Source organism: Aquarana catesbeiana, linkage group LG04 (genome assembly GCF_042186555.1).
Source record: "Aquarana catesbeiana isolate 2022-GZ linkage group LG04, ASM4218655v1, whole genome shotgun sequence".
Taxonomy (NCBI): domain Eukaryota; kingdom Metazoa; phylum Chordata; class Amphibia; order Anura; family Ranidae; genus Aquarana; species Aquarana catesbeiana.
Window position 1 is genome coordinate 631534730 of NC_133327.1, and position 144179 is coordinate 631678908.

The window sequence follows — 144179 nt, forward strand, 5'->3', positions numbered from 1 at the left end:
TAAACTTATGAGCACAACTGTATACACATCTCTCCCCCGACCCCTCCTCCCCATCTTTATAAATAAGCATGGAAAGGTGAAACATGTTAGGGGCGTTCCTTAAGTGGAGGTGTGCAAGATGTGCTGTCTTGTCTAATTTTGCTAGAGGAAGTGTGATACTAGTGTGCGGCCCATTGGTGACAATTTCACATTATTTGACAAACACTTGGCACATGTACAGTGATCTTGGCTGCATTTGCATTTCTGTAAGTGTGTTTATAGTCCCCGAGCAATGGCATGACCAAGAAGTGCAACAGGGACTAATGGTAGCGAGCTAGTCCATGGTTACTTCGGATAGAAAAAAAACAAAAAACACAAAACCCCAAATTGTTGTATTTGCAGCAGATTAGGTGCCAATGAGATCCCTTATTTGCAGACTCAGGTCACTCAAAAATAGAGTGGGGAAAGAACATTGTGCAGTCAACAGTCATGTGTCCTCATCTACCCTCAAAAATTGCTTGTTTCACAAAATGCACATCTGTAGCACGGCGTGGAAAATGAAATACAGTTGGCAAATAAAAAAATGTATTTATTCATTTGCATTTGACGAGAGTGATTTCAGCCCAGTTACGATGCTGCCTCTTCTACAGTCATGTTAATGTACCAAAAGGTTTCCTTATTTCCTACAGCCACCAATAAGACACATAACTATCCGGGGAGAAGTTCACTTGGAGCTGGAAAGGCTTTACCTGATTGGTGTTTGTGGGCCAATAATGACAGCTCTTAGGGCCCATTCAGATGTATTTGATCTGTTGTGCTGTGCTAACATGATTTTACTTTATAGCAGGGGTGTTCAAACTTTTTTCAAAAAGGGCCAGATTTGATGAAGTGAACATGCGTGAAGGCCGACCATTTTGCCTGACATTCTTTGAACCATTAAAATTCGGTCTAAGTGTGTTCATCCGAGCACTAATACACTGCCCAACAAGAATTCTCTTGCCTTTGTAGCTGTGTGTGGTGAAGAGATGAGCTCGGGCATGTTATTTGTATATATAAAGAGATGAGCTCGGGCATGTTATTTGTATATATATATATATATATATCTTTTGTGGCCCCCAACGAATCCCAGAGCACCGCTCAGGACTAAAGATGAGCTTTGACGTGTTATTTGGATATATATATATATTTTTTGTTGCCCCAATGAATCTCCGAGCGCCGCTCAGGACTAAAGATGAGCTCGGGAGTGGTATTTGGATATACCAAATTTATCGGCGTATAACACGCACGGGTGTATACCACGCACCTTCACTTTAAGAGGGAAGTTTCAGGAAAAGACTTATTTTTAAATAAAGAACTGTGAAGCAAAATATGGGTCAGTGCCCATCTGCAGCCTCACCATTGCAATCAATGCAGCCTCACCATTGCAATCAATGCAGCCTTACCATTGCCATGAATGCAGCCTTGGGGCGGACATCCCATCACGCATCGACGCCACGCTCCCAGTGTCTGACGTGTGACGTTGCTTTCGACGCCATCACGCCGACACTGTGCGTCGTATATCTAAGCGCCTATAGGAGGAGCCAACCGCAGGGCGGTCAGTTTTTTCCGCTCTGGCGGCCGGTCTCTTCCATGTTTAGTCGCCCACGTGGCGTTGGCGGTTACCTATTGGTGGCATTAGAGCATTTATACTCCCTCTAGCTGGATACACACTCCCCGCAAACACTTTTCTACCGGTGGCCAATTAGGTGGCATCTGGGTTCTTGGGAATCACAGGTAACATTATGGATCTTCTCTTGCCTCTACCATTGCTGCTACTATCCCCTTCTTGTTGGTACATGCATATACACCAGGATTTCATTCTTTTTTACTACACTTCCTTTGATTGGTCACTACGTCATTACTTACCTGTACAAATTTCACTCTTCCCCCCCTTTTCTTCTCAAATTTTCTAACATCACTACTGCTTTATTTTCTATTTCATTTTTGTACCCACACATAAGTACTTACAATTACAACCATTCTACTTTATCTACGTACTATTTGATAGTCACCTTCAATATTTTTATATTTATTTTTATAGGTCATGATTATGTGGTTATTATGCTTTAAGCTCTTCACAAACACTAGTCCCCCTTCGGGGTTTCTACCAGTTGCCCCTCTGGGTGCCGCTTCCTTTCCCGGGATTGTTGACCTATATCCCTGGCGGGTATACACCCTCGGTGCCCTCCACCAATCCACATAGGTTCATTGTAAGTATTATATTATGGCCTTTAGTTACCATTACTACTTTAAGATCTAATGATAATTTTTCATGCATGTCCTGGGGTCAGTCCCTAAAATCTCCTTATACATTTTTATAGCTAGCTATATCGCATCTGCTCCTGAAGATTGGAAAGATCCATGAAACGCGTCGAGCTTTTAGATGCTATTCACACCAATAACCTATGTATACTTCTACTAAATTATGCCGTTTGGATCCCACCCACGGTTACTATGTTACAGTGAAGACACACAACTATAAGTTTGAGTTTTTTACTTCACCATTGCGATTCACATCGTGCTGCTATTTTGCTAGGTCACTATGTTATTATGATCAGATTTATGGAACTTTTACTCATATGCTTTATTATACTATTCTGTATATATGTGATTATACGCAGGCTATTTGGTCATTGATGTGGTCCAATCACCAGACACTATTGTTACTATGATGCAGTCACATGCAATAAAGTGTCTGATGATTTTTTATTATGGTACCATTATGACTATAACATGCTGCTATGCTATCATGCTGTTTTATGATGTTTTTTCTATGTATATCACTATGAAATAAAGTTTCCATGATTTATTTTAATCTACTGTTTACAACCTGTTTTTATGCAATACGATGTGGTCGCATGCATGGTGTATCCATTTTCTCACCATTACTATTTTGTTGTGTTACCTTCCCGGCTGCATGCCTCATCTAAAGTCCCAAAAACCGCCCCTCTTCATTTTTGTTGTATACAAATTAGGGATGGAGGTACATCTTTTCAAATGTCCGCATCTAAAGTCCCACATAGTTAGGTTTCTCTTTTTCACATGAATGCAGCCTTACCATTGCAATCAATGCAGCCTCACCATTGCAATTAATGCAGCCTCACGATTGCAATCAATACAGCCTTACCACTGCAATCAATGCAGCCTTACCATTGCAATCAATGCAGTTTTACCATTGCCATAAATGCAGCCTTACCATTGCCATCAGTGCAGCCTGATTGATGCCCATCTGCAGCCTCGGAGGGGACAGGGAGGGGGGGCAGGACGAGCGCCAACAGATTACATACATGAGAATCTCCTGTTTACTCGGCAGCCTCATTAATACAAAGTCCCGCCTCCTATGATAGACAGAACAGTCCTCCAATGGCAGTCCGGGAGACAAGACTTCCTAATACAGACAGAGCAGAGTAAACAGGAGATTCTCCTGTATATAATCTGACGGCACTCGTCCCGCGCCCTCCGAGGCAGTGCCCATAAATATGGTATATATCTTTTGTAGCCCTGGGGGCCACAACTGATATATATATCCAACTCAGCAGGGGGGCCGTATTAAACAGAACACGGGCCGCGATTGGCCTTCGGGCCGGACTTTGAACATGCCTGCTTTATAGCAACCTATTTATTACAAAAGGACCCCCAGCATTTAAAGGAACAAATAACTTATACTGCATGCATTTTTCTCCTACTCATTGTAGCACACCTCAACGCACTGCATGTATGTTGCGGTACATTGCCATGTGTTGACAGATACTGTACTGTGTGCCACAATGACTGGCACCATAACCTACTGCAGTAATACCACATCACAATAATCTATATGGGCCCTTAGCTACACATGTGAATTTTTATCTGCTCTACCACCTGAGAGCCTCACTAGTGAGATGATACTAAAGAGCCCGTTTAATAAGAAGCTTTTTTGCGTTGTTACTGGAACATTAACCAGCAAGTCATGTTTGGCTTGGCTTGATGTTACATATTTTGATTGTTGTATTTCACACGTAGCTTAGTAAATATTCACTGGCTGGCCTGAGAATGTGGTCATTTTTTTCTACCTAAAGGGACAGAAAAATATATAATCTGCCATTACTGATCTATTCTGGCTATCATATTAATCCATGGCTGCTACATATTCTAAGATACCGACCAGGAGTTCTAACTTGGTGGCATGCTTGTTTCAGGAAAGCAAAATTCTGTATATCAAAGCCATCTTTAGATGAGAGCCTAATTCATTCTAGGTTGTGGAGGCCAATACAGACTGTAGTCAGCAGTGTGCCTCTGTTTAATACTGTAATTGTAGCATACAATTATAGTATTAAAAATATTTTGTTATAAATACACTGTGTATGCCCTTGTGCCAGTACAGTAAATATGGTATATGTCCTTGAAACATTTAAAATTATTTGCATTTGCCAATTACACATACAGTTATAGTCAATTTAACCAACACATAATTCTGCTAAAGTTGGTCTGGGCCTCTAGGAATCATGGAACTGTGGGCATAGAATGTTAAAAATGAATCTGGGCTTCAGGTCCACGAGGAGCATATACTTAACTTCCTTTCAGTCCTCTGCTGCTTGATTTAGGTGATGGGAGTAAAAGCAGAGCCCTGTGTAGAGTTCACGTTGTCAGAGTTGCAGCTTCTACAGGGCTATGGATTCGCCATGCACTAATTCCTAGCACTGTCACATGCTCCTCCATACATGAAAGCACCAGTAATCCGGCTCTTGGAGCTGAAGAGAAGCATATACTTCTAGAGATGGGAAGATTAAAGTAAAGTTGATGTTAAAGTGGTAGTAAACTGCTTTTGTCTTTTTTTTTTAAATCTGCAAGGCAAAGGTATAATTTGAATCGCATACTAGCACATTATGTGAAACTCACCTTAAAACGAAGCTCTCCAGCGGTGCACTGTCACCACTTCCATCTCTACCCCATCTTCCTTCCACGTTGGCGGGCCCCAGTCCTTCGGACGAGAGCCACAATGACGTCACTCCCGCATGGGAGCTTCTTTTAACGGCACAGGGCTCTGAAGGAATGGCAGTATTGCGGTGCACCTTTAGGAGATATTTACTGTAAGTATAGGTAAGCCTTACTATATGCTTACCCAGGGCTTTTTTTCAGCGGGAACTCGGGGGTACGCAGTTCTGGCACCTCTTGGACTGACTGTATGTAATGGCAAGGGGTGCTGGGGTATGCTGCAGAGTATTAATGCTCACTGCTGGGGATCTATTTTTGCAAGGGAGGTCTATTGTTGCTGGGGAGGTCTATTGTTGCTGGTGGGGGATCTATTGTTGCGGGGGGGGGGTCTTATGTTGCTGGGGGGTCAGTTGTTGCTGAAAGAGATCTACTGTTGGGGGAGGGGTCTACAGTTGATAGCAGCCAAACAGACTATTAATGCTGGCTGTGCGGAGATCTGTTGATGCTGCCGGGAATCTATTGTTGCTGGCAGGGAAATTTTGTTGTGGTTGGTCCATTGTTGTTAGGGGGATCTATTGTTGCTGGCTGCAGGGGATCTATTTTACTGCTTTTCTTGATATCATTACCAAATTCCATACAAATTACTTAGCACCTCAAAATGATACTTGGCTCTATATTGTCTAAAAGGGACGGTACTGGGAGGTGGGTAGGGGAGAAAAGGAATGACTCAGAAAGGGGGAGTTCCTGCACCTATTGTCTGAGAAAAAAAGCCCTGTGCTTACCTATAGGTAAAAATCATCCATGGGAGTTTACCCCCACTTTAAGTATTAGGGATGGGCAATCTGCCTGGGTTGATTCACCATGGGTTTGTGAAATCCCGTTTTAAAGTCATCAAAACTGAACTTAGCACCAAATTCGAATAAAGTCTATAATGGAAAAATCCTGTTAGTAAATTCAAATAGGTAAACTCTATAAAAAAATAAATTAAAAAAAATAAATAAAAAGGGAAAATGGCCACTGCCATGGGAGATATGTACCATTGCACAGTGGGGAGAGGATCTTTTCATTGGGCAACAATACAAATTACACAAAATCTTTAAAAAAAAAAAAAAAAACATGTTGGAGGTATTTTGGGATGCCCTGGAGTGGTATTAAAGTGCATTTTTTTTTTAAACCGCTGACCAATAGGGTGTTTTTTTATAACAGAAAAGTCCCTATTGGTCTCTTCTTAGATAGTTAGTCTGGTTGAAAAAAGACAAGTCCATCCAGTTCAACAAATAGAAGGGGAAAAAAATATATACAATCCTATACCCACAGTTGACTCAGGAAGGCAACCCCCCCCCAATAAAGCATGATCCAATTTGCTCCAGCAGCGGAAAAAAATGATCTCCCGATCCCCAAGTGGAAACCAGACACTCCCCGGATCAACTATATCTATAAATATTAGCATCCAGTTATATGTGTATCTAGGAAAGAATCCAGGCCTTTTTTTTTACATTCAATATTTTAATCCAGGCTTTTTAAAGTCATACATGTCTCTCCCAGCCTGTTAGCAGCAATGTAATTTGAGCCACACATGCGCAGTTCAGACAACATTTACGACACCTGCTTTGCGCCATAGTAAAATGACTCCTGTGTACATGTGTGGGAGTGACACCATCATGGCCTGGTCATTCAAGCAGCCAGCGAGCGCAAACAGAGAAGGAAGACTAGACAAAGATGGAAGCACCGGGTCCAACTGGAGCAGTGACAGGGCAGCACTGGAGGGCTCCATGTGACAGGGAAGTCTGTCATAATGTACTAATATTATGGCATAAACCCCCTGGGGCTCAGAAAAGAAATAAAATGTGGTGGAGTTTAATACCACTTTAAAGCTGTATGTGGTGTTACAGAAATGTACAATTTTCATAGTCAAAGCAAGTGTACACTGACAGAACATGTATGGATATGGAATTTTCTTTTACAATTTGCTTGATTTACATACAGCAGCAGAATCCCACACTGATTCACTTCAGTTTGAAAAAAAAGTTTTAGCAGACACATGCTTTTTCATCAAATAGTAATAGAGCTACTTAAAGCTTCGTACACACGATCAGATTTTGGGGGACCGTTCTTTCTTTTTTTGTGGCATGCTAGTCTCATGTCGAAAGTGAAGAGGTTACTCACAATATGAAAATTCTCGTACGACAGAATACAACGTCAGAAGTGACATAATGTGTTGAATAGTTTTGTATGTATTATTTCGTTTCTGAGCATGCGTAGTCTTGCTCTTATGATTTTATTCATACGAAAACCGTATTGAATAAACTAAAATCGGACGTTGAGTTCAAGTACGACAAAACTTTTATAGTCTGCACATCCAGCTTTTGTCTGCTGAAAAAACGTAATCGGCTGTCGAAAGCACCGTACTAACGGTCCGAAAATCGTCAGTTCGTCGGACGAAATTTAACTTCTGATTTTCGTATCGTGTGTACGGGCCTTTAGTTTTCTAGGCTGTCCAAGTCTCTAGGTGGAACGCACGCTGATACCTGGACGGTTTTACTAGCACCGCCATTGCAGATGCCTGCACAGGATGGACGTTTAATGTTTTTTTTCGCATGTTAAACCTGCTGAAGGTTTTTGATAAACTACCAACTTTTTTACACTATAAGGAGTTTGTCTTTTTCTTCTACCCTGCCTGCTAAGAGACCCAAATCCTGGAACCACGGACCGCTGTGAGGAGGGGACGTGTGGAGGCGGCTGGTGGAGAACATCCCTTGGTCATGGAGACCGTTTAAGGCTTATTTGACCTTTCTTGTTATATGACAAAGAGGGTCAACAATACCTGGTGAGTGGGGATCTTCACTTCACCTGCACGTGGTGTTTTCTGGGAGCCCACAGAGCAACGTGTCAGTCAATGTGGGATGTACACGGCAAAAGTTGTGTGAGCTTGAGAACATTGCTTATTAGATATCACATGAGAAAACGGGAAAACAGCTTCTAGATTATTTATTTTTTTATTATTTGGACTTTATGATTGTTTATTAATTGAGTGTACAATTATGCACTTTTTAGGTATTTGAACATGTTTTGTTGTTGCCATTCTTAGACCCCATACACACTATTAGATTTTCTGCAGATTTTCGTCTTTACATTTACCAAAACCATATAATATGAGGTGAAACCTTAAGCGTTTCAATTTGTATGCAATCAGGCAGGCCCTTGCACTACATGGTTTTGGTAAATCTGAAGACAAAAATCTGCAGAAAATCTAATAGTGTGTATGGGGCATTAGAAGCACTGTTTCTTCACAGAAAAGGAATTTTTCGTCTTGTGGATTATTAATCACTCTTAAAACTGTTAAGTCACTGGCCAATTCCTATCAAACTCTCATTAAGAATTAAGAGATCACAGATAATCCAGCAGTAGGATATTATAAGGAGGGAAAATCATCAGAAATATACTAGAGACAGAGAGGAAAGTCGGTTGTTTTACTACTAAAGTTAAGAGAACACAGGTGCAAGGCTAGCCCCGAATCTACTAGAGACAAGAGCACAGGCTGGGTCTTTACCAAAAGAATTAAAATACTGCAGAGAGTACAGCAGTGTAAAATTGGCCATTAGCAAGACAGTTTTAATCAGGGATATTACACCTATGTATGCCTAACATATTTTATGGGGATAGGTAGGTGCAGTGACCGTGAGTGATATGATTTGAGGTGGTTTAAGTGCACACTGTTCTTGAACTTATTTTTTTTTTTGTTCTTCTTTCAAATGAGAAAAGAATGAAAATTTAAAAAAAGCAGGATTAGCCTCAAACTTAGGTTACCAGCAAACCCGATCCTCATCCTTTTTGCCACAGAAGGAAGTTTCCACTGTCTGCATATACACCAATGTAATCGATAATGAAAACTACGAGCAGGCTTCAGAAATGCAGTGGGTTTGGGTAGATCAGATTTTTGCACATTTTTCTCATAAAGAAACTGGTTGGTTTATAAAGGTTTTAAAAGTTCTAAACCAACATCGTTAGCGCCTGTTTAGTTTCTATTTTGTCATCACATTTTATCTATAAAAGCCCAGGTACTCAGCCGGGAATACAATGCCATTTATTGCTTAAGCACTAGACTTCCAGTTGACACTTGGAGAGAAGAGGTAATCCTCTCCTAAGGACCTTCCTTCCACCCTAATCTCTGAGAAGCCTCTCTCTTCACTTCACACTCCAACATCATGTGAGGTCATGTTACATCACCCGATAACCCAAGCACGGGAAGCCACCAAATCTATAATCACAGTGAAGAGCAGACACTGGACAGGGTTCATCAGGAAAGATGCTTTGAAAATTACATTCCATACAAAGAGCCAGCAGGGCCACAATACCAGATGACTTAAAGGAGAAGTCTAGACAAAGCTTGTTTGGCGGGGCTTCTCCTTTGGATCACAGGAGTGCAGTTCGTTTTGCACTCCTGTGACCAGTTTTCAGAAGAGAGCGGACTGAAGTCCGCTCTCTGCTGACATCACCAATGTCAGTCCAGGCACTGTGTCATCCAGACAATGGGAGTCTGGATCCAGGTGCCAGGACTGACACCCGTCTCAGCCTCTCAGCGAGCCACTGAGAGGCTGAGACGGCCACTCCACCCCCACCATAGCCCAGCGCTCCAATGAGCGAGGAGGGAGAAGAGCTGAGCTGTGACTGACAGTGTGCAGCTCTCTGAGCTCTGAAAAAAGAATGATCGGCGGTTTTCGATTGCTTGGTTTTCAGCGTTGAGGCGCCGGGGGACAGATGCAGCATCGGACCCATGCTGTATCCACCTAGGTAAGTATTAATGGGGGGGGGATACCCATACTTCTCTTTTAAGTAAAGATGTCACTGCTAGCTTTTATATTTAAGTAGAACAGGTATCTCCAAATCTATGGCCCATGGACCTGCTACAAAATTTTATCCAGCACGTACAGTGCTGGATACGTACACACCTTGAAATTTTCCACATTTTGTCATGTTACAACCAAAAACGTAAATGTATTTTATTGCGATTTTATGTCTTAGACCAATACAAAGTGGCACATAATTGTGAAGTGGAAGGAATGTCTCTACCAGCTTTGCACATCTAGAGAGTGAAATTTTTGTCTATTCTTTTTTGCAAAATAACTCAAGCTCTGTCAGATTGGATGGAGAGCGTCTGTGAACAGCAATTTTTAACTGTTGCCACAGATTCTCAATTGGATTTAGGTCTGGACTGGCCCATTCTAACACATGAATATGCTGTGATCTAAACTATTGCATTGTAGCTCTGGCTGTATGTTTAAGGCCATTGTCCTGCTGGAAGGTGAGCCTCCGCACCAGTCTCAAGTCTTTTGCAGACTCGAACAGGTTTTCTTCTAAGATTGCCCTGTATTTGGCTGCATCCATCTTCCCATCAACTCGGACCAGCTTCCCTGTCCCTGCTGAAGAAAAGCATCCGCACAACATGATGCTGCCACCACCATGTTTCATGATGGGGATGGTGTGTTCAGGGTGATGTGCAGTGTTAGTTTTCCACCACACATAGCATTTTGCTTTTAGGCCAAAAAGTTCAATTGTGGTCTCATCTGACCAGAGCAACCTCTTCCAAACTGCAAATGGGACTTCTTATGGCTTTCTTCTTGCCACTCTTCCATAAAGGACAATTTGTGGAGAGCACAACTAATAGTTGTCCTGTGGACAGATTCTCCTACCTGAAATGTGGATCTCTGCAGCTCCTCCAGAGTTACCATGGGCCGCTTGGCTGCTTCTCTGATTAATGCTCTCCTTGCCCGGCCTGTCAGTTTAGGTGGATGGCCATGTCTTGGTAGGTTTGCAGTTGTGCCATACTCTTTCCATTTTCAGATGATGGATTGAACAGTGCTCTTCAGATGATGGATTGAAGTTCTCTGTGAGATGTTCAAAGCTTGAGATATTTTTTTTTTTTTTTTAGAACCTAACCCTGCTTTAAGCTTCACCACAACTTTACCCACGACCTGTCTGGTGTGTTCCTGTGTTCCTTGGCCTTCATGATGCTGTTTGTTCACTAAGGTTCTCTAACAAACCTTTGAGGGATTCACAGAACATCTGTATTTATACTGAGATTAAATTATACACAGGCGGACTCGATTTACTAATTATGTGACTTCTGAAGGCAATTGTTTCCACTGGATTTTAGTTAGGGGTACCCAAGTAAAGTGGGCTGAATACAAATGCACGCCACACTTTTCATATATTTATTTGTGAAAAAATTTGAAAATCATTTTACTTCCACTTCACAATTATGTGCCACTTTGTGTTGGTCTATCACATAAAATACATTTACGTCTTTGGCTGTAACATGACAAAATGTGGAAAATTGCAAGAGGTACGTATACTTTTTCAATGCACTGTAGCTGATGCAAACAGATTCAAGATCCAGATCAGCTGGTCTTCGTTGAAAGAAACCCTGATGTAAGGGGAAGTCTGATATGGACTCTTATGTAAGGATAAATCTGATGGGGTCACTAACATAAGGGGAAAATCAGATGGAAGAGGCGAGTCAGATGAGGACTCTGATGTAAGGGAAAATCCTAAGGCAGACTCGGATGTAAGGGAGCTGATGGGGACCCTGATTAAAGGAGAACTTTGCTTTTGTTTTACTTAACCTTCCCAGCACCACAAGATTATACCCCCCCCCCATGACCAGGCCATTTTATTTATTTTGCACTACTTTAACATGGAAAACGTACCCAGTCATGCAATGCTGTACCCAAACAAAATTTATATCATTTTTTTTCACACAAATAGAGCTTTCTTTTGGAGGTATTTGATCACCACTGGGGTTTTTTTTTTTTTATATAAACGAAAAAAAAAAAAAAAAAGATATTTAAAAAAAATAAAAATTTTATATATATACACACATACAATATTTTTTACATTCCGCTATAAAACACATCCAATTAAAAAACAAAAACAAAATTTCTTCATAAATTTAGGCCAAAATGTATTCTGCTAAGTCTTTTTTTTTTTTTTTTAAACCAGATTTCCCACCACACTGAGTGGGAACAGACTACCTGCCACTGACACGAATACAGTGATCAGTGTTAATACTATATACTGTCACTGTACTGACACTGGCTGGGGTTAATGTCTCGGGTAATTAAGGGGTTAAATGTGTGCGTAATAATGTGTGCTGATTTTTACTTAAATCTCTTTGTTTCTTATCCCTGCAAACAGAGATCATTCCCTCTGTACAGAGCCGTGCATTGATTGGGCAGTGATCAGCAGGTCCTGCTGACAGACACCAGATGTAGTAGGTAAGCATTATGCATTCACAGTGGTAAAGTGCAGGGGAAAGGAAAGCGGGGACATGCCTGCAAGTGTGGCGGTAAGAGAGGGGTGGACATGCAGGCACTAGCGGCAGGGAGGGGTGAGGCAGTGTTAAAAGCAGGGGTTGGTGCTGGTGAGAACAGGGTGGGAGAAATTCATATTGGTAAGCTGTTAAAGCTGATCTCCAGCTCTAGTGAGGTTTTAATAGTTTGTTTTACCAAGCTGGTCCAAATGAGAGATTACCCTCACTATTAGATGTGGCAGCTATGTGTGCTGTATTAACTGTATGCACTCTCAGCTACATACAGTGCTGTCTTCCAGCAGGGATATGGGAACTTCCTATCCCGGAAAAAAAAAGGAGACAGGCTTAGCGCTGCTCAGTCATTCGCAGCAAGATTTGTGTTCTATGAATGAATACAAAGCTGCCTCTGAATGGGCGAGTCAAAGATTGTGACGGCATCCACCCACCTCACCTCTACAGCCAGAGGAAGTTTGGTATTCATGCCTAAAATACAAAGCTTGAAAACTGAAGGTATACAGGTTCAAAAAAACATCGCCCCAGACCTGTATTTCCACCTCTGCGCTATAATTCAAATGTCAGAACCCTATCGGAGCTGCCACTTTAAAAAAAAAAGTATATAAAGACTGAATTCACCAAGGGAAAATTAAAGATGAATAGTGGCGCTGATCCCCAGGTGGTGGGGAAATGTAGAACACTCCTATACAGCCAATGAACTGGGTATGGATGTGTACTAGATGATACACTCTAATGAATCAATTACTACTAAATGAGGAAAATAAATATTATTGCCCAAAATTAAATTATATATCTGAGCTAATGAACTGCAAACAGAATTAATTAATGTATATATACAAATCACCCTGTGAGAGTGGTACCAGATATATATATATATATATCCAAAAAAACTCTATGAATACTGAAAAGAAAAATGCAGCAACCAAAAAATGTGTACTGAATAGTCCAAATAAATTGTGAAACAAAAAATATAGAAAGTCCAAAAGAAAAGTCCAACAGAAGTGAAGGTGACTCCAAAAACTGCTCAGCTGCGTCTCAAACCATCCACCACACCTCTGTGACGTGATTCCACTTCCTTCTGAAATTCAAACTCACCATCTATTAAGGCTTCTCACTCTCGTGTTTGGCCTGACAGAGCCTCTAACCCACTATCATGGGGGTCAGCATGCGAGCATACACATCCACTGCTCCATAGATCAAACGATTTTCGGATTTCACAGCGGTTCCCCGCAATCGCGTGACCGGCCGGCTCTCTCTGGCTGACATCAGTGGCAGTGGTGTATTTAGGTTTTGTGCTGCCCTAGGCCTAGGTGAGTTTGAATTTCAGAAGGAAGTGGAATCACGTCACAGAGGTGTGGTGGATGGTTTGAGACGCAGCTGAGCAGTTTTTGGAGTCACCTTCACTTCTGTTGGACTTTTCTTTTGGACTTTCTATATTTTTTGTTTCACAATTTATTTGGACTATTCAGTACACATTTTTTGGTTGCTGCATTTTTCTTTTCAGTATTCATAGAGTCTTTTTGGATATATATATATATATATATATATATATATATCTGGTACCACTCTCAGAGGGTGATTTGTATATATACATTAATTAATTCTGTTTGCAGTTCATTAGCTCAGATATATAATTTAATTTTGGGCAATAATATTTATTTTCCTCATTTAGTAGTAATTGATTAATTAGAGTGTATCATTAGTACACATCCATACCCAGTTCACTGGCTGTATAGGAGTGTTCTACATTTCCCCACCACCTGGGGATCAGCACCACTATTCATCTTTAATTTTCCCTTGGTGAATTCAGTCTTAAAATACAAAGCTTGTTTAGAGGCGGCTTTTCTGGGCCCCTTGATGGATTCTACAGTACGTAACCTAATTTATCGTGGACTGCGGGCATACCGGTTTCTGCCAGGACCTACACACACTACATGGCGGGTTTGGAAGGCAGCCACGCGTCGGTTTTCTGCTCCCGGCCAGTTTTCTCCTGCTCAACCTTTATGGGGCAACCCGGGACTCCCTCACTTCCGTATCGTTCATGACCCGTAGCTTTGGGCCAGACACAGGGTGAAGACTATTGGAGATATTGTGCCAGCAGGTACCCTCCTAGGTTTCCCATCACTCTCCCAGAGGTTCGGACTGCCTGGCTGGATGCAGTTTCGGTACTTCCAGCTGAGGCATGCCACTAATGCTCAGTTCTCAAGATCTCCTGTCCTATTGAAGAACTTTTGGCATCCGGAGACCTACGCAAACCACTTTCGACCCTCTATGTTGCTCTTTTATGTACAGATCTCCCTTGGATGGAGAAAATGTGGGAATACTGGAAGGGGAATATCCCGTCTTTGGATAAAGAGGACTGGGAGGATTGTCCAGAACAGGGTCCAAGGCTTATAATATCGTCCCAAGATAAGCTGATACAGGTCAAATTTCTGCACCGGGTGTATTATACTCCAGTGAGGCTACATAGGATCTTCCCAAAGTGTGACCCTGTGTGTCCCCGCTGCAAAACACAGCGGGGCTCTTAGCTACATATGTTTTGGGAGTGCCCAGTGATTTTGTCATATTGGGAGGCGGTGTTTGCAGAAACAAACCTTAGATTACAATTAACTCTGAAACCCACCCCGTCCTTTTCCCTCCTGGGAATCCCAGCTGATGACCAACATCTTCATCATCTGAAGCTACTGATATCGTATCTCCTGTACTATGCTAAGAAATTCTAATCAAATGGCTACATCCCCACAAACCTGAAGTAGCTGCCTGGAAAATGACAGGCAACGCAGCACTCCCACTGTATAAAATGACCTATTCGAACAGGGGTTGTCCCTGGAAGTTTGAGAAGGTCTGGGCACCATGGACATTGACCTGATGTGCATGCTGTAGTGTGTGGATTTTAATATGGGAAGTTATAAGATTGTACAACAGCACTGATACTCCAACAAATTATAATAATACAGAACATGTTTTGCAAGCAAATGATATATAGTGATGGGCAGCGACCACATCAGGATTATCTACAACCTAACTTGGTATAGCTCAGTATACTTCTTAAGGCACTTGATAATGTCCTCACTTTGTTTTCGAGTCTTGCATAACCTGTACTAATGTCATATTTTTCAATAAAGCACCACTGTTTGTTAAAAAAATACAAAGCTTGCTGTGAATGGCAGAGAAGCACTCAGCCCATCTTGATTTTTTTTTTTTCTGGGAATGAGATGAGATTCCCATGTGGCTGCTGGAACACAGCACTGTATGTAGCTGGTGCTACAGACTGTTAATACAACACGCAAAGCAGGCGCATCAAGTAGTAAAGGTAAGAGCTTGTTAGGACCAGCTTGGGTCAAATTAACTATTTAAACTTCTCTAAAACCTGTAGATCAGCTTTAACAGATGGAACTTTGTCCTAAAAAAAAAACCTACATCAGCTTTGGAATAGAATAGTCTACTTTAGAGTATGCAAATAGGAACGGCAACACAGCAAATGACACACTGGTATCCAACTACCTATATAAACAGGTGTCATCCAGGCATGCAAATAGGGGACAGATGGCAGAGTTTACAGTTGGCATCACAGACTGATCCCATACAGAACCAAAATGCTACTCTGTGTCCTTATCAAGGGTTTGAGGACAGATCGTGTCTCTAAAATTAATCCAGGTTAGAAAAACCCCTGAGTTAGAATCTATGTATACTACACTGCTATTCCTTCCACACTATACACGCTCCCTATAAGGAGGTCACTTCATCTTACATTAAGAAGTTCAGAGAAGCCGGTCTCTCTTTCTCTACTTCAAAACTACTCCATTCTGTCAATGAATCAGTCATCCCAGGCAGATAATTAAAAAAAAAAAAAAAGTGCACCATGCCAACTCCTAGCTTGCCAAACACAAAGCAACTCCGGCAGGGCACATATGGGTCCATTTATATAAAGTTAGCACAGCTATTCATCCAGTAAAACATCATATACATTGGTTGTATGAGACTTCATCAGCATTTGTTCCTTATTTCTGTCAATGGGGGGGGACAATGGATGTTCTTTGGGTATTTTGTCTTGGGACTGAAAGTTCTTAGGGCGTTTTCCTTCATCGATTGAACATTGGTACAGTGATTTCCCTTTGGGCTCAAATGTTCTTAGAATATGTTGCATCCAGTACTTAAAGAAATCCATACCAGTAGTATGGTTAACACATTCTAATTTGATTTGACCACATAGGAACAAACAGGATTTGACAAATAAATGTCTCTTTTACCCTTCAACTGTTACATAGTAGGTGAGGTTGAAAAAAGACACAAGTCCCACCTATGTGTGTGAAAAATAGAGAGCCTAAATATCAGAAAATAACATTTCCAACATATTAAAAACAACATTTTTTATAAAGAGAGGGGTGCACCAGCCTAGTGTAAACCATTTATTAATCATTCAAAGACCAGGCCTAGTCTGGCGTTTTTTGTTTACAAGTAAAAATCAGCAGTTTCTTTCTAGAAAATTACCCCAAACACATATATATATATATATATATTTTTATCAGAGGCCACAGAGAATAAAATGGTGGTTGTTGCAATTGTTTATGTCACACGATATTTGCCTAGCGGTTTTTCAAATGCAATTTTTTGAGGAAAAAAAACCCATACACCTTAATGAATTTGAATGCAAAAAAAAAAAAAAAAAACAATGCCCGAACCAGAAGTCACTTCCAGCCTCCTAGATCATAGAGATGGCTGGGGACGTTCTGTTCCTCGGCCAGCTCTATAACAACCTGGTGGCACCACCTGATTGGATAACGGGCTCCTCGCTCACACAGGAAAGCCTGAAGAGGCACCACTGGGAGGACTTCCCCTCCCACCACCTGTAAAAGCTAATCAGCTGCTGGGACTGTTTTTAGATAAAAGTATCATAAGCTGAAAGAAAAAAAAAAAAAAGAAAAATATTGGTGTTATGGCATACAGCTGCAGCCATAAGCCCGGTAAAACCACTTGAAAACAATCTCGTACATGTACATGATTCTGCAGCAAGTGGTTAATAAAAAAGTAGACAATTGTTATTCTTACAAAACACAAATGTTAAGTACGCTCATCAACAAATCCCAAACCCAGAGACGTGAGGTCCAATGTACATACTTTCTTACAGGGAAGAAGCCAATTGGGTCTAGTATGGCTGACATGTTTCAAGGGGAGTCTCCTCTTTCCCGTGTGTGTAAAACAGAGTCTAGATTACTTTTTTGTTTAGGTTTAATAGCGCTTTAAAATAACAAAACCAGCTTTTGCTTCAATATTTATTTTAAAATCGAAGATTTCCCCTGCAGTACTATTTTTTTTTCCCTTTATCTGAATTTTCTATCCAGAACCATTCAATCCTTTACCTCCGAGCCCAGGTTATTCTGGACTCGTCCCCAGCCTGTGAATGGACAGTGAAAGGAGAAGCAGCACAGTGATGAGCTCATCTGTCATTCTTTTTCCTTCTATCAGCACATGAACTGACTTGGCTTCTTGTGCTGCTTCTTCTCGCACTCCAGCTGTACATGGACTGCAAGATGCTGACAATAGGTCACTTACACTACTCGTATTTCAAAAATACATTTAAAGTGGTTGTAACACTCCCCCCCCCCCCCCCCCCCCAAAAAAAATATCCTGTTCCTTTAAAGCAGGATATACAGCATAGTGCTTGTGTTGTGCAATTTGTCCCTTTCTATGCTGTAAAATACCTGGTTGATCCTGCCTGTTCCTGTGTCCCCCTTAGTGTGCTGACCACAGTAATTATGTCTGCTGATTTATGATACCGTGGTCTGGTCACATGCCTCCGTCATCCTGCAGTCTTTCCTCTCTCTCTCCCTGCGAGCTGGGAGTCTGTGTGTGAGCCATCTCCTCCCCAACCTCCTGCTGCTATTCCGTTGTGACTATTAAAAAAATAAATCAGTATTCACAATTCCTGTAATCCCGTGTTACGGGAAGATATAATGTGCAGTGTCTGTTTTTAAAAAATGATGCAGTGAAATACCTTATTTCAGAGCACCGCTGTGACCGCCTGGCTGCCGCCAGAGGGGAATCTCAGCCCCTCCCACTATAGTCCTCGGATCGGGCAGGGAGAGTGCAGGGTGGTCACGTTACCACACAGTGGCGCTCTGAAATAAGGTATTTCACGAAATAATTTTTAAAACACACATACACTGCACAGTATATCTTCCTGTAAGAGAGAGGACTCCAGGATTTGAGATCAGTGACTTTACAAACACTTGATGTATAAATGACAACAGTGCTGCATTCAATTGTCTCTTATATCTGCTTAGAGTACAGCTTTATGAATGTTAAACCATCAGGAAAATAGGTCAAACCATTTCAATATGAAAACTTCAAAGCAATACAGAAAAACAAGGCGGGTTTCAGCAGCATTTAATAACAAACGTTAGCAATAGCTGCCTTTATACTCGCCCCTCTCCAACACACACATGGACATATTCCTCTGCCATCCACAGTAGCCGTGGCTTTTATTCGAGCTGACAACTGTACATGTACAGACTGACCTCCCCCCTACAGCCTCCCCGAAAAGGTATATTTTTTGGAAGGGGCTGCACTGCACCCTTTGATAAAGAATCCTTAAGCTGTTTTCTGCTCCTGCTAACCTTGGAGAGACATAAGTGAAAGCCAAGTAGTTATTTTTCAAGCAGAACTCTTTTCAAAAGCGGCGCTGGAATCCGTTTCAAGCTCAGCCAGGGCCTCTCGTCTCTGCCAGCAAGAGGAGAGATTCTAAACACCACACAAGGTGACGGGCCGGAAGAGATGGCCGCGCTCCTGTCAGGCGCAGGGGGCCGAGCAACGGAACGCGGGCAAAGCCTTCTGAGCCAGGATATCCATCAGGGTGACGGACGCAAAGTTAGTGACCTCTGGCGCTTCCCCTCGCCGAACTGGGCAGGTGCCACTGTTTTGACTGCACAAGATGTTTTGGAAAAATAGGTTGAAAAATTAGACATTTTGGAAAATATTTCAGGATTAAAGGCTTCCTGAGGCCAGGAGAGTGAAAGTTCCCATCTTTTTTTTTTTTTTTTTGTTCAGTTTCTTTACATATAAATATATATAAAAATGGTATTTGTGAAATGTGAAAAATGCCATGCATTCTCAGAATGAAGACTTTATCCCAGTCAGTTCCACAGATAAGGAATTATCTTTAGCCCTTCCGCAGAACTTTGTTATCTATCTGAATCGCTTCCGCTATATTCCTCCCCCGCGCCCGCCTCGTCATCCTCGCTGTTCTTGTCCCAGTCCTTCATGGACGCCCCCATCATAAAGTCGTCCCGCAGGATGTTCCATTCTGAAGTGTCCTCTGATTTTATGAAATTCTGGAGAGAATAAAAACAAAGGGCAATTATTTAAGGAATACATATCACAGAAACTATGGGAAACAACAAAACATCAGCGATAACTTTAATAATTGCAATAAATATGGCAAGGACACAATATTAAAGGACAACGGTGTTAACTGCGTGTTTCTTCCAGATCAATGGCTTGGAAATACTGAAGTAGATAGATAGAATAGAACAAAAACACAATGGCTGCCTATGAATTTAATGAAATATCTTCTTTGAAGCTCAACTCCGGACAACTTAAAAAAAAAAAAAAAAAAAAAAAAAAAAAACAGCCTCACAGCAAGGGTCCAATTGCTCATTTATGTCTAGGGCAGTGGTCTTCTAAACTGGGGCTCTTTGCTTGCCTTTATCCAGCCCTTTAGGGCACTATTCCTGCCATTAATGATGGGTGCTATTCCAGCCAGTGACCCCCAACCATGGGGCGCTACTCCTGCCAGTGACCCCCAACCATGGGGCGCTACTCCTGCCAGTGACCCCCAACCATGGGGCGCTACTCCTGCCAGTGACCCCCAACCATGGGGCGCTACTCCTGCCAGTGACCCCCAACCATGGGGCGCTACTCCTGCCAGTGACCCCCAACCATGGGGCGCTACTCCTGCCAGTGACCCCCAACCATGGGGCGCTACTCCTGCCAGTGACCCCCAACCATGGGGCGCTACTCCTGCCAGTGACCCCCAACAATGGGGCACTATTCCTGCCAGTGACCCCCAACAATGGGGCACTATTCCTCCCAGTGATCAACAATGAGGCGCTATTCCTCCCAGTGACCCCCAACAATGGGGCGCTATTCCTTCCAGTGACTCCCAACAATGAGGCGCTATTCCTCCCAGTGACCCCCAACAATGAGGCGCTATTCCTGCCAGTGACCCCCAACAATGGGGCGCTATTTCTTCCAGTGACCCCCAACAATGGGGCGCTATTCCTTCCAGTGACCCCCAACAATGGGGCGCTATTCCTTCCAGTGACCCCCAACAATGGGGCGCTATTCCTTCCATTGACCCCCAACAATGGGGCGCTATTCCTTCCAGTGTCCGCCAACAACGGGGCGCTATTCCTCCCAGTGTCTGCCAACAATGGGGCGCTATTCCTCCCAGTGACCCCAATGACAGGGCACGATTATTGACACCAGGACATTTTCTACTCCCAATGGCCACATTTCAGCCCCTCTAAAGTCTAAGATTTACTTACCCTACCTTTAACTCATCCCCACTGGTAGAGCGGTCCCTGCAGCATTTGCACCCCCATGCTCCACCAGTCTAAGGCCCTGATGTCATCAAGACCAGAGCATGAGCCCAAGCCCTGCCCTAAAAGTGTGGACACCGCAAGACAGTCCACTGCCTGATCACAGGGGTGTTCCATCTGCTCGGGGAGTGGAGGATCAGGAGGCAAGTTAAAAACGGTTTCTCTAGGGGGGGAAAATCAATTAACCCTTCCAGTGTTGGCGCAGCCCCACTATTAGGGATATTTTAAAATGTTCCTAGGAGTTCAGCTTTAGGGAGCACCCCACCCCTCCAAAAAAAGCAGACTACTTAAAATACATCCTACTTACTAAAACGAATAAAGTTAGTAGTACTTATTTGCCCCCTCCTCACTCCATTTCCCCAGCTGTTTGGAAACCTGCACCACTATAAAAAAAAAAAAAAAGTCCAGAATGGTGCATGTGCAATATGAGACCTAGGCTGTCAAACATGGTTGGGCAGAGGATTATACTGGTGATGTAGCCTTCCCAGGGGACATCTGTCAGGCCCTGGCTATGTGGCTAGTGCTTAAGACGACCAGGAAGCAGAAACCCAGTAAAGACAACAGAAGAAATATTTTTAACTCTCCAGTGCTTCTCTGCCGCTGCAGCCACCACCAAAATCCTCAGTGTTGGCTGGTGTCAGAGCTCAGATTGGTGATGTCACACCATACAAGTCAGTGTCAGGAACCACTGTGTGTGGTGGGGGAAACAAGTTTTGACCCAACCAACACTTGAAAATGTCACCTATTTGATCTTCAATAAAAGTATGCAGCCTCTTCTATACAAACAAAGCAACCCTGAGCTGACATGATTGATTTTAAAGAATAAGTTCACTTTTAAACAAAGTGCGCTCATCTTTTATGCCCCTTTAACCACTTCAGCCCGGAAGTTTTACCCCCCTTCATGACCAGGCTATTTTTTGCGATAAGCCACTGCATCACTTTAACTGACAATTGCGCAGTCGTGCAACGCTGTACCCAAATACAACTGATGTCCTTTTTTCCCCCACAAATAGAGCTTTTATTTGATCACCAGTTTTTTTTTTTTTTGCGCTAATAACAAAAAAAAGGAGCATAAATAAAAAAAAAAAAAAAAAAAAAAAATCGAATTTCCTCATCAATTTAGGCCAATATGTATTCTGCTACATATTTTTGGTAAAAAAAATCCCAATACGCGTATATTGATTGGTTTGTGCAAAAGTTATCGCGTCTACAAGCTATGGAATATTTTTATTGCATTTTTATTTTATTTTTTTACTAGTAAAGGCGGCGATCAGTGATTTTTAGCGGGACTGCAACATTGCGGTGGACAAATCGGGTACCGGACACTTTTTTGGGAACCAGTGACATTATTACAGTGATAAGTGCTAAAAATATGCACGGTTACTGTACTGACACTGGCTGGGAAAGGGGTTAACATCAGGGGCGATCAAAGGGTTAAAAGGTGTCACTAGTTGGTGCTTGCTAACTACGTGGGGGATGGACTGACAGGTGAAACACAGAGACCCGTTTTCCAGCTTAGCACGGCAATCTGCCTTGTTCACATCGGCAGAACACCGTTCTGCCTCTGGGGAACCATCAGCGAGTCCTGGTGGACATCGCGTCTGCTGGACCCGCTGATTGGCTCCCACACGGGCCAATCAGCGCGTGTGCGCCCCCCCCCCCCCCCCCGCTGTCTATTGCACAAAGACACGTACAGGTGGTCGTTTTGCACAATACGGCCGACCTGCTGCAGTACATCTGCGGTGAGCGGTCTTTAAGTAGTTAACTTGACCTAACCGATTCTCCCCTCCACAGAAGCATACTTGCCTTGATCCAACAGCGGTGGCTTCCAATGTCTGTGTACATCCTGGTCTTGCATGCATATCACCGTCTCTTCATCTCAGGACACGACCCCACAGTAGTGTGTAGGTGTAGCCAAGATAGCAAGACTTACAGCAATGGATGTAAACAAATACTGACCACGCCCATCGGACTGAGGCATGTAGGAATATGTTTAGGTCATGGTAAAAGGGCAAAAAGAAATAAGTGCACCCTTTTAATGTCCACTTATCCTTTACAATGGTTGACCCTGCATTCTCTCCATTAAAAGTAAATAAAATCTTTTGCATGTAGCCCCCCCCCCCAAATATTCTGAGCCCCATCTCGATCCAGCAATGTGCATGAGAGCAGCAGCACTCTCTCCTTACTGAATAAAGAAGCAGCCATTGGATAGGCAGCACCACCTATCAAAATTTGTCTATTCAAGCCAATAGGACCTCTCTGCAATCACGAGAAAGACGCTTGCCTTGCTTTAAAGTTCAGCAAAAAAAAAAAAATTCTTGAACATCTGATACAACAGCAAGGTATATGGTGCAATCTCTGGTAAATTATCATGTAAAAACTTTAATGGAGCAGCTAAATAAACCCTCAAGTGTTCCATAAGAATGTGCATATCTAGTAGTATCAACAGAGGGGTCACCCAAGTTCCTGGTCAGTAGCCAGCCGCCGCTGATGGTGTCTGATGAGGCGAGCCAGGTAACCACTCATTGGATGTAAAGGACGACTTCCCTAACCACAGTGGAATGCGGAAGTGACGTCACGCCCGGAGGATGGTCATGTAACCCTGGTAACGCGTTTCGAAGCACCAATCAGCTGCTTTATGAAAACAAAATGTCACTTCCACGTTCCATGGTGGTTACAGAAGTTGTCCTCTACATCCAATAAGAGGTGACCTGGCTTGCATCGTCTGACACCACCAGCGGCAGTTGGCTATCAACCAGGAACTTGGGCGACCCCTCTGTTGATACTACTAGATATGCACATTCTCATGTAACACATGTGAGTGATTATTTGGCTGCTCCATTAAAGTTCTTAAAAAATATTGCACTTAGAGGTTTAACTGCTTTGCCGTCTTCTGAAAAGCGATCCACCACAGATTGTTTTTCAGAGACTGATCAAGTGTGAGCCTTAGACTGGTGACACATTCCTGTTTTGTAATAAAGCATGGTAAAGTTGGCCATTTAGAATGGAACCCCAATCCACAAGCACACTAGCTGGCAACACACCGCACACTACAAAGACACATGATGCAGGTGAATTATTTTCGGCTGTTGTGGCACACTGGCTGGCCTGTTGTAACACAATACACATTAATGAGTGCACAGTAATGTGCTATGATGGGAACAGAATAGTGTGAAGGTGCCCTAAGAGGACTCTTTGATGAGAGTATTGAAAGAAATACATACTTCTTTAACTGGGATCTGTACCTAGGAGCCTGAATACACCCAGGATGTACAGCACGGCCAGTGAAACATGCCATCTGCAAATCCCATCTATTCCCATATTACTGCCCATCTACACAATTATATACATCGTGCCAATTCTGCTCAGCTAACGCGGGGTTGTAAAGAGATCATATGGAGTGCAGCACCACCATGTGGCCATATTCAGTAACTGACTGGCTCTTGGAAATCGAGCTAGCAGAAAATTCTTTTGAACTCGTCATTTTACTTTTTCTTTACCCCCCTCCAACATAAAGGTTCAGAAATCCTTAACACGCGAAGCTTGCTAATAATTGAGCAATCTTTAAAAAAAAAAAAAAAAAAAAGCGTTGTTTGGTGAACTTTCTTTAATTAAAATAAAAATAAATACATTCAGTGCAAAATCTTTAATAAATATAGACCAAATTATGTGTTGCACAGCCAGACACTGTACAGTGTTCTCACACCCCCAAAATATTAAACTAAAATGAATGCAGTGTAGCGCAACACCAAAACAGACATATGAACAATTCAGAGTCCCAAAAAATATATAAGTGACCAACAATTAAATATAAAGGTGTCCAATTATTTTCAAGTAATGAAAAAATTACCGTAAATAAAAATATAAAAACACTCAGTGTCTTCACCTCATGCGCAGTGCATATCCTTCACCAGAGTGCCCGCTCACATCAATGCAATGAGCAGCACGCTCATCACACTCCGACCCAGATAAATCTCGTCTCCTCCTTGATTCCCAATAGACCAGTCCACTGCCCAAAGTACTCCTCCAATTCAGCCATTGGGCTTCCTCAGTTGGCCTACTGAGGAAGCCCAATCATGGGACGCAACGTGTCTAGGGAGGAGCCGAGCCTGTGACGTCACTCTGGGATCGTGCCGTACATGGAGGTGAGCCAGGCGGGAGATTTTTAAGCGCTATTGATTTTACAATCGTGTAAGTGTATTTTAGTATGAGGTATTTTAATAAAAGGAACCAAAAACAGAGTACACTAGGTCTATGCCCTTTTACCTTATATGATATGTGAGCTGAATTGGAGGAGTACTTTTTGCACATTGTTATTTTTCACAGTATTTTTTCATTAATTGGACACCTTTATATTTACCGGTAATTGTTGGACACATATATTTTTGGGGATTCTGAATTGTTCATATGTCGATTTTGGTGTTGTGCTACACTGCATTCATTTTAGGTTTTCCTTTAATTGGTTTTTAGTGGTTCTAATACAAACTAAACCCTATTCGAACTCGACTGGAGTTCTTCTTTAAGGGGGGGGGGAGGGTGGTCTGAGCACATACCATGACCATACACTACAATGAAGTATATTTGTTTAGCTGTGTCAGTCTGAAAGGTCTATTTATGGGACTCACATACAAGTAGTGTGTAAATAACCTGGATCATCAATATAATCCTTGCCTATTCACAGCATTGGGTCAAGAACATCCTTAGTGTCTGTGGAATGTTAAGGACCGCCGTGCTTGTGTCCAATATAATCCTATTTACCCACCAGTATTGCAATCAATTATTGAAAGACCACCCAGGGACATGATCAGGCACAGAACCCTGATCGAAGTTTAGATAAATGAAGTGATGCAAGATCCCTTTTTTCACCATCAGCAAAATTAAAGTGGTACTGAATTCCAGACATTTCCTTAAAGTGTTACTAAACTCAAAATATTTTTTTTCCTATTAAAATAACATACATGTTATACTTACCTGCTCTGTGCAGTGGTATTGCCGAGTGGCCCCAATCCTCCTCTTCTGGGGTCCCCAGCAGCAATCTTGGCTCCTCCTCCTCTTCTGCGAGACTACCATAGCCAGCCGCTGGTTATGGGGATAGGTAGTCCCCACGCTCCCGAGCTGTGTGTCTACGGACCTTGCGCTCCATAGACTTACACAGCGGGACATAGGCACCCCCCCAAAGACTGGTCACTGTTTTTCTATCTCCTTGTGCACGGTGACTGGTCTAGACTCCGCCCCCTTCTGTAGTTTTCTGCAGGCAGCCTGTAGTAGGCGGAACCAACTGGGGCCCACAGCTCTGCTTTTGCACAGGTTATGTGCAGCACAGCAAAGATGTCACTGTTACTTTTACATTTTTAACTCTTTTTTTTGCTACTTTTTTTACCACCTTCGACCTTTTAAATGAAAGTTTTTTTTGTGAACGGCATTATTTAACTTTAATTACCTCTCCAATCCCACCAGTCCCAACCAGAATTTAGGTTTTGCTTTTACCATCCAGGACGCTGCTCTAAGCACCCTGTCAGAGCACAGTGGCGCACCCAGGACTTCCTGCATGGGACTCTCTCCCCTTCCTTCCATGATGCAGCACTGGACACCTGAATGGCCTGGACCCTGTCATTTGGGGTGCACCCCCCTCCCCCACAGGTGAGTATAATCAATGGCGTAAGCAAAGGCTGGCTTTTAACACAGCTGTACTGTTTTCTAAACAGTGAAGGCAGCTCACTTATTTAATATGTTATCTGGAGTTGTCCTTTAAAATGGTCTACAGAGCCGGGGGGGGGGGGGGGGCTTAGCATTCTGCTCCAATTCAGATAAACAGAAAACTTAATCTGATGACATGTTTCTCAGTAGCTAAAAACCAAAACATCAACTAAATGAGCAACAGGAGACCTGGGCCTCGTTTCAAACACAACCATCGCATGACACGAAAAACCCTCGTTGTTTAGGTAGATCTATAACTCTTCTCTTTGGAAGTGACTTCATAAAGCCACAAATTTGATTTTCAGAGCTCAGGACGCTGGCCAGCAAAAACGTATGTGTTTGATCTGGTCTACATCTCCCCGAGGACTGGCAGTAAATTAAGCGCCGCTGCCCAGGAACCAAAACGACGTTAAAAAAAAAAAGACAATGACAAAAAAATAAAAAAAATTTCAATGGGTTGAACAAGGATAATGCAATACCTTGATAAACAGTGGGAGATATGAAAGGGAACTGTGCTGGTTTTCAGCCAAAATATAATGAATTCCATATGGGCACACAAACCTTCTCTATTTCACCGGGGGCGGGGCAGGGGGTTTCAGAGAACATAAAGCAAATATTCATCAGAAGCTTATGGCTTGTGCTATAAAATATGAACAGCATGTAAACAGAATCTGAGGAAAACACCAATGTAAACATCTATCGCTAAACTAAAAAAGATGCAAAGGGTTCCATGAAAGGCCAATTTTCGTAAAAAAAATAAAAATTATGAATGTACAATGAGGGGTGATAGTAGCCTGAAAATGTGTGGGAAAAAAAAAAAAAATACATAAATGAACCAGCCTGGTCATAGTCAGCGTAATGAACACATATTGCGTGGACCAGCAGGCTGTGTAAAAGTAAATAACTATGTTAAAGCGGAGTTACAGCCGGTTCCCTACAGCGCATGCGCAAAGCCCTTTCTGAATTGCCCAGCGGCAGGCAAAGGAGGGGGACTGAACTTCTGAGAGATCCCCCAGAAGTGGGGATAGGTACCTGTCAAAAACAGGTACCCGCTCCCCCCTCCGGGTAACAAATGTGGCACCAGAAAGGCAGATAAGCAGAGCCTCCACTTTTGGGTAGAACTCCACTTTAAAGCCCATCTCTGGGCAAAAGAAGAAAAAAAGCTTTCCCAAACAGTGGGGCTGTGCCTGCACTGCACAGGTTAACTGCTTGTTTTCATCTAGGGAAGAGGAGAAAGGAGATTTACTTACCTAATCCTCCCACCACATGACTGGTCTGGGGACTCCCATGCTCCAGCAGTCTTGAGTTGGACTGTTCCTGTCGTCAAGCCCAGAGCAGGTTTTACAGACCAGGAACAGTCCACCACTGGACCGTGGGGGAATGCCATTTTCTGGAGGAACAAAGGAACAGGTGAGTATAAGCCTCCTCACCCTTAGACAAAACAAGTAGGTGACCTGTGCAGTACGGGCACAGCCCCCACTCTATGGGAAAACGTTTTCTTTGCCTGGAGTTGGGTTTTAATATCAGAAGCGGTCACCATCTTGTCAGATCTCTGACCAATCAATATAGTTTGTCTTTTTTCAACCGAATAAGACATTGAGTATGCGCGAGTACTTTTAGTCACAATATACAAGGGTTCACAGGTTCACATTAAGGCAGCATTTATACAGGAGACTAGCATTAGTGCTAATTGCAGTTGTAGGAATCTGCTGCTGTTGTTTCTGCCCTCTGTGAGCTGATAGCTGCAGCCACCAAGCCCTGTACAATTCAACAACAGGCAATTACTGGGCTGCAGCTATTCCTACACTTCCTGTGCACCTGACTTGTTCTGGTGTCAGGCTCCGGAACTGATCTATGACTTTGATCTGACAGCCAATTACACCCACAGTATCTGTCCCCCGTTCACATTATAGCCTGCGATTAAGATTCCTAATCCAATGAATCCAATCTCGTTTGCAGCTTTACAGTATACTGTAGGACACGTGTCAAACACAAGGCCCAGGGGCCAAGTCCAGCCCTCCAGACTATTTCATGTGGCCCTCGCATCTCTCCTGCAGGACTCCTCCTCCACCTTGTCTCAGTAGTTAACAGCAAAGAGGACTACAGAACTCCACCACCAGATCCTGCGCTTCTTCCTGTAGCCACAGAGAGGCTCGTCTTGGCCCCCTCCCCTTCTCAGCAGCAGAGAGGAGGGCAGAACTCCTTCAGATCCGCCGCCTCTCTGTGCAGCCAAAGCACCCCCTCGTCTCCACCTCCTCTAATCTCAGCAGTCAGCAGACTACAGCCCTTCTCTAGACCCTGCACTTTCTGCTTTCCAGTAGTACAAGCTAAGGGAGGTGCACTGTGATGTAAGGGAGGGTGGGGGGCTCTTGCCATCTGAGGTGGTGGTGGGGGGGGCGCTCTTGACATCTGGTGCAGGGGGGGGGATGCACATCTGTTTAGGTGAGCAGTCAAGGGGGATGCAAAACCGCAGCTCAACTGCCTGCTTTTACCCCCTCCTGGCTGTCCCAGTTAAACAAGCCCTTAGACTCCACCCACTGTCAGAAGCTAACAGCGTCCTTGATAACCAGTGAAGGGTGGGGAGGGGGAAGCAATAGTAAACATGCAGTTCTGTTGCATGACATACAGAGACTCTGCCTGTCTCTGTACACAAAGTTAAGCTGCCCATAGATGGATAGAAATTTAGCCAGTTCAGCAGGGACCTGACAAATTTCCAACAATCTATGGCTGTTCCCGCACAGTGGGGGGGGGGGGGGGGGGGGATTCCACCATTGACCTCACTTGTGTGGATGGGGGAATCCATTCATTTTTTATGATCAGCTCGCCGGCTGATCAAACAACAAAAATGAACTATTTATGGAAGTTCATTTCAGCTTTCTGAATTTAGCGCAGCCATAAAGCCACTCTGTAAAATAACTACCCGATTCTTCTGCATTTGTCAATAAAGCTACCGAAACCGGCAGCAGAGATTTTTGAATCTGGCACAGGATGTATTATCCCCTTACAGACCACCCCACGCATATATACTGTGGCAGGGCAGCCCCACTGGGCCAAATCACGTACCACTGGTGACCCGCTCCCACTGTGATTGGACACAGCGGGAGCCAATCAGCGGGTCCGGTGGACTCGATATTTACCAGCACCTCGCGTTCATTCCCGAGAGAGGCAGAATGGCGTTCTGCCTATGTAAACAAGGCAGATTGCCATTCTGTCAGAGGCAAAGTTGGGGATCTTGTGTTTCTGCTAAGCGGGAACACAGATCTCGGTCTTCCCCCAGCTAAAGCACCCACCCTCCAGTTAGAAAGCACTCCCAGGAAACAAAATGTAACCCTTTGATCGCCCTGTTAACCCCTTCCCTGCCAGTGTCAGTACAGTAACACGTGTCCTCGCCCTCGACGTGTTGACGTCACCACGCTCCTACGTTAGGAGGATGGGAGTTTGTTTGCAGCCGGCCAGCTCTGATTTTATCTGTGATATTTTAACTTCATGTAAGTGCATTACTCATTATTAAACTAATAATTGTGACAGTATTACGCTATGGATGGTCTTTCTTCCTCTATATGTGGCTGGGTCTTGTGGTCCGTCTAAGGTCTCGTGCTGCCAGGAGGAGTTTGAGTATCCAATCCATTTCATCCTATATCCATCTTCCGGTCCGTCAGTGGATCTCCCTTATGAGGAAAGGCCCTGGCTGGGTATAAGCCAACTGCCCAAACTACCTGCCAGCTGGTAAGCAGGTTTTTCTTAAGGTGGTGGCACGGTTGATATAATTTTTGATTCACCTGGGTGATTGGCACTAGATTGAATTAATATCGTCCATCCAAGAACTACTGTATGGACTTTCCATTTGTAGCGCTGCCTTTTTTTCCCCTTTATATAGTTTATTTGTGTTATCACATTGTGAGCTGCTGCTTTTTGGACTTTATTTAATGTTTTTTGGTTTATAGTTATGTGGATTTCATAACTATTTTCACATATATTTCAATGTATATTATTTCTGACTTAGCGTGGTTTTTCTCTTACGTAAGCTTGAATAATCATTTGTCGAATCCATTTTGAAATAGTAGACTTAGACGCTGCCTGTCCTCTATTGGGACCTTCTGGCAGTATGAACAAAACATCCGTTTTGTGAATTTGAGCATTTGCTTTCAGATAGGCCTTGACTGCTATTACTACATCCAAAGAATGTAGTGACCTTTCTTTCGTAGAACAGGGATCTGGAAAAAAGGAAGGCAGAACAATATCTTGGTTTAGATGAAAACCTGAAAACCGGTAGAAAGCTAGGATGAGGGCGCAATACCACTCTATCCTTGTGTATGATTAAATAAGGCTCTTTACAGGAAAGAGTTGCTAATTCTGATACTCTTTTAGCAGAAGAAATGGCTACCAGAAAAATTAACTTTGTCAACAAGACCAAGGGAATTTGATGTATTGGTTCAAAAGGCTGTTTCTGTAAAACTGATAGAACCAAATTCAGGGGTTTAGGGGCGCCTTAACCGGAGGATTAAGACGCGTCACCCCCTGCATAAAGTTTCGGACCAAAGAATGTGAAGCAAGTGGCCGTTGAAATAATACTGATAAGGCCGAGACCTGGCTCTTGATGGTACTCAAGGCCAGCTTCATTTCTAATCCCATTTGTAGAAAGTCAAGAATTCTACCTATTACATATTTTCTGAGATGCCAACCCCTGGATTCACACCAGGATACATAAGCTTTCCAGACTCCGATAAATCATTCTGGAAGCTGGCTTCCTTGCATTGATCAAGGTAGAGATCACAGGGCCTGAAAGCCCACGACTTTTCAGAACGTGGGTTTCAATAGCCAAACTGTCAAATTTAGCGTTTGTAAGGCAGGATGGAACACTGGACCTTGAGATAACAGGTCTGGACGTGACGGTAGGGTCCACGGGGAACCTACTGTCATCCTTACTATTTCTGCATACCAAGCTCTCCTGGGCCAAGCTGGGGCCACTAGAAGTACCGACTTCTTCTCCTGCCTGATCCTGCGGAGGAGTCATGGCGGTAGCAGAATAGGAGGGAATGCATAAATCAGTGAGAACTGATGCCACGGAATCACCAACGTATCTGTCCCGTATGCAAGAGGATCCTTTGTTCTTGCCACGAACTTGTCGATCTTTTTGTTGAATCTGGATGCAAAGAGATCCACCTCTGGAACCCCCCCCCCCCCATCTTTGGCATATGGCCCAAAAGACGTCGGGGTGAAGAGACCATTCCCCTGGGACTAACCGTTGGCGACTCAAATAGTGCACCTGCCAGTTCTCTATCCCCGGAATGAAAACTGCTGATATGCATGGCACATGCTTTTCTGCCTAGACTATAATCTGGTTCACTTCTCTCTGAGCTGCTCGACTCCTGGTGCCTCCTTGATGATTGATATAAGCCACTGCTGTGGCATTGTCGGACTGGATCCTGACAGGGCAACCCCGTTGCCTGAGAGTCCAGGCCTTTAGGGCTAGATATGCCGCACAGATCTCCAGAATGTTGATGGGTAAGGTCCTCTCGAATTCAGACCATTCCCCTTGGACCGCAGACTGTTCCAGAACTGCTCCCCAACCCGAAAGACTGGCATCCGTTGTTACCACCGTCCAGGTAACCGGTAAAAAGGATCTTCCTTTCTGCAGGCTTTCGGGTATTAACCACCAACTGAGGCTCTGACGCACTGCACGAGACAGGTGCATCGGAAAATCTAATGCCTGAACCTTCTTGTTCCAAGCAGACAGGATACTGTGTTGCAGTAGTCTTGAATGAAACTGGGCATAGGGAACTGCTTCGAATTAAGCTATCATCTTTCCCAGCAGCCTCATACAAAGACGGACAGAAGGACCCTTTTTGGTCCTGACTACCAGAATCAGCTCTCTTAAGGCAGTGATCTTTGCCTGAGGTAAAAATACCTTCTCTTGGCTTGTATCTATGACCAGGCCCAAATACTCTAGTCTTCTTACTGGTTTTAAGAAAGACTTTTCTAGGTTGAGAATCCAACCTAGGTGTTCCAGGTAGCTGACTGTGGTCATCAAGTTCCCGCTCAAACAGGCTACCGACCGGTCTATCAAGAGCAGGTAGTCTAGGTATGCTATGACAATTATACCCTGAGCCCTTAATCTGGCCAGAGGAGGAGCCAAGATATTTGTAAACACTTGAGGTGCAATGGCTAGCCCGAAAGGCAGAGCCACAAACTGAAAATGGCGTCCTTCTATTTCGAAGCGCAAGTACTTTTGATGAGCAGGAAAAATGGGTACATGCAGATACGCATCTCTGATGTCTATTGATGACAGAAATTCTCCTCCCTGTAGGATGGAGACTACCGACCAACTTGATTCCATGCAAAAGGATCGAATCCTTAGGAATCGATTTAGATCCTTTAGATCCAGAATGGGTCTGACATCTCCATTTGGTTTTTGAACCGTAAAAAGGTTGGAATAAAATCCCAATCCTTGATCTTTCGTGGGAACCACCATGATGACTTTTTTGCGACAATAGTCTCTCTAACGCTAGAAGGAGCGACTGCTTTTTCTCTGGATCTCTGGCAAAAAACTGAGGTATCCCTGTAAGGGGAGGGATTATATAGGGGGTTGAACTTCCTGTTTAGGGTGTGCCAGTGTCCAATCACCTAGTGATACCCTATATAACCCATCAGTTATTACTGAGGCTCTGTGTCCCGTGATGTACGAGAAAGAAAAAAAAGCTTTACACACACTTTGGCATATAATCATCTTTTTGAGGCAGGATGCAATATAGTATGCATACGCCACTGTATTCACTGCAACAGTCCCCTCTCTCCGGAGTCTGTACAAAGCTGAATGCAGTCCGGAGTTCTTCAGCGAAAGGTATAACCAAAGAAGTAAGTTTCACCGTGGCCAGAATACACACAAACAAAAACCATATGACACAATGTTTATGTGGTAATTGGATCAAACGCAGTGTGCTGGCACAGCAAAAGCACTTAAGCTGAAGGAGGGAAACAAAAAAAAAAAAAAATTGCAAAAAAGGTAGAAAATGGGCCAAGTGCTTTCCGCCTCTGTACACTCACATCAAACTGCAAGCACCGGCACACAGATACTGCGGGCTCTGGACAAGCTGTAACCACCGCCCATCAGGAGAACATTTATTTTATTTAAATCTCATCTATTACTGAAGAGAAACCACACAAACGTCTTCCAGGGAGAAAGCTTGGGTAGAGATTAGCAGGAGCTAAGAGAATATACGGGTCCATTAATAGAAGCATGAGCTCATGAGGTGGGGGGGGGGGGCTCTCCCTGTGCCAAGCCAGCTAAACCGAAACCCATTTACCTAATGTGCACTTTTTAAGAGGACATTCACAGCACGTTCTGTTCGGTGCACACAGCGCCTGCATGGGTCTGCCTGTGTGTTGTTTACAGCTGGAAAGGCCATTGGCCTGAGAATATCACTTTAATCAAAGCTCCGGGAAAAGAATGTAGAAATCACCTTAAAGGGAGAGAGTCATGGTTGTGCTTAAAGTAGAAAAATATGCGATGTGCTTTCCAATCCCCACCCATAGTGGAACTGCATGCAAGTGTAAGTTCACCTTTATGAAAAAAATGAAAATGTGACCCAACCTTGCACACCCAAACCCCTGGCCCCTGCTGCTGTACCCACCTCTGGGGATGCTGAGCCGTCAGTGCCCATGCAGCCAATCCAGGTATCTGAAATCTCCGCTCTTTTCCCTCTGCTGTGTGCAGCACTTCTGTCCTGGAAGCATTGCACAGAGAAGAGGGTAAACTAACACTTTAACTTCTTGCCAACTGCCCATGTGCAGCAGCAGGCCAGTTGGTCCTTAAAGTGGTTGTAAACCCTTACATATACCCAGTGAAGTACATCAGTGGTTCTCAACCTCAGTCTTCAAGTACCCCCAACAGGCCATGTTTTGGGAATTTCTCTTAGCTAAAATAGAAGTCCAAAATATCAAGCCATTGACTCTGATTTAAAACACCTGTGCAAGATAAAGGAAAACCTGCAAACATGTCCTGTGGGGGGTACTTGAGGACAGGGTTGAGAACCACTGAAGTACATAAACATATGGTTGGCTCTGAGGAAGAGGCAAGTCCTCGAAACGTACCAGCCTGCTGTACTGCTGAATTTTCATCTGCTGTGTGACGCGTATCGTGGATTTTAAAGCCGCTGTCCATTTTAGGCCGTGAAACTTGCGTCTAATTGTGAGTATGATACTTACTGTTTTTTCCTATTAAAGACTTATACCCAGTGAAGCGACTGGCCTCAGGTGATACGCAGATGAAACAATTCCACCTATAGAGGTTGTACCTTTCTATCTGCAGTCTTCCCTTATATAATTCCTTTTAAATTGTTACTAAGCCCACAACAGTAAAATCAGTCTGTATATGCACTAAAGCATGCTCGTTATACTCACTGTGGAACCTAAGGGGTTAATCCTCCACATTGTTGGGTTTTCCTCCCCTTCATCCACAGTCCCTAATCCATCTCCTGAAAGAACAGAGCCTTGGGGTTGTCCCAAGGCTCTGTAAATATGCTCAGTTTTGTGTGTATTGCTAGAGGAGTTTTTTTTTTTTCTTGGGAGGATACATGTGATCAGCACAGGTCCAATCAGCACTGTCCAGACAGAGGGTCAGGGGTCCTGCAGCCTCATAGGACAGTCAGAGTAGAATGAAAACTCCAACAAGCTTTAACCAGTTCCCAGCTGGACACAAGAAGTCACAAGACTGCTATATACTGCTGATGAGAAAAGGCATTTAGGCATTTAGCCAATTATATTTACTAAGATACTTGCATTTCCATGTTCTGTGTACTGTGGGAAACCAGATATAGTGAATGCAGGGTCCTAGGTTTAGTAACACTTTAAGTGCAGAATTTATACAACTTATCTGAGCTTTCAGAAAAAAGGGGGTGGAGAGCTGAAGTTACACACTGCAGAGCTCAGTGAGGAGAGCTCCAAGAGCTGATTGGAGGGAAGGGAAGGTAAACCCCCCCCCCCCCCCCCTTTCACACAGGGACAGAGCTGAGGCTGTCAATCGCTGGCTGTGTGCTGGAGATCCCTCCCTTGTCCCCTTTTTTCTCGGTTTAAAGAAAACTTCAGAAGCGACCAATGCTGATAGAGGAACAACGCAGACAGAAATGACACTTAGTGCTCTGGATTGGGACAAGTGCACACTAGAGAGGGATATGTTTTGTTAGATTTCATGTCTGAGTTTTACAACCACTTTAAAGTCCATGTGCCTTATGCAGGGCAGAACATGTACCAATTAAAAGGAGCGTCAGACCAAAGGATAAGAGAGTCCAAATTCATTTGTTTGAAATAAACAGCCAATGCATTTGGGGGTTCAGAGGAAACTCCCCCTTTCATCAGGGCTTCAGTTCAGATAAGAACTATGAATGGACTCAAAATATAGCTTTCCTGTGTGAATCTGTGTAGGGAAGCTAATTGATAAATCATGAGAGTTACTGGCTGGCAGTATTTGTGTGAGCAATCAAGAAGATACTCACCCCCTCCATTATGGGATTAGGGGGAAAGGCGAGCTCATTATCCAGCTACAAGCATTTTTTTCATTGTAAAACTAACAAAGCATGGGGTGCAAGGTCTGCTTCAACTATTTAAAGGTTAAATGACATTGAAAGCTAAGAAAGTTTTCAATGGTATGTATATTCAACAGAGCTAAAGGGAGCAAATAAAAGAAGTTCATTGTTAGGGTTTACATAGACTTTAACTGATGAGTACAGTTTAAAAGGTAACAGTGACACCTGCAGGTCGCTAGCTAGTAATGCACACTCATCCCGAAAAGTATCACAAAGCCTCCCCTTAGTTATCTGGGGGTCACTTAAGCGCTCTCATTAGAAGGGTTACAACACATTAAAGCAGAAATTAACCCAGCCATATTTTCAATACTATTATTACCCATTATATAGGGCTGTAAAATATCGCCTACAATCATTAACTTCCAGGAACTATTTGAAAATTGCAAATCGCCAAGCCTTGTTCCTAAAAACGAACGCTAACTCTGAGACGTTCCCCATCTGCTTTCCCAGGGAGCAGTACGTCACTGGATACACACTATGCAATTTCATTTAGATTTACCTTCAACTACATAGTGCAAGGGCCTGCTTGCATACAAATTGAAAGTGTTTAGGTGCAATATTACATGGTTTTGGTAAATCTAAAGGAAATCTAAAGAAAATGGCATTGTGTGTATCCAGCTTTAGTACTGTAATAAGGCCTTCCCTCTGTAAACATTGCCACGGTAATGCCATATCTTCCTGGCATAGTGTGGAACGTCATACCAGGAACTCAGGTGAATGTGTATGTGTGCTGCCAATTCTGCAGTGAGATGAGCGGTGAATGACAGCCATGGTGAGACGAGGTTTAGCTGGAGGAGGAGAGTGACGTCACTCCAGAACACTGAAGATCACTTTCCAGGCATCTCCTTGATGCCGGGACAGATGACGTGCACATGCTGCCTTATTTTACTGATAAAAATCCATATAGACTGCACTAAATGTGTGTTAGAGAATGCAATGTACTGAAATTAAAGCTTTCAAGGTGGACTAACATTTCACCGAAAGTTAATTTGGTGAATTTAGTAACCCCAAACCCAGCAGCAGCAAAGCAGTCCACTTTGTAGGATAGCGTACTCCCAGCACAGAGACTGGGGTCTCACCGAGAGCCCCGGGCCCCATACTAACAATCTGATTTGTTACCACAGTGATCAGTCACTCTGAAGTCCCCCCCTGTGTTTTTCTCTCTGTGAAGGAAGAGGAAAGATACAATGTATCTCTTTCCTTGCAAAGAAAAATAAATAAAGAAAAGATACCTAGATCAAGGTTTGATCTAGGCCAGTGCCAGGGTTAGTGTTTGGTTCAGGGTCAGGATTTTATTTTTAAATTAGTATCAGTGTGTTTTCGGTAGGACAAAAAAAAAATAAATAAAATAAAAAGCAAAAGTGTGCACTATCACTTCTGGGCTGTACTACAGGTACAAACAACAACTTACATACACAAAGAATTGGCACGACTGCCTTTACAAGCACATGAACTTTAATGGCATCCTAGTCTTAGTCCATAGGGTTCAATATTGAGTTGGCCCACCGTTTGCAGCTATAACAGCTTCAACTCCTCTGGTAAGGTAGTCCACAAGGTTTAGGAGTGTGTCTATGGGAATGTTTGACCATTCTTCCAGAAGCCCATTTGTGAGGTCAGGTACCCACGTTGGATGAGAAGGCCTGGCTCGCAGTCTCCGCTCTAATTCATCCCAAAGGTGTTCTATCGGGCTGAGGACTCTGTGCAGGCCAGTCAAGTTCCCCCACCCCAAACTCGCTCATCCATGTCTTTATGGACCTTGCTTTGTGCACTGGTGCGTAGTCATGTTGGAACAGGAAGGGGCCATCTCCAAACTGTTCCCACAAAGTTGGGAGCATGAAATTGTCCAAAATGTCTTGGTATGCTAACGCCTTAAGAGTTCCCCCATGGCCTGCACAGAATCCTGACACCAACCCGATAGAACACCTTTGGGATGAATTAGAGCAGAGACTGCGAGGCAGGCCTTCTCGTCCAACATCAGTGCCTGACCTCACAAATGTGCTTCTGGAAGAATGGTCAAACATTCCCATAGACACACTCCTAAACCTTGTGGACAGCCTTCCTAGAAGAGTTGAAGCTGTTAGGCGCCCCAATACTTTTGATAATATAATGTATGTGGTATTGTTGATATCGTCAAGAGCAGAATTTATTTTCGGTTGTTCTTAGGTAGTAGGTTATGGTAGTAACAAGAAATACACAGCTACATTTAAAAAATATATATTTTTTTTTACTATTTTGGGCCAATTTTCCTTAATAAAAAAAAAAAAAAAAAAAAGGAAATCAGGAGATATCCATAACCATTTAGTACCAAATGAAAGCCCAATTTGTCCTAAAAAAAAAAAGCAAGGTATAATCCACCTGGATGCACAAAGTAGTTGTGATGATATGTATATGGTTTTACTAACACATGTCAAAATTGTACTTAGGCATTTAGATTTGTTTTACCCTTAGGTGTGAAGTGGTCAATACATCTCCAAGTGTTTTAAAATGTAAGCAGTGTAAGTATCTAAAACTGAACCCGTATTAGCTTCTTCAAGCCCCCCTGTATAGCAGAACTCAAACTGGTAGAGGAAAAAGCAGCCAATCAGTTGTGCCATGTATATCAAGAACCTGGATGGAGGAGAGAGCAGAGTGACAGATGAGCCCACTGATATACCGCTTATCCTTTCACTGTCCAATCACAGGCCAGGGAAGGGATATGACCCGTAAGAGTTACATTACTGCAGCAGGAAAATAAAATAAGGTCTCCTGCCCTACCAGACAGGGCTGGGTTCTGGAAGAGATGTGTAAATCTAAGGACTGGATAGGCAGTAATAAAAATCCTTTGAAGAAAACAAAAAACAAAAAAAGCAGCACCCTCATATGCATTTAATTTGTGTTTCCAGCAGCTTGCCTGGAGTTCAGCTTAATAAGAATGACAAGACAAGATGGCTGCCTCTGACCTACCTTCTTAGATTCCTTTTTCCCTTTTTGTTCACTTTTGCTTTCTTTCCCTCGCAGAACATCAATGAAATCTTTCTTCGAGACAGAGGACATCAGTTTACTTCTCTTTCTTTCAGAGCCTCCAGCTTCTTTCAGCTTGTCATTTACTTTACCCTGATGAGTTCTGACGGCATTAAATAACTGTACGACACCTCTGCGGGGGGGGGGGAGGGAAAAAAATTAACGGTCAGAAAAGGCCATTGATTAGTTTCAATAAAAGTTTTACCAATAGCATGCCAGCAAAACAGCTAAAGACACTTCTTAACCAATTAGCAGAAATTTTTAAAGAGCTCAATAACTCAAGCTGAAATTTACAAGCAAATTAAAGTGAAGCATGACTGTCTAAAAAACAAAAAACGAACACTCACCAAGGTGGATGTAGCATCGATCCCATACTGCATTTGTCCTCTGCTGCTTCTGCAGTGAGAACTGAGCGATCAAATGCCACTGATCGCTCTGTTCTCCCCTCTGCTCTCAGCAGAGAGCCAAGACAGTCAGTCACCGGCTCTCTTCTCTGCCCCTCCAGCGCTCACTGGAATGCTGGGTCGTGAAGGGGGCAGGAGGGGTTGGCTCAGGCTTTCAGCACATCGCAGAGAGGCTGAGCCAGGTGCCAGTCCAGGATTCTGGGTGGATTTCGACCATATGGTCAGGATCCTTTCAGAGTCATGACCGGCTCTGAAGTCAGCTAACACAGTGGGTAACAGGAGTGCAGAACAAACTGAACTCCTGTGATCCATAGGAGAAGTACAACCAAAAAAGCTTTGGCTATACTTCTCCTTTAATCCAAGCAGCAAACCCTCCCTTTCCCTCTCAGTACATGCAGCAACCTGTCCAGCCCTCAACCCAACCAATGACCTCACTCTTTCCCTTAGGTAATGCAGCAAGGATTGCCTAAAGGCAGACAGGGTGGGACCTGACTTGACATACTGGGGTAAGGAGTTCCAGAAGATGGGAGAAGTCCTTGAGGCGAGCATGGGATGAGGTGACAAGGGAGCTGGAGAGCAGGAGGTCTTGGGAGGAGCGGAGGGGACGATTTGGGTGATATCTGCAGAGGAGGTTGAGGATGTAGCTGGGGGCGATTTTATGGATGGCTTTGTATGTTGTGGTTATTTTTTTTAATTTAATATGTTGGGCTAGTGGAAGCCAGTGCAGGGACTGGGACAGGAAAAAAAATAAAATCATAATTCTCTGCTAAAGCAGTGTCATTGGCTCACCTTATGCCGGATGTTTATTTTTAAAATAAAGATTACTTTAAAAAGTGATACATTTATTATTTTTTGTTTAAAAAATAACAAACATGTCATACTTACCTGCTCTGTGCAGTAATTTTGCACAGAGCAGCCCAGATTCTTCTTTTCTCGAGTCCCTCACTGGCGCTCCCGGCCCCTCCCAAGTGCTCCCACAGCAAGCAGCTTGCTCTGGGTGCACCCGAGCCGCTGCTCTGTGCGTCCATTCAGACACGGAGCCGTGGCTTGGCTCTGCCCCCCTTACTGGCTCACTGACTTTGCTTGACAGCAGTGGGAGCCAATGGTCTTCAACACAGCTAATAACAAAGCAAATAATTATTAGAGAAACGAACCACAGCATTGAAATATCCTCAGATAAGGACTCTGATATAGAAAAACGGTTATGATCATTGACAAAGGCAGAAGGTATACATCTGGTCCACAAGGGGGCCCATGAACAGACCAAAAGCCAATTGAAAGGATAAGTTCAATGCACATTTCTTTTGCAGGTAAACGGGAGGATGCTGAACATGTGAAGAACGAACACCCCAAGTGCCGCACATTCAGCAAAACCCAAGAGTCTCTGTAGTAAAAGCAGCCTCAGCCCCTGCTCCGTCCAGGCCATGCCCCCAATGTGTTTCGCCCCGCCCACGGGGGGTACCTCCTTGACCAAGTTCTGTGGACTGGGCGAAACACATCAGGGCAGTGGACTGGAGAGAGCCCAGGCTGAGGCTGCTTTTACTGTTGGCTTTTGCAGAACGTGTGGCACTTGGGGTGTTCTTTCTGCACATTTGCATCCGTTGAGCCGAGACGGGCTCTTCCCTAGCTTGCACTCAGCAGGGGGTCACCAGATTTGGATAGACAAGAGCCTGGAGCGGCACCCCTAATCTTTTGGTGTGAGGATGCTGAACATGTTGCAATCTAAATACTGGTGTAACATTTAACCACTTGCCGACCGCCGCACGACTATATACGTCGGCAGAATGGCACGGGCAGGCAAAAGGACTTACATGTACGTCCTTGCCTGCCCGCGGGTGGGGGGTCCGATCGGACCCCCCCCCGGTGCCTGCGGCGGTCGGCAAATGTCCCCCGGCGATCGGAGGTGAGGGGGAGGCCATCCATTCGTGGCCCCCCCCTCGCGATCGCTCCCAGCCAATGGGATCATTTCCCTGCCTCTGTATTGTACACAGAGGCAGAGGAAATGATGTCATCTCTCCTCGGCTCGGTATTTTCCGTTCCGGGCCGAGGAGAGAAGACTGAAATGTGAGTGCACCAACACACACACACACAGTAGAACATGCCAGGCACACAAATCACCCCGATCCCCCCCCCGATCGCCCCCCGATCCCCCCCCAATCACCCCCCCCCCCTGTCACAAACTGACACCAAGCAGGTTTTTTTTTTTTTTCTGATTACTGCATAGTGTCAGTTTGTGACAGTTAGTGTCAGGGCAGTGAGTGTTAGGCCCCCTGTAGGTCTAGGGTACCCCCCTAACCCCCCCTAATAAAGTTTTAACCCCTTGATCACCCCCTGTCACCAGTGTCGCTAAGCGATCATTTTTCTGATCGCTGTATTAGTGTCGCTGGTGACGCTAGTTAGTGAGGTAAATATTTAGGTTCGCCGTCAGCGTTTTATAGCGACAGGGACCCCCATATACTACCTAATAAATGTTTTAACCCCTTGATTGCCCCCTAGTTAACCCTTTCACCACTGATCACTGTATAACCGTTACGGGTGACGCTGGTTAGTTTGTTTATTTTTTATAGTGTCAGGGCACCCGCCGTTTATTACCGAATAAAGATTTAGCCCCCTGATCGCCCGGCGGTGATATGCGTCGCCCCAGGCAGCGTCAGATTAGCGCCAGTACTGCTAACACCCACGCACGCAGCATACGCCTCCCTTAGTGGTATAGTATCTGTACGGATCAATATCTGATCCGATCAGATCTATACTAGCGTCCCCAGCAGTTTAGGGTTCCCAAAAACACAGTGTTAGCGGGATCAGCCCAGATACCTGCTAGCACCTGCGTTTTGCCCCTCCGCCCGGCTCGGCCCAGCCCACCCAAGTGCAGTATCGATCGATCACGGTCACTTACAAAACACTAAATGCATAACTGCAGCGTTCGCAGAGTCAGGCCTGATCCCTGCGATCGCTAACAGTTTTTTTGGTAGCGTTTTGGTGAAATGGCAAGCACCAGCCCCAGGCAGCGTCAGGTTAGTGCCAGTAGCGCTAACACCCACGCACCGTACACCTCCCTTAGTGGTATAGTATCTGAACGCATCAATATCTGATCCGATCAGATCTATACTAGCGTCCCCAGCAGTTTAGGATTCCCAAAAACGCAGTGTTAGCGGGATCAGCCCAGATACCTGCTAGCACCTGCGTTTTGCCCCTCCGCCTGGCCCAGCCCAGCCCACCCAAGTGCAGTATCGATCGATCACTGTCACTTAAAAAAACACTAAACGCATAACTGCAGCGTTCGCAGAGTCAGGCCTGATCCCTGTGATCGCTAACAGTTTTTTTGGTAGCGTTTTGGTGAACTGGCAAGCACCAGCCCCAGGCAGCGTCAGATTAGTGCCAGTAGCGCTAACACCCACGCACGCAGCATACACCTCCCTTAGTGGTATAGTATCTGAACGGATCAATATCTGATCCGATCAGATCTATACTAGCATCCCCAGCAGTTTAGGGTTCCCAAAAACGCAGTGTTAGTGGGATCAGCCCAGATACCTGCTAGCACCTGCGTTTTGTCCCTCCGCCCAGCCCACCCAAGTGCAGTATCGATCGATCACTGTCACTTACAAAACACTAAACGCATAACTGCAGCGTTCGCAGAGTCAGGCCTGATCCCTGCGATCGTTAACAGTTTTTTTGGTAGCGTTTTGGTGAACTGGCAAGCGCCAGCGGCCTAGTACACCCCGGTCGTAGTCAAACCAGCACTGCAGTAACACTTGGTGACGTGGCGAGTCCCATAAGTGCAGTTCAAGCTGGTGAGGTGGCAAGCACAAGTAGTGTCCCGCTGCCACCAAGAAGACAAACACAGGCCCGTCGTGCCCATAATGCCCTTCCTGCTGCATTCGCCAATCCTAATTGGGAACCCACCACTTCTGCAGCGCCCATACTTCCCCCATTCACATCCCCAACCAAATGCAGTCGGCTGCATGAGAGGCATTTTTATGTCCTCCCGAGTACCCCTACCCAGCGAACCCCCCAAAAAAGATGTCGTGTCTGCAGTAAGCGCGGATATAGGCGTGACACCCGCTATTATTGTCCCTCCTGTCCTGACAATCCTGGTCTTTGCATTGGTGAATGTTTTGAACGCTACCATTCACTAGCTGAGTATTAGCGTAGGGTACAGCATTGCACAGACTAGGACACACTTTCACAGGGTCTCCCAAGATGCCATCGCATTTTGAGAGACCCGAACCTGGAACCGGTTACAGTTACAAAAGGTACAGTTACAAAAAAAGTGTAAAAAAAAAAAAACACAAACAAAAATATAAAATAAAAAATAATAGTTGTCGTTTTATTGTTCTCTCTCTATTCTCTCTCTCTCTATTCTCTCTATTGTTCTGCTCTTTTTTACTGTATTCTATTCTGCAATGTTTTATTGTTATTATGTTTTATCATGTTTGCTTTTCAGGTATGCAGTTTTTTATACTTTACCGTTTACTGTGCTTTATTGTTAGCCATATTTTTGTCTTCAGGTACAGCATTCACGACTTTGAGTGGTTATACCAGAATGATGCTTGCAGGTTTAGGTATCATCTTGGTATCATTCTTTTCAGCCAGCGGTCGGCTTTCATGTAAAAGCAATCCTAGCGGCTAATTAGCCTCTAGACTGCTTTTACAAGCAGAGAGAATGCCCCCCCCCCCCCCATCGTCTTCCGTGTTTTTCTCTGGCTCTCCTGTCTCAACAGGGAACCTGAGAATGCAGCCGGTGATTCAGCCAGCTGACCATAGAGCTGATCAGAGACGAGAGTGGCTCCAAACATCTCTATGGCCTAAGAAACCGGAAGCTACGAGCATTTTATGACTTAGATTTCGCCGGATGTAAATAGCGCCATTGGGAAATTGGGGAAGCATTTTATCACACCGATCTTGGTGTGGTCAGATGCTTTGAGGGCAGAGGAGAAATCTAGGGTCTAATAGACCCCAATTTTTTCAAAAAAGAGTACCTGTCACTACCTATTGCTATCATAGGGGATATTTACATTCCCTGAGATAACAGTAAAAATGATTAAAAAAAAAAAAAATGAAAGGAACAGTTTTAAAATAAGATAAAAAAGCAAAAAAATAATAAAAAAAAAAAAAAAAAAAAAAAAAAAAAAAAAGCACCCCTGTCCCCCCTGCTCTCGCGCTAAGGCGAACGCAAGCGTCGGTCTGGCGTCAAATGTAAACAGCAATTGCACCATGCATGTGAGGTATCACCGCGACGGTCAGATCGAGGGCAGTAATTTTAGCAGTAGACCTCCTCTGTAAATCTAAAGTGGTAACCTGTAAAGGCTTTTAAAGGCTTTTAAAAATGTATTTATTTTGTTGCCACTGCACGTTTGTGCGCAATTGTAAAGCATGTCATGTTTGGTATCCATGTACTCGGCCTAAGATCATCTTTTTTATTTCATCAAACATTTGGGCAATATAGTGTGTTTTAGTGCATTAAAATGTAAAAAAGTGTGTTTTTTCCCCAAAAAATGCGTTTGAAAAATCGCTGCGCAAATACTGTGTGAAAAAAAAAAATTAAACACCCACCATTTTAATCTGTAGGGCATTTGCTTTAAAAAAATATATAATGTGTGGGGGTTCAAAGTAATTTTCTTGCAAAAAAAAATAATTTTTTCATGTAATCAAAAAGTGTCAGAAAGGGCTTTGTCTTCAAGTGGTTAGAAGAGTGGGTGATGTGTGACATAAGCTTCTAAATGTTGTGCATAAAATGCCAGGACAGTTCAAACCCCCCCCCCAAATGACCCCATTTTGGAAAGTAGACACCCCAAGCTATTTGCTGAGAGGCATGTCGAGTCCATGGAATATTTTATATTGTGACACAAGTTGCGGGAAAGAGACAAATTTTTTTTTTTTTTTTTTTTTTTTGCACAAAGTTGTCACTAAATGATATATTGCTCAAACATGCCATGGGAATATGTGAAATTACACCCCAAAATACATTCTGTTGCTTCTCCTGAGTACGGGGATACCACATGTGTGGGACTTTTTGGGAGCCTAGCCGCGTATGGGACCCCGAAAACCAAGCACCGCCTTCAGGCTTTCTAAGGGCGTAAATTTTTGATTTCACTCTTCACTGCCTATCACAGTCTCGGAGGCCATGGAATGCCCAGGTGGCACAAACCCCCCCCAAATGACCCCATTTTGGAAAGTAGACACCCCAAGCTATTTGATGAGAGGTATAGTGAGTATTTTGCAGACCTCACTTTTTGTCACAAAGTTTTGAAAATTAAAAAAAGAAAAAAAAAATTTTTTTTTTTGTCTTTCTTCATTTTCAAAAACAAATGAGAGCTGCAAAATACTCACCATGCCTCTCAGCAAATAGCTTGGGGTGTCTACTTTCCAAAATGGGGTCATTTGGGGGGGGTTTGTGCCACCTGGGCATTCCATGACCTCCGAAACTGTGATAGGCAGTGAAGAGTGAAATCAAAAATGTACACCCTTAGAAATCCTGAAGGCGGTGATTGGTTTTCGGGGTCCCGTACGCGGCTAGGCTCCTAAAAAGTCCCACACATGTGGTATCCCCATACTCAGGAGAAGCAGCAGAATGTATTTTGGGGTGCAATTCCACATATGCCCATGACCTGTGTGAGCAATATATCATTTAGTGACAACTTTGTGCAAAAAAAAAAAAAAAAAAAAAATAAATTGTCACATTCCCGCAACTTGTGTCAAAATATAAAATATTCCATGGACTCAACATGCCTCTCAGCAAATAGCTTGGGGTGTCTACTTTCCAAAATGGGGTCATTTGGGGGGGGTTTGTGCCATCTGGGCATTTTATGGCCTTCAAAACTGTGATAGGTAGTGAGGAGTAAAATCAAAAATGTACGCCCTTAGAAATCCTGAAGGCAGTGATTGGTTTTCGGGGCCCCGTATGCGGCTAGGCTCCCAAAAAGTCCCACACATGTGGTATCCCCATACTCAGGAGAAGCAGCTAAATGTATTTTGGGGTGCAATTCCACATATGCCCATGGCCTGTGTGAGCAATATATCATTTAGTGACAACTTTTTGTAATTTTTTTTTTTTTTTTTTTTTTTTTGTCATTATTCAATCACTTGGGACAAAAAAAATGAATATTCAATGGGCTCAACATGCCTCTCAGCAATTTCCTTGGGGTGTCTACTTTCCAAAATGGGGTCATTTGTGGGGGTTTTGTACTGCCCTGCCATTTTAGCACCTCAAGAAACGACATAGGCAGTCATAAATTAAAGGCTGTGTAAATTCCAGAAAATGTACCCTAGATTGTAGGCGCTATAACTTTTGCGCAAACCAATAAATATACACTTATTGACATTTTTTTTACCAAAGACATGTGGCCAAATACATTTTGGCCTAAATGTATGACTAAAATTGAGTTTATTGGATTTTTTTTAGAACAAAAAGTAGAAAATATCATTTTTTTTCAAAATTTTCGGTCTTTTTCCGTGTATAGCGCAAAAAATAAAAACGGCAGAGGTGATCAAATACCATCAAAAGAAAGCTCTATTTGTGGGAAGAAAAGGACGCAAATTTTGTTTGGTTACAGCATTGCATGACCGCGCAATTAGCAGTTAAAGCGACGCAGTGCCAATTTGTAAAAAGTGCTCTGGTCAGGAAGGGGGTAAATCCTTCCGGGGCTGAAGTGGTTAATATGTCCATGAAGGTAAACTTAGCCTTGAGAAAACCAAATGATGATATCACCATCATCAGAATGCATTTTATATTGTCTATTAGAATAGACACCTTGTTGTCTCCTCCTTACTTTAGGAGGAGGGCATTATTGAAAATAAGACGGAAAAATTACTGAGAGACCGATTAGATTGTGAGACCAATTCTGTTTGTTTGGAAGAAACCTAATTTTCAACACAGATTTAGGAAATGTTCCACTGTGAGCAGTACGGGTAAACACGTTAGCTTTTCCGATACAGAAACTGAGATTTGTGATTATGCTGCAAGTGGTTTTTCCTCTGACTCATCTGTGGAGGGGGTGGTTGGAGGTTTGGTTGAATCACATTTAAACTCTCAAACGGGCCTTCAAGGAAAAAAAGAAGAAAAACAGGCAAAAATGACACCCCCCAAAAAAACAAGGAGAGGGGGGTAGGAGAAGGAAGAGTTCCCTACCAACTCAGGGGTCACCAGCAGAAGAGGGCTCCAACGTCCTGAATCTGTCCACTAGACCTTTATCTTCATCAGAAATTTCTCCAAAGGTTTGAATTTTTGTCCAATTAGACATTTTTGTTTATTTGATATGATCTTGGATGTAAATAAGTATGCACGCAATCTCACCCTACGGAAACGTTACTATCAAGATGCCCAAGATTTAGCCACTGATCACTCTGGCTCTATAATATCACAATCATCCATGAATTTTAGAGAATTATGTGCAGTTCAAGATTTAGAGGAGCTACAGGATATATCATCTGGTGGTGATGAATATGAAGCCACCCCTCCCATGGAAGCCCCTATAAAAACACACTGATTTTTTTACTGTTAATTCCAGAGTAAAAGCCTTGGACACTTTTCAGAAGAATGTCGAAAAAGATTTAACTCAATTGGCTTTACACTCTAGAAGCAGGGGTCATGTGTTGAATGATAATCTGCCCTATGAAGAGCGACTTGCGCTTGAGACACTTCGTAAGGAATCCGCTATAGTGATTAAAAATGGGGGGGTGGTGGTGGTTCAGGTCGCCTTCATGTATCAGGCGGAGGCCCTTCGGCAGCTGTCTGATAAGGATATATATTCTGAGCTGAAGAGTGAGCCTACCACTGATTATAAATACATTTTGGGTATGTTGGTTTTAAAAAGGGGCTCGTCTGGGCATTTTGTCACAGAAAGAAGGTGAAAATATGGTTCCCATAGCACCTATTATGCTATTGTTTCAACATCTTCCAAAAACACATAAAAGGTTTGGACCCACTTAAGGGACGTCCCATAGTGGCTGGGATAGTCTCTCTCAATGAACACTTAGGACTGTGGGTTGATTGTCAGTTACAGCCCTTAGTGAGGAGCCTTCCCGCCGACACTAAATTATTACAATGTTGTAGAGATTTGGCATGGGAAGATGGTGATACCTGGATAACGTGCAACGTATCCAGCCTCTACTCATCAATACCTCATCATATGGGTTTACGGGCTGTGGAATTTTTTCTTGATCGTTTTAGTAATTATTCCGTGATTCACAAGGAATACATTTTGGAGTGTCTAGATTTTTTGTTGACCCACAACTTTTTTCTTTTCATGGGGGTTTCTATCTCCAGAGATGCGGGGCAGCTAGGGGAGCTTGGTTTTCACCATCTCTCGCCAATCTATACATGGGTAGGTAGGAGATAGATTGCATTTTTGGGGATGGAAACCCTTTTCATGCAAGGATTACATTTTACCGGAGGTTTATAGACGATTTGCTGTTCGTTTGCTCAGACAGTGTAGGTGATTTGGATTTTTTTTCTTGATTGCTTGAATGACAACTGTCTGAACCTGCAGTTTACTGGGCAGATAAATGGTGAATCAATTTCCTTTTTGGATGTCACACTTCTCAGTGAGGAAGGCCACATTCAGTCTAGTATATACAGAAAACCTAATTCTGGTAATGCGCTACTTCGTGCTGACTCAGGACATCCTCACCATGTCACGCGTGCCATTCCTGTAGGTCAGTTGCTCAGACTGCGGAGATTATGCAGTAGAGATGATAATTTTCAGAAGGAAAATTCAAGTTAGATTTACCGGTAACTTGTTTTCTTTGAGTCTTTCAGGACAGCACTTGAGAGAGTGACTCCTCCCCTTGCCAACAGGAAACACCTCTTCCACCAAACTTTAAAAGGAGGCTCCTTTCCACACATTGTCAGTAGTAGTAGAGAACCTCCGGCCCCAAACTGGAACACATAATCGAGATATGATTAGTCACAGTATATATATATAAAAAAACAATAGGGCGGGATGCTGCTGTCCTGAAAGACTCAAGGAAAACAAGTTACCGGTAAGTCTAACTTGAATTTTCCCTTATCGTCTTTCAGGACAGCACTTGAGAGGATAATAGAGACTTACCCCCCTAGGGAGGGACCACAGCCTGCAGAACCTTTCTGCCAAAAGCCTGATCACCTGCTAATAGGAGATCCAGTCTGTAATGACGGACAAACGTTAAGTAGCTTGACCACGTAGCCGCCTTACAAATCTGATCTGGGGTGGCACCAGCTCTTTCTGCCCATGTAGTGGCCTGCGCTCTTGTTGAATGAGCCCTAAATCCCAGCGGGGAAGATAAACCCATTTGAGAATAGGCTACAGAAATAGCTGTCTTAAGCCATCTAGCCAATGATGCTTTTGATGCTTGTTGGCCTTTCTTGTTTCCAGAAAAAAGAACAAATAATGAATCTGAAACTCTAAACCCTCCTGTTACTTCCAAATACTGTAATAGGATACGCCTTACGTCTAAATTGTGAAACTGCTCTTCCTTTGCACCCGAAGGGTTAGCAGAAAAGGTTGGTAGAGTAATCTCCTGAGACCTGTTACTAAAGCTTGCCACTTTTGGCAAAAAACCCGGATCTACTTTAAGGACAACTCTATCAGGAAAAACTGACAAAAAAGGCTCTTTTACTGATAGGGCGTGCAGTTCACTAATCCTTCTTGCTGAAGTAATTGCGACCATAAAAATAGTCTTCAAAGTTAAATTCTTTAGGGATATGGCCTGTAAAGGCTCAAATGGTTCTTTTGCCAGAGCCTGCAGAACCACCGAGAGATCCCAATTTGGGAAATGCTTCACCGGTACCGGTCTCGACCTGGAAAGTGCTTTGAAAAATCTCATGATCAGAGTTTCTGAAGATAAGGATCTCTCCAGATAAACTCCCAAGGCAGCCACCTGCACCTTAAGAGTGCTGACCGCCAGATTCTTATCTGCACCTTTTTGCAAAAATTCCAGCACTGAAACTAGGTCTTTAACCCCCCTATGTTCTGAATGACAGAAAGAAACATAGACTTTCCATACTTTGGCGTAAATATCCCTGGTTACCTTTTTCCTACTGGAAAGCAACGTAGCAGTTAAACGTTCTGAAAAGCCTTTGCTTCTCATTAATTGCTCCTCAGATACCAGGCAGTGAGCTTTAACCTGCCTACCTCTGGATGAAGCACTGGCCCCTGAATCAACAGATCCTGACTGAGCGGGAGATGCCAACATGGTTTGATTGCCAACTGCAGAATCGTGGAAAACCAAGCTCTCTTTGGCCAATATGGAGTAATCAAAATGATTGATACTCTCTCTTTCAGTATTTTCCTCAACACTAGAGGGATTAATCGGAATGGAGGAAAAGCATACCCTAGGTGAAAATCCCACGGATGTGCCAGAGCATCTATCCCCTGAGAGCAAATGTCTCTCTGAAGGGAGAAAAAATTCGGGAGCTGCGTGTTTTGTTTTGAAGCAAACAGATCTACCTGCGGAAGGCCCCAAACACTGGTGATTAATGCAAACACCTTCCTGTTCAGACTCCACTCTGATTCCTGAACTTTCTGTCGGCTCAGATAATCCGCTACTTCGTTCAATGTGCCTTTTAGATGGACTGCGGATAGAGATAGTAAGTGGTTCTCCGCCCACTCCAGAATCTCTACTGACAGTAAGTGAAGGGCCCTGCTTCTTGTGCCTCCCTGTTTGTTCAGGTAGGCTATGGCCGTGCCATTGTCCGACAAAATCTGGACATGGCAACCTATGAGGTTTTGAGAGAAGAAAGCTAATGCTAGGGCAACTGCCTTCAGCTCTCTCCAATTTGAGGATCTTTGGGCCTCGAACTGGGACCATGTTCCCTGCGCTAAGGCTTGACCCATGTGGGCCCCCCATCCCTGCAAACTGGCGTCTGTTGTGACCACTTTCCCGGTCAGAAAAGACCAAAGAAGACCTCTTTGCAGTACTACCTGACTTTTCCACCACCAAAGTGAACGTTTGACTCTGGTGGGAATCTTTACTTTTGTATCCAAACTCTCCGTCCTGTGGTTCCATGTCCTTAGAAGGAACCTCTGGAGAGTCCTGAAATGCAGCCTTGCCCATTGGATGGCTGGCATTGAAGAGGTTAATGTCCCCAGAGCCGACATAACCTTTCGGACTGAAATCAGTTGATTTGTTTGTAGTGCCGTTATTACCCTTTGGACCTTGATCTTTTTCTCTTCTGGGAGAAAAATCTTTTGCTTCACTGAATCTATCAAATAACCCAGAAACAGTACTTGCTGAGCTGGGATGAAATTTGATTTTTGAACATTCACTATCCACCCTAGTGACTCTAAATGACTGCGGGATTTGTTCAAATCCTCCTGCAACTTTTCCCTGGATGGGGCAAAAAAGAGGAGGTCGTCCAGATATGGAATTACCGCAATCCCCTGGAGTCGAAGAGGGGCGAGAGCTTCCGCCATTATCTTCGTAAAAATACGAGGAGCTGACGACAGGCCGAAGGGAAGGGCCCTGAACTGAAGATGTATAATCTCCTTGCCCATATTCACCGCAAACCTCAGGAACTTCTGGGACTGAGGTGCCACAGGAATATGAAGATAAGCATCCCTCAGATCGATTGATGCCATAAAACAATCTTTTGTCAGAATGTTTCTGACCGTGAAAATTGAGTCCATACAAAACTTTTTGTATAGGACTGACTTGTTCAGGGGTTTTAGGTTGAGGATAAGACGGAAGTTTCCGGATGGTTTTCTTATCAGAAAGATGTGTGAATAGAAACCCTGACCCTGTTCTTCTGGGGATACTGGTATCACTACCCTCTGGTGCCTCGGATCCTTTAAAAGGTTCTTCATGGCCCGAGCCTTTGTTAGATCCCTTGGTAGGTTTGTTACAAAGAATCTTTCTGGCGGGCGATCCGAAAACTCTATCCTGCAACCTTGGGACAGCATGTCCAAAATATATAGACTTTCTGTCATGCTGGCCCAAAGGGGAAGGAAACTTTGAAGCCTTCCCCCCACTGGTACGCACAAGTCATTGTGCTTTACCGGAGGCTGCAGGAGGATGGAAAAGGACATTTCCTTTGCCTTTACCCTTCTGCGATGCCCAATTTTTTCTTTTCTCCTGGGGTTTGGTTTGTTCTTGAGCCCTTTGGGAACGAAAAAAAACGTTTAACTGGCTGCTTTTTCTTTTTGATGGGAAAAGACTTCTTTTTATCAGCAGTTCTATCTAGAACCGCATCTAAATCAGGTCCAAAAAGCAAGTCACCCAGGAACGGTATCCCACACAGCTTGTTTTTGGATGCCGCGTCCCCCGGCCAAGTTTTCAACCAGAGCCCTTCTGGCTGAGTTGGCTAGGGCAGCAGATCTAGCTGTCATTTTAATTGATTCCGCTGAAGCATCAGATATAAATGCGACAGCGGCAGACAGAGTTGAAAATGAATCCAAAATTTCTTGTTTTGGTGAGTCTGTTGAGATATGGGCCTTAAGTTGCTCTAACCAGAACTCCATATTTCTGGATACCACTGTAATTGCCATAGTAGGTTTAAGATTTCCCATGATGGATTGCCAAGCCCTCTTTAGTAGCTGGTCCATCCTTTTATCCATGGGATCTCTCAACACCCCCATGTCCTCGAATGCCAAATCTGTAGACCTCGAGACCTGGGAAAACGCGGCATCTAGTTTGGGGTTTTTGTTCCAAACCGCCGCTGGATCTTCATCAAAAGGGAAACGCCTTTTTAAGGCTTTGGGAAAGAAAGGCTTTCTCTCTGGCTCTGCCCACTCTTTCTTAATAGCTTCAGAAATAACAGAGTGTACTGGGAAATTGTGATTTTTGTGCTCGCTAAGCCCTGCATACATTTTATCATGCAGAGATAACTCCTTTCTTTCCTCCTCCAGACCCAGTGTGGTATAGATTGTTTTTAACAGGCCATCTACCTGTTCTAAAGACAATTTAAATCTTGAAGGTAAATTTTCTCCTTCCTCACCCTCATCAGAATCCTCAGATTGAGGGGGGGAATGTCCCTCTGGGGTAGGAGATGCCTCAGTCTCCATCGTCGGGACTATAAGTGAGCCTTGGGAGGACTGTGAGGTAGTAGGCTGACTCAGGGATGGGTTTGCTAGGGAAGAGCGAAATGATTGAATGGTCGCATCAAGTTCCTTTTTAACCGATGCAATCAAGTCGCTGCAAGCGGAAGAAGCTTCTTCTTTAACTAGCAAATCAATACAAGCTTGACATAACGTCTTCTTCCATCCTTCAGGTAGCTTGGATTTACATGAAGGACATTTTCTTTTTGCCACTGGATCAGAGCTCTTGGCCTGCCATGAGACAAAAGAAGAAACCATCCCAGTGAGACAACCTGTCCTATACCCAAGGATGCTCACCACAGGTGCACAGTAAGAGCTAACTGCTTTATGTGCCCAGACAGGCCCCTGCCACCGGGGGGGGGGGGGGAGATAGAGAGAGAGAGAGAGAGAGAGAGACCCCACAGTACAAGGAAGACAGTATACAACTGCACCTTACCTGGGCCTTGCTGGTGCCTGTGCCTGTCCCACTCGCTGCCGCCATCGATTCCATCGAGGAGCGCTTGCTGTGTTTGTGTGGCTAAACGCCGGTTCCGGACTCCAATAGCCCCAGTGCGCCGGACCAGAACCGCTAAATAAGCACCAGCCCCGTTCCTCCCCTTTCCCTCTGCGATTTCCGGCGGAAATGACGCCGCACGCCTGTTCCGTGGGCGCCGCCCCCTCCGGATGCCTCACTTCCGGCGGATGGAGCCCCGCTGCCATCCCCAAGATGGCGGCAGTGCAATAAGCAACAGGCGGTGGACCTGAGAAAAAAAATATAGTAAACGGCCACCGCCTGTCTTGCCGCCGCCTAGGAGCGATGCCCACGACAGTCGGACTCACCCTGAGCCCATATGAAGAGGGAGAGGGAGCCCAGCCAGCAGCACTTCACCTCAGCTGTGGAATGGGAGGAACAGCTCTCATGAGGTAAAAAAGTGTTTGATGGAAATCCAGGAAACCTGAGCTCCCAGGACAGCACCTGAGAGCCCTGACTTCCCACGAAGTGTTCCCTCCGGAGGAAACACAAAAACTGACAATGTGTGGAAAGGAGCCTCCTTTTAAAGTTTGGTGGAAGAGGTGTTTCCTGTTGGTAAGGGGAGGAGTCACTCTCTCAAGTGCTGTCCTGAAAGACGATAAGGGAAAAAAGGAGTATGAATAATAGACTTTTAGAAGAAGGGCTATGGCGAAAATTTGCTTCATAGGGCCATCAACATTGCAGAGGGTAGAGAAAGTGAAACTCCTGTGTAATAAAATGCCTATACGAGGAAGTATTAATATTCCAGTGTTCTCATCAATAAATCCAGAATCCTGTGTAAGCAGGAAGTATTCTGGATATTTTCTCTTAATACTAGAATTCCCCAGGGGTTGAATTTTGAGTGGGATTTAACCCATTTTTATGATCGATGTATGCTACTGTATTTTGGTCATTTTAGAATTCTTTATTGATTGACATGCAGAAATTATTTATTTTCTTGTTATTATTTTTCCACTGCATGTCAAGTCTCCTGTATACCTGGTATCTCATCTCCTTTCAAATCAAAGAACGTCCGCCTTATCGTATTTGAGCAGTGTGTAACCTTTTAGATCAGGGGGAGATTTTCCTCTTTTTCCCTTTGTTATAGAGGTTGCTATATAGAATAGAATCTTTTTCTGTGTTTTTATAAATATTTTTTCTTAAACAGGAGATTTTATTGGTTTGTATTTGCAATAGCTGAGTCCAATTTGATGATTTGCACCTGTGCCGTCATGTGATTTGTGTGTTCTAAGAGAGACTGTGGCTTTTGCAACTTTGTGGTTTTGACAAAGCACTTTTACAGTGTGAAACGCGTCAACCTACCTGCATTTTACCCTGCCTGTACCCATCCATTGCTTTTATTATATGTATGCTTCAATAAAGGCTTTCTACTTTACTTCCTCTGTGGGTGTGCTGCTGATTCAAAGTTTTCCTGTTCCATGATTTCTGCTGCAGTGGCAGGGCGTACACCCCACCTCATAGAAGCAAGCTTGGAGTGTTACCGATTGTATCACCTGTGAGCAGCGGTCTCTTTTCTCTGTACCTTACTTTAGTTTTATCTTTTAATAGACACAGAGTCCTAACTCCAGAGAACTGCAGTTATCATGCAATAGTGCACATTAGGGTTGTCCCGATACCGATACTAGTATCGGTACCGATACCGAGCATTTGCCCAAGTACTTGTACTCGGGCAAATGCTCCCGATGCTTCCCCGATACCTAAAAGTCAGCTGTGATCGGCGCATGGGGGAGATACAAGCTTCTCCCCCAGCGGCTTTCAGCTGCTTTAGTGACACAGCGGTGATCGCTCACCGCTGACTGTCCCTGCATTATCCTCCATGCCCCCTCCTTTCCTCTGTGCCTCTCCGCTGTCCCCCTCCGTTCTTCTCTCCTTTTCTGTCCCCCTCCGCTGTCCCCTCCGTTCCTCTTTCCTCCTGTGTGCCTCTCCGCTGTCCCCCTCCGTTCTTCTTTCCTCCTCTGTGCCTCTCCGCTGTCCCCCTCCGTTCCTCTTTCCTCCTCTGTGCCTCTCCGCTGTCCCCCTCCGTTCCTCTTTCCTTCCCTGTGCCTCTCCGCTGTCCCCTCCGTTCCCCTCTCCTTCTCTGTCCCCCTCCGTTCTCCCCCTCCGTCTCCTCCTTCCTTTGTGAATAGACAGAGTCATCTGACTCTGTCCATTCACATAACTGAAACATTGTAATCTCTTGTGAATATTATGTGTCAGTTTATGAATGGAGAGGAGCCGCTGTCTTCTCTCCATTCATTCTCAGTGCAGCTGAGGCTGCAGAGAAAGGGACTGGGGAATCTCTATTCTCTGTCTCTTTCTCTGTCTCAAGGGGGAGATATCAGAGGTCTGTTAAGACCCCTGATATCTCACCAAAGCCCCCCAACAGGGCTGATTAAAAAAAAAAACAAAAAAAACACATATTGCAATAAAGAATAAAAAAAAAAAAATTATTGTAAAAAATAAAAATTGTAAATTTAAAAAAAAAAACAAAACAAAACACACACACACACATACACCGTTCACCAACCCCCCCCCCCCCCCCAAAAAAAAAAAAAAAAAAAAAAAAAAAAAAAGCACTGTTAAAAAAAAAAATTAAAAAAAAAAACACTGTCACGTGACATAAAAAAAAAAGCATCGGTATTCGGTATCGGCGAGTACTTGAAAAAAAGTATCGGTACTTGTACTCGGTCCTGAAAAAGTGGTATCGGGAAACCCTAGTGCACATTGACAAAACCTCTCTGCATTCTTGTTTTGTACCTGGTGGCGATTCTCTGCAGATTCCTCTCCACCTCTTTGTCTCTGACCACATCTGGTTTCACTCGGCACATCATCTCCCACTGTCGCTTCTTATCAATCTGCAATGGACAAGAGATGTCAGGGGACATACAACATACCATAAGAGCAGTACGAGAAGATATAATAAAGAGTTCTATAATCTCTGCTTTTCTTTAACCCTTTCCAGCCATCAGGAGCTGGCCAATTAAATATAAATGCCAAAGCAGTGTCATTGGCTTCCTAGTCATGTGATCACTGTAGCTGGCTGTCACACAAAAGCCTGGTACACTCTGTTTTTTTTTTTTTTTTTTGCATCAACCCGGCTGAATGAAAAAAACAAAACAAAAAAAAACAAAAAAAAGAAGAGCTCAGGAGGAGATCCTTTACTAATAACCCAATGTTAACGCAGCGATCTTCCCCGCTGTGCTATTGTGTTTGACAGGGAGATGTGTGCCCCCCCCCCCCCCGAACACACTGGATAGCACTCCCAGCCAAGGCTGAGAGCGCTTATCAGCAGACTTTTCTGTCTCTTCGACAGATGCCGGATGTTCGGCAGGCTTCTGTTGGACCGGTTGCAGCCAGATATATGTACGGGGCTTTACTTTGCAACAGTATACTAGATATCACGATTGATGAAATTATTTTTTTTTTATTTTTTAGTATGACCCACGATCAGCAGGGTGCCATGCGGGGCTCTTGCAGATAGTCTGTAGCTGTCTGCCCGTACATCATACGGACAGGCAACTACCTAGAGCGCTCAACAGCACCCTGGTAGTTCATTGAGAACTTCAAGCCGACAGCCGCAAAGGCTGGTCAGTATTTTTAGTTTTAACATTTACAGAACACTATAAATGAATAACGCGACCCGGCGACATAGGTTGTGACAGTGAGCAGGGGGAGAAGATTCCCCCCCCCCTTCCGCTTGCTGTTAAAAATGGGGGATCAGGGGCTGCAGAGGCCGGTGCATCTGTAACATATTACGCCCTGAATATCGGTGTAATGTGTTACAAAAGACGAACTTATCCTTTAAATGTGCTTGAAATTAGTGCCAATGGCGCACTCATAGAATGTGTGTTTTCACCGAATACACATCCTGTGTTAGTTTTATTACTGAAGTTACATTTAAGGCATGCTGTGAAGATGCTTGTGCTCTCAAACTATCAATGGCTGGTGACATAACTGATCACATGTGCAGCACTATGGCAACATCAAATCAAACAGAGGCCAAAATAGCAGCTTTCTTGGCAGTAAAAGATTTTCTGCTAAAAAACCCCACGGGGAATTTTCCTTTTTTTTAACAAATATTTGTTATCGGGGTGTGCAGCCTCTCAGACTCTGTATATGTGTCATTCAATGCTATAAGATAGGAGGGTTTGGTTCCACTTTAAAACTTCCTTCACCGAGGACACCAATTAATAAAATATACATGTATAACACATTGAAATAGTAACTGTTTCTTTTGTGGACATTTGATTTTGTGTTATAGAAAAACATTGACACATTGTTTTTACACACGTTTGGTTTAGTTCTGCCTATTCGTTTAAAAAGTGAATTCTGGGTAGATGAATATTACATATCTATTGTAAATTTTAACAAAAACGGAAGTAGTCGATATAGCCATAGTGGTAATATAGGCATATGTTTATTATTGACTAAGTAGGGATAGATAAGAATCCCTGACAGGTTTTTATTGGCATCTGTGTCCCATTCAGGAGTTTTACCTTAACTACATGTCCCAGAAACACAGCAGGAATGGAAAATCTCTCTGAAACGGGAGTCTGTTGGCTGCTGGTTTTTAGGCATGAACGTCCAACAAACCGACATACACACAGGCAGAATGTCGGCCGGTATTGTTTGAACCTGTATATGTCTACCGACATTCTGCCCGTGTGTACGGGGCTTAAAAGCGAGCAAACAGTTCTGGACAATCATGTTGATGCATTTCTGCATATAAACAGAGGCTTTAATCACAGCTGACAAAATCTCCCACAAGGAAGCACACAAGATGTAAAAGAAACCTGTTTTTTTTCTAAGTAAAGGGACAGTTTACTGTCCTTCAGGCTTTAGTGGGGGCCAGACTGTGGCTAGTGGGAGTAAAAAATGCTCTGACATCAGTAAGCATAAACTATGCCCCATCATTGGTTTTAATGGGAGGAAGAAGTCCCCACTGTTGGTATCATTGAGAAGAATAGTACCATTAATGGTGTCAGTGGGAGGAATGGTGTTATATGCACTGGATAGGCAAAAGGTTACCCATCAAAATAAGGGACAAATAGGCTCCATAGGCTGGAGGGAGAGGTTTCAACCTCAACTTGACACCTTAACCACAGAGAAAAACGTATCTACTGACCCATTTGACAAGCGGTTTGCCTGAAGGATTGTATGCTCAGCTGGAATAGCCCAGTTTTCATAGTTTTTCTTTAACTCCTTAGCTATGTGTAAACTCAAAAGGTAAGCAGATCGAATCCGCTAGGTTCAATCTATAACTAAAATACTGTATAAAGATAACTTTTACTTTACAACTAAGCATTGGCAAATGAGCCAGCTTGTCCTTATCTCACAGAAAGACCAGCCTTCAAGTTCAGACCTCACCTCTTTCCTCTTTTCCAACTTCTCAAGCCTTTCCCGCGCCTTCTCTTTCTCCAGGGCTTTGCTCTTTACCAGTATAGTGCCGGCCTTGTCCGGCATCTTTTTATTAAGGATTTTGGCCATGGCATCAGCCCAGCCCTTGTTTGGATCTTCATCAGGCTCAACATTGTCCTCTGACTCATTCTTTGTGGCTTCAGGCTCGCCAACATCTTCATCAGATGAGAAACTATCATCTGCAAAATCAGAGCTCCCTTCCGAACCTGTAGCAAATACAAAAAAAAGTTTTACATTGTTCAATCCTTCCGGAACATATGTTAAACTATATTAAGAAAAATAAAAAAAGGCTTAAGCCTAAGGATGCAGTAGTTAGGCTATAAAGAACATTGGAGGCCCACTTTAAGAAGACCTAGATTAATATTACCAAAACCAATAAGCATCCCCACACCGGAGGTACAGATAAGAGTAAAAATATTTGCTCTGAAGATGGCAGGAAGCGTTAGCCTACTCTTGGGATATTGTTTTCCAGTGCTGCATGTGGTCTGTCTTAAGTCGATAATAAAAAGCAGATCTTTGTGGAAAATGGAGGACCTGTCACTGTTCCCTTTCATCGACATGTAAAAACACTAGGTGGTCTCAGGAAAGGAAGAGCTTCCCTCAGATAGCTTCAGCTAGGAATCTGTGCAGAGATTCTATAATCTTAAAAGCTGAAGTCCAGGCAAACAGCTAAATACACAGATGAAATACATATACGGGAGCTGCTTTTTTTCTGTCTCAGGATTTGTAATGCTACCTGTACAATACCGAGATTTACACAGCCCTGCCGGGTGAAGGATGCCACTTTCTCTGTTACAGTTGTAGACTGCAGAAGGAATATAGAAGCGTCCCCTTTCCATTCTGAGACTGTCTGGGCATCAAATAAGCAGCAGCAAACGGATGAGACCATCTTTCTGTTCACTCTGCTCTCTCCTATCAGCACAATCTTTAGCGGCACATCAGCATGCAAAATACCTGACTGGCTCCCAGTTCTGCCCCTCTCTCTTGCAAGAGGCCAATACTAAGTCAAACTCATGTACATACTAGGCTGCAGATTCAGCACTGCATCGAAATCTCAACCCGTACATGTGAACCGACTGCGTTTTGCAAAACACAGCACAATTTGCAGAATCGGATCGAAAAAAAAGAGTCCTGCACCAGTTTGGTTCTAAAGCAGTGCGAGTTAAAACATACAAACCCATGGCTCAAATCACACCCCAGACACACCGCATGTAATTCGCACAGGAATGGCCTGCCATTCCTGTGTGAATTATATTCGGTGTCTCGCACCGCAGCAGTGTGAACCTGGGTTTAAAGTGGTTGTAAAGGCAGAAGGTATTTTACCTTCATGCATTCTATGCATGAAGGTAAAAAAAAGTTTCTTTGTGCAGGAGCCCCCCCCCCAGACCCCCTATAACTTACCTGAGCCCCCTCTTTATCCAGCAATGTCCATTAGAGCCTTGCCTCTCCGGGGACTCGCACGCCTGATTTGCTTTTGGCAGCAGCAGGTGCCATTGACTCCCACTGCGGTCAATAACAGCCAGTGAGCCAATCAGGAAACGAGGGGGCAAGGCTGAACCGCGGCTTTGTGAATGGACACACACAGCCGCGGGACGGGAGCGTGCCTGCTTGGGTACCCGGCAGGAGGGAGGAGCCAGGAGCGCAGGCGAGGGACCGGAGAGGAGGAGGATGTGGATTGCTCTGTGCAAAACCATTGCACATTACAGGTACCGTAAAACTCGAGTATAAGCCGACCCAAATATAAGCCGAGGCACCTAATTTTACCACAAAAAACTGGGAAAACGTATTGACTCGAGTACAGGCCTAGGGTGAGAAATGCGCAGCTACTTTAAGTGGATAAGAAGGTCAACAATGCCCATTTGCAGCCTCACGGTGCCCATTTGCAGCCATAGGTCCCCTGAACTTAAAACTCGGTAGTTAAGGGTTCCTAGATGCCCCCTAGCTGCAGCCAAAATTTGGGGTCTCTGGACCCAAATGGTCCCGAAATGACACTGCTGCAGATGGACACAGTTGACCGACTTTGGGGCCCCGTATCTCAGGGCCACTTGTTGCTAGGAACCCCATATTTGGTGTGCAACCCCAGTGGAACTAGCACAACAACATTTTCATATGGTGCTGGGGTTCCTAGCAACAAGTGGCCCCCAGATACGGGGCCCCAAAGTCGGTTCAGAAGATGTAATTCTCTGCTGCAGAAAAGTGCTTGACTCAAGTATAAGCCGAGGGGGGCATTTTCAGCACAAAAAAAATGTGCTGAAAAACTCGGCTTATACTCGAGTATATACAGTAAGTATGACAAGACTTTAGAATTACTTTAAAGTCAAACTGAACTCTCATTAATACTTTAATGCAGCCAGGTGCAATATACAGTAATATTTTTTTGTTTACAGGAAGCAAAAAGCACTTTTGACCAAAGCAGTGGTCAGGTTACATGTAAGCCCCTCTTCAGATTTTCTCCAGTGGTGTGCAGTCCTCATCAATGCACAGAGCAGCACTAACCTGATGACATCAGCACCGCTCTCTGCATAGTTACAGTGTAGAGCTCCACTTTGACATCTAGTGGCGGAAAAGAATTACTGCACAGGACGGTGCCGAAAAGTAAAAAAAAATAAAAAATAAAAAAAATAAAAAATGCAGAGGCAGCCGCAAATGAAGTAGTTTATGATCACCATGCAGCATTCTAGTATTACTTCATTCCCCTACAGTACACGCCTTACAAGAGGCCCACAGATTTGAATGACAGCACATGATCAGTGTCTGTTTTCTGTACCTACATCTATATTCTACATCTATATTGCAACTTTACACAAAAACAAAGAGAAATGCATATGAAAATGGCATAACATATGCAAAAGCACAATATATAAGCTAAGAAGGAAGTGAACCTCAAGGGGTAATTACAGCTATTTTAGTTTACCAAACCAGAACGTTTTGACTGAACCAAAATGGTTTTAATTTAGCATTTTTCCCCCATAATATAGAAAATCTATTAAATACTGGCCATTCACTTTATTGTGCAGCCTCGCTGTCAAAAAGGGAGGGGGACAGGAGGCAGCAGGTCAGATCTTGATGCAATCAGAAAGCGTCAGAATTCTCCTATTATAGCAACTCCTTGGTTTGGGGCAGCTGGGGCAATGGAGAAGACGTCCAAAACTATATGCAAGTACCATTAGGTGCCGGCATTGTGTTGTTGCATCCTGTTCTGTACATTTATTATACTGCAGGTTTAAGTTACAGCTTAAAGTGGTTCTCCGCTAAAGAATTTAAAACTAAAATCCTGTAGTTGTTGACTTTTTATAATAGGATAATAACCTGTCCAAAGATCCAGTGGCATCCACACCCAGGCCGGTTCTTTACTAGCCTTCGGGTTCCCGTTGCCAGCATCTAACTGTGGGCAGCCAGCTGCCCACTGCGCAAGCATGATCCTCGCTTTGCTTTGCGATTGGTCCCGCAGACTTCTGAGACCAGTGACAAGTCCCAGAAAACTGCGGGAAGGGAGGGGGAGAGGAGAACTTCCACTCGGATTGCTTAGACGATCCAAGCAGATGTGGGAGCGGGTACCTGTCAATACCTGGTACCTGCACTCCGACTCAGTCTTATCTGGAGATGTTTTGGGGACAATGCAAGAAGGGGAGGATCAGAGAAGATGAGATCAAACAGCCATTTTACACAATGCAGAGGATTAGGTTCCACAGCGAGTATAACAAGCTTGCTTTACTGCAAATACAGACTGCTTTTATGGTTGTGGGTTTAGTAACACTTTAAATGTACAACCCAATTAAAAAAATGTGAATGCATAAGTGACTAGTGCCTAGATTTATTTTTTTTTAAATAAAAAAAAAAAAGCTCCCGTTAAGGACAGGAATAACTATGCCTACCTGTTATGACACCTATATCTGCAACTATAGAATCACCAGCATTCATCCTTATCAGGAATGTTAAAATCTTGGTCCCACGCTGCACTTTGTTGTCACTTTTATAGCTACTGTGTTCTGTAAGGCTGTGTATAGGTCAGTGGGAGTGCAGTAGGGGACCAGGTGGCATCACATACCTAGCTATGCTGCAGGGGTATAACGAGACTAGCTGTAAAGAATTGTGTTTGGCAGGTAAAGCAAAACACATTCAGTAATGGTAGATTATCCGATTAAAAAAAAAAGTTTTAGCCATAATGCATAAACAGCCACTTTATCCTCAGCAGAATAAACTGGGAAGCTGGAGAAGAGGAGACACAGAGAACTGACATGGAGGAAACTTTATAACAAACCTTACAACAAACTTTCCCAGCAACCCTGTCCTGGGATAGAGACTACACACCAACAAATGTGAAGGGGTTAAAGCACAAAGCGTACTTTGCAGTGAAGGCCGCCAGTGAAACATAGCGCTTAGGCTCAAGTATGTTCTGTGAAGGAACTGCTCCAAATAACCACCAAATCTACTATTCTCTGAAAAAACTCTGCCGTATCGTGTGTGAGTGACACTTTAAAAATAGAAAAGAAAGCAGTATTGTCTATTGCCTGACTTCCATAATCATTTTTTTTTTGTTTTTTTTTTTTTTACAGCTGAAAAAGAAAATTAATGCCAACATTTTATCTGCTTACATTTTGTCTCTGGTTCCTCTTTCCCCCCCTTGTTAAGTTTTTAAAGTGACACTAAACTATATTATTTTGCAAAAACAATCCATGTTCACCTGTTCATTTCCATCCGACTGTCATTCGATCCACCAGACTCACTGGGAACAGATCCCCATCCATCTGTTTTTAGCAGATAGGATTGGATCAGATGTCTGCCGGTGTCCACTGACATCCGCTGCTACATAGAGGGCAATTGATGTTCTGATCAAGTCCGCCTAACAAACTGACAGGAGGACCCGATCAGTCTGCCCGTGTTTAAGGGGAATAAGTTCTAATGTTTGTTTAATGTCAGTCACAATAGAAAAAGTTTGTTAATGTTTAGGTCAGTGATCTATTTCTTCATGTAGTTCTGGGGGGATCCCTGCAGAAGTGCGGGCGGGATCCAGGGTATCCGTGTAGAAGTGTGGGTGGGATCCGGAGATGTGTATAAGTGTGGGTAGGAACCGGGGATCTGTGTAGAAGTTAGGTGTGTCGAAAATAATCGTATAATCACTGCATCACGATTCAGCCTTAAACAATTCTGTATCAATGTGGAGAACGACTGAATCGCAATTGCATCGATGATGTAATCCCCGCGCTCCCCTGTCAGAGTTCTCCCCCCTCCTCCTCTCCGTGTGTGTGTATGTCATACAGAGCGGCGATCTCCCGCTGTGTTACAGAGCTTGGAACTGAAATGCTCGCCGGCCGATGTAACAAAGTCCTGCCTCAAATGATAAATGGAACACTGATCCAATGCCGGGAAATCTAATCAATGTGACGTCTATCATAGGAGCCGTGACTTTGTTGAGAGCGGCTGCTGGGTAATTCAAATCCAAGCTCCATGTCACAACAAAAGATCGCCGATCTGTGTGATCCAGGCACTATTGAGGCGGCACTCGGAGCCCACCCGATGAGGCGGCACTCGGAGCCCACCCGATGAGGCGGCACTCGGAGCCCACCCGATGAGGCGGCACTCGGAGCCCACCCGATGAGGCGGCACTCGGAGCCCACCCGATGAGGCGGCACTCGGAGCCCACCCGATGAGGCGGCACTCGGAGCCCACCCGATGAGGCGGCACTCGGAGCCCACCCGATGAGGCGGCACTCGGAGCCCACCCGATGAGGCGGCACTCGGAGCCCACCCGATGAGGCGGCACTCGGAGCCCACCCGATGAGGCGGCACTCGGAGCCCACCCGATGAGGCGGCACTCGGAGCCCACCCGATGAGGCGGCACTCGGAGCCCACCCGATGAGGCGGCACTCGGAGCCCACCCGATGAGGCGGCACTCGGAGCCCACCCGATGAGGCGGCACTCGGAGCCCACCCGATGAGGCGGCACTCGGAGCCCACCCGATGAGGCGGCACTCGGAGCCCACCCGATGAGGCGGCACTCGGAGCCCACCCGATGAGGCGGCACTCGGAGCCCACCCGATGAGGCGGCACTCGGAGCCCACCCGATGAGGCGGCACTCGGAGCCCACCCGATGAGGCGGCACTCGGAGCCCACCCGATGAGGCGGCACTCGGAGCCCACCCGATGAGGCGGCACTCGGAGCCCACCCGATGAGGCGGCACTCGGAGCCCACCCGATGAGGCGGCACTCGGAGCCCACCCGATGAGGCGGCACTCGGAGCCCACCCGATGAGGCGGCACTCGGAGCCCACCCGATGAGGCGGCACTCGGAGCCCACCCGATGAGGCGGCACTCGGAGCCCACCCGATGAGGCGGCACTCGGAGCCCACCCGATGAGGCGGCACTCGGAGCCCACCCGATGAGGCGGCACTCGGAGCCCACCCGATGAGGCGGCACTCGGAGCCCACCCGATGAGGCGGCACTCGGAGCCCACCCGATGAGGCGGCACTCGGAGCCCACCCGATGAGGCGGCACTCGGAGCCCACCCGATGAGGCGGCACTCGGAGCCCACCCGATGAGGCGGCACTCGGAGCCCACCCGATGAGGCGGCACTCGGAGCCCACCCGATGAGGCGGCACTCGGAGCCCACCCGATGAGGCGGCACTCGGAGCCCACCCGATGAGGCGGCACTCGGAGCCCACCCGATGAGGCGGCACTCGGAGCCCACCCGATGAGGCGGCACTCGGAGCCCACCCGATGAGGCGGCACTCGGAGCCCACCCGATGAGGCGGCACTCGGAGCCCACCCGATGAGGCGGCACTCGGAGCCCACCCGATGAGGCGGCACTCGGAGCCCACCCGATGAGGCTGCACTCGGAGCCCACCCGATGAGGCTGCACTCGGTGCCCACCCGATGAGGCTGCACTCGGTGCCCACCCGATGAGGCTGCACTCGGTGCCCACCCGATGAGGCTGCACTTGGTGTACACCCGATGGGTTTTTGATAAAAACCATGGGCAGTAATCGTGATGAAGAAAGGTGATAAGCTGCACTCAAAAATCAAGTACATAATATAAACATAATAAATCAAAACGTGCTCGTACGAGTCCATTCAGCAACAGAGGCTGAGTGAAGGAAAACAGTTAATTAGATGAACAACAATCTAAGGTGCTTATGCAAAGCAAAATCCAAAAGGAATCCTCCACCTTGTGATGTCACCAACAATAAAGTCAGGATGTCCTCTTACCCCAAATAATGGACCCTCTATAATGGAAGGTTGCATAGGCATTTGGATATCCCAGCTGCAACGTATCCACGGAAGATACAGTGCAGGTGGTGTGCGCCTCACAAGCCATTCCTCCTGCACTGAGCTCAGATCATCCTGATAACCCAGTGATAACAAAAATAAACAAGGGGCTCCCATAGTGTAAAAAAACTTTTTACAGGTGTTTATTTAAATGGTAGTACACAGAATACATGTTTGGCTGGCACTGTCTTTGTTTACGGATGCACAAAGCCTGGATTGGGAGCAAGCCTGCACAGGTGCACCCTCAGTATATGGCGTGCTAAAGGGGGCACCCACAGCAGGGAGGAGCTAACAGTGCCAGCGGGAAAACTTCAGAAGTGGAGGCAAGTAAGAATAACATGTTTATTATTTTTAACTTATTATAAAAAACAAAAAACACCTTTACAATCACATACTCTGGGAGGTGGCATTCCTGATCATGTGATCGGCCATCTCAAGACTGAGAGGCCCCCCCCCCCCCCCCCGCCCACTGGTTCATGATTAGTGATGGGGTGAGGCAGGTTCAGACATGAGATTGAACCCTCCTGAGCTATACTGCCAGGAAGCGGTTGCCAATCATGCTCTACCTGACATGTTATGGAGGCATTGCTCACCGACTGATTGATCTGACAGCTTCCTAGTGGGACAGCGAAGGTGGATTCGGACTCGTGTCATCCCTATTCATGATCATACATGGCGACTGTCAGTGACAGCTTGATCAGCATGCTAAGAACACGTACTAAGCATCCTTTCAACAAAGAATAGTAGAGCCTACATATATAAGCCTAGGGGCCACAAGCTTGGAATTGGTGACAGGGTCTCTTTAAAGTGTTTGTGAACCCATATATACAAATCACTGCCATCTTTTTTTTTTTTTTTTGAAAGCCCATGGCGTGTGACCTCTATTATAGTTAGGCATAGCACACTGTACATGTCCTTTATAAAAACGAGGCATGAAAAATACCTTTTTAGAGCAATATACAGGCTGGTCACGTGACTTGCGGCTGCTTTACATCTGATACATGGCTTCTGCAGGAGGGGCCGAGATCTCACTCTGACGTCAGCTGGGAGGCCGCCCAGCCCCTCCTGCAGTAGACCTGGAAACCGGGCGAGTCACGTGACCGGCCTGAAGAACGCTACAAAAATATATTTACATGCCTCGTTTTTATAAAATATTTATAGTGTGATATGCCTATCTATAATAGAGGGGCTGGCAGTGACCAATTATAATTTTTTATTTTTACTAAAACCAGGGGGGGGGCGGATACAGAGACACAGAGCTGACAGGCATGGAGGAGAGGGTGAGAGAGGAGAGAGGAGAGCTGTGGATGGCAGGGGGCGTATGCTGACCAGGGTGGTCAGGGCTCAGCAGCCATGATGGTCGTGGTCAGTGCAGAGAGAGGGATAGAGGAAGTGGCAGGATCAACCATGTTTTTTTTTTACAGTTTAGAGGGGGGCAGATTACATAGCACAAGCTTTAAGGGACCAGGAGCCTTATTTTTTTTTGGGGGTTAACACTTTAACCACTTACGGACCGCCTGCCATTATTTTATACCGCTACTTTGAAGAGGAATATTATTGTTATGGCCACAGCTAGCGGCCATAACCCCGGTATCCTCTTCATCAGCAGGCGGTCCATCTACAGGTAAAAGTGGTCTCTGCGGCGGATTTGACGCAAGATCACTTTTATCGCTGGTGTGAGAGGGCTGTCGGTAGCGCGGAGGCAATCTGGTTTGTCTTCCTGTTAGGCATGGAGACGAGTGAGGGGAAGATGGCCCCCACCAGTCTCCATATCATTGCAGGGCGGAAGCGACGTCAAAACGTCACTTCCGCCCATAACTCTTAAAAAGGGAAATTTTTTTTTCAAATGACATTTAATTAATTTTTTTATTGCATTTTAGTGTAAATATGAGATCTGTGGCCTTTTTGACCCCAGATCTAATTTTTTAAGAGGTCCTGTCATGCTTTTTTTCTATTTCATTAGGGATGTTTACATTCCTTGTAATAGGAATAAAACAGACATTTTTTTTTTTTAAGGAACAGTGTAAAAAAAAAAAATAAAAGGAAAAAAAATAAGAAAAAAAAAAAAAAAAAAAAAATTTTAAAAAGCGTCCCATTCCGCCGAGCTCACGTGCAGAAGCGAACGCATACGTGAGTAGCACCCGCATATGAAAACGGTGTTCAAACCACACAGGTGAGCTGGGGTATCGCTGCGATCAGTAGAGCGACAGCAATAATTCTAGCCCTAGACCTCCTCTGTAACTCAAAACATGTAACCTGTACGTTGCCTATGGAGATTTTTAAGAGTAAAAGTTTTTGCCATTTCACGAGCGGGCGCAATTTTGAAGTGTGACATGTTGGGCATCAATTTACTCAGTGTAACATTATCTTTCACAATATAAAAAAAGAATTGGGCTAACTTTTCTGTTGTCTTATTTTTTAACTCAAAAAAAGTGTATTTTTTTTTTTAAAAAGTGCGATTGTAAGACCGCTGAGTAAATACAGTGTGACAGAAAGTATTGCAACGACCGCCGTTTTATTCTTTAAGGTGTTAGAAAAAAAACGTATAATGTTTGGGGGTTCTAAGTAATTCTCTTCAAAGAAACATGTTTTTAACTTGTAAACACCAAATTTCAGAAAGAGGCTCGGTCCTTAAGTGGTTAAATCAAAGTAAACCATAATATGTATTAGGATACCGTTGTAGATGTACGGCTGCATGACACTACGGGGGGGATTTACTAAGCCCACATTCACACTGGGCCGATGTATCAAACTGCATGCCAAATCGGAGCCTATTGCTGGGGGGGGGGGGGGGTGGGGGGGGGGGGGTGGGGGGTAGGGGGGGCGATTTTAATAAACATCTGTGCATGAACCGCAATGCCGGTCTGAACTAGCACGATTTCATACCTTGTCCTTGTTTGGAAGCAACGTCGCACGACCGCGCAATTGTCAGTTAAAGCGACGCAGTGCCGAATCGCAAAAAGTGCTCTGGTCTTCGGCCAGCCAAATGGTTCGGGGCTTAAACGGTTAAAGATGCCCGATGCTGCAAAACAAAACTTTTTATGCTAGTCTTTGAAGAATAATCCGCCCGAGAGGAGCTCGGGAAACGGTTAAAAATTCCACCCCCCAAGTACCCATCATTTATCAATCCGCCCACAACATGTAGAAAACCGCCCCTCACTGACATGAACTCGCCATGGGAGCGCGGGGCACAATCTGACAGAAAAAAATATTCTGTCGGCTATTGTGCGCAGGTGCCGTCTCAACAGCTGATCATAAAATCAGCTGTTGTGCTGTTCCGTACAGCGCATGCGCAGAACAACCAGGGCACTTCTTGACAACACCGGCAATAGCACCATCGGAATCGGTGTGACGCTGACTTTGCGCTGCGATTCCCAAAAGGAGTTTTTGTACTACTTTTGCCAATTTCAGGGGCGATTTCAATAGACATCTGTCCCCGATGTCAGACTGCATTGCCGGTTTGAAATCATGTGACTTCGCCCTCCATGTGAACCTGAGCTAAAACCTGGAAGCGGATTGGTTACTACACACATCTGCACCACATTCTGTGTGAACTAGTTTTAGTTAATAGTACATTGTTATGGAAGCAGATCCCTGAGCCTCTCTCTATAACACAGCCGTGTTTACACCTCACATATAAACACCAGCAAGCTTCATAAATGGAAAGACACATGAAGCCTCCCCTGACCCAGGACTCATGTCCTCAGACATCTCCTAACCGGAGCTGCTGGTCCTACACACAGTCCTATCCCCGGCCACCATACCTGCAGCGCCTTCCTTCACCACCTCCATCCTTCCTCTCTTCACACACGTGCGTCTCCCAGCTCTTCCGGGAGGGGCGGGGCTCGGCACCGATACACATCCTGTCCATGTGACCGCCGCTGTCCCTCGCACGGCCATCTTTGAAAAGGTAATCTATTTCTTTTTCTTTCCAACAGCGCCATCTTGTGGCGGCCAGGCTGCGGTCACCTCATACACTGCAGGCTCTGGTCTTTTTGGTTCTCAGGAAAAGTTCCACATTCTGGAAATGAATTTAGAAAATGTCCCAGATTCCGGACATGGATCACACTAAGATGGGATTCCTTGCCGACCAGTTGGTGCACCGTAGCTAAAGGCGTATAATGTTTTCCTGGAAAACCAGGAATTATTAGCTGGATATGGCACATTGGGGGCACTCAGAATCTGGTGCATGGTAGCCAATCAGCTTCTAATATCAGCTTGTTCAGTTAAAGCGGAGTTCCACACAAAAATTGAACCTCCGCTTTTCGGAACCCTCCCCCCCTCCGGTGTCACATTTGGCACCTTTCAGGGGGGAGGGGGGTGCAGATACCTGTCTAAGACAGGTATTTGAACCCACTTCCGGCATAGTCTCCCACGGGAGTCTACGCCTCTTCCTGTCCCACCGCACACGCGGGTCCCAGAGACAGCACGGACCAATCAGATTGTGCTGCGCGACTCGTGCATGCGCAGTAGGGAACCGGGAAGTGAAGCCGCAAGGCTTCATTACCTGATTCCCATACCGAAGATGGCGGCGGCAGCATCCGAGGACCGAGGGACGGTTCGACCTCGGGTGCCGACATCGCTGGACCCTGTGACAGGTAAGTGTCCTTATTTTAAAAGTCAGCAGCTGCAGTATTTGTAGCAAATGGCTTTTAAAAAATGTTTTTTCGCGGGACTCCCTCTTTAAATTTTGACAATAAGCCACATTGAACACGACTTTTGAAATCGCATGATTTCAAAGCAGCATTTCAGTGTGACTTTGGATCAGACTTGAAAGACATCTTCAGATGTCTACTGAAATCACACCCAAAGTCGCCAAAAGTAGTGCAATAATAACTACTTCTGCAAATCGGTGTTGTGCCGCAAAGTCGGCGCCGCACCGATTGGAACGGTGCCATTGCCGGCAATAGGCTGCAACAAATCGCTCCAATGTGAATCAGGGCTAAAACCTAGAAGCTGATTGGCTACCATACACAGCGGCATGAAATTTGGCGCTCTCCAGTTTTAGTGACTAACCCCCATTGTTTGAGAAATAAATATATAATATCATGAGCCCTTTAAAAGTTGTTACTTAACTACTTGAGCTCCAGGAGATTTACCCCCCCCCCCCCCCACTGTTCATGACCAGGCCATTTTTTTGCGATACGGTGCTGTGTTACTTTAACTGACAATTGTGCGGTTGTGCGACGCTGTACACAAATAAAGTTTATGTCATTTGTTTCGCACAAATAGAGTTTTCTTTTGGTGGTATTTGATCACCTCTGCATTTTTTATTTTTTGAGTTATAAACAAAAAAATATCAACAATTTAAAAAAAAAAAAATATATATATTTCTACTACACTTTTGATGGTGCACACAGTATACAATACAGTGCAGCCGTTGTACAGTTGCTAATACAGTGCAGGCGGTGTACACAGCATCTAATACAGTGTCTACAGTTACTAATTCACTTCTGGTTGTGTATTCCGGCATGGGGCTCTGTAGTTTGGAGATTCCACAGTATGTAAAAAGTCGAATTTCTTAATAAATTTAGGCCAATATGTATTCTTCTACATATTTTTGTGATTTTTTTTTTCCAATACACGTATATTGATTAATGTATGTGAACGTTATAGCATCTACAAACTATGGAATATTTTAATATAATATTAATTTATTTTATATTAGTAATGGCGGAGATCAGCAATTTATAGCGAGACTGTGATATTGCGGCAGACAATCAGATACTAACTGACACTTTGCAGGAATCAGTGACACTAATATAGTGATCAGTGCTAAAAATATGTACTGTCACTGTACTAATGACACTGGCTGGGAAGGGGTTGAACATCGGGGGCAATCAAAGGGTTAAATGTGTGCCTAGCCAGTGTTTTTGTGTATTATGTGTGCTGCTTTTACTAGGGCAAGAGATAAAATTTAAACCCTGCTTTGCAGGAACACACAACCCATCTCTTCCCCCCTGTCAGAACGGCAGTCTGCCTTGTTCACATAGACAGATCCCCGTTCTGTGTAGTTTACCGACGATCGGTGGGTGCCGAAGGACATTGAGTGCACAGTACCTGCAGATCCGCTTCTGCTGTGATAATTCACCTGTGCGCACCCCCTGCAGGTGGAAGTGCAGAATCACATATAAATCCCCCCCCCCCCACCTCCAAATTTTCTTTTTATGACCCCACTTACCTGAAGGTGGTATTTGCACATTTCTGATACTCACCCATCCAGTGGATCCAGCATTGTCCCTCTGAGATCCTCTCATGCCTGGCCACAGCTCAGTTCTGCGTCGCCATGTTCTCTCTGACATCATTGAGAGGCTTGCCGACCCTCAGGGTTCAGCGGGTGGGCCTCTGGATGACACGCCAATAGGCCTGCCCCCTCCTCCTTTCCTTGAATGAAACGCTAATGCCCTGTACACACGGTCGGATTTTCCGACAGAAAATGTGTGATAGGACCTTGTTGTCGCAAATTCTGACCGTGTGCAGGCTCCATCACACATTTTCCATCGGATTTTCCGACACACAAAGTTTGAGAGCTTGCTATAAAATTTTCCGACAACAAAATCCGTTGCCGGAATTTCCGATCGTGTGTACACAAATCCGACGGACAAAGTGCCACGCATGCTCAGAATAAATAAAGAGATGAAAGCTATTGGCTACTGCCCCATTTATAGTCCTGACATATGTGTTTTACGTCACCGCGTTCAGAATGATCGGATTTTCCGACAACTTCGTGTGACTGTGTGAATGCAAGACAAGTTTGAGCCAACATCCGTCAGAAAAAATCTATGGATTTTGTTGTCGGAATGTCCAATCAATGTCCGACCGTGTGTACGGGGCATAAGCCTCCTGGGGTATCCACTATCTTGATTGATTAGGTGGGTTTGGACAATCAAGTTTGGACATCTCTATCCATTTTTATTCTTTTCTCTTTTTACTTTTGTCCCCTCTCTCCCATTATCCTTCCCTCTCCCCCCTTCCGCTCCTTTTACTCCCCTCCCCCTCCCCCCTTCCCCCTTCCCCCCCTCCCCCTCCTTCCTTTTAAAAATTTTTTTTTTTTTTTTACATTGTCACTTAAAAAAAAAAAAAAAAATTCTAATCACTTTTATTGCTGTCACAAGGAATGTAAACATCCCTTGTGACAGTAATAGGTGGTGACAGGTACTCCTTATGAAAGGATCGCGGGTCTAAAAGACTTCAAATCTCTCCTTTGCACTTCAAAGTATGCAGATCGCCCAAAAACGGCGATTCTGAATACTCCTTTTTTTTAAAAATTGGTGCCATTGGCAGCCTCGAAAACCGGAAGTGACATTGAGACGTCGCTCCCATGTGTTTACATAGAACACTGTAACAAAGCTGTTTCCAGGTTTGTTTCAACCTTACTCCAGCCGGCAGAAGTGTCGGATCGCGGATCGGGTCTCCCAGTGTGACGGGAGGCCTGGAGAGGCGGAAGGCGGTGGGAGGGGGGGAGTCCGCTCATGGTTGTTTGGGATAACAACTGAGTGGCTTTTAGCCGCATCGGTTGTTCTCCCTAAAGAGTCAACCGCCCCCTCTAAACAACAGTACCAGGGTGATGCCTGTAGCTGCAAGCATCACCTCGGTATAACCCCTGAAAGCCACGTACCAAAATGTGCATATGAGCGGCGCTAAGGGGTTTTTGTTATGCCTTTTTTCTAATAAATTGTTATTATTTTTTTATAATTTTGGCCTAATCCTTGGGTACCGAGATAATCCTAATTCCTTATTATGCCGGGGGCATGTTTGAAGGCATTCTCTTCCAATAGGGATGAGCTCGATGTTCGGGTCGAACATAAGTTCGGCTCGAACATAGGTTGTTTGCCCGTTCGCAGAACAGCGAACATTATGGGGCGTTCGCGGGAAATTCGAGTGCAGCGGAACACCCCGTAGTGCACTGCATTGCTGTATGATGATTGGCCAAAGCATGCACCTGACCTGCATGCTATGGCCACTCACAGCGCGTGTTGCTGAGAGAGCCATAACTGGCCAAAGGCAGGGTGCCTTTGGCTAATCATGGCTCAGGGGGACAAAGTCCACGCCCCACACTATATAAGGCTGCATACATAGCGGCCGTGTGTAGTGTTGTTGGCGTGGACAGAGCTTGAGCTTGAGTTAGCTTAAGCAAGCAGGTTATTCAGTTAGTGGCAGTGTATTTGATATATATACTATATATATATATATATATATATATATATATATGTCAGTCTAATATATATATATATATATATATATATATATATATATATATATATATATATATATATATATATATATACACTCTGCATTCAGTGTAACCTATATATACAGTTCATTCGGTGGTGTACAGTTTCTAAAACACTTCAGGCGGTGTCCACAGTATCTAATACAGTGTGTACAGTTTCTACTACACTTTTGATGGTGCACACAGTATACAATACAGTGCAGCCGTTGTACAGTTGCTAATACAGTGCAGGCGGTGTACACAGCATCTAATACAGTGTCTACAGTTACTAATTCACTTCTGGTTGTGTATTCCGGCATGGGGCTCTGTAGTTTGGAGATTCCACAGTGTCTTGGGTGGGAAGGGATCTCCAACCCTGTGTCCAGATTTTGTAGATGACCAGCAGGGTGTGTGCTCAGGTGAGCACAGCCCTTATAATGAGTTAATGGAAATACCTCAGGGCTCCCAGTTGGAGACTGCTCCACACCAAGAGACGGGTGGGCTCCAGGAGTCAGAGGGGCTGCAGGAGGCAGCCAGAACATGTGTGACTGCAAGAGGCAGTGAAACGGCCTGAAGACTAAGGCCAGAGCGAAGCTGTGGGCACTAAAGTAAAGCCATCCACGCTAAAGGATCCAGTGGTCTGTGGGACCAGGATAAAGAACAGAAGTACTGCTACAGAGAGACAGGCTGGCTAGCATTTTATGTTGTGTGTATTTGCTGGAGAAGAACCCCTGCGTGGGAAATTCCTTCCAATATAGTGCCCGGGTGGTCCTCTTAGTCTACCTGTAAAGTGGCATATCTAGAATCTACTGCAGCAATAATTGCATTTATAAAGCCAAAAAAAAAATTACATTTTCCCTGCAAGCTGCCTTTATTTTGCTCAGCCACAGCTGGGGAGCCAGTGTGTATGATGAGGCCACAATGTAGTGCACTGGGAATAAGATTGGAGATTTTTTGGATACATTCTGGTGTCACTTTGACTTTGGATAGAAGTAACGGGTGAGCTATAACCCTATAGCGGTAATTTTGATGAAAGCAAGAATTAGCCTGGCTATTAAAAATTGCAATGATATGCACCTGTCAAACACGTGAAGAAAAATTGGTCTTTGGGTGTCTTTGACGCCTTCCCACCGTAACCCTATAGAAGTACTGTTGATGAAAGCAAAAATTGGCCTTGCTGTAAAGAATTGCAACAATGTGCACCTGTCAAACAGGTGCAGAAAAATTGGTCTTTGGGTGTCGGTGGTGTCTTCCCACCATAACCCTATAGAGGTACTCTTGATAAAATCAAGAATTGGCCTTGCTGTAAAAAATTGCAATGATATGCACCTGTCAAACAGGTGCTGAAAAATTGGTGTTTGGGTGTTAATTGTGCCCATGAAACCTATACTAAAAACATTCTTTCAGATGAAATGATTGAACACCCTCAAAGCTAGGCAGCCTCGAAGTCCTACAGAGATTCCACATCCCAAAAAGACTTAGTCAGTGACATCGGCATCAGGTGCTTCATAGCTGGTAATCCAGGACTGATCCATTTTTATAAAAGTCAAACAGTCCACGGAGTCTGTAGACAGACTATGATCAGTAACAAAACCTCCTGCAGCACTGAATGCCCGTTCTGAAAGCACGCTGGATGCAGGACAGCGCAACTGGGCAAGTTCTGGCCAGTGGTCTTTTCTCATGACCCAGTAAGTAAGTGGATCGTCAGCTGGAAAGCTCTCCACCTCTGTTTTGGCTTCAAGGTAATCGTCCACCATGTGATGAAGACACTGCCGATGGGATGTGGAAGATGACAACCCTGGGCGGCGAGGACTAAAAAAATTCCGAAATGCCTCACTTAGGCGGATGCCTTCTCCAACGCTCCTCTCTTGACCAACAGAAGACTCAAAACTACGTTTTCCATGACACTGTAACCTACTGGAGTCAGGAAAAAAGTTCAATAAAATCCTATTTAACGTGTCCCCAAGAGATTTTATCTTCTGCACTCTCTGTGGGGATGGGATGAGTTCTGAGACCTTCCCCTTATAACAGTGGTGAAGGAGGGTTGCCAATCAGTAATCATCCTTCTCCTTTATGCCACGTATTCTTGGGTCCCAGGCTTTGAAGCATGAGGTTGCCCATGCGCCTCAAATTTGTCGAGGCTTGAGAAGCAGACTCCTCGGGGTCACTCAGGATGACAGCATCTGGAACTTCCTCCTCCCAGCCACATACTACTCCCAAGGGTCCTGGGATTGGAAAGCCATCACTTACAGAAAGCCTAGGTGGCCTGATCCTGTCGTCATGCCGTATTTGCACAGGTACTCGTTGACGGCCGTCTGCTGCATGTATAGCCGCTGCAGCATTGCCAAAGTCAAGTTCCACCTGGTGGGCATGTCACAATCAGGCGGTTTTGGGCATGTCACAATCAGGCGGTTTACGGGCAGGTGGAATTACAGCTGAATTTCAGCCAACCGAGCACTGGCTGTGTATGACCACCTGAAATGGCTCTTCTGGCCAGCTTTAGCACATCTTGCAACCCTGGGTACGTATTAAGGAAATGCTGCACCACCAAATTGAAGACATGTGCCAGGCATGGCACATGTGTCAACTTTCCCTGTCTAAGGGTGGACAGGAGGTTTGAGCCATTATCGCACACCAACATTCCTGGCTCCAGCTGGCGTGGTGTGAACCACCTCTGGGCCTGTCCCTGCAGAGCTACAAGAACCTCTGCTCCAGTGTGGTTCCTGTCCCCTAAACACACCAGCTGAAGCACTGCATGGCACCTTTTAGCCTGACTCATGGAATAGAGCTATGAACGCTTAGGAGGTACCTGATGTTCATAGGATAATTCTTCAGAGGAGGGCATGGAGGTGGCGGAGGAGGAGGAGGAGGAGGAGGGGGTAGAGCTCACAGCTCTGGAATCATCACCACCAGCTGTATGGAGACGTGGGGGCACAACAAATGCAGAAAAAAACGGGAAAAGAATTCCCAAAGATATTCTTCAAAAAAAGGATTAATTGGTTATAGGGACTAATAATTTTATTGTATATCCACAAAAATAGAAAAAACATTTACATATAGTGTAGTCTAGTATAAATACCCTCCTCCAAAAACATTTGATTAAAATTAAGACGAAAAGGGTCTTAAAAAGAGACACTGGTGTCTACCACAATCAGCCATACACATCTAACAATCCATTTCATCTAGACAAACAACTCAACAGAAAAAAGAGGCAGTATAGGCAGCACTTGATTAGAAAGAAGTCTGGAGCCGTAACACTGTCTCTGAAAAATGATTCAAAAAATTATAAGTGACCTAAAGAGATCCTGCTATTCCTGGAAGTTCATCAAGTCCGTTCTGAAGAGAAATTGTATATGTATGGATAGGGTAATTATCTGAATCTTCACTCGAGCATATTTAAGAAAATAGACCGCTTATGCAGAGGGCAGTTCTTTCAAACATCAACAGAGACACGTAAGTAGAATATTGGACATGTGAGTATTGATCGTAATAAATTATATAAGGGATGGCATTAGTCAAGGAAATGAAATGGATTTAGGCAGTGAATAACTTTCCCCTTGTTAAAAGTTTGGGGGGAACTGATACAGCTCACTGTTTAGATGTCTTGTTTCAAGTGTTCATTTTCCCTTTATATAGAATTCACAAATATGTTCCAATTACTCAGCAGAGAAACCACTAGAGAGTTGGGATAAGTAGTGTTCCTCTTCAAAAAGGTTCCTCCAAGTAGTTGTCCTTTAGTTAGTGTCTCAAACACCTTTGGATGCCGTGCAGGGGCTATACATTAGCCGATCCAGATCTGCCCAGTGGATCCGCTGATGGTTAGAGACTGGAAATATCAGCTGAACAGAACTTAAGATGGATGGAGTTCACCGTGTAGGTAGACAGACCAGTGCTCGTTTTGCTGGAGACAAGTGAGTGTCTTGCTTACATGTTTCGCTTGTAAACCAAGCTTCCTCAGAGCATGCGCAGTTGCAACAGGAGTGTCCATAAGTAATCCTGGACTTAATTAGTTAACCAAGAATCAATGTAGATACCCTGTTTAAACTGCGGCTAATTAGATGTCAGATATCACATCAAACAGACATAACATTTACCCCATGTATCTACCTATTGCCAGAATACTTTGCATATCAAGTGGCTAAGATAATCAAACCTTATAAAAACCTGACAGGACAGTATTGCTGATATCACAATCCATAGATTCTATTGGCGGCCGGACAGCAACAGAATAGTAGCCCAGCCAAAGTCATAATAGTTGCAAAGGTAAAATTTAAGAATAGAAAATAATAATAAAGAAAGGTTTGTTAAGATGAATCCAATTTTACAGAAAAGAGATCAGAAGGAAGTAGGAGCCTATAGACCCATATACCGAGTCCCCAGAGAGAAATGATTAGATCAACATGACCAGGAAACATTAAGGCAGAGGTAGTAATGATTGAGTACATACCCAAATAATATAATGCAAACAATCAAAAATATACCAATTAGATATATATATAGAAACGACTTCTGAAGCTAAAGATATTTTACTACGTCCAATGTACATAGTTTAAAATACCAAATATAAGGCTCATACCTCATATTTTTTAAGAAAAGGTGCACATCTCAGAGAAGTTCCAGTGGATAGAAAGTTAGATCTCATTAACCAAATTTATTACTGTTCCAAAAATACTGACAGATTACATTTGTTATTTAGCCCTGTAGGTTGCATACTTCTTAAATTAAAGATCCACATCTTTTCTTTCTGATATAGTATCTTATCGAAATCACCTCTCCTGGGAGGTAAATTAAGCCTGTAGATCCCTTTGCACTTAAGGCCATTAGGTTTCCCTCCGTGGGCTTTCAAAAAGTGTAATGACAGTGGACGTTCATCGTCTTTCTGAACTATGCTGGATACGTTCACCGATTCGTGTTTTTAACTGTCTTTTGGTCTTACCAACATAGTTTAGTCCACATGGGCAGGTGGGGGCACAACAAGCTGCAGCACCGAGCCCTGTCCTGCATCCTTTGGAGTTGCAAGCAGCGTTACACAGTGTGCTGTGAACTAAATATATCGTCCCTGCCCATACTTGCTGGACCACGTGTCAGCAGTAAGATGGTCTTTACGACTGGCTGCCTTGCCCAATGATGCCAGAACATTCCCTTCCACGTGATGGTAGAGGAATGGAACGGCCTTACGTGAAAAGTAGTAGCGACTAGGAACCTGCCATTGTGGTACAGCACATTGTGCCAGTTCATGGAAGGGGGCAGAATCCACCAGGCTGAAAGGCAGAAGTTGGAGAGCCAAAAGCTTTGACAACCTTGCATTTAAACGCTGTGGGTGTCAGGGACTGTATTTTTTTTCCGGTGCAGCAGATGGGGCAGAGAAATTTGCCGGCTACAGTCTACAGCTGGTGGTGTGCTGCTGGCAGATGTGCTGCTAGGACCTGGCACACCCTGTGCTATACCATCCTCCCTGTCAGCGGAGGCTGCTGAGAGGTAATGACTCGGTATAGCAGGGACAGACTGAAGTGGGTAAGAAGGAGGAGGGACGTTAATGTTAATGTTAAATGCCTTGTTAAGCATATGGTACCCAAATGGTTGGTGTTTTTGCCACGTTTGATGTGCCTGAGACACAGTTTGCAGATAGCAACAGTGCGATCTGCTGCAGATGTGCTGAAAAAGGCCCAGACAGCTGAGCTTTGGGGAGTGGGCCGGTAGATAACAGCTGCAGAATGTGATGGAATAGGGTGGCTGCTCTCTACTCTTTCTTGATGTCAGCCTCCTTGGGGTTGTGCCGCCTCACTTTCAGTTTACTCCTCTGCTCTGGCACGCATGGAACATCAGTGACCTCATCATCATCATCATCATCTCCATCTCCTCCATCTTCATCATCATCATTACCACTGGAGACAACTTGGCAATACGCTGCGGCTTGGGGAACATGAATACCAATTTGTCTACCAGTGTTCTCCCCTCTCTCTAGGCTCATGTTCCTGTCATCCTCAACCTCAGAACCAACATCTGAATCCAGTAATGGCTGGGCATCATCAAGGAGCAAGTGGCTGATGCTCTGGTCAAATAACTCAGCTGACTGATGTTGGGGCTATGATAGGAATAGATGTGGACAAGGAGGCAGGTTTATCCACTCTGGCAACTGCAGGGGACTCCACACTTGTCTCTGCTTGCATGACAGAGGATGAGCAGAATAAGGATGGTTTAGTAAGCCAGTCCACCTCCTCTGCATGCTGTGGCTGGATAGCACGGGCAAACTCACTAAAGAGAGGAAAAAATGCCCTGTCTGAGGACTGACCACCACGTCCACCTTTGCCTGTGGACACATTTGTTGCTGGCCCCCTACATTGCCAAGGGAACGTCTGCCTCTCCTTGTTGTCCTTCCAGACATTATTGGGAGGGAGGGGGCGATGCTTATAAGCAAATGTAAAGAAGAAGTGGAAATCTGTACGTAGATGCACTTTAATTAATGTAAAGTTCTGTTTGGTGCACTTTAATTTGAGTACTCACACTACACAGACACACTCCACGGATACACTATAATATACTGCAATACCGTCACTACACTGACGCTATCTGAACTGTCCCTACTCTAGCTATACACTAATGTAAAGATTACTGACACGGTCTCACTACACCACACTAAAACTATCCGAGCTGTCCCTACTCTACACTAATGTATGGATGAATGAAAAAGTCTCACTACTCTACAGTGAAACTATCTGAGCTGTCCCTATTCTAGCTGCACACTATGCAAAGCTGAATGATGGTCCTCCTCACTACACTCACACACTCACACTATCCCTAGACTGACACTAAACTAATATTCTACACTGACAATTGAAGCAAAATAGAAAAGTATAGCACACAAACTAACTAATAGCACTGAACAGAGCCGTGTTCTATCTCTCTCCACGCCGAAATCACACTGAAAATGGCTGCCATTGAAAGAATACTTTTATACTGTGGGGCGGGAATGAGCCATGATTGGATAAAGTCATGATGACAGTGTCCAATTCACTGCTTCAGCCAATCAGGGCTTGCAATGCATTGTGGTCTGTTCAGGGGGGGGGCGGAGAAATGGTCGAACGACCCATTTGTTCAGGTGTTCGCTGAATGTCCAAACAATGAGTTCGCCCCAAACTTTTGCTCCGGCGGAACCATTCGTCCATCACTAATGGTGAGCAGCGACAATGCACCCATCAGTGACACTGTCCCTCTAGTCTTCCTGCTGGAGCACACGCATCATGGAATCGTGGACAGGGCACTTGAGGCAGAACAGGAGGAAGAGGAGGATTTCCTTTCCTCTCAAGGCCCCCTTTCTCCAGAAAGCATTCCTGCGGGCCTGCCAAGAGGAGGAGGAGGAGGATTGTGTCAGCAGTGAGAAGATTAACACTCAGCAGCAGTCTTCAAGGGATGGTTTTCAGTCCCCAGAAACCCAAGGAGTTGTTCGTGGCTGGGAGGAGGTAGTTACGGATAATGAGATCCTTAGTGACCCAGAGGACTCAGAATTTAATGCCTCTGCAAACTTACGCTGCATGGCCTCCCTGATTCTGCAAAACCTGCGAAAGGACCCTAGGATTTGTGGTATCAAGGAGAGGGATCATTACTGGCTGGCAACCCTTCTTGATCAATGTTATAAGGGTAATGTTGAAGAACTCATCCTGCCTTCGCAAGACGGAGTAAAAGGATGAAACATCTTCAGGAGGCCTTAAAGAAAGGTTTGTGTAACGCATTTCCAGACCCTGGAAGGTTACCATTTCCTGGTGATGGACAACGTGTTGCTCAGGCTTCAGTCAGAGGAAGAGCAGTGGAGAAGGTGGCCGGCTGACCAAAGCAACCATCGACAGCGTCTGCATTATATGGTGCAGGAATATCTAGGGGCAAGAGCAGACTTAGAGACCTTTCCAACAGAGCATCCCCTGGGTTACTGGGTCTTGAGGATGGACCACTGGCCAGAACTTGCTCAATATGCAATCGAGCTACTGGCCTGTCCTGCATCCAATGTGCTTTCTGAACACACATTCAGTGCTGCTGAAGGGTTTGTAACGGATCAAAGAGTGTGCATACAGCAGGGCCTGTTCCTGCGCCCAACAAGAGTATCTGTGAGGGGTTACAGTGTTGTGGCACCACCACCACCACCCAAGGCCCAATTTTTCTGCCCCTGTTTAACAGGGGTATGTAATTACAATTTTTGATATAATATTTCACAGCAGGGCCCGTTCCTGCACCCAACAAGAGGATCTGAGAGGGGTTACAGTGTTGTGGCACCACGACCACCACCCAAGGCTCAATTTTTCTGCCCCTGTTTAACAGGGGCATGTAATTGCAATTTTTAATATAATATTTCACAGCGTGGCCCGTTCCTGTGCCAAACAAGAGTAACTGTGAGGGGTTACAGTGTTGTGGCACCACCATCCAAGGCCCAATTTTTCTGCCCCTGTTTAACAGGCGCATGTAATTACAATTTTTGATACAATATTTCACAGCGGGGGGTGGGCCAGCAGGCAGTGTGACCAGTGGCGTAGCGTGGGGGGTGCAGGGGGTGCCGTGGCCCCGGGCGCGATATTTAGGGGGGCGCCAGTATGTGTCACTGGCTGCCTCCTCCTAATTTCTAATTTTGTGTCCCCGGGCTCCGGCCGCCATGTTAAGTGTCCGGCGCCCTGTGATTGGGTGTATGGGGGTCATGTGAGGCGCCCCGCCTCCGCACATGACCCCCATACGCCCAATCACAGGGCGCTGGATACTGAACATGGCAGCAAGCAGAGCGCAGGGGAGAGAAGAATGTGAGCCGCCGCTGTCTTCTCCTCCTCATCCGGATCGATGCAGCCAGGATAAGAAGGTAAGTGAGAGTCTTGTTACTGGGAGGGGGAGGGAGGGAGGGGGGCGAGAGAGACTGTAGGCAGGACAATGTAGTGTAGTATAGTATGGAGGTCAGTGTAGTGTCACTATGGGGGGCAGTGTAGTGGACAGTATGTATAGTGTAGTATAGTGGTTAGCATAGTGGTCAGTATAGTGTAGTTTAGTATGGAGGTCAGTGTAGTGTAGTGGACAGTGTAGTATGGTGGTCAGTATAGTGTAGTATAGTGGACAGTATAGTTTAGTGGACAGTGTAGTATGGTGGTCAGTGTAGTATAGTGGACAGTGTAGTATGGTGGTCAGTGTAGTGTAGTATAGTGGTTAGTGTAGTGGTCAGTGTAGTATAGTGGACAGTGTAGTATGGTGGTCAGTATAGTGGACAGTGTAGTGGTTAGTGTAGTGGACAGTGTAGTATGGTGGTCAGTGTAGTATGGTGGTCAGTGTAGTATAGTGGACAGTGTAGTGGACAGTGTAGTATGGTGGACAGTGTAGTATGGTGGACAGTATAGTGTAGTGTAGTGTAGTGGACAGTGTAGTGTAGTGGACAGTGTAGTATGGTGGTCAGTGTAGTATAGTGGACAGTGTAGTGTAGTGTAGTGGTTAGTGTAGTGGACAGTGTAGTATGGTGGTCAGTATAGTGTACAGTGTAGTGGACAGTGTAGTATAGTGGTCAGTGTAGTGTAGTATGGTGGTCAGTGTAGTATGGTGGTCAGTGTAGTATGGTGGTCAGTGTAGTATGGTGGTCAGTGTAGTATAGTGGTCAGTGTAGTGGTTAGTGTAGTGGACAGTGTAGTATGGTGGACAGTGTAGTATGGTGGTCAGTGTAGTATGGTGGGTCAGTATAGTGGACAGTGTAGTGTAGTGGTCAGTGTAGTGTAGTGGTCAGTGTAGTGTAGTGGTCAGTGTAGTATGGAGGACAGTGTAGTATAGTGGTCAGTGTAGTATGGTGGTCAGTATAGTGTAGTATGGTGGACAGTGTAGTATGGTGGACAGTGTAGTATGGTGGACAGTGTAGTATGGTGGTCAGTGTAGTATAGTGGTCAGTGTAGTATAGTGGTCAGTGTAGTATGGTGGTCAGTATAGTGGACAGTGTAGTATGGTGGTCAGTATAGTGTAGTATGGTGGTCAGTATAGTGTAGTATAGTGGACAGTGTAGTATGGTGGTCAAGTGTAGTGTAGTATAGTGGACAGTGTAATGTAGTATAGTGGACAGTGTAGTGTAGTATAGTGGACAGTGTAGTGTAGTATAGTGGACAGTGTAGTGTAGTATGGTGGTCAGTGTAGTATGGTGGTCAGTATAATGTAGTATAGTGGACAGTGTAATATAGTGGTCAGTGTAGTATGGTGGTCAGTATAGTGGACAGTGTAGTATGGTGGTCAAGTGTAGTGTAGTATAGTGGACAGTGTAGTGTAGTATAGTGGTCAGTATAGTGGACAGTGTAGTATGGTGGTCAGTGTAGTGGTCAGTGTAATATAGTGGTCAGTATAGTATAGTGGTCAGTATAGTATAGTGGTCAGTGTAGTGGACAATGTAGTGTAGTGGACAGTGTAGTTCTCAGTGTAGTGGTCAGTATAGGAATCAGGTAGGTCAGTACTATTGTATTTGAAGGGACTCAGGGATAGCTAAAAGTCTGCAGGCTGGGGGGGGGGGGCGCAAATTACTTGCCTTGCCCCGGGTGCTGACAACCCACGCTACGCCACTGAGTGTGACACTCTGAGAGACGCAGGAAAAGTTACCACTATACCTGCCTGCATTGTTCACAGGACTCCACAAGAGTATATAGACCCTTCATACCATACACAACATCATACTCTTCCCAACTTGCCCATTTTTGGAATTGTGTCCTAGCCTTAATGCACTCATAGAACTATCCTCTAGTCAAAAGTAACTGACTTAGACCCAGAACTGAGGCTCTCTGAGGGGAAGACATGTGAATCACCACCCACCACCTGCTGGAGCTCTTCATGGATCTGCTATTCCCAAACACCACCCCACTAGCAGCTCCACCCTCAGTACAGTATATGTATTTCTGCACTTTAAATCTATTATTATATGTCACATTATATGTTGGTATATGTGATTTATACATTTTAGACTATCACTATAGGAGTATAGTAGCTTCTGGGTGGTGCACTATTGTCATCATATTGAGGGATTGAGACACCCCTCTCCAGCCTAGGATAGCGCTGTGTACCCCATTTTATTTATTTTTCTAATTCACCATAGCCCCTTATGGGAGTCTATTAGGGGAGGCTGCAACCCTTGTTTGATCCTAACGCGGAGCTTCTCCTACAATGGTTTTGCATTGTATTTGTATTGCACTGTTTTCTTATGTGGGCGGCACAGTGGTGTAGTGGGTAGCACTTTGGCCTAGCTGGTTCAAATCCCAACCACGACACTACCTGCATGGAGTTTTCATGTTCTCCCTGTGCCTGCGTGGGTTTCCTCCGGGTACTCCGGTTTCCTCCCACACTCCAAAGACATGCTGGTAGGTTAATTGGATCCTGTCTAAATTGTCCCTAGTATATGAATGTGTGTTAGGGACCTTAGATTGTAAGCTCCTTGAGGGCAGGGACTGATGTGAAAGTACAATGTATATGTAAAGCGCTGCGTAAATAGATGGCGCTATATAAGTACCTAAAATAAATAAAATAAAAAAAATAAATAAATGTGTTGACACTGAATTACAGATTACAGAGGGTAGAGTCACTCTATTTTTGCCCATGTGACCATCATCTCTGAGAAAGACAGTGAGGGGACATCCAAACTATTAGAGTTGTCCCCAGAACAAAAGGTGAGGTGAAATCTTCCACTGGGGACACTTGTTCTGAAGACAGCTAATGCCACGTACACATGAGCGGATTTTCCGTCTGAAAAAACTTGGATGTTTTTTCCGACTGAATTCTGCTCAAGCTTGCCTTGCATACACACGTTCACACAAAAGTTCTCTGAACTTTCGAACATCAAGAACGTACAACACTATGATGAGCCGAGAAAATTAAGTTCAATGCTTCCGAGCATGCGTCGAATTGTTTCCGAGCATGCGTAGGAATTTTGCGCGTCGGAATTTGTACAGATGATCACATTTTCGGATAGGAACTTTTTCTGACCGAAAAATTGAGAACATGCTCTCAATCTTTTGCTGGCAGGAATTCCGCCAGCAAAAGTCCGATGGAGCATACACATGGTCGCATTTTCCGAACAAAAGCTCTCAGCGGTTTTTGGTTGGCCGAGTTTCCGATCGTGTGTACGCGGCATAAAAAGGGGAATTCCCTTTCCTGTGGGAGATTTTCACCCCCACTATATGTCTGTTGTATTTTCTAAATACAATATGTGTACTTTTACATGAATCTTGGTGTGCCTTGTGTATTTCTTCTAGATCTGTGCAGTAATCCAGTGTGAAACTTTATCTCTGTGCAGGAGCTTCCTGTAATAAAGACTGGTCACTGCTGCTCTCTCTCCTTGTGTACCCCATTTTATTTATTTTTCTAATTCACCATAGCCCCTTATGGGAGTCTATTAGGGGAGGCTGCAACCCTTGTTTGATCCTAACGCGGAGCTTCTCCTACAATGGTTTTGCATTGTATTTGTATTGCACTGTTTTCTTATGTGGGCGGCACAGTGGTGTAGTGGGTAGCACTCTGGCCTAGCTGGTTCAAATCCCAACCACGACACTACCTGCATGGTTTTTTCATGTTCTCCCTGTGCCTGCGTGGGAGAACATGAGACACTGGTCTTGTCTCCGCCCCCTCCTGTAGTTTCCTGCAGGCAGCCTGTAGTGGGTGGAGTCTGCTGGGTCCTCCCACAGCTCTGTTGTCTGTACAGATTATGTACAGCACAGTGATAATATCACTGCTACTAATACCAGGTAATATCTGAGTTTGCATAAGGTAGATTTATATAATTAGTGGCTTTTAAAGAATATGTTTAAATTAAAGTCTTTGTGCCTGGAGTTCAGCTTTAAGCCTGCATTCACATTCGCATTGTGAACTCGTGCAAAATTGCACTGTGCATATTTGCATGTTTTTTGCGCAACACACATAGGGGAGCCCATTCATGTCACAAACAAACAAGCGATTTCCCAGCACACTTAGCAACCAGCCTGCAAAACAACCAAATTGTCCCTCTTAAACAGTTTACGTTAAAAACAGAGGATTTTGTTTGCACACATTTGCAAATATATGTCTACACTACAGTGCCCACATCAAGGGACTTCTGTATATACTGTGGTCCTAACTCGAAATTTCCAGAGCCTCCATAGTAGGAGCACATATAAGAATGAATAGATTAAGGGCAGATATGCCTGGAGGGAGCCCACCCCTCCTTAAAGGTACAGGGACGCACATGACACCCAGCAAGAGTACAAATCCAGCAAAGGCAGATTTACTGCTACGGGTGGCCACGCTGCATAGGATCACGTATATATATATATATGTGATCCTGTATTTCCAGGTATCGGGCGCACATGCATGCCACTGGAGACTCGCTCCCGCTGTGCACAAACCTGATGTCCGCCAGCACCCTGCAATCATTCGTGAGAGAGGCAGAACAGTAGTCTGCCTATCTAGACAAGGCAGATTGCCGTTCTGTCAGAAGGAAAGGCATGGATCCTGTGCTCCTTCAAAGCAAGAACACAGATCTTTGCCTTCCACTAGTACAAGCATCTCCCCTACAGTAGTTAAACATTAGTCAGGCACATATTTAACCCTTTGATCGCCTCTGATGTTAACCCCTTCCCAGCCAGTGTCATTAGTACAGTGACAGTGCATATTTTTAGCACTGATCACTGTATTAGTGTCACTGGTTCCCAAAAAAGTGTCAAAAGTGTCAGTTAGGTGTCCAATTTGTCCACCACAATATTGCAGTCTTGCTAGAAGTCGCTGAGCTTCACCATTACTAGTAAAAAACAAAAAATATATAAAAATTCCATAAATATATCCCATGGTTTGTAGACGCTTTGTATCAATATATATTTTTTTTTTTTACCAAAAATATGTAGCAGAATACATTTTGGCCTAAATTGATGAAGACATTTGATTTTTTACATTATTTTATTGGGTATGTTTTATAGCAGAAAGTAAAAAATATTGTTTTTTTTTTCAAAATTGACAGTCTTTATGTTTTTTTTATAGTGCAAAAAATACCACCAAAAGAAAGCTCTATTTGTGGGAGAAAAGGACATTCATTTTATTTGGATACAGTATTGCATGACCGCACAATTGTCAGTTAAAATAACGCAAAAAATGGCCTGGTCAGAAAGGGGGGTAAACCTTCCGGAACTGAAGTGGTTAAGATTAAATTTTTTTTATTTTTTTTTTTCCCAAACACATCTCACCCAAGCAGCTCAATGAGCACAACTAAGCTTCAGCCAATATTTGCCAGTACTAAAATCCACTTCACCTAAATCGATTTGGCAAAAAAAATCATCCCCAATCCCTTTGTTTTGTGATTGTTGCAAACAGCGCTTTGAACCTTTTTGCGACATTCACTTTTGTCTGCCTGTATATAAGTGAGGAGATCCAGTTGTCACCTGCCAAGCTTCAGAAGCGACGTGTGACCTGACACCTTCCCTACAGCTTCTCCAGAATTCTGATTGTCACGTGTATGTGAGCGCTATTAAACGGTCAGAAGCTCCTGCCTCTTGATAAGCGCCCCGTTCAATAATCGCCCTGCATAACTTGTGCTTGTTAACCTTTGAGGTCAACTAGTTGGAACATACGTTTAATGAAATCCCCAGTGCCAGGATTTATAATAGCGCTCGCTGAATGTTAAATTGGACAATTTACATAAGCAGGTCATTAACCTTCCGAGCAGTAAGTAGCATTTTAGCACTTAGCCGCTGGGGACAATAAGGGACATGTTCTATATATCTGTGATTAGCTTGCCCGGAATCTCTCACGATGACCAATTGGCTTATCCAGTTTAGAGGCATAATTAAATGGATGGACTCGGCGTAAGTAAATTATCGGCGCTGTGTACAGTATATCATTACCACTCGGGAAGATATGCATAATTTAGTCTCACATTTACTAATTTGTCAGCGCTGAGCGAAGCGAGGAGACAATTTCATTTGTTGTTTTAAATGGGAGATTTGATTTAGGACCGGGATGATTAAACTTGAAACTGGCATTTCGGATGTATCAGAAGGTTTCCATAATGGACAATCAGAAGAGCTTTCCAGAGGAAGATGTTCTCCGCTCTGCTTGGCGCCGTTGGCTTAAAGAGGGACTCCAGCCACACAGCTCATTGCATGGTTGGAAGACATATAGAGGAAGGGTTTTGCCTGCCAAAAGCTTTGCGTAAACTTCATACCTCCCAACTTTTTGAGATGACAATGAGGGACACCTATTAGCAAAAGTGTGTAGGCATAGGACACACCTCCTGCCACGCCCCCTTAAAGGAGGTTTATATTAAAAAAAAATTATTTAGTTAACCACTTCAGCCCCGGAAGAATTTACCCCCTTCCTGACCAGGCCATTTTTTGCGATACGGCACTGTGTCGCTTTAACTGGCAATTGTGCTGTCGTGCGACGGTGTACTCAAACAAAATTTATGTCCTTTTTTTCCCCACATATAGAGCTTTCTTTTGGTGGTATTTGATCACCTCTGCGACAATTTTGAAAAAAAAACATAATATTTTTTACTGTTTGCTATAATAAATATCCCCAATTTAAAAAAACAAAAACGAATTTCTTTATCAGTTTAGGCCAATATGTATTCTTCTACATATTTTTGGTAAAAAAAAAAAAAAATCGCAATAGGCGTAAATTAATTGGTTTGCACAAAAGTTAGATAGATTTTATGTCATTTTTATTATTTATTTTTTTTTACTAGTAATGGCAGCAATCAGCGATTTTTTTCTGGACTGCGACATTGTGGCGGACAGATCTGACACTTTTGACACCTTTTTGGGACCATTGACATTTATATAGTGATCAGAGCTAAAAATAGCCACTGATTACTGTATAAATGTCACCGGTAGGGAAGGGGTTAACACTAGGGGCGATCAAGGGGTTAAGTGTGTTTCCTAGGTGTGTTTCTAACTGTGAGGGGATTGGACTGACTGGGGGAGGAGACAGATCATTGTTCCTATTTAGTATGAACAGGCAATCTGTTTCTCCTCCCCTGTCAGAACAGGGATTTGTGTGTTTACACACACAAAATCCTTGTTCTGGCTATCGTGCCCGCGATCGCATGTGCTGGGCGGCGATAGCGCCTTTGGCCGTGCTCATTTGGTCCCCCACCATGCAGTGGACATGCGCGTGTGCGCCTGCTATGGCTCTCAAAGGAGCCCCCGTACATATACAGCGATTCGCGCAGGAGAGCCATCCTGCCACCGTATGTGTACAGGAGGCGGTTGGGAAGTGGTTAAACCCACTAGTGCTTTTTTACCATTATTATTACTTTATATTGGCAAATTTAAATTTGAAATTTAAAAATGCAGCAATTTAGAAATTGGATGAAAGGTTTAGAAAATGGGAAAGACTTTGAAATATTAAAAGTGCATTTATTATACAACTATATAGATCAGGCCAAAATGAGGGACAAATGAGGAGGAAAGAGGGACAGAGGGACATTGGTCCAAATCAGGGACAGTCCCTCGAAATCAGGGACAGTTGGGAGCTATGAGACATGTACTGTACACACACCTCCACCTATAATCTCTGTTGTCTGCATATCTTAGGACACATGCACACTGTATTCTCGATGATGCCTTTTTCTCCTACAGGGATTTAGCAACAGAAAAAGCCAATATTCCATGCGTGTTCACGCATACACGCATTTATGCATGTTAACTGGAGTTGGGTGAACGGTTCGGGCCAAGAAAAAGTTCGGCCCGAACATCGCCTGTTCGCCCACGTACACCCGAACATCCCGCCCAGCGCCCCACAATGCACTGTGTGCTGCACAGTGCATTCTAGGGCCCTAATTGGGTGAAGCCAAGACTTTGCCAATTAGGGCACAGACCACTCTCAGAGCCCCGACTGGACAAAATGGATGAAGACTTTGTTCAATCACAGCTCAGAGCTTATTTTCCCAACTCGCACTATAAAAGGTTCCTTCCCACAGGCTCCCAAAGCCGTAGTTCACAGTTTTGCTGCAGCAGGTTCTATACACGGTACAGATGAGCCAATTTGGAGGCAAACTAAGGGGACCCCCCCAAGCACTATATTTAAAAGAATTTTTAATTTTTATTGTTTACTTTAAGCATCATTAAAATCAATGCGCCTTTAAAAAGGATCTTTTTTTTAAAGTTTTTTGTTGCATTGGTACATGTCCCCCAGGGCAGTAGCTGGGCCCCCATACCCTTTTGAACACTATAGAAATATGTGCTTTATTCAGATTTCATGCCTGAGGTTTACAACCACTTTTATATAGAACTATAGGCAAAACTTTTATTTTTCATTTTGGATAGCGTAAGGGAGGGTATAACCCCTGTAAGGTTTATTTTTGCCCTCTTTGTCCCAATAGGGAGATTTCCTTTCACTTCCTGTCTCGTAGCCAAAACAAAAAGTGAGAGAAAATCCCTGCAAATTAAGGTACTCTCTTGGGTTCCTCCAAGTCATCAGAACTAGTGTCCCCATTGGAATATTTCCCCTCTATTACTTTTCTGAGGACAGCCCAACATTTGGGATTTTCTTTTACGTTCACTTTTGATGATAATGGTAAACAGGCAGTCTGCCTTGTTTACATAGGCAGACCGCCGTTCTGCTTCTCTCCCGAACGATTGGCCGGTCCTGACGGTTATCAAGTCCACCGGACCTTTTGATTGGCTCCCGCTCCTTTTCCACCTCACTTCTGTTTAGAACAAGCACTGCACATTAGCTGTGGTCATGTGCACTGCTCTATACACACTACAAATCCCATAGTCTATAGTCCATCTTGGGAATGAACAAGAGAGGGCGGCTATGATCCTACACAGAGTGGGACAATGGAACCCCTCTAACAGAGCAATAGAGAGGGACTTCTTGGAGTTAAAAGTGGTTCTTTGCATTAAGGTAACCCCCCTCACACTTACCTGAGCTCAATCTCGACCCAGCGATGTGCACAGGAGCAGCATCAGTGCTCTCTCTCTCCTCACTGGCTCAGACGCAGCCATTGACTCCCACTGTTGTCAATCACAGCCAGTGAGGAGGGAGTGAGGGGGGCGGGTCTTTCTTGATGGACAGCGACTCCCAGAAGGAGCCTCATTGGCTGTAACATACAGAGCATGAAATGTACTTAACTTACCCTCTGTGTGTGGCAAAAGAATGTACCTGACCGCTTCAGAAAGTGACATGACATGCCCTCTGATATCAGGAAAAAGGACAATACAGAAAACTTGGCAGTCATGTGATGGCAAAATAAATTGCCAGAAAATATGTAGTAAGTGGCATTATTTGACAAAAATAAATACTGTATTGCCATATGATTTACAAGTGCATCTATGGTCTAAGGTCCCATTCACACCGGCGTAATGTATTGCGTTTATTTTGCCCTTTTTTTGTGCGTTTGTTGTGTGACAGCATAGGGCAGCCCATCGACTTCAAATATATAATCGTCTGTTTCATTGAACATTCCTTCCTAGTGATTGGTGGGGATTTTAACTTTTTGTTCTCTCCGGTTGTGGATCGAATGTCAGTCACCGCTAGCCCCCCCCCCCAGTTGTTTCGACAACTTACTTGTAAATTTGCGTTGTTTGATGCTTGCCGGGTAGTTCACCTGACCAAGCGTCAATATACAAACTACTCTAAGCCTCGGTTCACACCAGAGGCGGCACGACTTGCAGGTCGCCTCACCGAGGCGACCTGCACACGACTGCCCGGGCGACTTGCAAAAGGACTTCTGTATAGAAGTCTATGCAAGTCGCCCCAAGTCGCCACCAAAGTCGTACAGGAACCTTTTTCTAAGTCGGAGCGACTTGCGCCGCTCCGATTAGAACGGTTCCATTGTACTGAGCGGGACGCTACTTGTCAGGCGACCTAGGTCGCCTGACAAGTCGTCCTAGTGTGAACCGAGCCTCACCCTTTCTGTACACGTTCTCGGTTAGACTACTTCTTTGTAAATGCCCCCACTTTACGAGTGACTATCTCTGTGGCTCTTCTCCCCATCTCTTAGTCGGATCATGCACCGCTTCTCTTGACACTCAGTCTGGATGCTTCCACTCTTAAGAACGTCACTGGTGTCTTAATGACATTTTGCTCAAGCATGCTCCCACCAAGATGGAGTTAGAGAAGGCCTTGAAGCTTTATTTTGTAGAGAATACAACCCCGGGGATTTCTGCTAGTACTCTTTGGGAAGCACATAAGGCCGTAACTCGAGGCCAATGTATTGCAATCTCGACGGCATTGAAAAAGAACTCCAGACTACTGCGGCAGCAGATTGAGGCTCGGCTCCGTATTTTGGTGTCTCCTCTCTCATCTACCTCCTCACAGCCTCTTTTACGGGAAATAGTGCGTTTACATACGGTATTGAAAAATTTACCGTTAGGGTGGAAAAGGCTCTCTTTACACCTACGCTATGTCTTCTATGACAAAGGGAATAAAGCCCACACATTATTAGCTCATAAACTTTGTGAGCATAATCGTGGAATGGCCCCCCAGGTGCTGCATGATAACTCCTCTATTCCTTATTTGCCACGGTCGGACGCTTTTTATGGACATGTCTGAGCGTACTTGTCTCGTTGCGGGGTGTTCACGTTAGCCGCCTTGGCTCTGGGGCTGTTGAATGCCCCGATTATGAGGAAGAAATACTGGAAACTCTTAAATTATTGCCTAGCAGTAAGTCCCCGGGGCCAGATGGCCTTCCCTATGAGTATTATAAGGCCTTCTCGGCTATCCTCGTCCCCCACATGGCCCAGCTGTTTAATGGCTTATGTAGGAAGAGGAGGTCAGGAGAGATATGCAATTTACAAACAAGGCCAAGGATAAATCCAAGGGAAAAACCAAACTTAACTTACCGACCAGCCCGCAGACAACCAAATAACCTGTCTAACAGTATGTGTTAAAAGCAGGGGTTTAGTCTGCACACATTTGCAAATGTGTGCATAAGCCACAGAGCCTCGTCAAGGCACCCTGGTATCTGTGGTACCTAACACTAACTTGTAAGTGTCCTCACAGTGGAGGCACATGCAATCTGATGGATAGGTGAGAGCAGGTGGACTGAAAGGTAGCCACCCCTTCTTAAAGGTACAGGGGCACACGGAACACCCAGCATATAGCATAATGGCTGCAAAGGTGTCAGTGCGTTGCCTGACCAAAAAACATGACAGTGATACAAAAAAGACGCCACTTGCTCCCATCTATAGCTGGCTATCGCAGTAAGAAGCATTGGAAGGCTAACAACAAATACAAACAAGGCCAAGGATAAATCCAAGGGAAAAAATATGCTTAACTTACTGACAAGTCCGCAGACAACCAAATAACCTGTCTAACAGTATGCGTTAAAAGCAGGGGTTTAGTCTGCACACATTTGCAAATGCATGCGTAAGCCACAGAGCCCCGTCAGGGCACCCTGGTATCTGTGGTCCTAACACTAACTTATAAGTGTTCCCACGGTGGAGGCACATGCATTCTGATGGATAGGTGCGAGCAGGTGGACTGAAGGGTAGCCACCCCTTCTTAAAGGTACAGGGGCACAATGAAGACCCAGCATATAGCAAAATTGGCTGCATAGGTGTCTGCCTGACCAAAAAACACGACAGTGATACAAAAAAGACGCCACTTGCTCCCATCTATAGCTGGCTATCGCAGTAAGAAGCATTGGAAGACTAACAACAGGTGCAAATAAGGCAAACAATGCGGGCTGGTCGGTAAGTTACGCTTGGTTTTTGTATCAGAGATATGCAAGCTTCCTTCCTTACACTAATATCCAAACCGGACAAGGACCATACCCTTTCTGCGAATTATAGGCCTATAACCCTTTTGAACTCTGATCTTAAAACCTTCACGAAACTGCTTTCCCTGAGACTGAACGAAATCCTCCCATCTCTGATCCACAATGATCAAGTGGGTTTCGTCCCCTGGAGACAGGCGGGCGATGAAACTAGGAGAATCATTAACCTAATAAACATAGCTAATCGGCAAAACATGCAAGCACTACTATTAAGTCTAGCTGCAGAGAAAGCCTTTGACAGGCTTAGTTGGCCCTTTTTGTTTACGACCCTGGAGTATCTGGGGTTTTGGGGCTCTTTCCTCAGAACAATTAAACACTTGTATCAGGCCCCCACCACTTGAATTAAGACTCCTTTTGCTACTTCTTCTCCCTTCATGTTATCTAATGGGACACGGCAGGGGTGTCAGCTCTCTCCTTTACTGTTTGCTCTGTGTATTGAGCCCCTTGCGGCCCACATTCACCAGGATATGAATATTTATGGGCTTTGTTAGGATGTTAGGCTACTAGATGAATCCTTCCAAATCAGAAGCCGTTCCACTTAACCTGCCCCCCCTCAGAGGTCCAGTCTCGCTCAAATTCTTTCCCCTATGCATGGAAATTCTCGACTATTAAATAACTGGGAGTTTACATTACCCCGTGCTACAAAACCCTCTATGATATTAACTTTAGACTCCTTTTCACATCAATCAGAACCCTCTTGGTGAAGTGGGAACATTTCCACTTCTCTTGGCTAGGCCATATCTCCTCGATTAAAATTACAATTTTACCAAAGATCCTATATCTTTTTACAAATCTTCCCTTTCCGGTCCCTATTCTCTACTTGCATAAACTTCAGACAAATCTTTAAAATTTTGCGTGAAACTGTAAACAGCACAGGGTCAGTAATAAGGTGCTCTTTGCCTCTCGGGATGATGGTGATCTGGCCTTCCCCAATTTGATTCACTACTACTACGCCGCCCAATTGAAAGCTATAGCTTCCTGGGTGATATTGCCTGTGTATAACCGCTGAACCGAAATTGATAAATTATGGCTGGCTCCGATCCACCCCAAAATTTTGCTCTGGAATGCTGATGCCAATGTGCCTCATGCCTTTTTACTACACTCTATGGCCCTTCTGTGTGGTCTTTGGAAACACCTTAGGCTCAAGCACTCCCTCCAGTCTGATGCCTCATTTCTGACTTTTTTCCTTTACAACCCTAGGTTGCCTGATAGGCTTTCTCTCTCCATGATTTTGCCATGGCTGTCAAAGAATCTTTTAAGTTTTGGACACCTAGGTAATCCAGTTATGCGTACACTACTGTCATTTGCGGAATTGTGTGACAAGCATGATCTTCCCCATAGTGCCTTCTTCAGCTACCTTCAGATTTGCCACTATGCTTTATCCTATGCTCCAGTTTACATGTCTCCAAATTATCCACATTTGAACAGCTAGTCCTTGCGGGTCCATCTCAGAAAGGCCTAACCTCTGACATTTATAAATTGCTAAATTATTACCCAATGGATACCTTAGGCAAGCACCGGTATGCTTAAATGGGAGGAGGCCATTGGGGAAGAGCTGTCTTTGCCAAAGTGGAGGATTGTTTGGTCCCGGGTGGCTAAGAGCTCCATATGCACCCTCTACAAGGAGAATTATTATAAAGTGCTGTTTGTCTGGTACATGACTCCCACCCGTCTTAAAGACATTTATCCTTCATCCTCAGACTACTGCTGCATTAAAGACCATGGTACTCTGCTCCATATTTATTGACATTGTCCACTTTTGCTTCCATACCGGAAACAGGACCTCCTTCAGAGACTTTTTGAGGTGGACATTCCTTTCTCTCCCAAGATATTTTTGCTTGGTTTATTGCCCAATAGCCTACTAAGGCTAGCTAAAAAAATGTTATACTTACCTGCTTAGTGCAGTGGTTTTGCACAGAGCATCCCATGTCCTCCTCTTCTCGGGTCCCTCTTCTGTGCTCCTGGCCCCTTCCTCCTGATGAGTGCTCCCCACAGCAAGCAGCTTGCTATGGGGGGCACCTGAGCTGAGCCGCAGCTCCCTGTGTCCATTCAGACATGGAGCAGCAGCCCAGACTTTGATTGACAGCAGCGGGAGCCAACGAGTGCCGGACAGCTGAGTCTCTCGTGCAACATCGCTGGATCTAGATGGACCTCAGGTAAGTATTGGTGGGCTGAGGGGGCTGCTGCACACACTTCTGCCTTTAAAACCACTTGCTGTATTATATCTAGCATTATCAACCCTTGGCTACTTTCCTGTTTTCACATTTGCTCTGTGCTATAGGTACCCCCCCCCCCCCCCTCAAATGTAAATAGGCTATATCCTGTGCTGTCCGAATGTAAATAATTTAATGTTAAATACTACATTTGGCCTCTACCCTGTTTCCCCGAAAATAAGACCTAGCGTGATTGTCGGTGATGGCTGCAATATAAGCCCTACCCCCCCAAATAAGCCCTACCCTGTTTCCCCGAAAATAAGCCCTACCCTGAAAATAAGACCTACAAGGCTTTAACTAGGGCTTATTTGTGGGGTAGGACTTATATTGCAGCCATCACCGACAATCACGCTAGGTCTTATTTTCAGGGAAACAGGGTAGGTGGAACTAAGTATTATAAGAAATGTATATTAACCTTAACTCCATCTAGTGGCTAAATGCAGTACTTTCTGTTTTAAATCAATAATTTACATTTAAATAGTACAGGATATATAAACTGTTATTTTTTGTTTGCCCTATTCAAACAGGATGAATGTATATGCACTTTTATTGAGCAAATAGCTATAAACATTCCATATATATCAACCCCTTATTGTGTGACACAATAGTATATATACACACGCCACTCTTTGTAAGAGATGACAGATCTGCCAATTCTGTGAAATGGGGAGTCAGGGAAATCAGGAAATCAGGGTGCTTTGTCTGAGTAATAGTTCCCATTCTGCATTTTCTTACTGAGAATCTTGCCAGCACCCCTAAGCAGCACTCTGGAGCAGGAAATAATGATCCTAAGCCTCTATTTAAAATAGATGACATCCCCTTTATCCCATGGTAAAATTTCTGCTCAGCCAAAGACGGGCCCCTCACCTGGGACCGGGGAGAATGAATAACCAGACTGCAGATTTCAAATGAATAGCTTTAATTTGTTTACCCTCAGGGCTCTCATTAGCTTGAACTATTGGGACTAAATCCATTGAAAATATGCCTTGGGTCAAGCAGCCGTATAAAGTGTGACTGAGCGCTGGAGTAAAAGGGAACGTTTTGAATAATTCTTTGACTGCATATTATTAAGCGAGACACATGTTACCAGCATGCCCTGCAGCTGAATAATCGTGTTCATTTCTCGTTTACTTATTCTGGACTTTGGCTTCCCTGCTGTGATTCAGGATAACTACAGACAACACATGCTAGTTTACTCATTCACATTCATCATCATTATCATATTTGTTTCCATCAGGTGTCATGGTGGAACAGAAGTGAGCATTGCGGCCCTTCAGCATTTCCCATCCTATGAGGCTGCTATTGGTAAGGCGGATGTATGTTTACAGGGCAAGATATAGGCTATGTGAGGCCCTGTGCAAAACTTTAGGGTGTTGTAAAATGTCACCACTGTAACCATTGTCATTAAAACTGACATTGAGAAAGGGGGCCCCATAGATGGAAATCAGTGGCGGCCCGTCCAGGGGCGCTGCCCGCCTAATCCATGCGCCGGCCCCTAATCTACATGCAGGGCGCTGGATGCATGGATTTCAGTGGGGTTTTTTTTAAGCACATGATTAGAGCCTGAAGCTCTTATTGGCTTCAAAAAAGGGTGGACTCAGGGCAAAGAGCACTGCACCTTGAGCCCACCAAGTTGTGTGACAATAGCAAATTGTTATTCGCTATTGTCTTCCTGATTCTCCTCCCGGCCAATCATGACACGGCTCTTAAGACCCAATTGGCCGAGAGAGAGGAGAAGCGATCATATTGGAAGCAGGGTGAAACCACCGAGGAGGAAGCCATCAAGGAGGAGGAGACGCAGGAATGAGCCAAAGCTGCCTGTGACCTAGATGGTGCGGGGCTGGCGGGCAGACAAGCGAGCAACGGGGGAGGGGGGTTTGACTGATCGACTGAAGGGGGGGTGGCGGGTGATTTATTTGCCTGCCCCCCCCCCAAAAAAAATGGAGCTCCAGGCAGCACTGATGGAAATCCTCTGTCACCTCACATATCTTTACTGCATTTTTACTAGGGTTAGGTTTCAGTGCTGGGAGACTGGTAGTTTTTGGTGGAAAGAGAATTGCTCTAGAACCCCAAGATCTACTTCACACTAATAATTCCTGTAACCCCTTACCATAGCCCTCCTTAACACTAATGCCCCGTACACACGGTCGGATTTTCCGGTCGGAAAATGTGTGATAGGACCTTGTTGTCGGAAATTCTGACCGTGTGTAGGCTCCATCACACATTTTCCATCGGATTTTCCGACACACAAAGTTTGAGATCAGGCTATAAAATTTTCCGACAACAAAATCCGTTGTCGGAATTTCCGATCGTGTGTACACAAATCCGACGCACAAAGTGCCACGCATGCTCAGAATAAATAAAGAGATGAAAGCTATTGGCTACTGCCCCGTTTTTAGTCCCAACGTACGTGTTTTACGTCACCGCGTTCAGAATGATCGGATTTTCCGACAACTTTGTGTGACCGTGTGTATGCAAGACAAGTTTGAGCCAACATCTGTCGGAAAAAATCCATGGATTTTGTTGTTGGAATGTCCGACCGTGTGTACAGGGCATAATTCTCCACCTAACCCTTTTTGTAACTTTAACATTTATCCTCATTGTAACACTAACTTTTTACGCTAACCCTCCATGTAGCCCTAAAACTTATATTCACTGTAACTCTCTCTGTAACCCTAATGCCGCGTACACATGGTCGGACTTTCTGAGTGGAAATGTTGGATGTGAGCTTGTTGTCGGAAAGTCCGACCAAGTGTATGCTCCATAGAACGTTTGTTGTTTGAGAGCATGTTTGAGAGCAGATTGTCATATTTTTTACTTTCTGCTATAAAACATCCAATAAAAATATAAAAAATCTAATTTCTTAATCAATTTAGGCCAATATGTATTCTGCTACATATTTTTGTTAGAAAAAAATCCCAATAAGCATATATTGATTGGTTTGCGCAAAAGTTATAGCGCGCCATAATGTGTATATGCTGCAGAGACCATGCCATCCATGGCAATGCCATAATGTTTATGTGCTGCAGAGACCGTGCCATCCATGCCAATGCCATGCCATAATGTGTATGCGCTGCAGAGACCATGCCGATGCCATAATGTGTATGTTATGTGCTGCAGACAGAGACAGATTCAGTGTAATCATTAGATCTTGTCTGAATCCCAAGCAAGGACACACCTCTGTTAAACACTGGCAGCCCCACGAACCATTTTTCTCTCTGTTCCAGCTGCTGCCTGGACAAATGTCAGCTGAGCTGCCTCCTCTGCCGCCGCCGCTGTTCACCTCACAGCTTCTCCAGTCTCAGGCCAAGTGGGGAGCAGAGTTGAGTGCAGTGAGCGGAGGTAGACAAATCACTCTGCCAGGGAAGGCAATATGCAGGCAGGCAGGCGCAGGGCGAATTTGACATGCTCCCGAAACAGAAAAAATAGTCCCACCACACACCCATTATCACATTACAGAGGGAGAGAGGGACCCAGAAAATGAATAAAAAAAACCAAGCTAAGTTAGAAGAAATGGAGCGGGGTCGGATCGTGGTTCAGAAAGGCTTTTCTGTATTCTGCACTCTGTTCAGATTGACTGGGCCCCCCAGCAGAGCCGAGGACACCGGGCCCGGTACAACAGGGCCGGTTGTACTGGCTTATCAGAGGCCCTGGCTGTACTGCAGAAGATTGCAGTGCACTTGTAGAGTGGCTACATTCACTTGAATGGGTCATGCTTGGCAGGTGCTACACCCACCAACCATGACAAGTTGTATAATTCCTGCTGCGGCTTGCAACATGTGTACACCCTGGCCACTGCAGCTAAAGGGGGTACAGTTGGGACAGGGGTGGTAAAAACACATCATAACTATGAGGCTTTACCACCTCCCAAACTGCAAATGTAAATGAACCCTTATGCCCTGTACACACGGTCGGATTCTCCGACAGAAAAAGTGCGATCGGATTTTGTTGGTGGAAATTCCGATCGTGTGTGGGCTCCATCAGACTTTTTCCGTCGGAATTTCCGACACACAAAGTTTGAGAGCAGGCTATAAAATTTTCCGCCAACAAAATCCGATCGGTTAAATTCCGATCGTGTGTACACAAATCCGACGCACAAAGTGCCACGCATGCTCAGAATAAATTAAGAGATGAAAGCTATTGGCTACTGCCCCGTTTATAGTCCCGACGTACGTGTTTTATGCCACCGTGCTCAGAACGATCGGATTTTCCAACAACTTTGTGCGACCGTGTGTATGCAAGACAAGTTTGAGCCAACATCCGTTGGAAAAAATCTATGGATTTTGTTGTTGGGAATGTCCGATCAATGTCCGATCGTGTGTACAGGGCATTACTGTTACTATTCTGAGTCCCCTATAAGGCTGCTTTCACACTACTACAGTTTACCTGTACCATCCTGGGTTAGCTGCACTTTGCCATAGAATTTTATTATATTCTGCAGGTGTGGTGAACTTTCTGAAAGCACACCAAAACTCCTGCATTCAGGAATTTTGGTGCGCTTTATTAAAGTGCACCAAACCCGCAGGTTTTTGGTAATAAAAGTCTATGGCTAAGTGCAGCTTGTAGCTTCAGAAAAACTGAACATGCGGTGTGGGTAAACCGCAGCACACCAGTGTGAAAGCAGCCCTATACTATAATGTCCAGTATATTACTTCACACTGACCATTCCTTCTGCTGGTACCACTCTGGAGACACTAGGGTTGGGCTGAATGGACCCCTGTTCGGTTTGCATCAGAACTTTCGAACACCGCAAAAGTTTGGACCCGAATAACAAAGGCCATTAAAGTCAATGGGACCCGAATGTCAAAAATCAAAAGTGCCCATTTTGAAGGCTTATATGCAAGTAATTGGGCATACAATGGTTAAAGGGGTCCGGGTCCTGCCCTGGGGGACATGTATCAATAAAAAATAAAATTGTGAAAAACAGCATTTTTAAATGAGCAAGGAATTTTTCATTTTTAAAGTGAAAGCGTAAAAATGAAAAATTCCTTCCAATATAGTGCCTGGGGGGTCCCCTTAGTCTACCTGTAAAGTGACAGATCTTTACCATGTCTAGAATCTACTGCAGCATTAATTGCATTTACAAAGCCCCAAAAAATACATTTTCCCTGCAAGCTGCCTTTATTTTGCTCAGCAACAGCTGGGAAGCCAGTGTGTATGATGAGGTCACACTGGAAACAAGATTAGAGATTTTATGGATACATTCTGGTGTCACTTTGACTTTGGATAGAAGTAACTGATGCGTAAAAATTGGTCTTTGGGAGTCGGTGGCGCCTTCCCACTGTAACCCTATAGAGGTACTCTGTCATGGTTATGCAATAGAGTTTTCTCTGTCAGCTTACCTGTCTCCATGTGTTCATCTCTAAAGACCAGCTGCCTCTCACCTGACTGGTTTTATAACCTCTCCTCTAAGCATGGCCCCACGCCAGGCCCTATCAGGGAACCCTATATTAACCTGTGCACTGCAAGCCAGCAGTGCTGACCAACCATTGTGTGTTAGCCTCCATGTGTACTTGCTGTGTTTCCTATGTCTGATTCCTGTTACCGACTTTGGCCTGTTCTCGACTCTCCTTGTCTGCTTGTTACCCTGACCTTTGGCGTGTTATGTTTATCCTTGTCTGCTAGTCGCCCTGACCTTTGGCTTACCCCTTACTTCCCTGTCGTTCCAGTCTGCTGCCTCCTTCCTCTTCTCCTGTAGTCTACGGTGGGCGTGAGCTGTGAGACCCTGGGGGCCACGACCTGGAACCAGACTGCAGCGCAGTCCATCCTCACCACTAGAGGCTCTGGTGAACACCCGCTGGCTCTTGGACTCTGCGCCCTGGGGAATCTATGCTCTAGCTCCCACTGGGATCCATGTTAGTTATTCTGTAGACCTGCCTCCTGAACCTTCCAGGGTTCAATCCGCAGCAGTCAGTCCTAGGGTCCACTGCATTAGCGGTGTACTTCCGACTCCTACAGAGTGCATCTGTCACATGGTCCCAGGTGACCTGACAGTTTGATCAGCCATTGACTCGGCTGATGTGCCGCTACCCGCAGATGATCTGTTGCAGGGCTTAGTTCGCAGACTCGAGACCCAGGAATTGCATCAGACCCAAGTGATGCGATTCCTTCAGGATTTGGCATCCCGTTTTGAACAGGTTCAGGCCTCATTAGGACCCCCGGTTCAACAACCTCAACCGCTATCTGCTGCTGCACCTATCGCACCAGTCGCAGCCACACATTCATTACAACTGCCAGCTCAGGCCCGTTTCTCTGGGGACTCCAAGGCTTGCAGGGGGTTCCTTAGCCAGTGCACGATTCATTTTGAACTTCAGCCCCAAAACTTCCTGTCCGATCGGGCGAAAGTAGCCTATATTATATCCCTCCTGTCCGGCGAGGCGCTAGCTTGGGCTGCCCCTCTGTGGGAACTGAATGATCCAGTGGTTTCTAGCCTGTCTGATTTCTTGAAACTTTTTCGGAATATCTTCGAGGAACTGGGTCGTGTCTCCTCAGCGGCAAGTGCTCTTTTACGTCTCCGTCCAGAGTCCGCTTCTGTGGGACAGTATGCTCTTCAGTTCCGTATCCTCACAGCTGAATTGAGCTGGAATAATGAGGCCCTAGTTGCAACCTTTTTACATGGCCTCTCTGATACAGTGAAGGATGAATTAGCAGGAAGATCCCTTCCTCCTGATCTGGACGGTGTCATCACCTTGTGTAACCAGATCGATATTCGCTTTCAGGAGAGGGCCCTGGAAAAAGGACGCCAGCACTCCCTGTTCCTTAGGAGGCTTGAGCTCCCAGTTCCTTCTCTTCGATCCGAGGAGCACCCCCTGCCCGCTGAGGAACCTATGCAGCTGGGCTGGACCAAGTTGTCTCCTGAAGAACGTGTTAGGCGCAGAACTCTGGGCCTGTGCCTCTATTGTGGGGCCAAAGGTCATTTTCGTGACACTTGTTCTCTTCGTCTGGAAAAACGATCGGGGTTAATACATCTGGAAGGTGGAGTATTAGACCCTGAAGTATCACCTTCACCTTCTTGTCTGCATCTCCGCGCCCTCTGGAATCTATGCTCTAGCTCCCACTGGTATCCATGTTAGTTATCCTGTAGACCTGCCTCCTGAACCTTCCAGGGTTCAATCCGCAGCAGTCAGTCCTAGGGTCCACTACCTTAGCGGTGCACTTCCGACTCCTACAGAGTGCATCTGTTACCTGGTCCCAGGTGACCTGACATATTCTTGATGAAAGCAAGAACTGGCCTTGCTGTAAAAAATTGCAATGATATGCATCTGTCAAACAGGTACAGAAAAATTACTCTTTGGGTGTTAATTGTGCCCATGAAACCTATACCAAAAACATTCTTCCAGATGAAATGATTGAACACCCTCAAAGATAGGCAGCCTCGAAGTCCTGCAGAGATTCCATATCCCAAAAAAGACTTACCCAGTGACATTGGCATCAGGGGCTTCATAGCTGGTAATCCAGGACTGATTCATTTTTATAGTTTTTCAGAGTCTGTGGACAGACGCGTTCTATGATCAGTAACGATTGCAGCACTGAATGCCATTCTGAAAGCATGCTGGATGCCTGGCAGCCCAACAACTCAATAGCATACTGGGCAAGTTCTGGCCAGTGGTCTATTCTTATGACCCAGTAAGTCAGTGGATCTTCAGCTGGAAAGCTCTCCATCTCTGTTTTGGCCCCAAGGTAATCGCCCACCATGTGATGCAGACACTACCGATGGGATGTGGAAGCTGATAGCCCTGGGCTGCGAGGACTAAAAAAATTCCAAAATGCCTCACTTAGGCGGACGCCTTTTCCAACGCTCCTCTCTTGACCAACAGAAGACTCAAAACTATGTTTTCCACGATACTGTAACCTACTGGAGTCAGGAAAAATGTTCAATAAAATCCTTTTTAACGTGTTCTCAAGAGATTTTATCTTCTGCACTCTCTGTGGGGACGGGATGAGTTCTGAGACCTTGCCCTTATAACGGTGGTCAAGGAAGGTGCCAACATTTAATCATCCTTCTCCTTTATGCCACGTATTCTTGGGTCCTTTTGCAGGCTTTGAAGCATGAGGTTGCCCATGCGCCTCAAATTTGCAGAGGCTTGAGAAGCAGACTCCTCTAGGTCACTCAGGATGACAGCATCTGGAACTTCCTCCTCCCAGCCACATACTACTCCCAAGGGTCCTAGGGTTGGAAAGCCATCACTTACAGATCGACGCATGTCTTCCTCTTCAAAGCCTATGAAAGTGCCAGAATCCTCCTCCCCTGTCATGTACCTGGTAGGTTGTGAGCCTGAAGTGCAGGAAAAGACCTCCCTTACAGCTCCCACTCCCGTTCCCCTGGAATGGAGACAGAGGGCCAGGAGTGAAGAGTGGTATGGGTGCCTGGCAGGATCAACAGTTGCTGAAAGTCCAGTAGTGGTGGCACCCTCTGGAGTCAGTAGTCTGAGGTGTAGACTGAGGACAGAGACTGGAATGCAGGACTGGAACCAGGAACAACAGCAGGTAATAGCAGACTGGAAGCTGGACTGAAACCAGGAACAACAGCAGGTAATAGCAGACTGGAAGCTGGACTGGAACCAGGAACAACAGCAGGTAATAGCCTGGAACGCTGGACTGGAACAACAGCAGAAGATAGCCTGGAACACTGGACTGGAACACAGCAGAAGATAGCCTGGAACGCTGGGCTGGAACACAGCAGAAGGTAGCCTGGAATGCTGGACTGGAACACAGCAGAAGATAGCCTGGAACGCTGGACCTGAACACAGCAGAAGATAGCCTGGAACGCTGGGCTGGAACACAGCAGAAGGTAGCCTGAAACGATGGACTGGAACCAGGAACAACAGCAGGTAATAGCAGACTGGAAGCTGATGAACACAGCGGAGGGTCAACAAGCCGGTGGTCAGTAACGTTCGGACAGCAGAGGTACCAGGGGTAATGCAGAGGGATGGTCAGGCAAGCCAAGAGGGTCTGGTGCAGGCAGATAGCAGGATCGTCAAACAGGAAGCCGGGTCAGATAACAGGATACACAGATCAGATCAGGTAACACTCACAGAACACTGTAGAGCAGACAGCGGGGATGGAGTGTGACAGGCAGGTTTAAATAGCCCGCCTGACACCAGCGGGAGTGCGCGCGCGCATGCCCGTGCGTGATCGCACCCGTGAACGCGCGCGCATGCGCAATGGGACCCGTGGCCGGGTTCCCGTGCGCCTGGGACGCCGGTTACTGGCAGGATCTTCATGACATTGCCCCCCCCCAAGGGGCAGCCTCCGGATGCCCCTTTGAAAAAATTTCTCTGGATGAGCTGTTTTAAAGGCTTGTAACAGGTCTTCAGCATGAATATTATCCTCTGGTTCCCAAGAATTCTCCTTTGGGCCAAACCCCTTCCACTTTATTAAGAATTGATTTTGGTTACCTCTTTTCCTGTGGTCCATGATAGCCTCCACCTCGAATTCCTCTTCCCCATCTACCAGGATTGGATCAGGAGGATCCGTACTTCGACCTGGAAATGGGTTGGTAATAGATGGTTTAAGCAAGGACACGTGAAAAACTGGATGTACCTTTAGTGAATCCGAAAGTTCAAGTTCATATGCAACTTCATTAATTCTCCGTTTAACAGGGAATGGTCCAAGAAATTTGGGACCCAATTTCTTGGAAGGGCAGGCCAACCTGAGGTTTATGGTGGACAACCATACCTGATCCCCAGGTGCAAGTAAGAGCTCACCTCGCCTCTTTTTATCGAAGGTTGCTTTGTTGTACTCCTGGGTTCTGGTCATGGTGTCCTGTAAAACTTGGTTGTTAGAGGTAAAGAAATCCAATTTCTCCTGGACTGCGGGTACTGTGCATTCTGGAAGAGAATTTGGTAAAAATGAGGGGTGGAAACCATAATTCGCAAAAAACGGAGTTTGCTTGATAGCAGAATGAATAGAATTGTTATAAGCGAATTCGGCCAATGGTAAAACAGCAATCCAATTATCTTGGGCAAAGGAAGAAAAACAGCGTAAATATTGTTCAAGGGTCTGGTTTGTTCTTTCTGTTTGCCCATTAGTCTGGGGGTGATAAGCCGATGAAAATGAGAGTTCAATGTCCAAGGTTTTACACAAAGCCCTCCAGAATCGAGAGGTAAATTGTACCCCTCGATCTGAAACGATATTAACTGGTACCCCATGGAGCCTGACGACCTCTTTAATGAATGCTTGTGCTGTTTCTGTAGCTGAAGGGGTGCCCTTCATTGGGACAAAGTGCGCCATCTTCGACAACCGGTCCACTATGACAAAGATTGAAGTGAAGCCCCCGGCCGGGGGTAGTTCTACAATAAAATCTATAGAGAGCATTTTCCAGGGTCTATCTGGGACAGGCAAGGGTTTTAGTAGACCCCATGCCTTTGTTTTGTGCCCTTTGTTCCTAAGGCAGGTGGTACAGGACTCTACAAACTCTTTACAATCTTTGCGCAGCTGAGGCCACCAGAAGGTGCGCTGAACCAACTCAGTGGTCTTAGCCACACCAAAATGCCCAGCCAGCGCATGATCGTGACAAAGCTCTAGTACTGGAACTCGTAGTGTTTCAGGTATAAAGATCCTACTCTCATGCCACAATAACCCATCCTTAACCTGGAGCTCTGTCTTAATGGAAGATTCTATTCCTGCGGAGGCCTGTTTAATCTGGGAAAGCAGGTTTCCCTGAAGTAGAAGAAAGTTCCCCGGAGACAAAATGGTGTCTGGAGGGGAAATCTCTTGAGGTTTGTGAAACATCCTAGACAGGGCGTCAGGTTTGGTATTCTTGGAGCCAGGACGGTAAGTGACATGGAAGGAGAACCTGGAGAAAAAGAGAGCCCACCTGGCCTGACGTGGTTTCAACCTCTTTGCAGACCTCAAATACTCCAGGTTCTTATGATCTGTAAAGATCAAAACTGGATGAGCGGCACCCTCCAACAGATAGCGCCACTCCTCCAATGCTGACTTGATTGCCAACAACTCTCTGTCACCTACATCATAATTTCTCTCTGCCGTGGATAATTTACGAGAAAAGAAGGCCACAGGATGCAGCAGGGCCTTGGTTCCCTGTCTTTGGGATAATACTGCCCCTACAGCAATTTCAGATGCATCCACTTCTAGAATAAATGGCAGAGAGGAATCTGGATGCTTTAGTACAGAGGCGGAGGTAAAAAGGCCCTTGAGAGTCTCAAAAGCCTTTTGAGCCTCGGCTGACCAATGGAAGCGTGTACCCTGTTTGGTAAGCTGTGTGATGGGTGCAATGATGGCTGAGAACCCCTTAATAAATTTGCGGTAAAAATTAGCGAATCCAACGAATCGCTGGATTCCTTTCTTATCAGTCGGGACTGGCCAATCTAGAACAGCCGTGACCTTCTGGGGGTCCATTTTAATGCCCTTACTGGAAATGACTAACCCTAAAAATGGAATACTTTCCTGTTCGAATTCACATTTTTCAGCCTTTGCATATAGACCGTGTTGTCGAAGTCGGCCCAATACACTTCTGACGTGCCTGCGATGGGATTCAAGGGAACAAGAGAAAATCAATATGTCGTCTAAATAGACGATGACAAACAGGTCTAGAAAGTCACGTAACACATCATTAATAAAGTATTGAAATGTGGCAGGGGCATTGCACAGGCCGAAAGGCATTACGAGGTACTCAAAATGTCCATAACGGGTACGAAAAGCGGTCTTCCATTCGTCTCCATCCCTAATACGAACTAAATTGTAGGCCCCACGGAGATCAAGTTTGGTGAATATGGTAGCCGTCCCCAGTCTCTGAAACAACTCTGGTACTAAGGGGAGAGGGTACCGATTCTTCACAGTAATTTTGTTTAGTTTGCGGTAATCCACACACGGCCTGAGGGTTTTATCTTTTTTCTGCACGAAGAAGATGCCTGCACCTGCGGGGGACGTGGATGGACGAATGAAGCCTCTTTTGAGGTTTTCGTCAATGTATTCCTTCAATGCCCCTTGCTCCACCTCTGTTAGGGGAAATATTCTTCCAAAAGGAATTTCAGCATCAGGAAGTAACTCAATAGGACAGTCATAGGCCCGGTGAGGGGGTAACACCTCTGCCCTCTGTTTACTAAATACGTCCAGGAAATCATGATAGGCGGAAGGAATGGACTGATGTAGACTAGGATCTATATCTAGGCATAACAGAGTAGAGTTCTCCTGGATGTTCTGGGTTCTGCAAAACTGTTGGCAGTAAGGAGAGGGAAAGGTCACCTCACCCGTGATCCAATTTATGTCCGGATTATGGGCCTGTAACCATGGCATGCCGAGTATTATGGGGAACAGGGGTGAAGCGATAATGTCCAGGCGCAGCTGTTCCTGATGGACGTTGGAAACGAAAACGGGTATTGGCATAGTCTCTTGGGTGACAGGTCCAGACTTGATAGCGGTCCCATCAGCTAGATGGATAGAGAGTCCATGGGCTTTAGGTGGCAAAGGTATTTGGTGTTGGATGGCAAAACGAGAATCCATGAAACAGCTGCAAGCTCCTGAGTCAATAATGGCGGTGATTTGTAGATCCTTCCCTGGAAGCTGTAGCAGAAGAGGAAGAGCAAGGTGAGTGGTATTTTTAACCAGAGATGTCAAAGTCAGTAGATAGGGATAAACACTTACGGAGTTTAAGGGGACAGTTCCTGACATAGTGCCTGGGTTCCCCACAATACAGGCACAAGTTATTTGCTCGACGACGTTGTCGTTCCTCTGGGGTGAGTGAAGGCCGCAGGACTCCTAATTGCATTGGCTCAGGTAAGTTAAGCGTGGAGGTAGGTGGTGTTGATGATGGGTGATGGGGAACCTTATGGGTAACCCAAGTTGGACGAGAAGACCCCATAGCTCTCTCAGACCTGCGCTCTTGTAGGCGTCGATCGATCTGGATAGCTAGATCGATTAAAGCATTTAAAGTCTGTGATGTACCCACCCTGGCCAGTTCATCCTTCAGAGGATCAGAAAGTCCCAACCGAAATTGATAACGGAGAGCCGCATCGTTCCAGTTAGTATCCGCACTCCACTTCCTGAATTCAGCCACATAATCCTCTGCTGCTCTGCGACCTTGTTGAAGGGTGTGTAGAGCCGCCTCTGCAGTTACAGATAGCTGGGGGTCATCATATAACTGGCCTAGTGCGTCAAAGAAAGTGGAGAGGTTGGTCAGAGATATGTCCTTTTGCTCTAAGAGGCGATGGGCCCAGGTTTGGGGGTCACCAGAGAGTAGAGAGATTACGTAGCCCACCTTTGTAGCCTCCAGAGAAAAGGTACGTGGCTGAAGAGCAAAAAATAGTTCGCAGGAGTTGCGGAAGGCTCTGAACTTATGGCGATTTCCGAAGAAACGTTCAGGTGTGGGAACCTTAGGTTCCGGAGGGAGCATCACCACCGTTGAGGAAGGCCCAACTGAAGGAGCAGGAGCAGAGGAAGCTCCCTGGGCCCCAATGGGGTTAGACAGGGTTAAGACTCGTTCCTCCAGTCTGGTGTATCCTTGCTGCAGATTTTTTACTGCTTCAGTCAATCCTGCCAGGTGTGCACAGAGTTCCTCCATGGGAGACGTTCCCTGCTCAGGCTCAGACATGGTTGTCTGCTACTGTCACGTACCTGGTAGGTTGTGAGCCTGAAGTGCAGGAAAAGACCTCCCTTACAGCTCCCACTCCCGTTCCCCTGGAATGGAGACAGAGGGCCAGGAGTGAAGAGTGGTATGGGTGCCTGGCAGGATCAACAGTTGCTGAAAGTCCAGTAGTGGTGGCACCCTCTGGAGTCAGTAGTCTGAGGTGTAGACTGAGGACAGAGACTGGAATGCAGGACTGGAACCAGGAACAACAGCAGGTAATAGCAGACTGGAAGCTGGACTGAAACCAGGAACAACAGCAGGTAATAGCCTGGAACGCTGGACTGGAACAACAGCAGAAGATAGCCTGGAACACGGGACTGGAACCAGGAACAACAGCAGGTAATAGCCTGGAACGCTGGACTGGAATACAGCAGAAGGTAGCCTGGAACGCTGAACTGGAACACAGCAGAAGATAGCCTGGAACGCTGGGCTGGAACACAGCAGAAGGTAGCCTGGAACGCTGGACTGGAACCAGGAACAACAGCAGGTAATAGCAGACTGGAAGCTGATGAACACAGCGGAGGGTCAACAAGCCGGTGGTCAGTAACGTTCGGACAGCAGAGGTACCAGGGGTAATGCAGAGGGATGGTCAGGCAAGCCAAGAGGGTCTGGTGCAGGCAGATAGCAGGATCGTCAAACAGGAAGCCGGGTCAGATAACAGGATACACAGATCAGATCAGGTAACACTCACAGAACACTGTAGAGCAGACAGCGGGGATGGAGTGTGACAGGCAGGTTTAAATAGCCCGCCTGACACCAGCGGGAGTGCGCGCGCGCATGCCCGTGCGTGACCGCACCCGTGAACGCGCGCGCATGCGCAATGGGACCCGTGGCCGGGTTCCCGTGCGCCTGGGACGCCGGTTACTGGCAGGATCTTCATGACATCCCCTCTCTCCTCCTGTGTGTTCTGTGACATAGGAATGATGGTGTCTGGATAAAGTGGACCTGCTGCTCTGCCTCCAGTTCCCTGTCCATAATGCCACGCAGAGTCTGCTCCAGCAGGAACACAACAGGGATTGAATCACTGATGCATTCACTGTCACTGTTCACCATCCTTGTGGCCTCCTCAAATGGTGACAATACAGTGCATGCATCCTTAATGATCAGCCATTGGCATGGGGAAAAAAAGGCAAGGCCTGAGCCTCTGCTGCGTGTATAGCCGCTGCAGCATTGCCAAAGTTGAGTTCCACATGCCAGGCATTGCACGTGTCACCTTTCCCTGTCTAAGGGCAGACATGAGGTTTGAGTCATTATCGGACACCACGATTCCTGGCTCCAGCTGGCATGGTGTGAACCACCTCTGGGCCTGTCCCTGTAGAGCTGCAATTATCTCTGCTCCGGTGTGGTTCCTGCCCCATAAACACACCAGCTGAAGCATTGCATGGCACCTTTTAGCCTGACTCTGGGAATAGCCCAGAACGCTTAGGGGGTACCTGATGTTCATAGGACAATTCTGCAGAGGAGGGCATGGTGGTAGCGGAGGAGGGGGTAGAACTCACAGGTCTGGCATCATCACCACCAGCTGTATGGAGATGTGGGGGCACAACAAGCTGCAGCACTGAGCCCTGTCCTGCATTCTTTCAAGTTGCAAGCAGCATTACCCAGTGTGCTGTGAACGAAATATATCGTTCCTGCCCATACTTGCTGGACCACGTGTCAGCAGTAAGGTGAATCTTACGGCTGACTACCTTGTCCAACGATGCCAGAACATTCCCTTCCACGTGATGGTAGAGGGATGGAACGGCTTTACGTGAAAGGTAGTAGCGACTGGGAACCTGCCATTGTGGTACAGCACATTGTGCCAATTCACGGAAGGGGCAGAATCCACCAGGCTAAAAGGAAGAAGTTGGAGAGCCAACAGCTTTGACAGGCTTGCATTTAGATGCTGGGCATGTGGGTGGCAGGGACTGTATTTTTTTCCCACTGCAGCAGATGGGGTAGAGAAATTTGCCGGCTACAATCTACAGCTGGTGGTGTGCTGCTGGCAGATGTTGCTAGGACCTGGGACACCCTGTGCTATACCATCATTCCTGTCAGTGGAGGCTGCTTAGAGGTAATGACTCGTTATAGCAGGGGCAGACTGAAGTGGGTAAGAAGGGAGGAGGAACCATCCAACTTGCCTTGTGTCCCATCCTAGCTTGTCCCACTAGGTGTTGGCTTTGTGGAGATTGATTTTTATCGCACCAAAAGCGGACTATATTATTAACTATTTGCACAATTTTTATAGTTTTTGTATAGGAGGTTTGTTTTACACCACCCAATTTTGGTGCATTTTAATCCAGTTCCGTGTTCATGTGTAAAAGATCACTGTATGACACATACTAGTGTATGTTTGCAGTCACTTTATATTTATGCACATAAGTTTATTTATTTATTTATTTTATTTATACACTATACACATTTGTTTGTACTGAAAGATGTAATCTGACACATAGGATTTGTGGATTTTAGCACTTAGTGTGATATTAATTGGTTAATAGTAGCGCAATCATCCATTTATTATTTATTAGGGACTGTATTTATTTCCTGCTGCAGCAGATGGGGCAGAGAAATTTGCAGGACAGTCTACAGCTGGTGGTGTGCTGCTAGGACCTGGGACACCCTGTGCTATACCATCATCCCTGTCAGTGGAGGCTGCTGAGAGGTAATGACTCGGTATAGCAGGGGCAGACTGAAGTGGGTAAGAAGGGGGAGGAGGGAGGACAGATTTGTGCCCCTTTTGTGTGGCTTTTAGGTACTCTTGCCAACTGGCTGAGTGGTTGGACGTTAAATGCCTTGTTAAGCATGTGGTACCCAAATGGCTGGTGTTTTTGCCACGTTTGTGCCTGAGACACAGTTTGCAGATAGCAACAGTGCGATCTGCTGCAGATGTGCTGAAAAAGGCCCAGACAGCTGAACTTTGGGGAGTGGGGCGGGAAATAACAGCTGCAGAATGTGATGGAATAGGGTGGCTGCTTTTTACTCTTTCTTGATGTCAGCCTCCTTGGGGTTGTGCCGCCTCACCTTCAGTTTCCTCCTCTGCTCTATCTGGCACCCAAGTTGCATCAGTGACCTCATCATCATCATCATCTCCATTTCCTCCATCTTCATCATTATCATTACCACTGGAGACAACTTGGCAATATGCTGTGGCTTGCGGAACATGAATGCCAAATTGTCTACCAGTGTTCCTCCCTCTCTTTAGGCTTATGTTCCTGTCATCCTCAACCTCAGAACCAACATCTGAATCCAGTAATGGCTTGGCATCATCAAGGAGCAAGTGGCTGATGCTGTGGTCAAATAACTCAGCTGACTCCTCATGGCTGATGTTGGGGTTATGGCAGTAATAGATGTAGACAAGGAGGCAGGTTTATCCACTCTGGCAACTGCAGGGGACTGCACACTTGTCTCTACTTGCATGACAGAGGATGAGGAGGATGAGGAAGGTTTAGTAAGCTAGTCCACCACTTCCTCTGCATGCTGTGGCTGGATAGCATGGGCAAACTCACTAAACAGAAGAAATAATGCCCTGCCTGGGGACTGACCACCACGTCCACCTTTGCCTGTGTACACATTTGTTGCTGTGCCATGGGAAGGTCTTCCTCTCTTTGTTGTCCTCCCAGACATTATTGGGAGGGAGGGGGCGGTGCTTATAAGCAAATGTAAAGAAGTTGAAATCTGTATGTAGATGCACTTTAATCAATGTAAAGAGGTGTTTGGTGCACTTTAATAAAAATAATATCGCATACATTGTACCACCCTGGTAGTATACCTGCAATATGCAAATATCTGCATATAAAGAAACCCTATAGACCTAAATAAGAAAACATGTGTCAGGAATAATGAATAAGTATATGCAGGAAAAAATCACACCTTTTAATATATTGGTAAAATGGTACAGATAAGTAAACATAGTCAAAACATAAGCCAGGGATCGGTGGCCACAGCGTGTAGTCAGACAGGCCGGTAATCAGGAAACCAGAGATCAGTGTAGTCGGAGGCAGAAGAACAAGATCAGGAACCAGAAGGGACATCAGCCGGGCAAAGTCTTTCACAGGAACACAGAAGAGAATCTCCAGATATGTTGACCAGGCAAAGACAGGAAAGGAATGAGCAAGGCAGTTTAAACAGCCAGAAGGGGCTGGCTGTAGGCGGGACTGACGAGCAGATAATGATAACCAGGTGAGCCACTGAGGGATCAATGATTGCTGACAATCATCCGACAGCTGAGCAGCCTGAGCACAGAGAAGGGAGCTGCTAAGAGCCCAGCTCTGACAACATGCTTGTGATAACGCTGTAATGCATAGAATGCCTGGACAAAGTCCAAGGTGCAAAACGCGTCAGTAGTGTGTGACAGTAGTGCGTCGGAAGTGCAGTCTACTTATTTATGTTTGTGTTACAGCACAAGGCAACCAAACTAATAAAGGGACTGGAGGACATTAGTTATGAGGAAAGGTTACGAGCACCGAACTTGTTCTCTCTGGAGAAGAGACGCTTGAGAGGGGAATGATTTCAATGTACAAATACAGTGCTGGTGACCCCACAATAGGGATAAAACTTTTCTGCAAAACTTTTCTGCAATAAGGCATGCGGCCATTCACTAAAATTAGAAGAAAAGCTGTTTAACCTTAAACTACATAGAGGGTTCTTTACTGTAAGAGCGGTAAGGATGTGGAATTCCCTTCCACAAGCGGTGGTTTCAGCGGGGAGCATCGATAATTTCAAAAAAACATTAGATAGGCACCTGAACAACCACAGCATACAGGGATATACAATGTAATACTGACATAAAATCACACACATAGGTTGGACTTGATAGACTTGTGTCTTTTTTCAACCTCGCCTACTATGTAACTATGTAACTATGACTATGCAAGTGTACATTTTAGGTATTGATTTTAATAAAGATTTTAATAAAGTCAATTTTAAAGTAGAATTAAAGTCACAGATTCTGTTCCAATGGTCCGATTCCCGCTAGGTCCCTCGCCGGTGTTCTGACAAAATAGGCAACGTGGCTGAATATAGAACCACGTCACTTCCAGTTTATTTAAAGCATGATTAATTGCAGATTTCTATGAAATAATTTTACATGATGAGGAATATGTGTTTTGACACAAGAGCGGCAACCGAATGCAATCTGGTGCACGGTATTATGAGCGGAGATTGTTACTCCGCCCCAACACTAACAAAATGGTCGCCTCTGAGGCAGCAACAACTTCATCCATGTTAGCTGCTGAGCTGTGAAAACACCCAAATATTCCTTTACCTGACTGCATTCTGTTGCCGCTGTTGTGTCCAAACAGGAATTCGTCAAAATATGCAATTACTGTGGGTTTTAATAAACCGGAAGTGACGTGGTTCGATATTCTGCCGAGTTGCGTATTTTGTCAGGGCACCGGTATCTTGTCCCCGGCTTCTTCCAGGTGCCAGTCTTCAGTCATCTTGATTGCCCAGTGCAGTGTGACATCACTCTTGTGCATGCACATTGTAAATTGACCTGCACATATGCAGCTCAGTGTACATTCTACAGGGGATTGCGGACAGGCAAGTAAGTGTACTTTATTACAGACGAGACATTACATATCTCTTTTGTAAAAAAAAACCTACCTGTCTGCAATTTTTAACATTTTGGCTTTATGTAGATTTTTATTTCATGATTTTATAATTGTCTGTAAAGAACAAGAGGTTTTGATGAAGAAAGGGTGAGACCAGAGAAGGGTTCCTGAAAAATTTGTGTGACCTAAAATTGCAGCAAGGACGATCATGGATGGTGGTTACATTGGTTTGATCGCACGTTGCACAGAAAATGTAGGAAGATACAAAAAAGTAGAACATACAAAGTGATATATTTTGTGTAGCGGCTTTATTATGGACATCTATGGATGAACTTTATAGCTGACGCAGATGATACATTTCTTTACCAACATGGTATGTGATAGCACATCATTTTACACTTTTGGGAAATGTTTTTTTTTTTTTAGAGTAGATGCAATGGTTTTGTAAATTCATTCATTAGATATGTTCTTGGATATTTCTATTGCCTGTTGCCTACCCTGACCTTTTGGTACATTACTGGATAAATCTACTGACTGTTGCCTGCCCTGACCTTTTGATGCATTACTGGATAAATCTACTGACTGTTGCCTGCCCTGACCTTTGCTATACTACTGGATACCTCTACTGACTGCTGCCTGCTCTGACCTTTGCTATGGTCTTGAATTTCTCTATTGCAGGGCGGAATACATTGCAGGGCCTTTGGCAGGGAGAACACCCGCCAGATGCCCTGCAAATTCAAGTCTGCGAACAGCTGCCGAACAAGCGATGTTCAGACCAAACTTTTGCTCAGCCCAAACCGTTCGCCCAACTCTATATTAGAATGCAAAATATTCTCTGAATGGTTCCCATTCTGACCTCCTGTGAACAGAATGCACAACTTCCAACTGTCCTTGATTTCGATGGACTGTCCCTGATTTGGAACAAAGTCCTTCTGTCCCTCTTTCCTCTTCATCTGTCCCTCATTTCAGTCTGATCTATATAGTTGTATAAAAAAATGCACTTTTTTTCTTTCAAAAAGTGTTTCCCAGTGCTAAACCTTTCATCTAATTTCTAAATTGCTGCATTTGTAAATTTCAAAAGCCAATATAAAGGAATAGTAGTGGTAAAAAAAAAGCACTTGTGGGCTTAACTAATATTTTTTTGTATAATTCTCCCTTAAGGGGGCTTGGCAGGGGGTGTGTCCTATGCCTACATACTTTTCCTAATAAGTGTCCCTCGTTCCCATCTCAAAAAGTTGGGAGGTATGAAATAGTGGCAGAACTAAAGAGAAAAGTTTCTCAATGAAATTGCTTAGTCTTTTCTATCAGTCCGTGTGTTCTGATACACACAGGGGGCATAGCGGGTTATAGTTATCAGAGCGATCGGGTGCATACAGGGGTTATAATGCCAATTTTCAGCTTTTAGGCTATGTTTCCACTATTGCGTCCCCAAAGTCGCGCGATTTTGCCGCGATTTTTTACCGCGATTTTACCGTGACTTTTTACCGCGATTTGAAGCAATGCCTGTATCTATGGACCTCAAGTCGCATCAAAGTGGGACCAAAGTAGTGCAGGGACTACTTTGAAGTCGCTGCGACTTGAAGTCGCACAAATATGAACGGTACTCATTGGAAATCATGGGATACAATTTGTCATGCGACTTTTCAGTCCCAAGTCGCATGAAAAGTCGCACTAGTGGAAACAGAGCCTTAGTGCTGTTGCATTTGAATGACAATTGTGTGGTCATGCAACACTGTACCTATAAGAAATACTTATCTTTTTTTTCACACAAATAGAGCTTTCTTTTGGTGGTTTTTAACCCCTTCACAAACGCACTATAGTGAAATGACGGCTACAGCGCAGTCGCATATTGCCAGGAGGCCATCATATGACATCCTCCCACTGCAGTGCACATCCACAGTGATCTGTGATCACTGAGTCCTTCGGATGCAGCTGATCACATATCAGGATAAAGAGCCAATCACAGCGTCTCTTTACAATGTGATCAGCTGTGTCCAATCACAGCTGATCACAGTATAAACAGCATTTGCCGGTTATCGTCAATCCTCTCCTTGCGCTGACAGCGCGTGAGGAGAGGAGAGATGATGACCGGCAAATCCACACAGGGGACATCTACACTGATGATCAGGGCACTGATCATCAGTGTCCTGGTTATCAGTGCAGCCCCAACAGTGCCCACCAGTGCTGCCAATTAGTTCCCACCAGTGCCTATCAGTGATGCCTGCCAGTCCCACCTATCAGTGCCCATCAGTACCGCCTATCAGTGCCCATCAGTACCACCTATCAGTGCAGCGTCATCAGTGCACATCAGGTCATCAGGAGAAAAATTACTTTTTTACAAAATTCTATAACAGAAACTAAGAAAAACGTTTTTTTTTTCAAATTTTCGGTCTTTTTTCCTTTATTTACCAAAAAGTAAAAAACCCAATTGTGATTAATAACCACCAAAAGAAAGCTCTATCTGTCTCAAAAAAATGATAAAAAATTTGTTTGGGTATAGTGTTGCATGACCGCGCAATTGTCATTCAAAGTGTGACAGCACTGAAAATTGGACTGGGCAGGAAGGGGGTGAAAGGGGCCAGTAGACAAGTGGTTAATGTGGAAAGAGGGGTTTGGGATTACTCCATCATGGTTGGGTGAAACTTGGGTACATATCTAGACATGTACGATTCATTTCATTACGAATTGAAATTTGGACAAAATTTTTGTTATTCGGAGATTCAGATGCATCCGAATTTTCAAATCACAATAATGTGAATTTGAATTTGCAAATCGATTTCAATTTGAAATCAAAATGGAAACATATTACAATAAATACAGAAAGGTATAAAGGTGAAATAAAAAAATTATTACTACTTAGGCTGCTTTATAGAATATAATATAATATAATAAAAAAGAATATAATATAATATAACAGAATAAAACAGAGTAGAATAGAAAATAAAAGAATAGAATATAATAGAAAAGAATAGAATAGGAAAAAACTGAATAGAATAGAAAATAAAAGAATAGACAATAATAAAACAGAATAGAATATAAAGAAATATAAGAGAATAAAATAGAATAGAATAGAAAATAAAAAAATGAATACAGCCATCTTCCAAAATTAGAATTTTGAATCATTTTGAAAATAACGAATATACGAAACATGTTCCAAAAATGAGTCATTCTAACATAATGAATATGACGAACTATGATCCAACTAATAACGGCTGCAAAACAAACAGTGGCTAAGGCATGGAAATCTCCTACATTGGTACTAGCAGAAACAATTCACAGAATGAATAATACAATGTCCCATGCTTAGATGGTAGCCATCGATCAAAATCAAATTCCAAAATTTGAAAAACTTTGGCATCCTTGGATAAAACAACAGTTCCTGTCAAACTTCAATGACTCTGTCCTGTTGCCATGGTAACAGATTAAATGACTTACAGAGACACCCATTCTAAGGCTTCAAAGAGAACTAAAAAGAATAATAAACTGACGAGCGGGACAACCTTGTGGACCATACCTCTACCTTTCAACCCTTTTTCTTCTTTCTCTTTCCTTTTCTCCACCTTACGATTAAAGCTCATTATCAGAATTTATTTGACCTATATACACTCTACCTGTAAACAATATGTATAGCAGGTATAAATCATTTAAATACCTACAAAAGTAACTAAGGAAATGATATATATCTTTAATTTAGGTTTACGTGAACCCAATGTTTAATATTTGAAATTTCATGATATTTACCTATATAAACCCTACTGTAAAACAATGAGCTTACTTTATAGATCATTGTAAACTTACTTTATGTATCTTTATAACATTGTATACTCAATAAACTTCTTTTGACAAGGAATATGACGAACTAAATTATTCACTTAACAAATGAATCTGAAACAAAACAAATTTTTCTATTGTGCATATCTCTAGACATATGCTCCTTAATCCAATCTTGAAATGCAGATAAGTAACGAAACATGGTCCAGGAGGTCCAAGTCTTGTTGAACTGTTCTTCCTTACCATTTTCCTCCATCAGCAGATGTTTCAGATCCCTAATGGTGTCGACTTTCCTATACAACTTTTTATGCATCTGCTGGGGTTGGAGTGAAGGGGAATACTATAGAGCAGTGATGGCGAACCTTGGCACCCCAGTTGTTTTGGAACTACATTTCCCATGATGCTCAACTACACTGCAGAGTGCATGAGCATCATGGGAAATGTAGTTCCAAATCATCTAGGATGCCAAGGTTCACCATCACTGCTATAGAGTGTCACTTGGGTGACAGCTTTGAGTCTGTGGGAGCAGGTGACATGGACAATATATCCAAGTTGGCAGGGCCCAACAACAGTATCAGAGCTTTGGGATATCTGCACAAGGGAGGCTTTTACAGGTAAAAAACATGCATAAAATACATTAAATGCACATACACTATATTGTCAAAAGTATTGTGACGCCTGCCTTTACACGCACATGAACTTTAATGGCATCCCAGTCTTATGCCCCGTACACACGGTCGGACATTGATCGGACATTCCGACAACAAAATCCTAGGATTTTTTCCGACGGATGTTGGCTCAAACTTGTCTTGCATACACACGGTCACACAAAGTTGTCGGAAAATCCGATCGTTCTGAACGCGGTGACGTAAAACACGTACGTCGGGACTATAAACGGGGCAGTAGTCAATAGCTTTCATCTCTTTATTTATTCTGAGCATGCGTGGCACTTTGTGCGTCGGATTTGTGTACACACGATTGGAAATTCCGACAATGCATTTTGTTGTCGGAAAATTTTATAGCAAGCTCTCAAACTTTGTGTGTCGGAAAATCCGATGGAAAATGTGTGATGGAGCCTACACACGGTCGGAATTTCCGACAACAAGGTCCTATCACACATTTTCCGTCAGAAAATCCGACCGTGTGTACGGGGCATTAGTCTGTAGGGTTCAATATTGAGTTGGCCCACCCATTGCAGCTATAACAGCTTCAACACTTCTGTGAAAGCTGTCCACAAGGTTTAGGAATGTGTCTATGGGAATGTTCCAGAAGCACATTTTGTGAGGTCAGGCACTGATGTTGGATACAAAGGCCTGGCTTGCAGTCTCCGCTCTAATTCATCCCAAAGATGTTCTATCGGGTTGAAGTCTGAACTCTATGCAGGCCAATCAAATTCCTCCACCCCAAACTCACTCATCCATGTCTTTATGGACCTTGTTTGTACACTGCTGCGGAGTCATGCTAGAACAGGAAGGGGACATCCCCAAACTGTTCCCACAAAGTTGGGAACATAAAATTGTCCAAAATGTCTTGGTATGCTGACGTCTTAAGAGTTCCTTTACTAGAACTAAGGAGCCAAGTCCAACCCCTGAAAAACAACCCCACATCATAATCCCCCCTCTACTAAATGATTTGGACCAGTGCACAAAGCAAGGCGTCAGCATATCAAGATAATTTGGACAATTTCATGCTCCCAACTTTGTGGGAACAGTTTGGGGATGGCCCCTTCTTGTTCCAACATGACTGCGCACCAATGCACAAAGCAAGGTCCATAAAGACATGGATGAGTGAGTTTGGGGTGGCAGAACTTGATTCGCCTGCACAGAGTCCTGACCTCAACCCAAAAGAAAACATTTGGGATGAATTAGAGTGGAGACTGCAAGCCAGGTCTCATCCAACATCAGTGCCTGACCTCACAAAAGTACTTGTAGAAGAATGGTCAAACATTCCCATAGACACACTCCTAAACCTTGTGGACAGCCTTCCCAGAAGAGTTGAAGCTGTTATAGCTGCAAGGGGTGAGCCAACTCAATATTGAACCCTACGGACTAAGACTGGGATGCCATTTACGTTGTGTGTAAAGGCAGGCGTCCCAATACTTTTGACAATATAGTGTATAATTAAATAGTAAGATTGTTGTTGAAATGAATGGTCTGGTGACAGGGTCTCTTTTAAGTCAACCACTCTAAAAATAAAGATGTTTTTGTAAGGGGAGAGCTGCTGATGGTTACAGATGACTGGGCAAACCTGTGCGTATAATGAAAAGTAAATTAGATGGCCCAGTGCTCATTATAGTGTAACAACATGGCTCCTGGTGCTGCTTGATATGCCTCTTCAGATGTATGTTTTCCTCTCCTGCAGTTCTGAATGGAATCGTTATCGTCTCTTAAACGTGTCAATCAAAGTGACGGGTAGCAGTTCGGCTGCCAGTGCCTTGGGCTATATCAAGTGACAGAACCACTTTCGGTTTGTCTTATGTTAATGTAAAATGCCCCAGACCTCTCCACTTATTCATCTTCATCTCGTTGACAAATGCTTTTGCCACGTTGTTACATGTTGCTGGATTAAAGAAGGCACCGAGACAGCTCCGCCAACAATTTTCTGTGGTTTTCCTCGTAAGAGAGGATGAACTTTCACATGACTGTAACTTAATCCCATTATAAGGAACTGTTGTGTTTTTGTAGGTATATAAGAGATTAGCTTGATGTAAATCACTTTCTTAACATGAAGGGATAAACAAAGTGATTTCCAAAATGTATTTCACCGTCATCAACATTTTGCCATTGAGGTAAAATTTAGGTGAATTTTTTTTTTTTCTTCTTTATTTTGAGGTATGCGAAAAAAACATATTAGTATGACATGTCATCAAATGATGAAGACATCCATTGGTAGAAATATGTAAAATACATACAGACAAAATAGCACAGTATACCAGCAAGAGATGTAACAATAATGAAACCACATTGATATAATGGAACTAAAATCCAAGGGCCAACTCACCCTTATGCCCTGTACACACGGGCAGACTTTTCGGCAACAAAGGTCCGACAGTCTTTCCGACGGACTTTCGACGGACTTTTGATGGACTTCCGACGGACTTTAGAACAAACGGACTTGCCTACACATGATCACATCAAAGTCCGACGGATTCGTACGTGATGACGTACGACCGGACTAAACTAAGGAAGTTCATAGCCAGTAGCCAATAGTTGCCCTAGCGTCGGTTTTCGGCCGTCGGACTAGCATACAGACGAGCGGATTTTTCGATAGGAACTGGGTCCGGCGGAGTTCCGACGTAAAGATTTGAAACATGTTCCGAATCTAAAGTCCGTCATATTTCCAACAGAAACAGTCCGCTGAAGGTCCGATGAAGCCCACACACGGTTGGATTGTCCGCTGGATTCGGTCCGACCGACCAGTGCGGTCGAAAAGTCAGCTCGTGTGTACAAGGCATTAGAAATACCACACTACATTGTGACAAAAGGCTTATAGGAGGACAGTGTGAACATGTCTATACTATGAAGGTGGTACAACCAACAAATACATCACTGCTAGGAGGCAGGGGTGTTACAAAGACTCCCCTATAGTCATAGGTGGACATTGGACGGTGTCAGTAGTTTTTATTTTTTTAGAAGTCCCATTGGAGGGCTTTGATATATCAGCAGGGGGAATCTGCAATGCACGGGGTGATTAAGGTGTGCCCAGGCTCGCCCAGGACACCCCTTGCGCACACCTATGCCTATAGTAAGGCATAACCCTCCCTAGACTCAGAGCAGCAGTACCTTGAAGTCAGAGCATACTGGGTAATTTTTCCAGTAAATGTGGAGTAGAAAAAAAGACACCTAGAGTCTCTAAAGGGGGGGGGGGGGGGGGGGGAGAGAAGGAAAAAAAGGGGGGCAAGGGAGGGTAGGGGTACGGGGGTTAGACGGCACCAGAAGTTGAATTCCAAACAGGAGCAATCTGAGTTAAGAATAAGAGAAATATTTATCTGAAAAGTGAAACATGTCCAATACAGCCAGCATGTATTATGTTCTTCCATCTTTTCCCGTACAGCAGCTATCAGGCATTCCATCTGTCACCCCAGGGATGCCCTCTATCCCCCCTCATTTTTGCATTAACCCTCAAACCACTGCTTAACAAGATCCGCTTGAACAATGCCATCAAAGGCTTCACGGTAGGGCCGACAGAACATAAATTATCTGCCTACGCAAACGACGTCTTATTCTATGTCTCGGATCCCCTAATCTCACTAGCTAATATCATGGCCAAATTGAAAGACTTCAACCTGCTGTCCAATTTTAAAATAAACTACAAGTCAGAGATCCCTGAATGTACCTATGGGCTTGCGTACACAGCTGCAGTCCTCCTTCTCCTTCACCTGGTGTCAAACCTCACTAAGATACTTAGGGGTCTACCTGCCCACAAGTTGCTCCCAGCTTTACAAATGCAATTATGTGCCGCTACTTTCAGCTATTAAAACAGACCTAAAGAGCTGGGACAGGACTGCCTTTTCGTGGATGTGCTGAGTCAGTGTTTTAAAGATGAATGTGTTGCCCCGCATTCTGTTCTATTTTCAGATGGTGCCTATCCCACTGCCCAGACCTTTCTTATCAACCCTCAACAGCCTGTTTCTGCAATACATATGGCACTGGAAAAGCCCCCGCCGGTTGGCCCTCCGCACGATACAACGCCCTAAACTTAAAGCAGGTATGGGTGTCCCGGTAGTTCATAGATACTATGAGGCAATAGCGTTACAACGCATCTTGGATTGGTATCATGGTGTAACTCTTAAACTCTGGGTGCCACTTGACAAATTCTTGGCTGGCCGGACTTTGTCACATGCCCCATGGATCCCTCGAGATAGTAGGGAACTTTCCACGCTGGTCTCTCCCATGGCTGCCCACGCTCTGACAATATGGGATACCTTGAACAAATGGGGAAAGCTCGCACCTCCAATTTCCCCCCTTGCCCCCCTAGGCGGCTTCCCCTGGTTTGCCCCAGGGGAATACTCCTCCTTTTTCCGGACCTGGGCAGCTGACGGGGAGTCCAGATGTGGAAGATTTATACAAGACCAGGGTCTACTGCTGCTGGCCACACTGAGAACGCAATATGGTACCTTTCCAATCGACAAATGGCGCTATAGTCAGCTCCAACACTTTATTCATAGTCTGCCCCAGGGGGACCGCTCTCTTACCATGGCATCTCCCTTCGAATGGCTATGTATGTCGACCTCAACTATCCCAACATCGATTTGACTAGGTGGTATAGAGTCCCTTCCAAACTGGCCAAGATATACCCGACTACATCAGATACCTGCTGGAGAGAATGTGGCCTCAGGGGCACATTCTTCCACATATGGTGGGAATGCCCCAGGATACGGCCCTTTTGGCTAGACATCCACGCACAGATTAAGATTATTTTAGACCTGGAGCTCCCGGATTCCCTGTTGGAATCCTTGCTGCTACCACTCCTCTCAGCCAATACCGCAAATCGGTACTGCCACATCTACTCAATGCGGCTAGGAGACTAATACCGATATATTGGAAGAAATCACAAATTCGTACACGTACGGAGTGGATCAATCTAGTGAATAATATCATGGCAGCAGAGGAGTGGATGGCCAAATGCAAAGACAGGTACGAAAAGTTTTATTCCTGCTGGGTCTCTTGGATACGCTATGCAGGCAAAACCATACCGGGCACCCTGAGACGCCTGCAGGCAGCGGACTCTTCTGACTGATGGGGTCAGGCTGTAGGAGTTCAGGGACATACCAGAATAACATGGTAAAGTGAGCCGCCTTGACAAGCCTATTTCAGCTCAACTTATTTTACCATGTTTGCAGGTTTTTCCTTTTATTCTTTTTTCATTTTTGTTTCTTCTTCATTATTTATTTTTACCATGTTTTTTTTTTTTCCCTCACTACTCTATTACCTTTGAATACTGCCAGTACCCTGCCCTCGTATGAAGGCTTGAACCATCATCAATGGTATATCAGGGAGGTTACAACGGGTGATTCATTGATGTTTGAGTTCATATGACATTGTTGAAATATGATGTTCTCTATACCCCTCAGGTATCTTTATCTGACTGTCCCTAAATGACCTAAACGGACTAATATGTAGAGCTGGGGCGAGGGATCTATGAGTATGTGTTTTTTATTATTATTTGTATGTTTTGTTCTACGTTCTTTTATATGTTTTATGCAAAAATTTCAAAATAAAGATTACATCAAAAAAATATTTACAAATAAAGAGGAGTTCCGTCCGTTTCTGTGTTTATTAAAAGTCAGTAGCTACACTTTTTGTAAACACACACTCACCTGTCCCACAGTCCAGCGATGCGGTCCTCCGATGCCTCGGTTCTTTCCCCCGCCTCTCCCTGGCGTCGGCATCACAAGTGTGGGTACCCGGCTGTGACAACTTGTGGCTTCACAGCCGGGTGCACACTGCGCATGTACGAGTCGCACTGCACGTCCTGAATGGACGGAAATCTTCTGGGACCTGTGACATGTCCCAGAAGTTTGCAGGGAAACAGGGGGAGAGGAGAACTTTCAAAATTATTGTCAAAACTAGATACCAGGCCCACCCCCCCAAAAAAAAAAAAATTACATGTGGCATGTCAGGGGTCAGGAGTCCCTAAAGCAGAAGTTCCACTTTTGGGCGGAACTTCGCTTTAAGGAGCACTGCAGCCGGATTGTCAAAAAGAGAGAAGTCTGTAAGTTTGTGCATAATCCATAGAATCTGTTGCCAAAAGTGTCGGATCTTTGGGCAGTCCTAGAAGATGTGAAGCAGCGTGCCAGGCTAAGTGTTGCATCGTCAACAGTCAACACAACGGACATGTCCGGGAAACATTGCCGCTAGAACGGACTGTGTTTGGTACCACCGCATCAGAATTTTGTAAGAAGTCTCCTGGTATCTGCTACATAACGACCCTGTATGAGCAAAATAAAGGATCCATTTCTTTTGATCTACAGAGAAACTAATATTAAGATCTCTTTCTCACTTACCTAAGAGGCATGGAGGAGCTCAGCTATGGGGAAAGATTAGAGGAACTGAATTTATTCTCTCTTGAGAAGAGGAGATTAGGGGGGATATGATCAACATGTACAAATACATAAGGGGTCCATATAGTGAACTTGGTGTTGAGTTCTTCACTTTAAGGTCATCACAGAGGACAAGGGGGCACTCTTTACGTCTAGAGGAAAAAAGATTTAATCTCCAAATATGGAAAGGTTTCTTCACAGCAAGAGCTGTGAATATGTGGAATAGAATCCTTCCAGAGGTGGTTCTGGCCAGCTCAGTAGATTGCTTTAAAAAAGGTCTGGATTCTTTCCTAAATGTACATAATATAACGGGTACTAAAATTTATAGGTAAAGTTGATCCAGGGAAAATCCGATTTCTTCTGGGGGGATCAGGAAGGAATTAACTACTGTATGTAACTATGTAACTATGTAAACAGAAAAAGAACCTAGTGCACAAGACACAGTATAACCCCTCAGGATTTTAAAGATTTTAGAGATCTTCTGTTCCATAAAAAACAAAGTAAGGACTCAGCCCCCACACGAGTCATCACCAAATATTGCCAACAACATGGGCAGATCAAAGCCATCTTACAAAAATGTTGGTGTTTGCTTAGTATGGATGCCACATTGGCATTGTTTGTTCCCACACAACCACTAATTACTTATCGTAAAGCTCCCTCTTTATATGATAAACTAGTTCTTATGCCGCATACACACAAGCGGACTTTACGGCAGACTTTGCCCGGCGGACAGGATTTCGTCAGACAATTCGATCGTGTGTGGGCTCCAGCGGACTTTGTTTTCTCAAAATTTGGACGGATTTAGATTTGAAACATGTTTCAAATCTATCCGACGGACTCGAGTCCGGTCGAAAAGTCCGCTTGTCTGTATGCTAGTTCGATAGACAAAAAGCCACGCTAGGGCAGCTATTGGCTACTGGCTATGAACTTCCTTGTTTTAGTCCAGTCGTACGTCTTCACGTACGAATTCGATGGACTTTGGTTGATTGTGTGTAGGCAAGTCCGTTCATTCAGAAAGTCCATGAAAAGTCCGCCGGGCAAAGTCTGCCGTAAAGTCCGCTCGTGTGTACGCGGCATTAGTGTACATAAAATCACCAAACAAGTCAGTACCAAACCGGTGGGAACATTTAAATGTGGCTCCTCTAATTATTGCCAATATATGGACACCGGTAAAAATATACATCTACTCAATGGACAAAAATTTGAATCAAAACATTTTACCAATTGCCACACTGCAGGGATAGTATATCTGTTGCAGTGCAAATGCAATTGCTATTATGTGGGCAAAACGAAATTAGAATTTTGGCGAAAAATCTACAGACACATTGTCAGCATCAAAAAAAAGATCCCAGTCTCCCTTTGGGTAGACATAATCGTACAGTACACCCTAATCATACCCCCATGGTACGATTCTTGGCTCTTGATCACACTCCAGATAACCCCAGGGGGGGAGATTCCAACAAACTACTATTACAGAGTGAATTGAGGTGGATATTTAGTCTCAACGCAACTGTATTTCCAGGCCTCAATGAAGTGTTTAGCTTCAAACCATACTTAGATGTCTTTCAATCAGGCAAATGTGAACTTGACATATAGTAAACCATTATTTTTTAATCTACTTATCCTTTCCTTGAACCGTATTTCTTGTAGTCTCCTATACATGTAAAATTAGTGATTACATAAAATAATTTTTTTGCATATTTATGCAATATTCCTGTATACAATACTGTAAATCACGCTAGAGTATTTGTCTCCTGTTTCTGGATATTGCTTACACTATCATTTTTTGTCTATTGCTAATATTTGGTTCATACTTATTGTGTATTGTCTGTACTGTTGTCTTGTTGACTGTTTATTTGGGCATAGGTGCATCTCTTTATTACAGGACTTGGCTTATTTGTACCCATTTGCGGTCCTTCCAACACTGGCCACATGATGTCGCTGCCACCACCGCTTCTCCAATTGGCAAGTTTTACCACTTCCTCATTGGGGTCACTTGTACCCTGTGTCCCCTCTGACCGCTGGTGGATTTGGGGGAGCTGACTCTCTGCCCGGCGCATGGGAGGCTCCCTGACACGATCTGACAGACTGCTGCATGTGGTATTTACCTCACACCATCATTCTTACGTACGATATTGATGTTTGTATTACTTTTGTACTACTGTACCATTATTCCAGATAGGTCGATCCTAAGATGGGACACCAACTGTTCTGGTCTACTATTGTGCCGCTTAGGTTATATTTTGTACACATTATATTTTGGCACTATTTTATGCTTATACCCACAGACTCACATGAAGTGCAATTGTGGGCTACAACTCTGTACAGGCCGGCCAGCCAGTGCTGACCCACTTTTCAGCACTTATTGGGTGCTCTTGCAGTGATTTCTTCACTCCCCCACCGCCACCATTGTGCGATTTGGAGTGGCTACACATCCTCTCTATTCCATCTTGAGTTGGCCCTATTTGCCGCTAGACCCGCTGGGTGTGCATATATCCATCTGATTTCATTTGTGTGTCTGCTGTTGGTCGATCCGCCTTTGTAATTACATCTAATCTTTTGTTCTGTTATCATTAGTTTTGGTTTAGCATGCCAATCTAAGGTTTTGAATGTAATTCTAGCAGGCAAATAATTTTTTGTATTATACTAATTTTGTACTAATACCATACTCATTAATATTTTAGAAAAACCATACGTCTGCTATAAGTGACATTAAGCCTCTGAAGAAGGATATTTCTGTCCGAAACATGTCAGGCGTCATTTCCGGCATTGATCTGTGCTAGCCCAGAATGTTTGTCCAGGGCAGCTAAGTTTCATGTCTACTATGTTTTTAATGTCTCTTCAACAATTTTTTGATACTTGTATGTCATTTGCATTACTTACTACTTTGTGAATAATAAATATCTACATTTTACTATACATTTGGTCTGTCATTTAAAAAACAAAGGGGTGATACCGTGCCTTGTGCACTTGTTTATTTTTCTGTTTACACAGTGGATTGGACTGACCAAATGATTATGCAGGGATTGCCAATCCCTATTATACTATGTAAGTATGTAGGGGCTTGTTGAGATGTGACTGCTAGAAGGATACCGTAAGAGGAGGAGAGAGACTTCCGTATGAAACCTTCCCTAGGCAGAGGTCCTCGAACAGAGCAGGTGATCTGCCAAACAAGACCAAAGGGCAAACCCACCAGAAGGGACCAATGAAGGCAGAGGTTCTGACCAACTTTCGGTCAGATTGAAGTTGGTTTTATCAGTAAAACCAAATTTTGGAAACTCTGGGTGACTGATAATCACCATCAGAGGAGAGGGGAAGCTGGAAGTTGTGGCTAGCTTGAAATACTTACGAATTTCAGATACGGTGGATCCAGTCAGAGGGCGTTTAGGTGAATTTTGCTTAAAGATGAACGCCAAGCACAAACAGTTTGATTGAAATGCCACAACGCATACAAATCTACAAATGCACCAAATGTCTCTACCTAACAAAACCTAGATAGTGGTAGTGACATCACCATTGTGCTGTACATAGCTTATGTGGAGAGCAGGGCTGTGGGAAGAACCCATCAGGCTCCACCCACTACAGGCTGCCTGCAGAAAACTACAGGAGCAGACAGACAGAAGACCAGTCACATTTCACAAGGAGAGAGAGCAGCAGTGTCCGGTCTTTATTACAGGAAGCTCCTGTACTGGGAAAATTTCACCCTGAAGTACTGCACAGATCTGGAAATAAAATATAGATTTATACAGAAGGTTTGCAAAATTTGGTCAAAATTGATGGCAAGATGAATGCAGTATGTTATCAAAAAATACTGAAGGAACATTTGCATTCATCAGCCAGGAAGCTGCGCGTGGGACGTACTTGGACATTCCAACATGACAATGATCCAAAACACAAGGCCAAGTCGACCTGTAATTGGCTACAGCAGAATAAAGTGAAGGTTCTGGAGTGGCCATCTCAGTCTCCTGACTTCAATATCATTATTGAGCCACTCTGGGGAGATCTCAAACGTGCAGTTCATGCAAGACAGCCCAAGAATTTATAGGAACTGGAGGCTTTTTGCCAAGAGGAATGGGCAGCTTAATCATCTGAGGAGATAAAGAACCTCATCTACAAATACCTCAAAAGACTTCAAGCTGCCATTGATGTTAAAGGGGACAATACACGGTTATAAGAAGTGGGGTATGTAAACTTTTGATCAGGGTCATTTGGGTAGTTTCTGTTGCCATTATGATTTAAAAAGAGTAAACACAGTTGATTGATAAGAAATGGCTTCAGCCAAACACTAACCATGAGTGAAAGAAAAGTTTTTGTGTTATCATTCATATTTTCTGAAAAATGGCCAAGAAATCATAAATTCTGCCAGGGTATGTAAACTTATGAGCACAACTCTATGGATCAAACCCGATCTACTGATCATCTTCTGTTCTGTCAGATTTTCCCCGCTCAAGCAGCCCTGCAGCCTATAGCTGGCAATGCTGATTAGAATATTCTGATGAGGGAAAGCCTCCCCTCTGTCTGTATATAATAGCTCAGCAGAGAGGATTCCCCCATCCACACCTCTAGTTGAACAACAAAAAAAAAAGTGTTATATTACGTTATGATGACAAAATAAATAAAAAAAATGGATTGAAAAATAGATACATAGTTACATAGTTAGTTACATAGTTAGTCAGGTTGAAAAAAAGTCCATCTAGTTCAACCAAAAAAAAAAAAAAGGACAATCCCATATACACAATTCTATACCCACAGTTGATCCAGAGGAAGGCGAAAAACCCCAGCAAAGCATGATCCAATATACAGCAGGGGAAAAAATTCCTTCCTGATCCCCCGAGAGGCAATCGGATTTTCCCTGGACCAACTTTACCTATAAATGTTAGTATCCAGTTATATTATGTACATTTAGGAAAGAATTCAGGCCTTTTTTAAAGCAATCTACTGAGCTTGCCAGAACCACCTCTGGAGGGAGTCTATTCCACATTTTCACAGCTCTTACTGTGGAGAAACCTTTCCGTATTTGGAGATTAATCTTTTTTCCTCTAGCCATAAAGAGTGCCCCCTTGTCCTCTGTGGTGACCTTTAAGTGAATAACTCAACACCAAGTTCACTATATGGATCCCTTATGTATTTATACATGTTGATCATATCCCCCCTAATCTTCTCTTCTTAAGAGGGAATAAATTCAGTTCCTCTAATCTTTCCTCATTGCTGAGCTCCTCCCTCTTATCAGTTTGGTTGCCCTTCTCTGCACTTTCCATAGTTTCCGATATCTTTTTGAGAACTGGTGCCCAAAACTGAACTGCATATTCCAGATGAGGTCTTACTAATGATTTGTACAGGGGCAAAATGATATCTCTCTCTCTGGAGTCCATACCTCTCTTAATACAAGAAAGGACTTTGCTCGCTTTGGAAACTGCAGCTTCACACTGCATGCTACTTTTGAGCTTATGATCTACCAAAACCCACAGATCCTTCTCCACCATTGATTCCCCCAATTGCACTCCCCTAGTATGAATGATGCATGCATATTCTTAGCCCCCAAGTGCATAACTTTATATTTATCAACATTAAACCTCACGTTCTTATCTCCAAACAGTATATATTTATATATCATATTATTGCTTTAAATTGGCATCCATTGCTGGCAGGAAACTGTAGTATATTACGCCCACTTCCTGTTCAGCAGACATTTTGCTTAATACCTCCTGCAGTGAAGAAGTATGGCATTAGCTCCACCATTTCTTAAAATCAGCCTTCAAAGCATAAGTCTGTAAGTAGGCTGTCATTAACATTCAATTAAGTAGTATGTGTTCTACAAATTCAACTGCATTTTATGTGTGTTTGATAGTAGTTTCTGCCAGGGAGTTCCTTTAGCTAGGCCTAATTTCTGTTAGCTAATGCTTTACACTAATGTAACATGCCTGACTGTACTTGCATTTTTTAATGTAATTTTAAATGCTAATGCATACTTTTAGAATTTGTGTTTTGCCGTTTTACAACTGTAACAAACCTAAAAGATTTAAACAAACTTAAATCTAATTCTCAGTAAAGATTTCAACTGTTAACCCTTCGGCCTCAGTCTTTAGGCTCGGTTCACATAGGGGCGACTTGTCAGGCGACCTAGTCGCCTGACAAGTCGCCTCCCGTTCTGTGCTACGGAACCGTTCTAATAGGAGCGACGCAAGTCGCTCCGACTTAGAAAAAGGTTCCTGTACTACTTTGGGGGTGACTTGGGGCGACTTGCATAGACTTCTATACAGAAGTCGTTTTGCAAGTCGCCTCAGAAGTCGTTTGCAGGTCGCCTCGCTGAGGCGACCTGCAAGTCGTGCCGCCCCTGTGTGAACCGGCACTTATTGGGAAGTTGTTAGCTGTCTGCCAAGCCTTTTACTACAAGCACATTGCAAGGGCAGAATAGTAAAAAGACTTTTAACAGGATTAATTCTAATCAGCTAACCTCTGCAGCCACAGACACTACAGAGAAGTAATCTGTTTCATCATGCAGCACACAGACCAGAATACCACACCAGCCATTCCTCAGCATACACAAGCAGATGAAAGCACATACAATATGCCAAGGACCAGGTCATGCTGCTCAAACTCTGGAGTCTCTAGTCAATTGGATCAGGCATCAGCTAGTGCTGAAGCTGCTAGGTCAAAGCCCACTAGCTCTAGACATTCAAGCTGCTCTAACCTGTTGTCCACCAGTGCTGCAGCCACCAGGGCCCATGCAAAAGCAGAAGCCGCACGTGCACTGGCTTCCTATGCAATACGTGAAGCTGAAATGATGAGAGAACAAGGATGCATAGATGAAGAACATCATAAAAGTAAAGCTGAAGCGCTAAGAAGAAAAGCAGAGGTGAAAGCATCTTTACATGCTGCCGAAAAACAGTACAGAGAAAGCTCTGTGATAGAAACCCAGATGATGCCTCTAAGTGCAATCCAACCCAACAGTGAGTACGTACAATTGCATGCGACCATGTACTCTGATCAACAGTCTAATGATACATCAAAATCGTCAAAGGTCCCGCTAGCCGCAGACAACTTTTATATCACTTGAGGCTACAAGACAGATTCAGAACTGTACTATGACAGGAAAAGTGGTTACATACTTAGAGACCAATCTGATGGTTCTTCAGGAAACCAAATGAATGGTGACGCAATCCCTCCTCAGGAAAACATAAACATGGCCTATAGCAGAAAGTCTTGCAGCAAGGGAGCACAACCACACAACCAGAGTGGATTTAACCAAGCATCCCCGCTGTCTTATCAGACACAAACATGCCCTGTGTTTATTCCCAGAAAATACTCACCTGAGGCAGCAGGAGCCACAGATGACAAAATACTTGATACACCGTGAAATGGTGAGCGCTGGTCTCCTGAAGTTTGACGACTGTCCAGAAAACTATTGGGCCTGGAAGTTATGTTTTCTAAGTAGCACCCAAGACTTAAATTTGACAGACAGGGAAAAGCTTGACCTACTCTTCAATTGGCTTGGACCAGAGTCTTCTGAGCAAGCCAAAAGAATGAGATCAGTACATGTTCATAATACAACAGCAGGGCTTACAATGGTATGGCAGAGACTGGAAGACTGCCATGGGTCACCGGAAGTAATTGAAGATACACGTCTGAAGAAAATTTAAAATTATCCAAAAATAACAAACAAAGACAATCAGAAGCTGAGCTTGGAGACATACCTTCAGAGCTGGAAGCAGCAAAAGCTGGTGGATACCTGCCATGCCTCTCATATTTGGATACAGCACATGGAGTCAACCCGATAATCGAGAAGCTTCCTTACAACTTACAAGAAAGATGGATCACGCAAGCATAAAAATACAAGGAAGATCATTGAGTGGCATTTCCACCTTTCTCCTTCCTCGCAAGATTCATCATGAATCAAGTTAAAATGCAAAATGACCCAAGCTTCGCTTTTTTGAACATGGGAGGCTCAACCATCAGTGTACAATACAAGAACGCAAACAGTCTCTGTACAGAAGACAGAAGTACCGTCTGAGTCTGAAGCCAACCAAGATAAAAGCTCAGGAATGAAAATTGAGGACCCAGACAAGCAGTGTCCGATACATAACAAACCTCATCCACTGAGAAAACATTGCAGTTTCATAAGCAAGACAATAGAGGAACGCAAGTCATATCTTAAGGACAAGGGCATTTGTTTCAGATGCTGTGGTTCAACTCAACATCTTGCAAAAGACTATGTGAAAGCAATACGGTGTAACAAATGCAATAATGACAAGCATCTGTCTACATTGCACCCAGGACAGCACCATATAACTTTAGTTGTTGAATTACAAGAAACGTAGTAATAGCTTTAAGGTGATTATATATATATATATATATATATATATATATATATATATATATATATATATAATGTATGTTTCTGAACTCACAGATGGTCACTTACAGATGTTCACATTGTCTCGGGACCATTATGGCTAGTCTTTTGTTAGTACCAGATAAAACCAGCTTTTTCGTGCCTTCCATCTAGCCTTTAAAAGGTCAGACAATAGAGAAGGCCAGTGTACTTCTTCTAAGGACATGAATGTGCCTAGAGTTTGAACAGACCATCACCTTCCAGAACTTTCAGAAGTTATGGGGTCCCCTGGAATTGAATATGCTATATTTATCCTGTATCGTATCATCTGTAATACATCTTTAATCAAAGCTAAGTAAAACTTTTTATCACATTCTTTGTGTTGTGTGTTTTAATCCTTGCATTTACTGACCACATATCTGAAAGGGTAAATATATGAATGAACCTATGAATAAATGTAACACAGAATTTAACCCCTTGTTACAATCCGGTAACCCAAGAAGATCATGGTGGGGAGCAAAAAGAGAGTGCAACACCAGCAATAACCTCAAAGTGCACTGAAACCTGCACAGAGACATTTAGCTCTAGATCATGCTCCAAGATATGTTTAGTCAAGGTGTATCCTGCAGGCCTAAGAGAAAGCGCAAACATAATGTATGCAGTCTTAGATGAGCAAAGTAACAGGTCTCTGGCAAGAACAGAGTTCTTTGACCTCTTCGGTGGCAAAGGAAGTTCAACTACGTATACTTTGAAGACATGTTCAGGAGTTATAGAGACAGCAGGGAGGAGAGCAAGCAACTACACCATTGAGTCATTAGATGGGAAAACACAGCTGACTCTCCCCACTCTCATAGAATGTGATATGATACCAGATGATAGATCAGAGATCCCCACGCCTGAAATTGCACGTCACTACCCTCATCTGATGCTAATAACAGACATGATTCCAGCACTCGACCCAAATGCTGCAATTATCCTTCTACTAGGAAGAGACATACTGAGAGTGCACAAGATCAGAGAACAGCACAATGGGCCACACAATACACTATTTGCACAATCTCTTGACCTTAGATGGGTCATCATTGGTGATGTATGTCTGGACGGAGCTCTAAAGCCAGCAAAAGTGAATGCTTACAAAACAAACATGTTACAAAATGATTGCACATTATGTCTTAGCCCCTGTACCAACAAGATACAGATTAAAGAGAGACTAGTCAACAGAATGCAACAGCAAAGTTCAGAGCTGCATGGAGGCTATAGCCTCAGCTGAAGATACAGAGGAGCTAGGATGCAAGGTGTTTGAAAGAACGCGAGATGATTACAAACCAGCAACATCTGTTGAAGATAGCCTCTTCCTTGAGATCATGGACACAGAAGTCTTCATGGATGAGTCAAACAGCTGGGTAGCTCCACTACCTTTCTGTTCACCTCAACATCAGCTCCCTAAAAACAAAGGACAAGTAGTGAAGCACCTCACCTCATTGTGACACACTCTGGACAGAAAGCCAGATATGAAGGAACACTTCCATGAGTTCATGCAGAAGATCTTCGACAGTGGTTAAGCTGAAAAAACACCACCATTGGAAGAAAATCAAGAGTGTTGGTACTTACCAATATTTTGAGTGTGTCATCCTCAGAAACCAGGACAGATATGAGTAGTATTTGACTCCAGGGCAAAGCATGAAGGCATCTCCTTAAACAACGTCCTCCTCGGTGGACCCGACCTTAATAATACACTCCTTGGAGTCCTCATCGGATTCTGAAAATAACTTGTTGCAGTAACAGCAGATGTACAACAAATGTTCTACTGTTTCCTTGTCCACAGAGATCACAGAGACTACCTGAGATTCCTGTGGTTTGAAGATAATGACTTTAACAGAGATGTCACAGAATGCAGAATGAAGGTACACGTGTTTGGGAATAGCCCCTCTCCAGCTGTAGCTATCTACAACCTGAGACGAGCAGCACAAGAAGGTAAAGGGCATGGCACAGATGCCCAACAGTTCATCATGAGAAAATTTTACGTGAATGATGGACTTGCTTCTTTCTCCAGCAATGAAGAGGCTACCGACATCCTGAAAAGAACAAGAGAGATGTTAGGAGAATTGAACGTAAAGTTGCACAAGATAGCTTCCAACAGCAGTAAAGTCATGGAAGCGTTTCCCTCAGAGGACCATGCAAAAGACTTGAAAGACCTGAATCTAGGAACAGATTCACTGCCCCTTCAAAGAAGTTTAGGGCTCAGTTGGGATCTGAGAACCGATAGCTAGAGTATCCAGAGAAGAGAAGCCATTCACGAGAAGAGGTGTCTTGTCCACGGTCAGCAGCCTTTATGACCCCCTTGGGTTTGCAGCCCCATCACCATGCAAGGCAAGGCTCTTATGAGAGAAATTGCTATTGAAAATGAACAGAGTGAATGAGACACACCTCTACCTAAAGAGAAAGAAATGCAGTGGAAGTTGTGGAGGGACTCATTAATAGAGCTTGAACAACTCATCATTCAAAGGTCCTTTGTCCCTGTTTCTTTGTCTGCAACAAAGCAAAGAGAATTGTGCATATTCTCAGATGCATCCACTATGGCTATAGCAGCTGTAGCCTACCTTAGAGTAATGGACTTTGAAGGACAAAGTTATGTTGGGTTTATCATGGAAAAGTCCAAACTAGCCCCACGTTCAGCTCACACTGTTCCACGCTTAGAGCTTTGTGCTGCTGTCTTAGCAGTGGAGATGGTAGACTTGATCGTTGCTGAACTAGACATTGAGATCCATGCAGTGAAGTTTTACACAGACAGCAAGATTATGTTAGGATATATTCACAATGCTTTGAGAAGATTCTATATGTACCTGTCAAACAGAGTGACCCGCATCAGAAAGTTCACACACCCAGAACAGTGGCAGTACATCAGTACAGATAAAAATCTAGCCGATCATGGGACTAGACCTGTACCAGCGGCTGTCCTCAAGCCCACTAACTGGTTCTCAGGTCTATATTTTTTGACTAGATCAGAACCTTAACAGACCACTCAGTTAGAGACCTTTGAACTTGTAGAACCAGATAACGACAAAGAAGTCATGGCCATCATGAACATCGACCTTTAGTTCCAGTGTCAACAGATGCAGAAATGCCAGCAGTCTTGACACCTGCAATGCTTTTGACTCAGAAGATTGAAACATTGCCAGCTCCCACAGGAGACTTTGGTCTCAAAGACCTATACACCGAGCAATGGAAGCAAGTTCAGAGTCTTGCAGACATCTTCTGGAAAAGATGGAAACTAGAGCACCCGGTGATGCTCCAGTCACGCAAAATATGGCAAGTTGACAAGCCTAACCTGCAAGTCGGAGATGTCCTTCTACTAAAAGATTCTCAGGTCCACAGAAATAAATGGCCAGTTGGACTCATTGTTGAGACTGTACCTAGTAATGACAGTAAGGTTAGAAAGGTCCAAGTTAAAGTCATGAGGTAGGGCACCCCTAAGGTGTACCTTAGACCTATCTCTGAAGTTTTTTTACTCTTTAAAAAAGAAACATAGTGGTATAATGATTATTATGCCAGGTGGGGAGTGTTCTGATCTCCATAATGCCCTGTACACACTTTCGGATTTTCTGACGGATTGTGTTGTCGGAAATTCCGATCGTGTGTGGGCTCCATCGGACTTTTTCTGTAGGAATTTCCGACACACAAAGTTTGAGAGCAGGATATAAAATTTTCCGCCAACAAAATCCGATCGGTTAAATTCCGTGTGTACACAAATCCAATGCACAAAGTGCCACGCATGCTCAGAATAAATTAAGAGACAAAAGCTATTGGCTACTGCCCTGTTTATAGTCCCGACGTACGTGTTTTACGTCACCGCGTTCAGAACGATCAGATTTTCCGACAACTTTGTGCGACCGCGTGTATACAAGACAAGTTTGAGCCAACATCCGTCGGGAAAAAATCCATGGATTTTGTTGTCGGAATGTCCGATCAATGTCCGACCGTGTGCACAGGGCATAAGTATATATTTATATATCATACTGTTGCTTTAAATTGCTGACAGGAAACTGTAGTATATTAAGCCCCCTTCTTGTTCAGCAGACATTTTGCTTAAGACCTCCTGCAGTTAGCTCCACCATTTATTAAAATCGGCCTTGGAAGCATAATGCCGTGTACACACGGTCGGAGTTTTCAGCTACAAAAGTCCGACAGCCCGTCCGACAGACTTTCGACAGACTTTCGACGGACTTTTGGCGGACTTTCAACATACTTTCTAACAACCGGACTTGCCTACACACGATCACACAAAAGTCAGACGGATTCGTATGTGATGACGTACACCGGACTAAAATAAGGAAGTTGATAGCCAGTAGCCAATAGCTGCCCTAGCGTGGGTTTTTGTCCGTCAGACTAGCATACAGACGAGTGGATTTCTGGGTCCGGCGGAGTTACGAGGTAAAGATTTGAAGCATGTTCCAAATCTAAAGTCCATCAGATTTGCGACTGGGAAAGTCCGCTGAAGGCCGGATTTGGTCCGTCGGCCAAGTCCGGTCGAAAAGTCCGACCGTGTGTACGCGGCATAAGTCTGTATGTAGGCTGTCATTAGCATTCAATTAAGTAGTTTGTGTTCTACTAATTCAACTGTATTTTGTGTGTTTGATAATAGTTTCTGTCAGGGAGTTCCTTTAGCTAGGCCTAATTTCTGTTAGCTAATGCTTTACACTAATGTAACATGCCTGACTGTACTTGCAATTTGTAATGTAGTGTTAAATGCTAATGCATACCTTTATAATTTGTGTTTTGCAGTTTTACCGCTTGAAACAAACCTAAAAGATTTAAACAAACTTAAATCTAATTCTCAGTAAAGATTACAACTGGTAACCCTTCGGCCTCAGTCTTTATTAGGAAGTTGTTAACTGTCTGCCAAGCCTTGTACTACAAACACATTGTGAGGGCAGAACACCTCATTTGCCACATAGTTGCCCAATTTGACAGTGCATTGAGGTCGTAAGGACGTTATTCCACTACATAGCTTAGTGTCATCTGCAAAGACAGAAATGGTACTTTTAATCCCAGACCCTATATCATTTATAAAGATATTAAAAAGTAAGGGTCCCAACACTGAACCTTGGGGTACACCACTGATAACCCTTGACCATTCACGGTAAGAGTCATTAACCACTACTCTGTGAATCCTGTCTTTTAGTTTTTTATCCAATTACAAATGCAGAAATGTATGTCAAGTTGCAGCTGGCAAAGAACAGCCAGAAGAAGAAAAGCTGAAGAAGTGTAGATGTCTATACATTTTACAATGTTCCAACAGTGTATAATCAATAAAATATATCATCTGTATATTTCAAAGGAGACCTTGGCACTTAGCAGAAGACCCAGGCACTCAGTAGAAGACTTGGGGCACTCAGTAGAAGACTCAGGGCACTCAGTAAAAGACTTGGGGCATTTAGCAGAAGACCCGAGGCACTCAGTAGAAGACCCAGGGCACCCAGTAGAAGACCCAGGGCACTCAGTAGAAGACCCGAGGCACTCAGTAGAAGACTCAGGGCACTCAGTAGAACATTCAGGGCACTCAATAGAAAATCCAGGGCACTCGGTAGAAGACTCAGGGCACTCAGTAGAAGACCAAGGGCAATTAGTAGAAGACCTGGTGCATGTGCCCTGGGTGCAAAGGTCTAGCAACGCCCTTTCACAGGAACGACATCTGCAAAATGTGACATGTAGCGACTTAGCCCCTCCTACAGATCAGACCCTGCTGTGCAGAGAAAAAGAAAATGTTGATGTGGCCTGACTAAAAAAAAGTTAAATAAAAAAAGGTTTTTCTAATTATCACAATGCAACAATAAATGGATCCATTGCTCTATGTAATTATGCAGAACTATTACATCTAAAGGGATGTATGGGTGTTTACTGACAATTTAAGTAGTTTTGCTGCAGATTTAATTTTGTTGAAATGTCTCCACTAATTTCCAATCTCTAATGTGTAATTCATCCTATATGTTCTTAGAGCTTAACTTTTACAATTACCTTTTTACAAATAAAACATAGACATAATATATTTAACATGCACATAAACCCTATTTTTTTTTTCTTCTTTATATTTGGCATTATGTCCATCTGTATTCAGTTTTCTAAGACCTCGCTCACACAGGGCGTTGCAACGTGTACTTTTTGTGAGTGGATGCACAGGTGTTTTCTTGCATCCCTGTGCAGGCAGTCCCATTCATGTCTATTAGGATACAACCACTGCTCCCGATTTGACATCCCTGTGGGTGCCGGTGAACAGCCCCGAACACAGACAGTGTAAGTTCAGGGACACCCACCCGCACCCACACAGATGTCATATTGGGAGTAGTGACTATATCTTTAAAGCTGCTGCATCCCAGTTGAGATCAGTGGGACTGCCCGCACATGGATGCATGGAACACCCCCAGACGGGGTATGCATTGATACGCTCCATGTGAACGAGGCCTAAAGCAAATAATTGTTTGTAAAATTGTTGCAAATTTTCATACTAGGAGTTCCTTCCAGTTACAGCATTTCCTTGCAATTAGCAACAGTGTTCTCATCCTGCTGTGTGTGCTCATTCATACTAGGTTCAGTTTCAATTAATATAGACAGGCCAAGGGCCAACTAAAATAGATGGGCAGTGCTGCATCTAATTGTGAGCCAGTGGCTTGGTTGTGTCAGCCGGAAAGACTTTCACTCAGTTGTAAAGTCTGAGAAAGATAGTACAGTGACAGGGAGAGGCGCAGGTGTGGACTGTGTGTGGGCTGTGTGTGGAATCTCCCGCTTGCTCTGCTGGAAGTATCAGAGAGAAGGCTGTGTTCTGCTATCACAGCAGCTGCTGCACTGTGACAGAGTGGCCATGTGTGTGTTCCTATTACTACCCCTACCCCCGTCAGAGGTTCTTTTCAGCGGCAGAGCTTAAAGAGAACTGATGATGCAGCTACTCATCCCTTCCCTCTTGGATGATGCCATTAAGCTTTGGATCATGGGAGATGTAGTCCCCAAGGAGCAAACTACAATGCAAGTGAATGGTGCCTATGGAGCTTGCACTCTTCAAGGATTCCTTTCTGGCAAGGAGGAGGGCTAAGAACATTTCCTGGGCAAATCTGCAGGAGAACGAGACAGTGCAGACCTGTTGCTGGGGTCTGCGCACTGCGTCAATGAGGAAACTGTGTCACTGGAGCTGAGAGCGAGAGAGAGCCTAGGACTGAGACATTGAGAGGTCTTCCACTGAGCTGGGACCAAAACTGGAGAGACCTGTTGCTTATGCCACTGAGAGACTGAGTCTTGTGAGAACCTGATCGGGAGGATCTGAGACTTCTGGAGCAGCAGACCACCAAGCCTATAGGGCCAGATCTGTTGCATGCCAGGAGAGGTGAACTGAATTGTCTGTGCTTATCTCTACACTGACACAGTTAATGCAATAGAGACTGCTCCTTGTTCAGCAGCCCATCATCTATTACACACGCTTTATTATTATTATTATTATACAGTATTTATATAGCGCCAACAGTTTACGCAGCACTTTAGGATAGACAGTACAAATACAATACACTTTAATACAGTAGGAATCAGAGGGCCCTGCTCATTAGAGCTTACATTTAAGGGGAGGCTCAGGAGATACAAGAGGTAATAACTGTGGGGGATAAGCTGATGGGGAAAATAAATGTAGAGTTGTTAGTTGGGGGCAGGATAGGCTTCTCTGAAGAGATGAGTTTTTAGGGATCATCTGAAAGTAGACAAGGTAGGAGATAGTCTGACAGATTGGAGTAGAGCATTCCAGAGGATGGGAGAGGCTCGGAAGAATTCCTGGAGGCAAGCATTGGATGAGATGATAAGGGAGCTAGAGAGCAGGAGGTCTTGGGAGGAGCGAAGAGGACAATATGGTTGGTATTTTGAGACCAGGTTAGTGATATAGCTTGGGGCCAGATTTTGGATGGCTTTCTAAGTTAACGCTCCCAACGGTAGCCTGCTAATACTGACAATTAGAAGCCACATACTTTAATCACCTCCTGGGGTACTTTTTGACAGGAACACATACTC

At 44.5% G+C, this 144179-nt stretch overlaps 1 protein-coding gene across 1 annotated transcript; it reads right to left on the reverse strand.

The window, feature by feature from the left end:
- Positions 1-19268: 19268 nt before the first annotated feature.
- RRP15 (ribosomal RNA processing 15 homolog) lies at positions 19269-70573 on the reverse strand. Its single transcript, XM_073628370.1, has 5 exons — positions 70484-70573; positions 59408-59664; positions 56798-56895; positions 39078-39267; positions 19269-19587 (listed from the first exon to the last, which is right to left on the reverse strand). The coding sequence occupies exons 1-5, from the start codon at positions 70509-70511 to the stop codon at positions 19438-19440; spliced, it is 723 nt and encodes a 240-aa protein (XP_073484471.1). The 5' UTR covers positions 70512-70573; the 3' UTR covers positions 19269-19437.
- Positions 70574-144179: the final 73606 nt, after the last annotated feature.

Excerpts from the sequence above, each read along its gene's own strand:
- RRP15 (XM_073628370.1), bottom strand. The coding sequence starts at position 70,511 with ATGGAGGTGGTGAAGGAAGGCGCTGCAG. Across the intron at positions 56,896-59,407 it reads AGTTGGAAAAGAGGAAAGAG|ATTGATAAGAAGCGACAGTG; the intron begins GTGAGGTCTGAA and ends TGTCCATTGCAG. Across the intron at positions 19,588-39,077 it reads GGAAAAAGGAATCTAAGAAG|AATTTCATAAAATCAGAGGA; the intron begins GTAGGTCAGAGG and ends TATTCTCTCCAG.